Below are 121,896 nucleotides of genomic sequence, written 5' to 3'. Positions count from 1 at the left end.
AATCGCTCTTATAAAATCTCACTCCATAAGATGTGATTGCACTGGGTTGGCAGGCCTTAATGTCTTGGGTCTCTTTTCTTCACTCCACCCTTAATTTAGGCTTGGACAGAGGTTGAGGTTATTATTCTCTTTGGTAGGCATGGCATCAGGTATTGAGTGAGGACCAATCCTGATGTACATTCTTTCTGTCAGGGATTTGAAAAGCAAACAGATATAGAGCCAAGGGTGGAGAAACTGAGGCTGACAATTGCCAAGCTGCTGAGGCTTTTAATCCTCTTGGCTACTCCACCAATCTAGTTCAAGCTGAGTCCTCACTTACTTTTCTAGAGGTGAAGTCAAAGCAAGAGCATTGTTAAGTCAATTTCAGCAAGCCAGCTCTGAAACACGGAAACACCAGTAACCTTTACAGACCTGGGATTCCATGAGAAATACTGTAGCAACATTCCAGAGACCCACACATCAGACACAGACATATGCATTCTTGCCTGCTCAGAGGTTTTACTCCCTAAGTCATATTCTTGTGGGACTGGTGGCTAACCCTTCATAAGAGTACACCGCCAAAAGGGCTCATCACAATATGAAGATCACTAACAAAGGGCTTGGGCTTAGTCATGTAGCTGTCAGTCACTCAGGATTGGTAATTAATCCTGGAATAGTGGCTGGGGAAAAGGAAGTAGAAGTACTGGGGAAAAAAAAAAAACAGGAGGAGCTAGGAAAGAAGTAAGGTGGAAATGTATGACTTTTTCAACTTCCTGATGGAAAGATACCAAGAGACACAAAATTCTTTCTGACTCTGAGATCTTTTTGGGGCCATATTTGGATGTGCATCATGTCCCATTGCCACCTTCAAATATATATACAGTTTACCTTTGAACAATACAGGTTTGAACTGTGTGGATCTACTCCTACATGGATTTTTTTCCCCTACTGTAAATATGTTTTCTCTTATGATTTTTTTTAACATTTTCTTTTCTCCATCTTTACTGTAAGACTACAATATGTAACACACACAACATACAAAATACATGTTAGTTGACTGATCTCAGTAAGGCTTCCAGGCAACAGTAGGCTATTACTGCTTAAGTTTGGGGGGAGTTGGGATGCCTGGGTGACTCAGCGGTTGAATGTCTGCCTTCAGCCCAGGGTGTGATCCTGGGATGGGATCCCTGGATGGAGTCTCACATGGGGCTCCCTGCCATGGGGCCTGCTTCTCTCTCTGCCTATGTCTCTGCCTCTCTCTCTCTCTGTGTCTCTCATGAGTAAATAAATGGAATCTTTGAGGGGAAAAAAAAAGTTTGTGGGGAGTCAAAAGTTACACGCAGACTTTCAACTTACAGGGGTCTGTGTCCCAATCCCCGGCATTCATTGTTCAAGGGTCAGCTGTATTTATATACATATGCAGACATGCACATCATCTGTTATATATAGTATCCATATGTATATATATGTATAAATATTATAATATAAATATATATTTATATATACTTACAAATATTTATATATATAATTTTTTTAGTATAATATACATTTTAAAGCATATGGAATTAATCTGCTCTCCTTTCATGAAAAATACAGGATGGGTAGCAACATTCCATCTATTCCCTACTTTTTCAACAGTCATTCCAACAGCCATTTTAAGATACAAAGAATCAAAGCTGGGATCTCATGGCTTCAGCCTCCTATGGATTGCTTTCTAGCTTTTTGTATCCCTGGTTTTTTGAACCCCCTCACTATCTTCTGCAGGTAAGACTTATATTAGTGAAATTACAGTTATAATTTCCATGCTTGAAATTGACACTGAAGTCCATAATTTCTAAGTCAGGGATGCTATATATTAACAGTTATGCTTAGTTTTGATCTAATATGGTGGGTTTTATAATGGTCTCCCAAATTCTTCCGCGTCTTTCTCTTCCCTTTTCAATGTGCCACAGCCAGGATGCTTTTCCCTTCTCTCTGAATTTTTTGGTTTCCTGTCCCAATTCCTTTATATTCTCTTTGATTTAAAACATCTCTTTCAATGATTTACATTTGTTCTACATATCCTTTACTCCAACTCTTTATCTAACACTCCCGCTATGAAGCCCATTCTGACACTAAGAACATGATAGACTTCTTTTAGAAATTCCTAAACTACAGGAAACATAATTTTTTTTTTCTTTGAGAAAAGCATGCATCATGCACTTAACTGCTTTACCAATGGGGAAACTGAGGCAGGGAAATGATAAGACTTGTTCTAGGCCATAGAACATACATAAAGTGAGAAGTAGCAAAATTGGGACTCTCAGATTAGTTACTACCTAAAAACTAAAGAGAAAAGTGCCTAAGATTAGAATAGCATCATTTTTTAAAGATTTATTTATAGAAGTAATCTCTACACCCAACGTGGGGCTCCAGCTCACAACCCTAGGATCAAGAGTCTCATGCACTACTGACTGAGCCAGGGAGGTGCCCCTAGAATGACTTTCATTAATTTTTTCTTTCTTTCTATTGAAGTATGCAATTTGCGTAGGAATTTTAATTTAGATTTTCAAGGGCTTTGTTAAACAGAGAAACCTAGAAATCTGTTAGAAGTAAGGCTAATGACCTTCAGACAGTACTCAATCCCTGCACTGTTTCTTTTTTTTTTATTTTAAAAACATTTATTTGAGAGAGATAGAGCAGGAGGAAGGGCAGAGGGAGAGAATCTCAAGCAGAGTTGGAGCTGATTTGGGGCTCAATCTCATGGCCCTGAGATCATGAGTGGGTCCTTAATTAACTGAGCCACCCAGGTATGTACCCTTCCTCTAGCTCCTTTTGAAGCGTCTTGGAGGAACACGAGTTTCCAAGAGCCCTTCATTCTTCATTTCAGTTATTCCAGAGAACCCTGCCTGGAGCATATTAGATTGTTAGCCAGTCAGTCTTCTTTATGAGAACTGTATGTACAACCAACCTTCCATTACCCAATTTCAAAGTATAGGTAGTAGATCTGGGTTCCTTCCAGACCTGTTGCAATGGAACCTCCTGGGTCATGGGACTACAAATAGGGCCAAGTAAGTTTCTCCCTTTTTTTCCTCAACAGGGTGACAACTACTGCTGTTATGAAGTCTGTGGCCTTGGTGATTATTTTTGTTTTTGTTTTTTAGGTAGGTTGTATACCCAACACAGGGCTTGAACTCACAATCCTGAGACTGAGAGTCACATGCTGTGCCGACTATCCCTGGGTTTTCTTCTTTCTTTCTTTCTTTCTTTCTTTCTTTCTTTCTTTCTTTCTTTCTTTCTTTCTTTCTTTTTCTTTCTTTCCTTTTTTTTTTTAAGATTTTATTTATTTATTTATTTGAGAGATAGCAAAAGAGCTAGAGAAAGCACAGGTAGGATGGAGGAACAGGATTGGGGCTCAATCCCAGGAGCCTAGGATCATGACCTGAGCCAAAGGCAGACATTTAACTAACTGAGCCACCCAGGGGCCTGCCTCTAGGTTTTCTTTCTGTTTTAAAAATCATTTCTGTGATTTTATATATATTTTAAAAATGTTACCTCTAGTCTCAGGTTCACAATTTCTCTGTGGGACACACATCTTGTACATAAAGGCTACAGACTAAAATATTCTCTCTTGATCAATGGGTTAGTTGAGTCAGTAGCAATTGAGATATACTTTGTTCAGGGCTTAATTCTGACAGTTATAAAGGAATTACAATTACTTCTTGAAAAGATGTCCATATAAAAAAATTAAAGGTAAGGTTACAGAACAAGTACAAATAAATCATCAAAAGCCAGTACTTGGGAGCTGATAGGAAAGGGGTTAGAGTTGAGTGGAGTTAGTCAATGAGGGCTTTTTGAGTTTTGAAGGCAGGGGTATGGGTTTGGCAAAGAGGATAAGAGGGTCTTTCTAGCAATAATGCATGACAATGGTAGAGAAGAGAGAATGAACAAACTGTAATGGCCAAATGGTAAACAGGTTAGCTTACTAAAACTGGAGAATCCATGTTAAAAGCTAAGAAAAACAAGTCTAAGGACAGTTCACAGAAAGCCTTAAATGGTTATAAATCAAATTTGCCTTAACAGACAAAAGGGAGCCTTATGGGTGCTTGCATAATGAGAATAACTTTTTAAGAAGCTGAGATACAGATGGACTGGAATAAAACAAAACTGGAGAGTTAGAAAAATAGGGAAGCTGGTACCAAATTTTTCAGGAGAGAGAGAGAGAAAAAAAGGGGTGGGTCCTGATGCCAGTCCTGCCATTTATTCGCTGCATGATCTTGGGGAAGTCACTGAATCTATGTGTGCCTGTTTTCTCATCTGTAAAATGGGAATAATGGCACCCACCTAAATGAGCTGTTGAAAGGATTAAATGAATTAAAGTATGAAAAAAGTTTAGTAAACACTCAATATATTCAATTATTAATTCAATTATTAACATATTATTAAAATTATTATTATAATTTCTATGACCTATAAATAAATGGTCATAGGGACGCCTGCATGTAACAAAAGGCTCCATCTCACATCTTAGTTTGAAAGGACTGCAGTCGTTCAGTTTGTCCTAAAAGGTATGCAGGATTCAGAGGACTAGAAGGGAGGCCCAGTGTCCAAGACAACAGCCACTGGTCTCACAGGGCAACTGAGCACCAGAAATGTGGCTACTCAGAATTGAGATGTGCTATGAATGTAAATTACACCCTGGATTTCAGAGCTTCAGTGTGGGGGGAAAAATCTCAATATTTTTTATTTGATTACATGTTGCAATGATATTTTAGATATGTTGTCTTAAATAAGATGCATCAATTTCACTTGTTTCCTTCCTTTTTTTTGATGTGTTACTAGAAAATTTAAAGTTACTTAGTTGGCTTGATTATGTTTCTTTGTACAGTGCTCATCCAGTGTATCATTCAGCATTGAGTTTTGGAAATTCAAGGGTTCTACATGTGAAGGTCTTATAAAGGAATATGGGGATAATGGATAAATCTCTTTGCCCTTGACACTTTAAAAATATATAGGTATATACATGTGTATATACAATATATTTATATTAAAATATATCTAACCCCAACTTGTGAGGTATCTACAGAACTGACAGAACCAGAGTTAAAGTTTAACTTTATTTTTAATTTTTAAATTTTTTAAAAAGATTTTACTTATTTTTTCATGAGAGAGAGAGAGAGAGAGAGAGGCAGAGGCATAGGCAGAGGGAGAAGCAGGCTCCCTGCGGGGAGCTCTCCATCCCAGGACCCGGGGAACATGCCCTGACCAGAAGGCAGATGCTCAACCACTGAGCCACCCAGGCGTCCCTAATTTTAACTTTAAAGAGGCCACAATCGGTAAAGGGTCTTTTAGCTTAAAAAAGCAGAAACAAAGATGAAAACGGGAAAAGGGTGAAACATACCTTATTTTGAACATTAAATCATGGAAACAAAAATATGCCTAACTTTTGAAATCACTCCCTTAGATGTCCAGATCGCATTGGTTAAGTAACCTGGATTATTAAAGGTTTTCTGCCAAATTTTGTCATAATCACCTCCTGAAGTTGCTTCTTAAAATAACAGGAAAAATGACTGCCAAAGAGCCTCTAGTCAGGGGCTTTCTGCTGATCTGGAGGTAAAAATCCAGTTAGGGGTTTTGCTCCGAATTGATGGTTTAACGTTTTTACCCTGACCGTACCAGCCAATGTATAGGCTTCAACTTCCCCATAGAGCAAGGGGTGGAGGAGGGGTGTCCTCACACGCCGTCCCTCCGCTTCCCAAGCCCTTCTGGGCTCCTTCCGGCTGGCCACTAGTGGGCTCTCCCCAGGGGCGCCGACAGGTGCAGCGCCCGGAGCCGCCTCCCGCCCCCAGCTCGCGCCCGCGACCCCGCGCTCTGGCGTCCAGCCGGCCGCGCCCTCGCGGCTCCGCCCCCTCGCGGCCCCGCCCCCTGCCCCGGCGCGCGCGCACCCCGCGGGGGCGCGCCCGGCCGCCGGGGCCGCGCACGCAGCCGCCGCCGCCGCCGCCGCCTCCGCCTCCTTCCCTCCCTGCGGGCCCTCCTCCCCTGCCCTCCCCTCCGCCCCCTTCCCCGTAGGCAGCCCGCCCGCCCGCCCGCCCGCACTGCCTCCCTCCCGGCCCCGAGCGCTCCGGCTGGGTCTCTCCCCCGCCCCCCCCAGGCTCCCCGGTCGCTCTCCGCAGGCGGTCGCCCGCGCCCGGTGGATGTGGCTGGCCGCCGCCGCCCCCTCCCTCGCTCGCCGCCTGCTCTTCCTCGGCCCTCCGCCTCCTCCCCTCCTCCTTCTCCTCCTCAGCCGCTCCTCTCGCCGCCGCCGCCGCCTCCACAGCCTGGGCCTCGCCGCGATGCCGGAGAAGAGGCCCTTCGAGCGGCTGCCTGCCGACGTCTCCCCCATCAACTACAGCCTCTGCCTCAAGCCCGACTTGCTGGACTTCACCTTCGAGGGCAAGCTGGAGGCCGCCGCCCAGGTACGGCGACCCTCGGGGCCAGCAGTTAGGCCGCGGGCTGGGCTGGGGGCCCGGCGGGGAGGGCGGGCGGGCCGGCGGGCTGGCGCTGCGGGCCCGGGGCTGGGCGGCCGGCTCGGGGGCCGGCGCGCCCCTGGGGGGGTGGCCGCGGGGCGCCGGGGCCGCGCTGCGCTGCCCTGCTGCTCTGCCCGGCTGCGCTGGGGCCCGGGCCGCGCTGCGCGGAGCCGGGGAGCTGGCGGGCCTGCCCGAGAGCGCCTCCACCACCGCCCCCCGGGCGAGCACACCTGTGCGGCCCCCTCCCCGGGCCCCGGCCCCCGGCCCCCGGCCCCCGGCCCTCCCGGGCTTGCTGGTGTTCTGGGGGAGGCCAGAGGGGTCGTCGGCGTCCACGCTCTGTCTCCACCTCCTGACTCAGTGCTTTTCTCCGGGTCCCCCTACGCCCCACGGAGGACACACTGGAAGGGGGCGGTCATCTGGGACTCCGGCCCCGCGGCGCGTTAGCGAGGAGGGGAGATCCGACCAGGGGGGAGAGGGTGACAAGGAGAATGCTAATCCCAGGCAGCCTGGCCGAGTTCTCCCCGCCAGCTCCGGCCCGAGGGCTGGGTTTCCACGATGATCCGCCCCCTCCCCCTTCCCCTTCCCCTTCCCCTCAAGTGACAGTGCAGCAGTGACTTTGTTCTCTCCTAACCTCTAGAGAAGCTGAAGGAGGACCCCCCATCTCCGCTTTTCCCTCCCATCTTCCTGGCTTTTGCAGCCTGTGAAGCAGGTGGATTTATTGTTACAGCAGTGGTTGCTTAGCAGTACTCTCCTCTGAAAGAAGCTGCTAGTTTTAGCATACCACTGTTGAAAATATTCCATTACTCTTCATTGCAGTTTTTGGTGAATCATGCTTCCCACCCCCCCCACCCCCCGCACCCCCAAACATTATCTGAAGTACTGTTTGATTTTGGAGACTCTTTGTACCGATGCCCTACAAAGGTCCTGAACAATAGACATCGTGACATACCCTGTTATATGATGTATTATGTGAAGTCTGTGATGAAAAATGGTAATTATTTAGTAGTTATTTTCTAAAAGAATGGTGGTCAATCTGTTCTGTTTTCATTTCTTTCTCACTGCAGTCAGAGAGGAAAAACCAGTAGGCCTCAACCGTAAAGAACAGGGTATATATAGCAGCGAAATGAAAGAACTGTACAGTGTTGGAATGAATTGAAAGTTTGAAGTTGTCTTTGAAAGCTGAGTACTCAGATTGAAAATATGTCTGAAAGTGTAGAATTACAAAGTACGCTGTCATATATATATGGAGTGCTTGTGTGAAAGCATGAGGGCCCTAGGTTCTGGCTGCATCAAAAGGCAAAACTTCTCCCTTGGAAAGTCAAGTGATTTAAAAAAAATTCCATTAAGAATATGAATCAGAATGAGTGTATCTTTGGTCTAAATTAGGATTTGAGAGTGTTATTTGGGAGACTGTTTGTTTAAGCCAAGTGACTAGAATGTTTGATATATATTGGCAGGGGGCAGATGGGAGGGATTGTAAACAGTAGTGTGTCTTGTGACTTGGCAAACCTGCGGGAAGAAGGACCTCTGATGAATGAGTTCGCATTATATGAGAAGACTTAAATGTAAAAAAAAAATCTTTTTTTTTTTTTTTACCTCGTTAGTTGGGGTCATGGGTTCATACTTTTGAGAGCTGTATATATTTGGGAAAATTTTTCAGGAAAATACTATCCATGCAGGTTTTTAAGTGATTATTAGGAAGTGACGGTTTTACTTAAGTATTAGGACAGAACGAGATGCAGTGACATGCTGCTTCTCCTTACCCCTTTTCTACTTGTTTTTCCAAAGTGATGAGAAATATGTGAACGGCTGCTTTGGGTCATTGAGGGAGTACATAGTAATGTACTAGGTATTAACAGGGAATTGTTAATTTGATAACAAGGAAATCTTTTTTAGTAATAGGAGCTTTTTAAAGCAATTCTTTTCAGAAATTCTTTTCAGGCTATGGCAACACAAATGAAAGATGGTACGATAGTGAATTCTAACAGATTTTATTAATAATTGGACTTTTTAATTGTACACATTGCCGCCTTTGAAAGAGTAAAGGAGCAAATGTTGGTAAAAGTTAACATTAGTAGTAAAAAGCATATATTTGTGTTTTTGAGATCCATGGACTGGAGCAATAAGTTCAAATTGTGGCATTAGATGGTATCTTATTGTGGAAATCTAAAAATGTGGACAGGACTATATCTCTAGAAATCTAGATTTATAACTGTTACTGGATCAGTTTCCTAACAGTTGGGAGTCATATTACACAAAGTATGCAAGTCTCTTGGTTGCTTTAGTTGCAAAATTTTATGATAAGCCCAGAGTATTTGTACAGGTTACATATTAGAAACTTAGTGGATTTTTAACCTGGTCTGGGGTGTGCACTCCTGGGGAAGGTGAAGAAATTAGTCAGTGTGCACTGACTTTAAAAGTAGTTGCCTTTTACATAAGTGAGTGTGGTCTAGGTCAGCAGGTTTTGCAGAAGTGTTATCATAGGTCTAGAGAAAAGGGACATTCTCACCCCTCCCCCTGCAGCCCCTTTACATTAGGACATTTGAGAGCAATGGATTTTTGTAGCTGTTTTGAATTGTGACTCTCTTGCTTTGTGGATAATTAATTAAAAAATAGGTAAGATGTTTATGTGAGTGGCTACAGTGCCTTGTTATGAGTGCATTGTGGTTTATACGGTAATTGGGCTTTCTCTTATGGAAATATTTAATCTGTGCCAAAGAAATTAAATTCATCCTTCAAGGCCAGAAGTCAGGATATAGTAGACAATCCCGGGCCTTTGCCAACAAAATATTCATGTTGGTGATGACTAAATTGGCACTTAGAGGAGAGTTACAGATATAGTAGTTTGTTTGGCAGGCTAAAACTTGGCACCTAAATGGATGTTATTGTCAACCCGATGTTATGGAATTTTCTGCCCAAATTTTGCATATTTTCTTCTTTTTTTAATCTTTTTTTAATGGTTTATTTATTTAATGGAGAGAGAGGGAGAGTGTGAGTATGTGGGGTGGAGGAGGATCAGAGGGAGAAGGAGAGAGAAACTTGAGCAGACTCTACACTGAGCATGGAGCCCCATGTGGGGCTTGATCACATGATCATGACCTGAGCCAAAACCCAAGAGTCGATGCTTAACAGACTGAGCTACTGAGGTGCCCCTTGCATATTTTCTATGCAGTCATTTTGGTTGTTTTTTCATTATTGAAATAAGTGGTAAAATTAATAATTTGGGTAGCATTGTGCTAGATCACAAAATGGTCTTATGAAATTAAATTTGAAAGGTTGGTGATAAGAAATTGAACTTGTTCAGATCTTCTAATGTTTCTTGAAATGTATATATGAAGAAACACCTCAATATAAGAAACTTTTAGGGACACCTGGGTGGCTCAGTGGTTGAGCGTCTGGGCGTGATCCTGGGATTCCAGGATCAAGTTCTGCATCGGGCTCCCTAAAGGGAGCCTACTTCTCCCTCTGCCTAGGTCTCTGCCTCTTTCTGTCTTTCCGAATATATAACTGAAATCTTAAAAAAAAGAAATAAATGTTTATATGTTAAGCTTTATCTACTATCATCTGGCAATGAATTTTGCAGTGAATTTTCCAGATAAATGAAGCTTACTTACCCTTTGAGGCACTTAGACTTTAAAAAATATTTACTGATTTGGTTGGAAATATTCCAAAAATGTATTTTTTTAAACTTTAGCTCCTCATAATCTAGGTTTGTTTCTTTTCTTCTTTTTTAAAATACTGAACATCATTCTGAACATCTGTCATTGATACTTGACTTGTAACCACAGATTACCCAAAACTATGCACTATAATTTATTAGTTTCATATCTGTTCTTTATTGTTGTTGTTTTTTTTTTTTTTACTGTTCGCTTTTTACTTCTTGCAGCTTATTGTGCCTTGTTGCTGCCTATTGTGCCATTTATTCCTTCTTCTAGCTTATTGAACTTGACCTGAGGAGGTATAAGTAACCAGATAAAAAGCTTGTCTGACCTTAAAAAGAAATTTCTAAGTGAAGGTTTGATGGACTTTCTTCTGAATGAAGGGAATGAGCTTTATTGTATGGACTTTGTATCATCTATTCTGGCTTTTATATAGTCTTTTTTTTTTTTTTTTTAACTTCCGGGTTCTAGGTAATTGATATTGTCCAATACAACCTGGACAAATACGATCTTGAGTAGTAAATTATCTATGAAACTTCTCTGAACTTTGCTACATAAATGAGCCTATTCTTATTGTGAGGTAGATCTTATTGTAATCTGTATGTGAATCAGTGGCAAAAGATTGAGTCTTCCAGTGGCTGTTTTGTTGTTAACTGAAATTACTTCCCCAAATCTTGGCAATTCAGTTTTGAACATCATTTAAGTATGTAGTTCTCAGTTTATTTAGCCACTTGTAACTACTTTAAGATTTTAATTTAAATTAGGAAGTATTTTAGAAATGCAGAAAAGTAACCCACCACACAGGTTTAACAGATATTAATGTTTTCCTTCATTTGTTTCAGACTGTGCTTATTGTTTTTTGGGCAGTAAAATGTCATAGATACCACTAAAATCCATTTCAATCTCTTCTCACGCCCATCCCAAAGGTAGCTTCTCTTTTTAGGTATAGGTATTATTCCTATATATAGTTTTAAAGTGTTTTTTTTTTTTTTTAAGATTTTATTTACTTATTCATGAGAGAGTCACAGAGAGAGGCAGAGACATAGGCAGAGGGAGAAGCAGGCTTCCTGTGGGGAGCCTGATGTGGGATTCGATCCCAGCACCCCGGGATGCTGGGTGACCTGAGCCAAAGCCAGATGCTCAACTGCTGAGCCACCAAGGTGCCCCTATATTTTTAAAGTTTTATTGCATATGTAAGTAGCCACAAACAATAAATAGCAATGTTCTGTATGTTTAAAATTTTGATGTTAGTACTACATTTGACTTTCTGCAACTTGCTCTTTTCAATGTCTCTTTTGTTAGAAAACTTGGCTCAATTTGTGTCTGCTAATTATTTGCTCCTATTGTCTTTAGAAATTATAGCCCTGTTCCACAAAGGCAATGATTATTACCAAATTTTAACGATGAAATAGCTTGTAAGGCAAAGTGACTCAGGCTTCAGGCTGACTTGTATTTGGAGTTGTCACACTGGAGATTTTCTTTTACTAAAATCTGAGGGCCTTGGAAATCAGAGAAAAGCCTCTTGGGTCTGATAGTACTTGTAGATGTATTTCTGAGTGATTGTAATAAAGATTCATTCAGGAAAAAAAGTTCTCTCATATTCTTGCCTTCCTAGCTCAAAGGAAACTTCCATTGTAAAATTGTTACCAATAGTCAAATTGCCTCTTCAGTAGAGCCATTACTTAGTGTTTGGTTCAGTTGAAGTACAGTCTTTTTGGGGCTCCAAAAAGACTTAATCCTGGGTTTGAAACAAGGAAACACTGTTATTTTATTCCATTCCATATGTTGTATCAGTTGATACAAAATATATGTCAACTCTAACATTTTGCTTCTACTTTAAGTTTGCATACTGTGAAGATCTTAATGCTGAAATTCCTTTGAATTGTTACCTGTATATATTTTTTTAAAGATTTAATTTATTTATTTATGAGAGACACAGAGAGAGAGGCAGAGACATGAGGGAGAAACAGACTCTGCAGGAAGCCCGATGTGGGACTCAATCCTAGGACCCCAGGATCACCACCTGAGCCAAAGGCAGATGCTCAACTACTGAGCCACCCAGGGATCCCTGGGTGGCGCAGCGGTTTGGCGCCTGCCTTTGGCCCAGGGCGCGATCCTGGAGACCCGGGATCGAATCCCACGTCGGGCTCCCGGTGCATGGAGCCTGCTTCTCCCTCTGCCTGTGTCTCTGCCTCTCTCTATCTCTCTGTGACTATCATAAATAAATAAAAATTTAAAAAAATTAAAAAAAAAATACTGAGCCACCCAGGTGCCCCTATTACTTTTGATAGTGGAACACATCACTAACATGATGATGTTAATATGTGAGAAATCATGTACTGAATCATCAGGTCAGTGCTATTGTTGGGAAAACAAAAGAGCAATGTTATAGTGTGGTAGTCAGGCACTTAAGTCCATGTAGGTATCTTAAGTCTGTACATGTATAGCTGACATCCAAAGTACTATGTAATATGGCACATAGTTTTAAAATTTTATATCATTCTGATAAGCACTTTATAAATTGTTAGATAAATGCTGTTAGATGATATTCAGAGCAACATCTTTATGATTACAACATGTTTAATCTTAGTTTCTGTGTATGTCTTTTTTTTTTTTAAGTCTATGCCCAACGTGGGGATTGAACTCACAACCCTGAGATCGATAGTTGCATGTTCTATCAGCTGAGCCAGTTACATGCTCTTCTGTGTGTGTGTCTTAATAACAACATCTATTAACTGATTACTGTGAATCAGGCACTAAGGGCTAAAGCAAGCACGTTTATCCTGTTTAAAATACATGTCTAATATAAGGCAGAGTATACTGTCAGATTTTAAAAAATTGAGTAGCGTTGTACTATTAAGGTAAGTATTTTTATTCCTTTGGTTCTTCCCTCCCACCCTTCCAGAAATGGCAGTATCTTGAAAAAAAAAATTAGTAGCTATTCAACAAGCAGCTTAATTCAGTAGTATAAACAGGTGGGTTTTCCCTAAACACAGGAGGAATTAGAATGTACTTATAAGTGGATGTTGTAGACTGTGCCTTTCCAAAGTATACAAACACTTTCCCTCAGAATGCTACAGTAGTAGTGAGGTAAATGTCATTTGGCGTATGTAGTAGTGCTGTACAGGTATCTTGACATTGACTGATTAATAACTGCTTGGCTATCATTAACTTCACTGTAGATGTTGATGGATAAAAATATGGTTGCTTAGATAAAGATGAAAATGTGTAAGTAAACTGCTATTATCCTGTTGGCATAAACTTCAAACTCTGGAAGGTTTTTACTCATTTTACTTTTTGGAGACACCTCCCTCCACCCCACCCCAGGGTCATTAAGTGCTTCATTTCTCTGTTGTTGAATTTTCTAAAAGTGAATTTATAAATAGACAAAGGGATCTTTTTTGTTTGTTCAAATGTAATGCTATAAACATCCAATTGGGACAGAAAAGTTTTAGTGCTGTTTAGGAATATTCCTGGTGAAATAAACAGTGTGAAGGATTATTACCACTTAACAAATTTATTTATTTATTTTAAGATTTTATTTTATTTATTTATTTATTTATTTATTTATTTATTTATTTTTAAAAATTTTTTAAAATTTTATTTATTTATGATAGGCACACAGTGAGAGAGAGAGAGAAGCAGAGACATAGGCAGAGGGAGAAGCGGGCTCCATGCACCGGGAGCCCGACGTGGGATTCGATCCCGGGTCTCCAGGATCGCGCCCCGGGCCAAAGGCAGGCGCCAAACCGCTGCGCCACCCAGGGATCCCTTAAGATTTTATTTTAAAGTAATCTTTACACTTACCTTGGGGCTGGAATTCAGCAATCCCAAGATCAGGAGTTGCATACTCTACTAAGGCAGCCAGGTGTGCTTACCACTTAAAAAAAAATTTTTTTTTAAAGTTCATTAAATGACATTTTTGTTTAGAAATAGAAGGATTTATGAAAACTTTTTTTTTAATTTTTAAAAAAGATTTTATTTATTCATGAGAGACACAGAGGCAGAGACACAGGCAGAAGGAGAAGGAGGTTCCATGCAGGGAGCCTGATGCGGGACTCGATCCCAGGATTCCAGGATAACACCCTGGGCCAAAGGCAGGCACTAAACCACTGAGCCACCCAGGGATCCCCCAAAGGGTTTTATTTTTTATTTTTATTTTTTTAAAGATTTTATTTATTTATTCATGAGAGACAGAGAGAGGCAGAGACACAGGCAAAGGGAGCAGCAGGCTCCCCATAGGGAGCCCGATGTGAGACTCGATCCCGGGACCTTGGGATTAGGCCCTGGGCCGAAGGCAGGTGCTCAACTGCTGAGCCACCCAGGCATCCTGGGTTTTATTTTTTAAAGCTAAGCACTACACTCAGTGTGGGGCTTGTCCCCAAAATCAAGAGTCTCATGCTTTACCAACTGAAATAGCCAAGTTCCTGAAAAGGATTTTTTTAATGGAGCCAAATGTATGTGTTAGTGATTTTGACAGTTACAGGTTTACTAACATACTGTCTATAATTTAGGTCGGGTAATTTTAGTTTGAGATTAATCATGTTTATTGATTATTAATAAAATGATTACTCTTTAGTATAGCTTTTTCATATAGATATTAAATTAAATTAGTCCTATCTCCTTACCTAGTTCTCTGTTCTCTGAGTGATCTTGAGGTACTCTTGACCTACATGTGGGTTTTATTCGGACTGCAGTGATATTGCAAATTTTGTATTAGTTACCATCAATTACAGTTTGGAAAATTGCAAATGAAATAAGAAATTTGTGACTTTTTTAAAAAAAGCAATCTCTCTGTCCGATGTAGGGTTTGAACTCAGACCCTGAGATCCAGAGTTGCATGCTCTACCAACTGAGCCAGCCAGGAGCCCCTGTGACTTTTTTAAATTGGAAGACTGTCAATACTAAGTCAGCTTTTAAGTATAGCAATAATGGGTTGGCTCCACGCAGTGGTTACCGCCTCCTTCCATTATGCGTAGCCTTCACCTGGCCTACTCTACTCACCCGCTTGGCTATCTTCTGTAGATATTTGTTTGTGATTTAGGACATCTGTACTTATTTCATTTTTAGATTTTGTTTATTTATTTATTTTAGAGAGGGGGGAGAGAGAGCTCTCGAGTGAGCAGGGAGGGGCACAGGGAGAGGGAAGGGGGAGGGAGAGGAAGAAAGAGCTGAAGCAAACTGCATCTTGAACAGTGAGCCTGATGCAGCGCTCCATCTCACAACTGTGAGATCATGACCTGAGCCAAAACCAGGAGTTGGATGCTTAACTGACTGAGCCACCCAGGAGCTCCAGTATTTTTATTTTAAATTTAGGCCATTCAAATGAATGATCTGAAAATGAATTTGAGGTTCTGTTTAATGCAACAAGTATATAAAATCAAGTTTACAACCAAATTGAAAAATAGGCAAGGGTTATGAATGAACAATTTGCAGAGGAAAAGCAATGACCAAAAAAAAAAAAAAAAAAAAAGGAAAGAAAAATGAAGAAGAAGAGAAAGATGCTTAACTAGTGTTACTAGTAATCAGGGAAATTCTAATTAAAGCAACAGTGGGGGATGCCTGGGTGGCTCAGCAGTTGAGCGCCACCGGCTTTCAGCCCAGGTTGTGATCCTGGAATCCCGGGATCGAGTCCCACATTGCACGTCCTGCATGGAGCTTGCTTCTTCCTCTGCCTGTGTCTCTGCTTCTCTGTGTGTGTGTGTGTCTCTCATGAAGAAATAAATAAAATCTTCAAAAAAAAAAAATTTAAAAAAAGCAACAGTGAAATACTATTTAATGCTTATACTGTCAAAAATCTTCAAGTCTTTGGGCAGCCTGGGTGACTTAGTAGTTTAGCGCTGCCTTCAGCCCAGGGCATGATCCTGGAGACCCAGGATCAAGTCCCATGTTGGGCTCCCTGCATGGAGCCTGCTTCTCCCTCTGCCTCTCTCTCTCTCTCTCTCTCTCTCTCTCTCTCTCTTTCTCATGAATAAATAAATAAAATCTTAATTTTTTTCAAGTCTTTTTGAGGATGATGAAAGTGAGATTTCTTTATTCTTTGCTCATGGGAGTGTTAGTTGAAACTAGAGTATAATTGGGATATTCTTGGTAAAGAAAAATGTGCACAAAAAATCATGGACCAAGATATTTATTATAATGCTATTTTAAATAACAAAAGAGTGGAAATAATCTAACTTCCTTTAGGAAGGAAATGGATAAATGCAGTTCACTTATAGAATGGAATTCTATATAGGAGTTAAAATAATGAATTAGATCTATATCTGTCTGCATTTATCCATTTCAGAAATACGGTAAAAAAAAAAAAAAGCAGGTTGCAAAGGCTATATATACTTGATACTATTGTATAAAATTAAAAACATTGTTTGCTGATATATATATATATATATATACACACACATACATATATATATATAGCAGAAGTACTATACCTACATGAGAAAAAGCTACATTAGCCTTCCGAGAGTGGTTATCTTTATGAATGAGGAAGAGAGGATGGAGCTTTCATTACATCTGTTTTGTTTTTTGGGTGGGGGGGGGATCTGAAACAAGACAAAATCTTAAAAAGTTTATTTAATCTTGGTAGTGAGTCATTAGTGTCTGTTACATCCAAAATGTTACTTTGGTAAGAGAAAACATTTGAAGAATGTTTTATGAAGTTTTGACATGGTTTATAATATCACTTTTCTTCCTCTGTTCTTACAGAAGGTCTTATGATGGGTTTTGATGTATAGGTTGAAATACATAATTAGTTACAACATATGAAAAATGCTCCTAATTAATTTGTAATTTTTTAAATAAAAGTTTAAGTAGAAAAAATTGCTTTTATTTAGCTCATTGGCCAGATTTTTAAATTTTTAAAATGCTTAAGTGTTTATTGTTGCTTTTAATATAATTTGGAAAATGTGAATCACCTTGGAATACTTAAAACTACTTATTTATTTTTGCCATTGATCTATAAATACTCAGTCTAGGTTTTAGTGATGTCTGGGTCTAAAAAAATTCCCTGTGACATACATTAGGCCAAGATGAAGATGCACATGTTATTAACCTAGGCTATTTCTGACACTGCTGGTTTTTCTTTTCCCCTTAGGTGAGGCAGGCAACCAATCAGATTGTGATGAATTGTGCTGATATTGACATTATTACAGCTTCATATGCACCAGAGGGAGATGAAGGTAAGAGTTGTTTTCCATTTAATTTGCTGTCTGTGTGTGTATGATGTGTGTGTGGTGATATATACATTTTCAGATTAAGATATCAGTTTTTGTTGCTTTAGAAATAGGAAGCATTTTTAGATGTTCATGGGAAATATTTTAATAATCTGTTCTATGAGATAAAAGAAATGCCACAGTCTAATTCTGCTTCAAACATTAACATATTTTGTGATGCTAGGCAGATTACATTTTCATAAATGTAAAATGAATAGAATACCATGCATATAAAGCTGGAGGGTTATTTTTTTAAAAGACTTATTTATTTGAGAGAGAGAGAGCATGAGCAGGAGGGGCAGAGGGAATCCCAAGCAGACTCCACGTTGATTGTGGAGCCCAACACAGGGCTTGATCCCACGACCCTGAGATCACAACCCGAGCTGAAACCAAGGGTTGGTCACCCAGTCTACTGTGCCACCCAGGTGCCCTAAGCTGAAGAATTATTTTAAAAATAAGTGTTTTGAACATGAAAGGTTGGTTCATCAAATGGCTTAGTTCATATGAGGTTTTCTTTCTTCTTTCTTTCTTTCTTTCTTTCTTTCTTTCTTTCTTTCTTTCTCTTTCTTTTTTTTTAAAGATTTTATTTATTTTTTCATGAGAGACAGAGAGAGAAGCAGAGGCATAGGCAGAGAGAGAAGCAGGCTTTCCACAGAGAGCCCAATGCAGGGACCCCGTGATCATGACCTGAGCCAAAGGCAGACACGCAACCACTGAGCTACCCAGGCACCCCAAATGTGGTTTTCTTAAAGTGTTTTTTCCTTCTTGAATAATAGATTAAATTTGGGAGAATGAATCTTACTTATAATCGAGAAAAAATATTTGCCTTATGGAATGTGGAGGTTAGAAATTAGATGACCAAGTTAGTTACAGAGTAAGAATATGTTAAAAAGAAACATTACATAGAGTGTGTGGGAACTCAGCATCTTTAAAATGAGAACTATTTTAGACCTTGTAATTACAATAAGGATTAAATTGAGTAGTCAGTTTTGGCCTGATATCTTATTCCCACATAAGCTACATTTTAAAAAGTTGTCAAGTTTGGCATGAACTTACAAGTAAATTGGAACTGAAGTGCTTTATATTTTTGACAAAATGATTTTTTTGGTTAGTCTCCACTACTCTGAGACTTTCTCTTAGAAATCTTTTCATTTGATGTCAGGGTGCCTGGCTGGCTTAGCTAGTACAGCATGCAACACTTGATCTCAGGGTCGTGAGTTCAAGCTCCACATTTTACTTAAAAAAAAAAGAGAGAGAGAAAGAAAAAAAGAAAGAAAAGAAAGAAAAATTCTTTTTGATATCAAATAAGTTAGAAATTTGACCTTTTAGTTCACATTTTGTATTTGCTCTTTCCCCTCTCTTTTACACTGAAAGGAAGCATATAAGTAACTGGAAAATATTTATTTCATGAATTTTTCGTAAATTATCTTGTCTGTAGAAAGACCAAAAAACAGTAGCAGTTGAGCAGATTATTGCCAAGAAGTACTTATGTTTGATTGTTTGTGAGATCAAACTGCTGTGATTTTTAAGTTAGAGGAACAGATCCTTCAAATGGACTTTGAGTGAGTGCCAACATTAAAAAAGTTGTGTGGTAATAAAAGAGGGATTATTTAATTTCTTTACCTGTGAAGAAAAATATAAGCACCTTAGCCAGCATATCAAGACAAGCTTGCTTTGTTGTAGGTAGAGAATAAATTTGGTATAGAGTTTTAAAATGGTGCCCAGTATGGATAGGAAGATAGTAAATACATGTGCGTCCCTCCATTTGGCATGGTTTCAGCTCAGGTTTGTTTTTATCTTCCTCTGCTAAAATGCCAGGAAAGAATTCAGAGAACTCAAATGCTTTGAGTGTGCATAACTGAATGGTGCCAAGCCCATAATAGTCTGAATATCAAGGAAGCAGTGTTTGTGTTTTCACTAAGAGGGTCAGAAGAGAAATGAAAGCTTATAGAAGTGAAGGGGGACTTAGAGAGATTCAAATAAAACATTACTGTTTTTTAGGTACATAAAATATTTTCTTCAAAACTAGCTAAGGTGTATTTTTCAACTCATTTCTCCTGTAGCAACAGAAAAACCTAGATTCATGTGTAAGCTCATCTAATTTTAGAATATAAGAGAATGGGAAATTATATTAATGTGGAATTTTAAGGTTTCAGTCAGAAACAGATTTGGCCTTCAGACACATACACAGTGTAATTTTACCCTTGGGCAAAGTAGCATTTCTTGATTTTTACCTTATGGAAGAGTACAATGTGTTGTTTCTTTAGAAATTAGTAGTTGCAAATTTGACTGCCAGCTCCTTCCAGGGCTGTATGGTTTGGCAGAGGAATAATTGAGTCAATAGGAAAAGTACCATTTTTTAACCCAGCTAATCTCATCTAGTACAGTACCTATTCATACTTATGATTGCCTTCTGCAAGACTGAGTTACACATCTGTAGCCACTAAATCGTACTTTCAGGTAAAATCAGAAAATCATTCGAAAGCACCAAATTGCTGCTGCTTTGTGTAAGTTTTTAATTAATGGAAAAAGCGCCATCTTGTGATTTGTGCAGTGACCCAGAAAGACCTATTGGCATATGTCTCTTTAAACAAAGGCACTGCCTTTTCAACAGAAACAATTTATTTTAAAACCTAATTGAGATATTTGTAATTTTTAAAAAATGAGAACTCAGTAAGAAAAACGGCTGAAAACTGTTTTTTTACTGTTCTGCACTTCAAGGGTTGGTGAAATCACTAGCACTTAAGCCCCAGTGCAAGGAGTGCACCTCCCTACACAGTGCAGGGGTTAGTATTGTCACCAGCTTCTGCAAGAGTGCCTGAACTCAGGTCCTGACAGGTAAAGAGACTTTTAATTTATCATTAATAGATGGCTTGGGCATAACCATGTAGAGAATGATCACTTGAAAAGTTTTGTACCAATTTTTCCCTTAGTATTCTCTGTCAGGTGTGTTTGTAGCATTAGCTGTGAAGGAAAAAATTTTCCCTATTTCATACAAAGTTCTAATTCATAGCTTCAGATCCACCAGCATCTCCTTGGCTTATCCATATAAGGCATGTAAATTTTAATAAGGTTATTCTTGAAGTGGTTATATTTTTCAGCTTGTGCAGATGAGCACATGTATGTGTTTAATGAAAGGATAAAACCACTTAGTCAGAAATACTGCCAAATATTAATAATTTTGAGGAAAACTATTAATTTGAGAAAAATGAATGGTTCCTCGTACTTGATCATAAGTCTTTATCATAAGCTTCAGTAGGGCTTTATAAACCTATCAGTGATATATATTTTGTCATGCAGTTAAGTGTGGGTAGGAATAACATTAATAAACCACCATCTCTTTGCAATAGAGTTGTTTTTGTCATCATGCATGACTAATTAAGTGCTGGCCCTTAAATCTGGAAAATTGAAGAGGAGAGAAAATAATCTTTTTTTTTAAGATTTTATTTATTTATTCATGAGAGACACAGAGAGCGAGAGAGAGGCAGAGACACAGGCAGAGGGAGAAGCCGGCTCTCTGCAGGGAGCCCGATGTGGGACTTGATCCCGGGACTCCAGGATCATGCCCTGGGCCAAAGGCGGCACTAAACCACTGAGCCACCCAGGCTGCCCGAAAATAATCTTTTCTAATATAAATGTATTGAAATATGGTACAGAATTTCTTAAGGAGATTTTAAGTGAAAGGAATCAAAGTATAAGTTTAGCTATACAAATAACAATATAGAGTAGGGGGCCTCAAACCAAAGTTACTATTGGAATTAAGCAAATAACAAACATGAATGAATTGAACTGGATGTAGGAAAACAAGAAGGTTGGGACAGAGACCAGACGGAATAGTGTATGTCTCACATAAATGTATTCAAATTTTAAAGAACTTCTCTAGCCAACGGAACAATTTTTTGAGCTGTATTGATTTCAGTTGAATTTGCAACCTTTCAGGGAACTGTGGTGTATGATGCATATTCATTATCACTTGGAAATGAAGATAAGACTTGAGCCTGGATGTTTTGTTAAAAAGAGTAAAACCCTTATGAGATTTTTCTAGATTCTTAATTGAAATTGATGTATAATATGCCATATTACTATTAAATATATTCAGCAAATTATTTTAACTTGCTGTATATATTCCAGTGGTATATCCTTTTTAAAGATTCAGAATACCTCTTTTTAGGTAGCTTTTAGAGTTTTTCAAGCACTACAGTGACTCTGTGCTCTTATTTTTATTTTATCTCTGCTTTATTTACAATTCCTGAGTATATTGAGTTTTGGGGAATTTGAACATAAAGTTTATTATGTGCTATTATTCTTCTGAAAAATGGGTATATTAATACATAAGTTAACCATTATTCCAGGCTATATTGAGGAACCAAATATTTTCCCAGGTCTCTGGTAACTTTCAGGGCATTCTGTTTTTTGAATTAAATGGTGATTTTATTTTTTATACTAAAAACTTCATTTTTCAGAGCAGCTCAGAGTAAAAAGTACAGAGATTTCCTGTCCCCTCTCCCTTTCCCTCATTATCAATATTCTGAACCAGAGTACATTTGTTACAGTCAATGAACCTATATCAGCACCTCATTAGCACTCAAAGTCCATAATTCACGTTAGGGTTCACTCTTGGTCTTATACAATCTATGGGATTCAACAAATGTAAAATGAGATGTATTCACCATTACAGTATCATACACAGTTGTTTCACTGCTCTAAAGATCCTTTGTTTATCCAACCCTCCTTCCTAACCCCTGGCAACCACTAGTCTTTTTACTGTCTCCATGGTGTTGCCTTTTCTAGAATGTCCTATAGTTGATGTTATACTGTAATATGTTGCCTTTCATTTGGCTTCTTTCACTTACTAATAATGCATTTAAGTTTCTTCCATGTCTTTTCATCATTGCTTGAGAGCTTATTTCTTTTTAGCTCTGAATAATATTTCATTGTCTGTATATACCAGTTTATCCATTGACCTATTGAAGGACTTCTTGGTTATGTCAGGTTTTGGCAGTTATGAGTAAAGGTGTAAATATCCATGTGCAGGTTTTTGTGAGCATGTATTTTCAGTTCCTTTTGGTACATACCAAGGAGCATGGTTGCTGGATGCAATGATAGGAGTGTGTTTAGAGTTGCCTAGCTGACTCAGTCAATAGAGCATCTACCTCTTGATCTTGGGGTTGTAAGTTCAAGCCCCATGTTGGGTGTAGAGATTACTTTAAAAAAAAGTTCATTTAGTTTTGTAAGAAACTGCCAAACTGTCTTCTAAAATAATGGTATCGGGCAGCCCTGGTGGCTCAGCAGTTTAGCGCCGCCTTCAGCCCGGGGTGTGATCCTGGAGTCTCCGGATCAAGTCCTTCGTCGGGCTCCCTGCATGGAGCCTGCTTCTCCCTCTGCCTGTGTCTCTGTCTCTCATGAATAAATAAATAAAATCTTTAAAAAAAATAAAATAAAAAAATAAAATAACAGTATCATTTTGCATTCCCATCAGCAATGAGTGCAGTTCCTATTGCTCTGCATGCTCCCAAGACTTTTTTTTTTAAGTTCACATCATCTGTGAACAAAGACAGTTTTATTTCTACCATTCCAATATGTATAACTTTTATTTCCTTTGCTTGTCTTACTGTGTTAGCTAGGACTTTTCAGTGCAATATTGTAAACCAATGGTGAGACATCTTTGCTACATTCCTCATCTCAGCTAGAAAGCTTAGAATTTCTCACCATTAAGTATGTTAGCTGTAGGGTTTTTGTAGATGTTCTTTATCGAGTTGAAGAAATTCATCTTTATTCCTACTTTGCTGAGAGATTTTATAATGAATGGGTATTGGATTTTGTCAAATGCTTTTTCTGCATCTTCTGATAATTGTGTGATTTTTCTTTTTTAGACTGTTGATGTAATGGAGTACATTAATTGATTTTTGAATATTAAAACTGCCTTGCATACTAGGATACATCCCACTTGGTCATGGCATATAATTCTTTTGATATATTGCTGGATTTGATTTGCTAATATTTTGTTGAGGATTTTTGCATTTATATTCATAAGAGTTATTGGTCTGTAGTTTTCTTATATGTCTTTTGTTTTGATAATAGGGTAATGCAGGCTTCGTGAAATGAAGTAGGAAGTATTCTGTCTGCTTTATGCTGTGGAACAGAATGTAGAGAATGCATATAACTTTTTAAATGTTTGGGAGAATTCACAAGTGAACTATTTGGGCCTGTGCTTTCTATTTTGGAAGGTTATTATTGATTGAATTTCTTTTTTTTTTTTTTAAGATTTTATTTATTTATTCATGAGAGACACAGAAAGAGAGAGAGGCAAAGACACAGGCAGAGGGAGAAGCAGGCCCCACGCAGGAAGCCTGATGTGGGACTCGATTCCGGGACTCCAGGATCACACCCCGGGCTGAAGGCGGCGCTAAACCACTGAGCCACCGGGGCTGCCCTGTCTTTTCTCTTTTTCTCCTAACTTGGCTTGTTTGTTTATAATTTTTCAAAGAATCAGCTAGGTTTTGTTGATTTTTCTCTACTGATTTTCTATTTTAAATTTCATTGATTTCTGCTCTAATTTTAATTATTACTTTTCTTCTGCTTATTTTGGATTTAATTTGTTCTTCTTTTTCTACTTTCTTAAAGTGGAAGCTTAGATGATTTATTTTATTTATTTTTTTAAGTAAACTCTGTGCGGAATGTGGGGCTTCAACTCATGACCCTGAGATTAATAGTTGCATGCTGTGCTGACTGAGCCATCTGGGCACCCCTAGATTATTTATTTTAGATCTTCTTTTGTAATATATGATTTCAGTACTATAAATTTCCTTTTAAGTGCTGCTTTCACTGAATCTCACAAACTTCGTTAAATCGTATTTTCATTTTTATTTAGTTAAAAATATTTAAAGATTTCTTGAAGTTTCCTCTTTTACCGAGGTATTATCTAGAAGTATTAAATTTTTTTCATTTCCAAGTATTTGAGGATTTTTGCAGCTATTTTTTCCATTATTGATTTCTAGTCCTAATTCCTTTGTGGTGGGGATGCCTGAGTGGCTCAATGATGGGCGTCTGCCTTCGGCCCAGGGCATGATCCTGCAGTCCCAGGATCCAGTCCTGCATTGGACTCCCTGCATGGTCCCTGCTTCTCTCTCTGCCTATGTCTCTGCCTCTCTGTCTTTCTATGTCTCTCATGAATAAATAAAATCTTTTTAAAAATATTTTATTTATTTATTCATGAAAGACACACACACACACACACACACACACACACACACACACACACACACAGAGAGAGAGAGAGGCAGAGGTATAGGCAGAGGGAGAAGCAGGCTCCATGCAGGAAGCCCGACACGGGACTTGATCCCGGGTCTCCAGGATCATGCCCTCTGCCGAAGACGGTGCTAAACCGCTGAGCCACCCGGACTGCCCTAAATAAAATCTTTATTAAAAAAAATAATTCCTTTGTGGTCTCAGGGAGCAGACATTTTATGATTTCTGTTTTTAAAAATTAGTTGAAGTGTGTTTTATGACCAAGAATTTGGTCTGTCTTGGTGAATGGTCCAAATGAGCTCGAGTAAAACAATATTGTGTATTGTTAACACAATATTTGATGAAATAGTCTATAGATGTCAGTTACATCCAGTTGATTGATGGTGCTATTGAGTTCAACTATATCCTTACAGATTTTCTGCTGCTAAATCTGTTATAGATTTTCTGCTGCTAACTTCTGATAGAAGGGTGTTTAAAGTCTCCAACTCTAATAGTAGATTCATCTGTTTCTTTGTGCCATCCTATCAGTTTTTGTCTGGCGTATTTTAATGCTTTGGTGTTAGACACATACACATTAAGAATTATGTCTTGCTGAAATACTGCCCCCATTCTCATTATGTAATGTTGCTTTTTACTTTTCTCACTTTGAAGTCTGTTCTGTGAAATTAATACAGCTACTCCTACTTTCTTTTAATTAGCAGTAGTGTATCTTTTTCCATCCCTTTACTTTTAATCTGTAAAGTTTTTTTAGTGGTTGCCCTAGAGTTTGCAATATATGTTTACAACTAATCCAGTCACTTTTCAGTAATACCATAGTGATTCACAAGTAGTATGAGTACCTTATAATAACAAAATATTTCCAGTTCCTTCCTGCCATCCCTTGTATCATTGCTGTCATTAATTTCATTTATGCATAAACATACACACACATACACAGAAGCCAGCATAATCAAAAACATTGTTACTATTAATATTTTGAACAAACTGTTATCTTTTAGATTAAAAATAACAATACATATTTTTATTTTACCCTCAATTATTCATTCTCTGATGCTCTTTCTTTGTGTAGATCCAAGTTTCTGACCTATGTTATTTTCCTTTTCTCTAAAGATGTCTTTTAACATATCTCGCAAAGCCTGTCTACTTGCAACAAATTCTCTCAATTTTTGTTTGACAAAAGTTGTTTCTCCCCACTTTTTTTTTTAGATTTTATTTATTTATTTGAGAGAGAACATGTGAGCAGAGAGAGGAGCAAAGGGGGAGGGAGGGAAAGAATCTTAAGCAGATTCAACATTGAGCACAGAGTCCCATGTAGGGCTCCATCTCATGACCCTGAGATCATGGCCTAAGTGAAACCAAGAGTCTGATACTTAACCAACTGAGCAACCCAGTTACCCCTCTCTCCACCTTTTTTTAAGACTTAATTTTTTCACATCAGTTTAGGTTCACAGCAAGATTGAGAGGAATATTCTCTTTCACTTTTGAAGGATCATTTTGAAGGATACAGAATTCTAGTTAGTTTTTCTTTCTCAACACTTTAAATATTTCATTCCATTGTCTTCTTTCTAGCATGGTTTCTGAGAAGTTGAATGTGATCTTTTTATCTTGCTTTTCTATAAAGTGTTTTTTCCCTCTGGCTTCTTTAAAGATTTATGTTTGATTTTCTGAAGTTTGAATATGATATGCCTAGGTTTAGGGTTTTTTTTGGCATTTATCCTGATTGGTCTTCTCTGAGTCTCTTGGGTCTATGGTTTGGTGTCTGACATTAATTTGGGGAAATTTTCAGCCATCATTGCTCCAAATATTGCTTTTGTTCCTTTCTTTTTCTTGTGCTTCTGGTATTTCCATTATGTACAGATTAAACTTTTTGTAGTTTTCCCATGGCTCTTGGATATTTTATTCTGGGTTTTTTGTTTTTTTTTTTTTTCTTTCCGTCTTTTTTCTTTTTCTTTTTCCAGTTTTGGAGGTGTCTTTCTTTTGTCATTACTGCAAGCTCAGAGATTGTTTACTCATCCTTGACCAGTCTAACAATCACTCCATGAAAGGCATTCTTCATTTCTGTTACTATACTTTTAATTTCTGTCATTTTTTTTATTTCTGTCATTTTTAATTCTTTTCTAGAATATCTGTCTCTCTACTTACATTATACATCCATTCTTGATGTGTCTACTTTTTTCACTAAAACTCTTAGTATATTAATCATAGTTTTATTTATTTATTTAAAGATTTTATTTATTCATGAGAGACACAGAGAGAGAGGCAGAGACACAGGCAGAGGGAGAAGCAGGTTCCCTGCAGGGAGTCAGATGCAGGACTAGATCCCAGGACCCCGGGATCACTACTTGAGTCAAAGGCAGCTGCTCAACCAGTGAACCAACCAGGTGCCCCTTAAACATAGTTTAAAAAATCTAGTCTGAGAATTCTACCATTCCCACCATAACTGACTCTGATTTTGATGCTTGTTTAGTGTCTTCAGATTGCATTTTCTGCCTTTTAGTATGCTTTCCAGTATTTTTTGAGAGGCAGATATGATGTACTGGGTTAAAGGAACCACAATAAAGTAGGCCTTTAATAACACAATGGTAAGGTGAAGGGGTAGGGAAAATATTGTATAATTCTATGACTAGGTCTCAATCTTTCAGTGTCCCTGGTCTGAACTTCACTAGCACTTTCAGGTTTTCTCCTCCATTGGTGGGACAGATTACCTAGAGGGGCTGGTGTTTGTTCTTTCGCTTACCCCAACTAGTTTAGGTTCTGATAAAACCCAGCAGGTTAAACTCTGGTAAAATAGTTTCTCTTAGAGGGCTGGTTTTGTTAAGAACAGAATGCTCTAGCATATTTCAAGATAGCTCCTTTTCTTCTCCCCCTGCCAGAAGCATGAGGGGATATTTCTTTGATATTCACTGTTAGGACCTGGTAACTCCCAGAGGTAAAACTCACAAGACCCCTATGATTGAGTTCTCCTGAAATTTTTAGCTCTCAGTCTTGTCCACACTGAACCTCCTGCACTTTACCAGTTATAGCACAAGTTTTTCTACCCCAGCACTGGTTGCTAGAGATGGTGTCTGATTGTGGGGTTTTGCCCAAGTAAGTTTTGATTCTTTGTATCTGCCAGTCTCCAATCCTTTATCCTGTGACCTCACCTCTCTAATATATCTAAGGAGAGTTGTTGATTTCTCAGTTTCTTTAGCTTTTACTTGTTAGGATGGAATGGCAGCTTCTGGGCTTATTATATGGTAGGCCAGAAATTCTCCTAGTGATTTTATTTTTATTTCCAATATAAAAGGTTATGTTTTAAAGATATGGAAGCAATCTGTGCCTTTTTGTGGGCATATGCTTTCATTTCTCTTGGGTAGATACCTGAAAATACAATGGCTGCATCATATGGTGGTAAATGGAGAATTTTTGAAGAAACTGCCAGTTTTCCAAAATGTTTCTACCATTTTATATTCTAATTAACTATGTACAAGAGTTCCAGTTGCTCCATATCTTTGTTATCTTTAAGTGATAACACTTTTTAATTTTAGCTATTCAATTAGTTGTGTGGTGGTATCTTGTTATGGTTTTTTTTTTCTTGTTATGGTTTTAATTTACATTTCTTTAATAGCTAAGTGATGTCAAACATCTTTTCATGCGCTTATTTACCATCCTTATATTTTCCTTGGTGAACTATCTATTCAGACCTTTGCCATTTGTCCTGGGGGGTGGGGGTGGAGGGGGCTTTGTTTATCTTCTTATTGAATTTTGAGAGTTCTATATATATTCCAAGTACAAGCCTTTGTTGGACAATGTTTTGCAAATACTCTCTCCCAGTCTAGTGTTTTGCTTTTCATTTTTGTTACAGTGTTTTTTGATGATCATAATTTTTTAATTTCAATGAAGCCTAATTTATGTATGTATGTATGCAAACTCTACTCTGATTGTGGGGCTCAGACTCACGACCCTGAAATCAAAAGTCACATGTTCTATTTGACTGAGCCAGCCAGGCACCCTGATGAATTCTATTTGATTGAAATTTTCTTTTATAGTCATACTTTTTTGTGAAATGTTTAAGGTACTGTAAAATTTAACAACATTAACGTTATTTTCTGTGTTCTTCTAGAAGTTTTGTGATTTACATTTTTACAATTAGGCCTTTGATCCATTTTGAGTTAAATTTTGTATACAATATGAGATATAAAGGTAGAAGTTCTGTTTCTTAATAATTTATTTACTGGTATATAGCTGTTCACTTTTTCTAGCACCATGTATTAAAAAGATTACTCTTTCCTTATTGAATTTCTGCACTTCCTATTCTGTTTCATTTTAAGACTTCAAATCAGGTAATATAAGTCCTCTGTCTTTGTTCTTTTTAAAAATGATTTTGGCTATTCTGTAGGTCCCTTTAATTTTCATATGAATTTTAGAATCAGCTTGTCAAGTCCCAAAAAGCCTATGTATATTGTTAGGGAGTTGTATCAACTCCATTGGGGAGAGCAACATTGAATCATCTCATTCATCAAGAATATATATTTTTCTACTTAAATCTTTCTTCATTTCTCTCAGTCAGTAGGAGTTTCTACTTAACTCTAGCACATTCTAGAGAATAAATAATTTTCTGCTTTTTTGGGGGGAGTGGACAGACTAATTTTTTTTTTAAATTGTGGTAAGATGCACATAACATAAAATTTACCACCTTAACCATTTGTAATTGTACAGTTCATTGGTACACATTCACATTATTGAGCAAGCATCACTACTATCCGTATCTAGAACTCTTTTTATCATATAAAACCAAAACTTTGTGTCCATTAAAAATACCTAATTCTCCCCATCCCTCTGTGCCTGGTTTTCCACCATTCTGATTTTTGTTTCTATGAATTTGACTATTTTAGGTATCTCATTTAAGTGGAATCATACAATACTTGCCATTTTATAGTTGACTTGTTTCATTTAGCATTATGGTCTCAAGATTCATCCAGGTTGTAGCATGTTTCAGAATTTCTTTCTCTTTTAAGGCTAAATAATATTCCATTGTATGTATATACCACATTTCATTTATCCATTTGTATGTCAGGGAACACTTGGGTTGCTTCTACCTTTTTTCTTTTTTTAAGATTTATTTATTTATGTTAGAGAGAGCACAGTGGTGAGGGGCAAAAGGAGAGGGAAAGAAAAAAAAAAAAAAGGAGAGGGAAAGAGTCTCAAGCAGGCGCTGCTGAGCACAACCCTGAGATCATGACCCAACTGAAACTAAGCGTCAGACACTTAACTGGCTGCACCACCCAGGCACTGCTGGTTGCTTCCACTTTTAATTGTTGTGATTAATGCTGCTATCAACATTGGTGTACAAATATCTCCTTGAGATTATTTCAGTTCATTTGGCTATATACCCAAAGCAGAATGGCTGGATCATATGATAATTTTATTTTTAATTTTTTAAAGATACTGTTTTGTGGGGCAGCTGTACCATTTTTATGTTCCCACCAATTGTACAGAAGGGTTCCAGTTTCTCCACATCTTTACTATAATTTGTTATTTTCTTTTTTTGGTAGTAGCCATTCTAATGGGTATGAAGTGGTGTCTCATTGTAGTTTTGATTTGTATTTTTCTAATGACTAGTGATATTAAACATTTTTTCATGGGCTTATTGGCCATTTCTTTATCTTAGGAGAAATGTCTAAGCCCTTTGCCTACTTTAAAAAAAAAAAAGATTTATTTATTTATTTGAGAGAGAGAGAGCGTGCTCAGGAGCAGGGGGAGGGGCAGAGAGAAAGCAGCAGACTCCCTGCTGACTGTAGAGCCCAGTACAGGGCTGGATAACAGTTCCCTGAGATCATTAACCTGAGCCGAAATCAAGAGTTGGACACTTAACCGACTGAGCCACCCAGATGCCCCATTGCCCGTATTTTATTTATTTATTTATTTTTGCTTTTTTATTGTTGAATGTAGGCATTCTTAACATATTCTGGGTATTAACCCCTTATCAGATATATTATGCAGATATTTTCTTCCATTTTGTAGGTTACCTTTTCACTGTTGATTGTGTCTTGATGTGCATAATTTTGATGAAGTTCAGTTTGTCCATTTTTTTCTTTTGTTGCCTGTGCTTTTGCTATAATATCCAAGGGATAATTGCCAAGTCCAATTGTCATAAAACTTTTGCATTTTCTTTTAAGAGTTTTGTAGTGTTAGTTTCCATATTTAGGTCTTTGATCCATTTTGAGTTCATTTTTTTAATGTAAGAATTCTGTTTTTTAAAAGATTTTATTTATTTATTCATTCATGAGAGACAGAGAGAGAGGGAGAAGTAGTAGGTTCCTTGTAGAGCAGGAGCCTGACATGGGACTCAGTCCTAGGACTAGGAGGTTATGACCTGAGCTGAAGGCAGATGCTTAACTGACTGAGCCACCCAGATGGCCCTGCGTTCATTTTTTAAAATTTTAATTTCAGGATAGTTACCATACAGTGATAGGGATGCCTGGCTGGCTCAGTCCAAAGAACATGTGACTCTTGATCTCAGGGCTTTAAGTTTGAACCCCATGTCAGGTGTAGAGATTCCAAAGAAGAAAAAAAGCAGGGGAGGGGGATATAAGTTTCATGTGTACAAGATAGTAATTCAACAAATCCAACTTTATTCTCTTGCATGTGGATATCCAATTTTCCCAGCATTCTTTTTAAAGATTGCGTTTTCCTTATTGAATGATTTTAGCATTCATTTTGAAAATCATTTGACAGTATATGTAAGAGTTTATTTCTGGGCTCTCCATTTTATTCTGTTGGTCTGTATGTCTGTCTTTCTGCCAGTACTACACTTTTTAAAAAAAATTACTGTACTTTTTTTTTTTCTTAAAGATTTTATTTACTTATTCATGAGAGACACAGAGAGAGGCAGAGACACAGGCAGGAGAAGCAGGCTCCCTGGGGGAAGCCCGATGTGGGACTCAATTCCAGGACCCCAGGATCACGACCTGAGCCTAAGGCAGATGCTCATGCTCAGCCGCTGAGCCACCCAGGCATCCCTGAACATCTTTTTTTTTTTTTTTTAAGATTTTATTTATTCATAAGAGACACAGAGAGAGAGAAAGAGGCAGAGACAGAAGCAGGCTCCCCACGAGGAACCTGATGCGGGACTCAATCCAGGATCCCGGGATCAGGGCCCGAGCCGAAGGCAGATGCTCAGCCCGCTGAACCATCCAGGCGTCCCCCTGAACATCTTAATATTAACTTCTAATCCATAAACAAGGGATGTCTTTTTATTTGTTTGTATCGTCTTTAACTTGATCTTTCAGCAACATTTTTTTTTGTTTTCATTGTATGAGTCTTTCACTTCCTTGGTTAAATTTGTTCCTAAGTATGTTTTATTATTTTTTTGATGCTATTGCAAATGGAATAGTTTCATTAATTTCCTTTTGAAATTGTTCATCGTTAGTGTACAGAAATTCAACTGATTTCTCTATGCTGATTTTATATCCTACCATTTATTTTGCTCCAGGAATGTGGGGATCAAGTCCCACATTGGGCTTTGCTGAATTCATTTATTTTAACAGATTTTTTTTCTTTTTGTGGAACCTTGTGGTTTTACTACACATAAAATCATTTTGTCTATGAACAGAGATAATTCTTCCTTTCCAATTTAAATGGTTTTTTCTTCTCTTTCTTGCCTACTCTGGCTAGAACCTCCAGTCCTATATTGAATAGAAGTAGCAAAAGTGAGCATCCTGTTTTATTCCTGATCTTAAGAGGAAGGAAAGCTTTCAGCCTTTTACTAAGTGAGATCCTCTTGATCCAGTTAAATTTGTTTTTTCCAAGTTGTTCTTATTCCTGGAATGTAGCTTGGTCAAGGGTGTTTTCTAAGGTCTTCCCTTCCCTTCTGGGCCCTGAAATCCAGTATTTAGTTCCCTCCCATCATAAAATTGCTGAAATCCAGGAGTCAGCCAATGTCTTGAGGGAAAATTGAATGAAGAATGTTAGACTTTATCTGTTATTCCATTTTTCTGGAGTGTTAAACATTTTAACCCTGGCAGCTTTATTAGTCCTGAATTTCAGTTTTTGTGTCTTCAGCTGCAAGACTGCTGCAAGCTATATGACTCTTCTTTCTTCATTGGCCTCTGTGTTCCTCTTAGAAGTCAGAAAATGCAACAAGGGAATAAAGATACCATGAATATGGAGTTGATCTTTTTGTGCTTTCTATTCAAAAACTTACATTTTTAAAAAAATCTGGTTTTTATAACTATTTTGATACCACCTAAGCTGTCATAACCAAAAGCAGAAGTCTAGATGCATCATTTAAAAATGTGAAACATAATTGGGGCATGGCTGGCTCAGTCCATAGAGCATGTAACTCTTGATCTTGGGGTTGTGAATTCAAGCCCCATGTTGGGCTTAGAGCCTATTTAAAAAGAAAAAAAAGATGAAACATAATTCATTATGAGATCTGTAATAGAACATGTTATTTCATTCAGCTGTTGGTACATTTGGAGGCTACTGGCCTTAACCAGATACACATTATCATTAGTAAGTATTCAGATAATGGTTTAATGATCTGAAGATTGTTATTAAAGCTTAAGGTACTTTTGTAAACATTTCATAGGGATGATTTTTAAAATGTGAACAATTATAAAACAATTATAGATTATCTTTACTACTTGGTATTTAATATATTATTTTGCTTATTTTTTAAATTACAGAAGAAATATATATTGTCATAAAATCAAACAATATAGAATGTAAGATAAAAAGCCCTTTTTTCCCTTCCCTTCATTGTACTACCTACCCCTACAGTCCCAGAAGTAGCCCCTGTTTTTTTTGGTGTTTTTATTTTATTTTATTTATTTGTTTGTTTATTTATTTATGATAGACATAGAGAGAGAGAGAAGCAGAGACACAGGAGGAGGGAGAAGCAGGCTCCATGCTGGGAGCCTGATGTGGAACTTGATCCCAGGACTCCAGGATCACGCCCTGGTCCAAAGGCAGGCGCTAAACTGCTGAGCCACCCAGGGATCCCCTTGTGTTTTATTTTTAAAGATTTTATTTATTTATTAATGAGAGACACAGAGAGAAAAGCAGAGACATAAGCAGAGGGAGAAGCAGGCTCCCTGCTCTATCCCAGGGAGCCTGATGCGGGACTCCATCTTAGGACCTTGGGATCACGACTTGAGCCAGAGGTAGATGTTCAACCATTGAGCCACTCAGGTGCCCCATTTAAAAAAAAAAAAATTATTTATTTGCGAGAGAAAGGGAGAGAGAGCACAAGTAGGGGGAGCAGCAGAGGGAGAAGCTGGCTCCCCACTGAGCAGGGAGCCCAATGCTGGGCTCGATCCCAGGACCCTGGGATCATGACCCAGGGTGAACGCAGACACTCAACTGAGTCACTCAGGCATCCCAGAAATAGTCACTATTTATAATCTGATATGAATTCTTTCATACATGCAGATTTCCCCCTTTAATTGCAGAAGTGAAATTATGATATATAGTGTTTTGCAACTTGCTTTTTTAACCTAATGTGCTATTCATTTTTTTAGAGAGTACACATAGATTTGTCTCATAAAGACCTAGTAAAAATGTGTCATTTTACAAAGCCATTTGTATTTTTTTTAAGTAGGCTCTACTCCCAGGATGGGTCTCGAACTCATGACCCCAAGATCAAGAGTCGAATGCTGTCCTGATTGAGCCAGTCAGGCACTCCTAAAGCCCCACCATCCTTCCTCCTCCCCCCCCTTCCTTCCAAATTTATTTTATTTTATTTTTTAATAATCTCTAAACCCCACTTGGGGCTTGAACACATGACCTGAAATCAAGAGTTGCAGCAGGTTCTTCCTGCTGAGCCAGCCAGGCACTTACTTTCCTTAAAGCCAGTTCTTATATATATATATATTTTTTTTTTTTTTAAAGATTTTATTTATTCATGAAAGACACAGAGAGAGAGGCAGAGACACAAGTAGAGGGAGAGGCAGGCTCCATGCAGGAGCCCAATGTGGGACTTGATCCCCACATTCCTGGATCACCCCTTAAGCTGAAGGCAGACGCTCAACTGCTGAGCCATTCAGGCATCCCTAAAGCCAGTTCTTTTTTTTTTTTTTTTTTTTTTATTCATAGAGACAGAGAGGCAGAGAACACAGGCAGAGGGAGAAGCAGGCATCATACAGAGAGGCTGACGTGGGACTCGATCCAGGGTCTTCAGGACCATGCCCTGCGCTACCGGCGGTGCTAAACCGCTGCGCCACCGGGGCTGCCCTTCCCAACCTAAAGCCAGTTCCTAATGCACATTATCCCTCCCTTTTTTGACTGTTATGAACAGTAGTGCAAAGGACATCTTTTGTGCACCAATGAGAGTATAGTTATAAATTGCATCAAAAATGAGAGTACTATTTAAAATTTTTAACATATATCAAATTATCTGTTGTAGATATGATTATCAAATATCCTTCCTAAAAAGTTGTGTTATTTTACATGATCATCAAGAGTATGAGACTATTCATGGGCGCCTGAGTTGTTGAGTCTCTTAAACATCTGATTCTTGATTTTGGCTCAGGTCATGATCTCAGGGTCTCCAGATCAAGCCCCGTGTTGGGCTCTGCCCTGGGCTTAAAATCTACTTAAGATTCTGTTTCCTTCTGTCCTTTACCCCCCACATGCATGCACTCTCTCTCAAAACAAAACAAAACAAAACAAAACAAAACAAAACAAAAGAGTATATGTCTATTTATATCCTTATATTGCCAGTTATACTGGGTGTTATCAATCTATACTGCTATTACATTGTTATTATCAATCTTTCTAATCTAAGAAGTGAAAAATACATTGTTTTATTTGAAAATGTTATTGTATTACTACAATATATAAAATGTATGTTCCAAGCAATGTAACATTGGACAAAGATATTACAAACATACAATTGTTACAAAAAAAGTAAAAGGCCTGTACTATAATGAAAAGGTATTTGACACTATTAATAAAAGGTTCATAGAAAGCAGAACATAGTCTCATACTCTTGATTGGGCTTGTAAAGTGATGCAACTTTTTAGGAAGAATATTTGATGATCATATCTATAAGAGATAATTTGATGTGTGTTAAAAATTTAACAGTACTCTTTAAAAAAATTTTTTTAGATTTTATTTATTTGTTCATGAGAGACAGAGAGAGAGAGAGAAAGAGAGAGAGGCAGAAATACAGGCAAAGTGAGAAGCAGGCTCTGTGCAGGGAGCCCAATGTGGGACTTGATCCCGGGACCCTGGGATCACGCCCTGAGCTGAAGGTAGACACTCAACCACTGAGCCACCCAGGCATCCCTAACAGTACTCTTTTGATGCAATTTATAAGATTAAAATTTCAAATTTCTAATTCCTGATCTTACTGGGATTTCTAAGTTTATTTATGAAACTCTGCTGCTTTCCATGCAAAATGTATGCATTTTGTTTTCTTTTATTATTTATTTATTTTTTAAAAAAGTTTTTATTTATTCATGAGAGAGAGAGAGAAAGAGAGGCAGGCAGAGACACAGGCAAAGGGAGAAGCAGGCACCATGCAGGGAGCCTGACGTGGGACTCGAACCCGGGTCTCCAGGATCACGCCCTTGGCCGAAGGCGGTGCCAAACTGCCAAGCCAACCGGGCTGCTGGATGTATGCATTTTAAAATAAGAAATATATAAATATGATTAGCTCAAACTGGCATCAGATTGAATATATCCTTGCATTAGAAGGAACAAATGATACTGTTAGCCCTTTTATTCCTTTTTAGTACAAGTCAGAGATAAAAAAAATAACATGAAGTTTGCAGTTGTACATGCTTGCATTCTTTTACTTTCACTTTAATTGATTTTGAATGATAACAATAGATTCTGATAAGGAAGTTAAACTTCCATAAGATTATATAAAATATAAAGTATATGAGTGGATAATGGTTTTAAGAATTATCTTATTTGTATTTAGTAAGGTGTTTTTAAAAAGATTTATTTATTTTAGAGAGAGAAGAGCAGGGGGAGGGGCAGAGATACCTCAAGTGGACTCCCACTGAGTGTGGAACCTGACTTGGGGCTCAATCCCAGGACCCTGAGATCATGACCTGAGCCAAAATCAAGAGTCAGATGCTTAACTGACTGAGCCATCCAGACACCCCTGTACTTAGTAAGTTTTTAAACACTAAATAGCTTTAAGATGATATGGATTGCTTTATTGATTGTTTTTACGAATTTAGATGACTTATTATTTGATTATAGAAGATACATTGGTCTTCCAAAGTTAGGTTCCCTAACCTTCAGATGGGTTAGGGACTCAATCCTGTGTATCATTTTTCATAATAATGATAATGTTTCATAATAAAGATAAAAATAATGAAGAATTCATTGCTAGGATCTAAGTGCATTACATATTGCTTGTATAGACGACAACCTTAGGTACAGAGAGGTTATGTAACTTTACTATAAGTCATAGGAGTGGTAACTCATGCAAATCCAGGTAGTTTGACTTCTAAGGTCCACTTGCTAATCACCATAGCCTATTGCTTGTTATTGATTTTACCATACCATATTGTAATTATTTGTTTGTGTCTATACTTATTACAATCTAAGTTCCCTAAGGACCAAGAGCCATGATTCATTCTTTTTCACCTGTAGTCTTTGGTGGTATCTGATGTAGAGTAGGTGTTCAGTAAATATTTATTTAGTAAAATAAAGTAAAAATCTAAAGAGATGGGGTTAGTCTCTCCTATTTGTAAAGCCTGAATTTCTCATATGCTCATCCTGTTGACTTTTATGGATAACAAACAAAATTGTATTATGTTGGGATTATTTTGTCATTAACTTTAATTTGTATTTTATTCCCTGTGAAGGATATAATCAAGATATTTACTAATTGTAAAGATTCTGTGCAGTTTTAAGCATTAAGAAAATGAAGAGCATAAAAATTACAAATTATGTAATTTTTAGATTAAATGGAAAAGAAAAACAGATTCCATGATATAATATTGTATTGTGCCAGATTTGCCCCCTCAGTTTTAGTGAGGTATAATTAACGAATAAAAATTATGTACTTGAGATAAACAATTTGATGTTTTACCATACATATACATTGTGAAATAATCATCATAACAAGCTAATTAGCATATCTGTCACCTCACATAGTTAATTTTCTTTATTTATTTTTCTATTTTTTGTGGTGAGAACACTTAAGATTTATTTTCTTAGCAAATTTCAAATATACAATACAGTATTGTTAACTATAGTCACATTGCTATGTATTAGATCTCCAAAAGTAATCATCTTGCATAAGTGAAACTTTGTACCCTTTGACTAATGTCTCCTCATTTCCCCATCCCCCTAGCTCTTGGCATCCGCCATTCTGTGAGTGGTTATTGTACTTCGGTTATTTTAGATTCCATGTACAAGTGATAATCGTGCAGTACTTGTCTTTCTGTGTCTGGGTTATTTCACTTAGCATAATGTCTTCCAGGTTCATCCATGTTGTCACAAATGGCAGGATTTCCTTTTTTAAGGCTGCATAATATTCTGTTATGTATACACAGATTCATTCACACCCCTATATTTTCTTTATCCGTTCATCCAGTGGCAGATATTTATGGTTTCCATGTCTTAGCTATTTTAAATAATGCTGCAATGAACGTGGGAGATACTAATTTTATTTCCTTTGTGTAAATATCTGGAGATGGGATTGCTGGGTCCTAAAATAGTGCTATTTTTAATTTTTTGAAGAACCTTCATAACTGTTTTCCATAATGGCTGTACCAGTTACATTCCTACCAGCATTATACAATCCTTGCCACCCTGTTTATTATCTTCTTTTTGATAATATATATGCTCTTCTTTTTTTTTTTTATATGCTGTTCTTAAATGCAAAGTTGGTGGAGTTATTCTCCAAATCAGTACTTCTTAACTTTCTTCCCAAGACATTCATAGAAAATTATGTTTTCTTGGTACATTGGAAAGAAGAGCCTCACAGGGGAAGGTGACAGAAGTATCTCATTGTTCAAGTGCTATCTTGCTGACCCAAAGGCCAAGGAAACAGTATCTTGGCAGACCTGTAATTGATGTTTGGAGATGCCAGAGAACACTGGGAAAATTCTGCTGTAAATAGTTTTGACATATTAGTATTACAAAGGATTTTAGCTACCACATCTCTTATAACAAAATATCATTTTGCTTTTTGCTTATTTATTTTTACATATATATTTTTATATAAATAATAACTTTATAAGTTTATTACATTTATTTATATATGGCTGACCCTTGAACAATGTAGGGGTTGGAGCACAGACCTCCTGTGTAGTTAAAAGTCCATATATATAAAAAAAAGTCTGTATATAACTTGACTTCTCCAAAAGTTAACTATTAGTAGCTTACTGTTGAGTGGAAGCATTACTGATAACATAAAGAGTTAATTAACATATATTTTGTGCGTTATATGTATTACATACTATATTTCTGCAATACAGTAATCTAGAGAAAAGAAAATGTTATTAAGAAAACCATGAACTGGAATGCCTGGGTGGCTCAGTGAGTTAAGAACCTGCCTTCAGCTCTGGTCATGATCCCAGGGTCCTGGGAGCGAGCCCCACGTCAGGCTCCCTGCTCAGCGAGAAGCCTGCTTCTCCCTCCCTCTGCTTTGCTCTCTCTGTCAAATAAATAAAATAAAATCTTAAAAAAAAAAAAAAAAAAGAAGGAAAACCGTAAGGTAAGAATGCAGTCTGGCACAGCCACTATGGAAAATTGTATGGAGGTTCTGGGAACCCTGGGTGGCGCAGCAGTTTAGCGCTTGCCTTTGGCCCAGGGTGCGATCCTGGAGACCCGGGATCAAATCCCACGTCGGGCTCCCGGTGCATGGAGCCTGCTTCTCCCTCTGCCTGTGTCTCTGCCTCTCTCTCTCTCTCTCTCTCTCTCTGTGACTATCCTAAATAAATAAAAATTAAAAAAAAATAGTATGGAGGTTCCTCAAAAAATTAAAAATAGGGACACCTGTCTGGCTCAGTCAGTTAAGTGTCTGCCTTTGGCTCAGGTCATGATCCCAGGGTCCTGGGATGGAGCCCCATATCAGGCTCCTTACTCAACAGGGAACCTACTTCTCCTTCTCCCTCTGCTTGCTACTCCCCCTGCTTATGCTCCCTCCCTCTCTTTATTTATTTTATCTTTATTTTATAAATAAAATCTTAAAAAAATAAAAAATTTAAAAATAGAAATAAATCTTTCTTAAAAATTAAAAATGGAGGGATACCTGTGTGGCTCAGTCAGTTAAGCATCTAACTCTTGATTTTGGCTCAGGTCATGATCTCAGGGGGATGAAGCCCTGTGTTAGGCTCCATGGTCAGCAGAGATCCTGCTTGAGATTCTCTTCCTCTTCTCCCTCTGCTTTTCCCCCTGCTTGCATGCTCTCTCTAAAATAAATCTTTTCAGAAATTGAAAGTAGAATTACCATACGATCCAGTAATTCCACCACTAGGTATTTACCTAAACTAATTCAAAAGGATATATACATCCTTATGTTTATTGCAGCATTATTTACAATTGCCAAATTGTGGAAGCAGTGCAAGTGTCCATCAATAGATGAGTGGATAAAGAAGATGTAGTGTGTATCTATAGTGGAAAATTACTCAGGCATAAAAAAAAGAATGAAATCTTGCCTTTTGCAACATGGATGGAGCTAGAGAGTATAATGCTAAGCAAAATAAGTCAGTGAGATAAAGACAAATACCATATGATTTTATTCCTATGTAGAACTAAAGAAACAAAATGAATGAAAAAAAAGGGGGGGGGGGACAAACCAAGAAACAGAGTCTTAACTATAGAGAACAAACATGATTCCCAGAGGGGAGGTGGATGCGGGAATGGGTGAAATAGGTAGAGGGGATTAAGAATACACTTAACTTGATGAGCACTGAGAAATGTATAGAATTGCTGAATCACTATATTATACACCTGAAACTAATGAACACTCTGTGTTAACTGTAGTGGAATTAAAATAAAATTTAAAAAGTTAAAAATAAATTTAAAAAAGAAAACCATAAGAAAGAGAAAATACATTCAGAGTACTGTATTGTATTTATAAAAAAAAAAATCCATGTAGAAATCAACCTGCTCAGATCAAACCTATGTTGTTCAGGGTCAACTGCATATTTTATTTATTTGTATCTTCTCTTTTTTACTCAATTGATCCCCAGATCATTGTCAATTTTATTAGTCTTTTCAAAGAACCAACTTTTGATGTTAAATCCTCAGTTGAATGTTTATTTTCTATTTCTTTTAAAGATTTTATTTATTCATGAAAGGTACAGAGAGGGAAGCAAAGACATAGACAGAGGGAGAACCAGGCTCCTCACAAGGAGCCCAGTGTGGGACTTGATCCCTGGATTCTGGAATCATGACTTGAGCTGAAGACAGATGCTCAACCACTGAGCCACCCAGGCATCCCTATAGTTTATTTATTTAAAACTATAAAATTTTGGGACGCCTAGGTGGCTCAATGGTTAAGTGTCTGCCTTCGGCTCAGGGCATGATCCTGGAATCTCCGGATTGAGTCCCACATCGGGCTCCCTGCATGGAGCCTGCTTTTCCCTCTGCCTGTGTCTCTGCCTCTCTCTCTGTCTGTCTCATGAATAAACAAATAAAATCTTTAAAAAAAAATAAATAAGTGAAACTATAAATCTTTCTGCAGAAAACAAATCACTTTTAGCTACAGCTCACACTTTTTCTGGCTTGTTTAGGGGAAAATTATATAGGCAGCAGCTGTGACTGCTGCTACTACAGCCCCTTGCCACCTCATCTTTTTTCTTTCCTTTCATTAATACAGTTTTATGGGATTTATATAATATTTGACATGTAATAAACTGCATATATATTAAAATGTATAATTTGGTACTTTTTGACCTATGAATACAACTAAGGTAATGAACATATCCATCACCCCCACAGTGTTTCCTCATGCCCCTTTGGGATCTATTCTTCCCATTCTTCCCCTTCTCCCCCATCTCCAGGCAACTACTGATCTGTTTCCACATTTTTTGATATAAAATATCTTTATTAATCAGTCTAAAATATTTTCTGATTTCTGATCCAGGGGATATTCAGATGTATCTGGAGCTCTTCTAGTTTAAAGATTTTATTTATTTTATTTGAGAGAGAGAGAGAGAGAGAGTGCAAACAGGGGGAGGGGCAAAGGGAAAAGGGTAGAGAGGAATCTCAAGTAGACTCCATGCTGAGTGCAGAGCTTGACGTGGGTCTTGATCTCACAACCCTGAAATCATGACATGACTGGAAGTCAAGAGTTGGACACTTAACTGACTGAGCCACCCAGGCACCCCAGCTGTTGCATTTTATTAAAATAATAGAACCATGAAGTTTGCTGCATCAGTTGACTTCTTTTCATGAATACTTTTCTTTGTAGCTTGTGGTACTGTTTGATAGCATTTTACCCACAGTAGAATTTCTTTCAAAATTGGAGTCCTCTCAAATCCTGTTGCTTTATCAGTGGAGTTTTATGTAATATTCTCAATCTTTGTTGTCATTTCAACAGTCTTCAAAGTCTTCACCAGGAGTAGATTCCAACTTAAGAAACAACTTTCTTTGCTTATCCCTAAGAAGCAACTCTTCAACTGTTCACGAACAATTGCTTCATGAGACTGTAGTAGTTTATTCATATCTTAAGGCTCCACTTTTAGTTCTTTTGCTATTTCTATTACATCTGCATTCAGAACATATACAGCATGTATTAAGTTGGTAGTCTTACTTAGTCACAGTTCATGGTACCCCAAAACAATTACCCTAGTAACATCAGAGATCAGTGTAACAAATATAATGATAATGAAAAAGTTTGAAATATTTTGGGAATTATCAAAATGTGACATAGAAAACACTAAGTGAGCACATGCTTTTGGGGGAAAATGGTGCCAGTAGACTTGTTTGACACATGGTTGCCACAAACCTTCAATTTGTAAAGAAAACACATTATCTATGAAGCACAATAAAATGAGGTATGCTTGTATATGATTTCAGTCCTTTGGAATTAATTAATTAATTTTAAAATATTTTATTTATTTATTCATGAGAGACCCAGAGAGAGGCAGAGACAAAGGCAGAAGGAAGCAGACTCCCCTGGGGGGAAGCCTGATGTGGGACTCGATCCCAGGACCCAGGGATCAGGACCTGAGCCAAAGGCAGATGCTCAACTACTGAGCTGCCCAGGCATCCCATGTCCTTTGGAATTTAAGGCTTGCTTTTGCTTTATGGCCCAAGATTTGGTCATTTTAAAAATGCTTGTATGTGCTTTTATAATTTGTTGGATGTGATGTTTTATATACATCTTACTAAATCAAGTTTGTTAATTTTGTTTACATCTTCATTTTTACTAACTTTTCCCTGCTTATTTTATGAATTATTGGCTAGTGTTTACATGTCACATTTTTCTCATTCTTTACCTTTTAACCTTTTTGAATTATTATGTTTTAGGTATATCTCATATAAATAGCTCATTGTACTTTTTTTAAAGTTATAGTTCCAATCTGAAAATCGTCTTCTAAATAAAGCATCTAATCCATTTAAATTTAATGTAATTGCTGTTGCCTTTAAATCTGCCATATTTTATGTGCTTTCTCATATTCTTTTAATTAGAAAGAATTTTTGTTTTATTATTTCTTTCAGAGAGGAGGAGGGGCGGGTGGGGGGAGACAGAGAGAGAGAGAGAATCTTAAGCAGACTCAGCACCCAGTGCAGAGCCTGATGCAAGGCTTAATGTCACAACTCTAAGATCATGACCTGAACCAAAATCCAGAGTTCAGTGTGTAACCAGCTGAGCTACCCAGGCACTCCTAACTAGAAGTGTTTTAATCAATTTTTTGTTTTCTTTTTTTTAGTATGTTAGTACCTCAGGAATTATAACAGCCATCTCTGACTTAAAAAAATCCAGTGCTAATTGATCATTTTACCCTTCTTCTGGATATTATAAAGATCTTAGGAGCACTTAATTGCCATCCGACTTACATGCTCTTGTCGTGGTATAGTTTAATTTTCTTCTATATATTTTTCATTTTTATTTTTTATTTCCTTTTATTTTTACTTTTTTGATATTTTATTTATTTGAGAGAGAGATAGGGCATGAATGGGGGGAAGGGCAGAGGGTGAGCAAGAAGGAGAAGCAGACTTCCCACTGAACAAGGAGCCCAACTTGGGTCTCAATTCCAGGACCCTGGGATCATGACCTGAGCTGAAGGCAGATGCTTAACTGACTGAGCCACCCAGGCACCCCTATTTTTTTTTTTTTTTTACTTTTACATCATAAGACATTATTATTGTGTTGTATAATTTTTATTTAGCTTTACCCAGATATTTGCTATTTTTGTTCATTATTCTAGCAATCCTAGAATCATTCTCTTTTTGAAGAATACTCTGTATCCTGTTTAGTAGGTGTCTTTTGACAGCAGAGTCTCTGTTTTTGTTTCTTTGAGCTTATCTTTATTTTTTAGCCTTCATTTTAAATTTCAACTTTATTGAAGTATCATTCACATACAATGGTATGTATTAATTTTTAGTATCCATCTTGCATTTCAGTGAGTTTTGACATATGTGCATACCAGTGTTATAACATCTGTTTTTTTCATCTATTTTTTTTTTTAATTTTAAGTACAGTCTATTCCCCAATATGGGACTCAAACTCATAACCCAAAATCAAGAGTCTCACGCTGTACAAACTTAGCCAGCCAAGTGCTCCATAACATTCATTTTTGAAGATTATTTTTCCTTGCTATAAAATTCTAGACTGGTAATTATTTTCTTTCAGTAAGTTGGCAATTTTATTCCACCATCATCTTCCTTCCATTGTTACCCTTACAGAGTCAGCCCTAGGTTATTATTTCTTTAGCAACAGTCCTTCCCTCACTCTCTGAGCTCCTGGTTTCATGTTCTCCCTGTAATTCCTCCAGAATGGTGTGTTTTCTTTACCACTGCAAAACTTCTTTTTTTTTTTTTTTTTTTTGCAAAACTATTTTGATTCCAGGTAGCAGGTGACTATTGCAAACCTTTGTTGAAATTTAAGTTCTTTTTTATTGTACCATGAGCTCCTATCTAAAACTATGATAGGTAGGTTGCCATCTGAATAAATGAAACAAAACAAAATTTCATCACTTATTTCGTGTAGTATTGAACAACACAGGCATTTGTAGGTTGTCTGGAGTTATATGGGCTAGATTGCCTGTTATATACAGCAGTGGCTTAGAAGAAATGACATTCTGAGTTCCAAATAGGCCTTTTTTCTTTAAGAATTTTATTTAAATTCCGGTTAGTTAACATACAGTTTAATATTAGTTTCAAGTGTAAAATTTAGTGATTCAACGCTTACATACAACACCTGGTGCTCTTCAGAATTTCCAGCACCTATTTAACCCATATCCCCATCCAGCTGCCCTCTGGTAACCATCAGTTTGTTCTCTATAGTTATTAAGAGTCTGTTTTCCTCTCTTCCCCCCCCCCCATATTTGTTTTGTTTCTTAAATTCCACATATGAGTATTTGTCTTTCTCTGATTGACTTATATCACTTAGCATAGTACTCTCTAGCTTCATCTAGGAAATAGCAAGACTTCATTCTTTTTTATGGCTAATATTCCAATGTGAATTTATGTATGTGTGTATATATGCGTGTACATATACATATGTATACACACGCACATGTGTATATGTGTACATATACGTACATATGTGCATACATACACGTGTACACGTGTGTGTACATATACATACACTACATCTTCTTTATCCATTCATCAGTTGATGGACTTTGGGGCTCTTTCCATAATTTGACTATTGTTGATAATGCTGCTTATAAACATCAAGGTACATGTATCCCTTCAAATTAGTATTTTTATTACCTTTGGGTAAATAATGCTTAGCAGTGCAATTGCTGAGAGGTAGGGTAGTTCTATTTTTAACTTTTTGAAGAACCTCTGTACTGTTATCTAGTGGGGCTGTACCAGTTTGCATTGCCACCTACATTCTGAGTGGGTTCCCCGTTCTCCACATCCTGGTTAACACCTGTTGTTTCTTGTGCTGTTAATTTTATCTATTCTGATTGGTGTAAGGTGATGTCTCATTGTAGTTTTGATTTGTATTTCTTTGATGATGAGTGATGTTGAGCATCTTTTCATTTGTCTGTTGGCCATCTGTGTGTCTTCTTTGGAAGAATGTCTCCAAATGGACCATTTGCAAAAGAACTTTTGAAGTACAATTGAATTAGAACTTGTGTTACTAGAATTTTTAGAAGTTGTGTATTTGTATCTCAGTATAATACCAGAGCAGAATCTACTAGAAGCTTGTGTAAATGATGTAGGCTATAACAACTTAGGCTGACTTTATATATTTTTTTCCTATTTCAGTCTTTTTAAAAATGTAGACTTCTGAGTATACTTATTTTTAAAAAGTTGCCTTTCTCTGTACTTCCGTTCCTGTGACTAAATTTCATATGCTTAAACATAAAAGGCAAAAAAATTTCATGTCTCAATTAATGGTTTACCTTTCAGTGCATGATTATGATACTCAAATATTAATATAGGAAGTTTTTTTTGATGGAGAAAGAACACATAATTGCCTGGATGGCTCAGTCAGTTGTGTTGGATTCTTGATTTCTGCTCATGTCATGATCTCAGGGTCATGAGATTGAGTCTTATGTTGGGCTGTGCACTGAGTATTGAGCCTGCTTAAGAGTCTCTCTTCTTCTCTCTCTGCTCCTCCCCCCATGTTCTGTCTCTTTCTCTCCCTCAAAAAAAAGTTAAATGGAGAGAGGAAGAATGTAACATTTGATGAAAAAACTATACTTTGCTTATTTTGGAATTTGTTACAAATCAGCACATAAAGAGCTTCCTCATTTTTTATGATTAGTCAGTATTGCATGGAATTAATTTATCATAATGCATTAAACCAATCCACTACTGGTAGATATTTAAGTGGAATGCTACAGTAAATAGTACTGTATATGTCTCACATCATTTTTCATATATGAGAAGGTATATGGGATGAATTCCTGGGAGTTGAATTGTTGGGTCACAAGGTGTGTATATTTGTAATTTTGATTGATACTATCAAATTGCACTTTATAGAGCCTGTACCAATCCCCACAATATTGTTAAACACCCTATTCAGTACCATATCATCTCAAAAAAATTTTTTTAAGGATTTTATTTATTTGAAAGAACAAGAAAGAGAGCTAGTGTGAGAGAGCACAAGCAGGGGGAGCGGGAGAGTGAGAGGGAGAAGGAGGCTCCCTGTTCAGCAGGGAGCCCAGTGCAGGGCTAGATCCAAGAACAGCAGGATCATGAGCCTAAGGCAGATGGTGTACTGACTGAGCCACTCAGGTACCCCTCATCTCAAATTTTTATGTTTGCTAATTTGATAGGTTAAAAAAGGTCACAAAATTAAGAATCTGTGTGTATTTTAAAAACCATTTGGGGGTGGTGGAAGGGGAGGAGGGCAGGGGGTGGGGGTGAATGGGTGACGGGCACTGAGGGGGGCACTTGATGGGATGAGCACTGGGTGTTATTCTGTATGTTGGTAAATTGAACACCAATAAAAAATAAATTTATTTTAAAAAAATTTGTATTTGAGTTTTCTGTAATGTGCCTGGTCGTGTCATTGCCCATTTTTAATTGGATGCTGCCCTTTTTTACTGATTTTTTTTTTTTAAATCAGATCTAGTTGCAGCTGAGTGGCTCCATCAGTTAAGCATCTGACTCTTAATTTTGACTTAGGTCATGATCTCAGGGTTATGAGATTGAGCCCGGTGTCTGGCTCCTCAGTGGGCATAGAGCCTACTTAAGATTCTATCTCAAAAAAAAAAAAAAAAAAAAAAAAGATTCTATCTCTCCCTCTTTCTCTGCCCCTGCCCTACACCCAACCTCCCACCCATGCTCACGCATTCTATCTCAAAAAAAAAAAAAAAAAAAACCCAAACCCAAAAAACCCAGATAGACAAGTCTATATGTCAGGGAAAGTAGTCCTTTTTCTGTCAAATGCATTTCACCATTTCCCCCCCAATTTGTAATACATCTTTGATTTTATTTATGGCCATTTTTATATTGCTAAGGTTTTTCTGCATTAAATTTATTTCTTTTATGACTTCTAGATTTTAAGGTATGTTTAGAAAGGTTTTCCCAAGCAGAGATTACCTTTAAAAATCAGTATTTTGGGATGCCTGGGTGGCTCAGTGGTTGAGCATTTGCCTTCAGCTCAGGGCATGATCCCAGGTCTGGGGATCAAGTCCCGCTTTGGGCTCTGTGCAAGGAGTCTGCTTCTCCCTCTGCCTATGTCTCTGCCTCTCTCTGTGTGTCTCTCATTAATAAATAAATAGAATCTTTAAAAATTTTTTAAAAATAAAAATCAGTATTTATAGTTCTGGTATTAAATATGAATCTTTGTTCCACCTGCAATTTATTTTCATATTAGATAAGTGTCCAAATTAAATTTTTGCCACAACACCATTTATGGAATAATCTCTTTCCCCCCACATTCAAAATGCCAACTTTATCATATACTAAATCATATACATTTAATTCTGCTTACTTTTTGAATGTTTTATATTCCTGAGTGTAGTTCCATACTCACATTGTAACTTTGTAATATGTCTTAATATCTGTAAAGCAAGCCCTCTCATTATACTTTTTTCAGAATTCATTGAGTTTGTTACTTATTTTTACATATGAATATTAGCATCAGACTATCCAATTAAAAAAAGAAAAACTCCTGTTGGTATTTTTATTGGGATCATATGATGTGTAACTTAACAACAATTAACATTAAGATTTACCCTTAAGAGTATTATTTACCTTTAGATATTTATCTTTTGTGTTGTTGAGTACTTTTTAAAATTATCTTCATTCTTTAAAATAAAGGAGGGGCGCCTGGGTCGCTCAATCAGTTTAGCATCTGCCTTCCACTAGGGTCATGATCTCAGGGTTCTGGGATTGAGCCCCACATCAGGCTCCCTGCTCAACGGGGAGTCTGCTTCTCCTTCACCCTCTGTCCCTCTCCCTGCCTGTGCTCTCTCTCTCACTCGCTCTCTCAAATAAATAAATAAAATCTTTAAAAGAAAATAAAATTGGGATCCCTGGGTGGCGCAGCGGTTTGGCGCCTGCCTTTGGCCCAGGGCGCGATCCTGGAGACCCGGGATCGAATCCCACATCGGGCTCCCAAGCATGGAGCCTGCTTCTCCCTCTGCCTGTGTCTCTGCCTCTCTCTCTCTGTGACTATCATAAATAAATAAAAATTTAAAAAAAATAAAAAATAAAAAATAAAAGAAAATAAAATTATCTTCATAAAGATTTTACATATATCTTACAAGATGTATTTCTAGGTGTTTTATACTTGTTGCTGTTACAGGTGAGGTCTTCCATTATATCTTCTAGTTATGAGATGTGCAAGGCTCTTGGTTTCTCCATATTAATTTTTTTTTTAATGTAAACTCTGTGTCTAGTATGGGCCTTGAACTCACAACTCTGAGATCAAGAGTCACATGCTCTACTAAGTGAGTCAGCCAGGCACCCTTTTCTATGTTAATTTTGTATCTTGTTAACCTTAATGAATTTTATTATCATTTCTAGTAGTTTTTCAGTTGATTCTCTTGGATTTTCCTGAAATGCAGTCTCATTACTTGTAAGCCTTGAGCTTTTATGGATGCTAAGTTTTTATTAAGAGTGGCTGATGAACTTATACCATGTTTTCAGCATTTATGAACTATTCTCTTCTCTTAACCTGTTTTTACTGAATTGGTTTAGTTGTTTTTAAAACCACTGTAAGAGGGCAGCCCGGGTGGCTCAGCGGTTTAGCGCCGCCTTCAGCCCAGGGCCTGATCCTGGAGTCCCGTGTTGGGCTGCCTGCATGGAGCCTGCTTCTCCCTCTGCCTGTGTCTGTGTCTCTCATGAATGAATGAGTGGAGTCTTTAAAAAAATAAATAAATAAAAATAAAAAATAAATAAAATAAAACCACTGTAAGAAATGTTTTGAAGATAGATGGTACTCACTTGTTTTTATTTATTTATTTATTTACTTATTTATTTATTTATTTTAAATTTTAATTTATTTATGATAGTCACAGAGAGAGAGAGAAAGAGGCAGAGACACAGGCAGAGGGAGAAGCAGGCTCTATGCACTGGGAGCCCGACGTGGGATTCGATCCCGGGTCTCCAGGATCATGCCCTGGGCCAAAGGCAGGCGCCAAACCGCTGCGCCACCCAGGGATCCCCTATTTACTTATTTATTTATTTATTTTAGACTCACTTGTTTTTAGTATGACTTTCTTTTCTTTAATATTTTTTAACCTTTTATTGTGAAAAATACCGTGTACCTCAAAAAGTGCTGATAGCAATTGTACAGTTTAGTGTTATAATCCTAAAGACCTTATACCATGCCCTTTCTCATTTCATCCCATCTTTCCCTTTTAGGTAATGATTTATTTATTTATTTGTTTGTTTGTTTGTTTATTTATTTATTTATTTTAAAGATTTTATTTATTTATTCATAGAAATGCAGAGAGAGAGAGAGAGGCAGAGACACAGGCAGAGGGAGAAGCAGGCCCCATGCAGAGCGCCCGACATGGGACTCGATCCAGGGTCTCCAGGATCACGGCGCTAAACCGCTGCGCCAGCCACCGGGGCTGCCTTGATTTTTTTATTTTATGTTATAGTGTAACAATGTAAGTGCCCATTCGTGAGTAATATAGCTTAATTTGTGTTTTGTAGGTTATATAAATGGAATTGCACAATAAAATGCTGTTTGGCTTCTTTTCCTCGGTACTGTTTTTAGATTCACCCATGTTATTTTGTGTAGCTGGAGTTTATTCTTTTTTTGTTACTACCCTGTATTCCATTATAGAAATATGCCAAAATGTATTTATCCATTCTCCCAATGGTGGACATTGATGGACATCTGAATTGTTTCAGTTTGGTGTTATTTGTTTCTGTTTTGGGCTGTTGGGAACAGTGCTGCTACATACTTTTTTAATGTTCAGCTGGGTACATATAAGCATACTTTTCCATGAAGTATATGCCTAGGTGTATTGTGTTTTAGGGTACATAAGTATTTCAGGGTATAGCAGTTACACTACTGCCAAGCAATTCCAGCTGCTCAACATTCTAATTAAGACTTGGTGTTTTTAGACTTCTTGCTGTTAGCTAATCTGGTAGGTATGTACTGGTATCTGATTGAGGCTTTAATTTTCACTATCTGATTTTAATGAGGTTGGTTACCTTTTTATATGTATATTGCACGTGCACATTTCCTCTATTGTATCAGAATTTTTTGCTTATTTTTATTTTGGGTCCTATGTCATTTTCCTATGATTTAAAGGAATTCCTTTTATGTTCTCGTTTACAAGTTCTTTGCCACTTGTGTGTTACGGATGTCTTCTGCATCTTCTCTTCCTTAATGCTACCTCTTAATGTGCAAAAGTTCTTATTTCTCATGGAATCTAATTTATCATTTTTTTCTTCATGTTTATTGCTTTTTTTGTCTTAAAACTTTCTATTCCAACATCATGAAGATATCATCTATATTATCTTTGAAAAGCTTTGTTTGGCTTTTATAATGTACTTCTGAGGTATGGTGTAAATCCAGGTCCAGCTTGGTTTTTATCCCCTAAAGGAAATTCTGCTGTCCCAGTACCACTTATTAGAACATTATCCCTTCCCCACTGAACTGTCATTCTTTATTTGGTAGTTCATGTAATAGTAATGATACTTCTAGTATCTGTTGATTAAGATTTTAGTGAACTTTCTATGAGGTTAGTATTACATTAAAATATATTTGATTTTTTAATTAAGTCTTTAAATTTAATTCCAGCATACTTAACATACAGTGTTCTATTAGTTTCAGGTGTACAATATAGCGATTCAGCAATTCTATATATTACTCAGTGTTTATCATGAGAAGTGTACTCTTTAATCCCCATCACCCCTCACTTCCCTTCTGGTAACCATCACTTTGTTCTCTTGTTCTTGGTGTAGTTAAGAGTCAGTTTCTTGGTTTCTCTCTCTTTTTTTCCCCTTGCTCACTTGTTTTGTTTCCTAAATTCCACATATGAGTGAAATTTGGTATTTGTCTTTCTGTTATTTCTCTAGCATCATCCGTGTCATTGCAAATGGCAAGATTTCATTATTTTCTTATGGCTGAATAATACCTTCTTTAGCCATTCATCATCAATGGACACTTGGGCTGCTTCCATAATTTGGCTATTTAATAATGCTCCAACAAACATAGAGGTGTATGTATCCCTTTAAGTTCGTGTTTTTGTTTTTGTTGGGGTAAATACCCAGTAATGTGATTACTAGATCATTTGGTAATTCTATTTTTAACTTTTTGAGGAACCTCCATACTGTCTTCAGTAGTAGATGTACTACTTTGCATTCCCACCAGCAGTACACAAGGGTTCCCTTTTCTCCACACCCTCACCAACACTTGTTTCTTTTGTTTTTGATTTTAGCTATTCTGACCAGTATGGGGTGACATCTCATTGCACTTTTGATTTGCATTTCCTCATTTTGATGAGGGATGTTAAACATCTTTTCACGTATCTGTTGGCCATCTGTATGTCTTCTTTGGAGAAATGTCTATTCATGTCTTCTACCCATTATTGAATTAGATTATTTGTTTTTTTGGGTGTTGAGTTAAAATAGACTTGATTTTTTTTTACTACTAATATTTAAAATGAAGAAAAATATGAGATACTTCAGTATGTAAATAATGTTTTATGCTCACATTGTGAATGCAAAAGATCAGAGAATCAGTGAGACCTACAGGAGGCCTGTGGTTCACAGGAAGGGAAATACTGTTTTATTTATTCTTTATTTTTTATATTGCTATATGTAGCATAGTATTGATTGAATAAAAGTTTAAATTGAGATATAGGATTGTTAGCATATACAAGTATTTATCAAATTTTTATTTAGGAAAAACTGAGCTAGATTTTATTAAGGAAAGCAGGAGTTACCTTATAATTACCGATTGTGTTATTTTTTGTTTGTTTTACCGATTGTGTTATTTGCTGATAATACAGATTGGCTTTAATAATAACTGAAGTTCTCTCTTGGAGGTATGTACTTATTAAAGAACCGGTATTAGCTACATAAGATGGCAGCCACCATGGGCTCAGACAATTTATGAAAACTGAATATACAGCCTTAAAATAAAATGTAGATATAAATACCCAGAAGCACCCCCATTTGTAAAATTTGTAACAAAAATTAATATGAATGGAGTTGAGTTCTAATGGAGTGGTGGACCTAAGAGCCGTATTAGTGCTAGCAAAATATCAGCATTCACATAGCACCAGAGTTGTCTGTAAGAGCTTCGGCGCCTGATGATGTCTAAAGAAAACATGAAACTCCCTTGGCCACTGGAAGAACAGTGTTACAGCAATAGATCAGAAAGAAAAACTGCGGCCTTAAAATTCAGTTTAAGCAGTCTTCATTTTCACAATAGCAAATTTTCTAGATACATCTTGTAGACGTCAGAGTATTGAAAAGAATGCTCCTATTCAAAGGCAATTTATGTTAAGATACTGTAAATGATACTATTTTTTTCCATTAGAAATATGTAAGTTGTGCTATAACAATAACAAAAAAAAAAAGTGTTCTTCTTGAGGCCTGTCATGGCAGAAGGGAAGAACCACAATTAACATACTAAGTGACAAACTGCAAAAGGTCAGCAGAGAGGGGTATAATTACAGTAAGTAAGGCAGATGCTTGAAGGGGCAATGGAAGCTGAAACATTTGGTGCCTGTGGACCCTGGCATTCTTTGTGGAAGGGAGTGGGAATAATTTAAAAGAAATATACTGGATCGGGAACCCTGGGTGGTGCAGTGGTTTAGCGCCTGCCTTTGGCCCAGGGCGCGATCCTGGAGACCCGGGATCGAATCCCACGTCGGGCTCCCGGTGCATGGAGCCTGCTTCTCCCTCTGCCTATGTCTCTGCCTCTCTCTCTCTCTCTCTCTCTCTCTCTGTGACTATCATAAAAAAATAAAATTAAAAAAAAAAGAAATATACTGGATCAAATAGTATGGTTACATAAATGTTGAATAGAAAACAAACTATAGTCTGGAAGAATGCCTGTGAGAGAGGTTCTGAAATTTTGTGGGGCCTAAATGATTGAATGATTATGAGTGCTCGCCTTTTTGTTATAGTTAGAACATTTTGCACATCAAGGACTGTTATCCTTCTGGAAAGAGTGGCTAATTTTACAAATAAGATGAGCCACCTCACCTTCTGTGTTCTCTAAGGAAGAGTATTTTTTTAAATTATGGCTAGTCCAAATCCTAGAGACCTACACAAGTGTGCCTCTTTGTCAATAAACCGCACATGGAAAACTCAGAATTGGAATACATACTCATTTGATTTATTTGATAAATAGGTTTGCTATAAGAATTTGACCAGGATTTCAAAAGAAGTATCTTTATTTATTTTTTTAAAGATTTTATTTATTCATGAGAGACACACAGAGAGACAGAAACAGAGACAGAGGGGGAGGGAGAAGCAGGCTCCCTACAAGGAGCTGGGTGTGGGACTCGATCCTAGACCTTGGGATCATACCTGAACCAAAGGCAGATGCTAAACCGCTGAACCACTCAGGCTCCCTCAAAGTAAGTTATCCTTAGGGACGCCTCAGTGGCTCAGTGATTAAGCATGTCTGCCTTTGGCTCGGGGTGTGATCCTGGGGTACCAGGATCGAGTCTCGCATCAGGTTCCCTGCATGGAGCCTGCTTCTCCCTCTGCCTGTGTCTCTCTTTCTGTGTCTCTCATGAATACATAAATATAATCTTTTAAAAAAAAGTAATCTTTAAAAAGATTTTTTTAACATTTAAAATATTTTCCTAGGGACATCTGGGTGGCTCAGTGGTTGAGCACCTGCCCCTGGCTCAGGGCGTGATCTGCTGTCTCAGGATCAAGTCCCACATCGGGCTCCCTGCCTGGAACCTGCTTCTCCCTCTGCCTACATCTCTGCCTTTCTCTCTCTGTGTCTTTCATGAATAAATAAATAAAATCTTAAAAAATAAAATAAAATATTTTTCCTAGTGAATATGTACAGAATGTCAAATTCAAAGGGTATACAGTAAGTGTATACAGTACAAATTAAGCATCCTTTCTTTCCTCCATAAAGGAGATAAAGTTACCAGTTCTATAAGTCTCCTTCCTCAGATGTTCTCTGTGTTCACAGGCATATATATATATTTACACATGTACATGTGTATGGGTGTATGTGTGTGTGCTCACAAATGATAGCAAACTGTATACATAAGACATAGTTTTGGTTTTTTTTTTTACTTAGAGTCGAAATTTTACTTTTTTAAAATAAGGCATTTAAAAACTCAATTTATAGATCTATCTAGTTATGAAATCTGTAGGTATGTATTGTCATGAATAAATTTTTATTGTCAAAGTGAATGTTTCTAGTAGTTTTGAGTATAAAATTTTTCTTGTCACAAATTTATACATTGGTTACATTCAAGTTTTGCTTCTATTTGGTATACTGCTAACATAAACATACACACAAGCATGTGCACATGCTTATACCCAAATGTGTGTATTTATATCCATAAATTTGAAAATAGTAATTATACTTAAAAGAATTTTTTTCTGAAATGTAGCACTCCCTAAGTGATTTCAGCATGAGCCTTATGTATACATATATAATGGATTAATTGCAGTTAGATTAATAAAGGATTGTATTAGATATATTATCTAGAAAGGAGTATTTATTTTTGTAATAATTATGACCAGACACTGTGCTAAGCATTTTACATAGACAATGTTGTATAATCTTCAAATGACTAAGAAATAGGTAATAATTTTATATGTGTGAAGAGAGAGGCTCAGATTGTTGAATAGCCATATATTCTCTCCTATTTCCCACTTAAAAAATGCTTTTAAAACATAAATAAAAATTAAAATATTTTTAAAAGATTTATTTATTTATTTTACAGAGAGAGAGAGTGTGTGTGAATGGGGGGAGGGGCAGGAGAGAGAAAAAGAGAATCCTCAAGCAGACTCCCTGATGAACACAGAGCCTGATTTGGGGCTCAATCCCAGGACCATGAGATCATGACCACTCATATGTCATATGACACTCCCAAAATAAAAATAAAAATAAAAATATTTTTCAGGTTTTTGATCAGAGTGCCTGGTTGGCTCAGTTGGGAGAGCATGTGACTTTTGATCTTGGGCTTGTGGGTTTGAGCCCTACATCAGATGTAGACATTATTTAAAAAAAAAAAAAAAGTGTTTCGATCAAGGTTAAGTTTGATCAAGTTTAATTGTAACATTTATAAATGGTATAATAAAATGTCTACTTATAATGCTTAATATACATAGATGCATTCTAAATGAGGTTATGTGAAACATTTAAGAGCCAGAAACCATTGTAGCGTTGGAGGTAGAGGACAAAACCAAGAATCAACATTCCTGATTCATATATTTGATTTGGAAAGATAACAATAATAAATATGTAAAGTTGTGATAAGTGCTCAGAAATCACAATAAGAGGATGTGGAGTGAAGATTGTTCTTTAAGGTAATGAAACAGATCTCTAAAGTAGTGATTGACCTAAAATATGTAAATACGTGGGAAAAGTACCTTCTAAGCCATTGTATAGAACCCCTGAGGTTGGAGAATACTTGCAGACTTTGAGGAACAACAAAGGCACTGTCAGCAAAATATGAGTTGTAGTTATTCTGTATCCTCGATAACATTTTTGTTTTCAGTCTTTTTAGATTATCCATTCTTGTGGGTGCGTGGTAGTATGTCATTGTGCTTTTAATTTGCATTTCCCTGATGACAAATGATGTTGGGCATTTTTTGTTTGATTTTTGGCCACTGATCTATTTTCCTTTGTGAAACTGTTTGAGTCTTCTGCCCATGTTTTAATAGAATTGTCTTTTTATCATAGTGTTGCAGAAGTTTTTAGGTATATTCTCTGTAAGATATTTTCTCTTGGTCTGTGAATTGCCTATTAATTTTCTTAATGTCTTTTGTTAATCACAAGTTTTAGATATTAATGAATTCTGATCAATTTTTTTTCTTTTATATTTAGTATTTTTTTGGTCCTAAGAAATATTTACCAACCTCAAGCAGACCTAGCTTTTCATTCTGAATATTTTGGGACTCTCTTAGAGGTTTGATCTCAAAGATTACCCTGGCTGCCATGTGAAGATAGACTATAAAGCAGCAAGAGCAGAAACAGACCAGTTAAGAGGCTACTATAATGGTATGGGAGAGAAATAATGGTGCATTGGACTGGGGTTGTAGTGATGGAGGGATTGAAAAATCTGGGATTAAAGATAGAGGCTACTGAATTTGTTCATTTGGAATGTATTATGAGAGATAGTCATGAAGGGAAGCAAGATGATTTCCATATTTCTGGTTTGAGCCACTGGATAAATAGTGGTGCCATTTACAGAATATCCAAAGCTGCAGTTGACCAAGGTTATTTCAAAGCCTAATACATCTATCAAGTAGCATGTTATTCAATATAAAGTAATTAGAAAAAAAAATTTTTTTTTAAGAAATTCAAATACATGATTATGGGGTGCCTGGGTGAGCTCAGTTAAGTGTCTATAACTCTTGGTTTCAGGTCAGGTCATGATCTCCTGGTCATGGAATCAAGCCCCCAAGTTGGGTGCTGTGCTCCCTGCAGAATCTTGCTTGATCCTCTTTTTCCCTCTCTGCCCCCCTCCCTGGTCAGGTGTGCATGCGCAGACTCTCAAATAAAATATATAAAAATATATAAAAATCATATAGATGACAGCCCTCTTTTCTAAAAAAAAATCATATAGATGACAGCCCTCTTTTCTGGAGAGAATTTTATTTATTTATTTATTTAAAATATTTTATGGGGCAGCCCAGGTGGCTCAGCAGTTTAGCACCACCTTCAGTCCAGGGCCTGATCCTGGAGACCCCATCGAGTCCCGTGTCAGGCTCCCTGCATGGAGCCTGCTTCTCCCTCTGCCTATGTCTCTGCCTCTCTCTCTCTCTTTCCCTCCCTCTCTCTGTCTTGTCTCTCTCTCCCTCATGCATAAATAAAATCTTTAAAAAAAGTAAAATAAAATATTTTATGTATTTATTCATGAGAGACACAGGGGCAGAGACATAGGCAGAGGGAGAAGGCCCCTGATGTGGGACTCCATCCCAGGACCCCAGGATCACAACCCGATCTGAAGGCAGATACTCAACCACTGAGCCATCTGGGTGCCCCTCTAGAAGAGAATTTTAAAGTCAATTTTGTTCTTTTTTGTACATGTAGTTTTATTGATATGCATATTTGAAAGCATGTGCTAGAATGGAATCTAGCAATATAATACTTGACTTTTTTTCATGATAAATTTCATTTACTGTAATTTTTAAAAAAGATTTTATTTATTTATTCATGAGAAACACACACAGAGAGAGGCAGAGATGTAGGCAGAAGGAGAAGCAGGCTCCCTGCGGGGAACCTGATGCAGGACTCGAACCTGGGACTCTTAGGATCACACCCTGGGCCGAAGACAGGCACTCAACTGCTGAGCCACCCACGCGTCCCTTCATTGCCAATTTGAAGCCTTTTTTGTGCATTTATAAAAACAAGTTAGTTTTAATAATCCTTTTTGGAGATGGTTGTGGATCATAGACCATAAGGCTGTTTTATATCTTTGTCAGAAAGGTACATTCTTGAGCATTAAGGTGATTCTTGACTGCCCTATAGTTTAAGTATGATTCTATATGTGGGAATCAGAGAAAATCTCAAGTTTTTACAGGCAAAAGTCATTGTTTTAGTAGTGATTTCATCATTATTGTATATATGCCAAGTTCTGAGTTTCTTTTCAAATTTATAGGAGCTAATTTATGATAGTAGAAAAGATTTTGGCAATGGGAACTGAATTCTAGTCCAGCTATATGAATGTAGGCAAATCATTAACTTTATATATCTCATTTTCTTCATCTGTAAATGAGGAATAATTGATTAAAGTTCTTTTAAAATCAGATCGGGCATCTGGGTGGCTCAATTGGTTAAGTGTCTGCCTTAGGCTCAGGGCATGATCTCAGGGTCCTGGGATCAAACCTTACATCAGGCTCCCTTCTTAGCTGAGAAATCTGCTTGTCCCTCGCCTTCTGCCTTGCTCGTGCTCTCTTTCTCTCTCTCAGTCTCTCTCTTTCTCTCAAGTAAATAAAATCTTTTAAAAATTCTTTTAAAATCTGAAATTATAGTTTTTTATTGGTTTTGTAAAGATTTAGCCCTATAAAGACATGTTTGAACCATAATGGTATTAGAAACCTTGAAAATTTAATTTTAGGATGATTCATAAAAAGAAATTGTGGGCATCTTGCCTAGCTCATAGGATGTTATTAAATCTGAATCACTGTTATGCATATCAAATTTAAGTCCATGAGTAATAAAGCTACCTTTTTCTCTTTTAATAAGAGTTTCATTGAGATACAATTCACATACCATACAATTCATTCATTTAAAGTGTACAATTCAGGGGCACCTGGGTGGCCCAATCAGTTAAGCATCTGCCTTCGGCTCAGGTCATGATCTCAGGATCCTGGGATCAAGCCTCAAGTTGGGTTCCCTACTCAGTGGGGAGTCTCCTTCCCCTCTGCCCCTCCCTCCCACTCATGCTCTCTGTTTCTCAAATAAATAAATAAAATCATTTTTTTAAAGAGTGTAGAACTCAGGGCACATGAGTGGCTCCGTTGGTCAGCATCTGACTCTTGGTTTCAGCTCAGGTCATGATCTCAGGGTTATGAGATCAAGCCCTGAGATGGGGTCCATGCTTAGCTTTTTGGCTACTATGAATAATGCTTCTATGAACATTTGTGTGTAAGTTTCTGTGTGGACATACATTTTTATTTCTCTTGGATTTATCTATATCTCCTAGATATCTATATCTATATCTATATATCTATATCTATATCTATATCTATATCTATATCTATCTATCTATCTATCTATCTATCTATCTATCTATCTATCTATCTATCTATATAGGAGAGGGATTTCTGGGTCTTATGTTAAGTCTAATAATCATATGAGGAACTTCCGGGCTGTTTTCCTAAGTGGCTGCACCATTTTACATTCCTATTAGCCTCTGCATTCCTACCAGCCAACCATGTATGGGGGTTCCAATTTCTTTACATCCTTCCTTATACTTAGTATTATCTGGCTTTTTGATTATAGTCATTCTAGTGGGTGTTTCATTGTGGTTTGATTTGCGTTTCCCTGATGGTTAAGGATGTTGAACATCTGTTTGTGTGCTTATTACGGCTGCCTCTTTGACTGACTTCTGGGATGTGAATATGATGTGGTTGGAAGTCGATCTGCTTTAGCTCTTTCCCTAAAGTGTCAGTTGAGCATTCTGAAGTATCAAATAAGCAATGTCTTCTCACTCCTGCTAGAGAGCAAATCAAAGCCATAATTTATTTAATCCATACATCTGTTTTCACCTTCATTTCTGTAAAATGTAATAATGAAGATTTTTTTAAATTTTATATATATTTATGATAGTCACACACAGAGAGAGAAAGAGAGGCAGAGACATACGCAGAGGGAGAAGCAGGCTCCATGCCCTGGGAGCCCGACGTGGGATTCGATCCCGGGTCTCCAGGATCGCGCCCTGGGCCAAAGGCAGGCTCTAAACTGCTGCGCCACCCAGGGATCCCAATAATGAAGAATTTTATTGGAATTAAATATGACCCATATTTTAGTTGGAATTGTTACCTGTCTTTTGCTGGGGGGCAGAACTTTCATTGATATGTCTTTAACACTGAAGCCTTGGCAGTTTTCTCTTTCAAATGTTCATGAGTAAAACTGCTACAAAGAAAGTAACATCTTAGTTGCACAAAGGTGGGAATGAAGCATGTTGGGAATCTGACAGAAAACCTTTTCATATTTATAGTAGCCCTGTTTCCCTTGTATCATAAAAATTTTCTGGGGAAGAAAAGTTTTATGAATTAATACAGGTTGTATAATTGTGTTTCAGGAGCATATTTAACCTAGGATGTGGAATAAAATAGGTTAGTTTGAAATGACGCTTTTGTTAATAGGAACTTAATTTTTTTAATTAAGAATATTTAATTTTAGGGGCAGCAAGCTGGCTCGGTTGGTAGAGTGTATGACTCTTGATCTCAGGGTCATGAGCTCAAGCCCCACTTTGGGCTTGGAGCCTAATTTATTTTTTTAAAATATTTTATTTATTTATATGGCAGTGAGCTAGAGAGTACAAGTGGAGACAGTGGGAGAGGAAGAAGCAGATTCCCCACTGAACAGAGAGACCCCCGACACAGGACTCAATCCCAGGACCCTGGGATCACAACCTGAGCCGAAGGAGGATAACTGACCAAGCCACCCAGAGGCCCTTGGAGCCTACTTTAAAAAAAAAAAAATTTATTTTTAGTAGAGATTTGGGTCTTAAAAATGTTAATTGCTGCAGTCTGGATTTTGTTTTTAGTCCAGTCAGATTTGTGAAGTAATGTTTTTTAATTTCCATTCCAGAAATACATGCTACAGGATTTAACTACCAGAATGAAGATGAAAAAGTCACTTTGTCTTTTCCTAGTACTCTCCAAACAGGTAAGTCATGGCTTTTGTAAAATTCCATGATGAATATTGACATCTTATTTCTTCCAGAGAGATTTGTCGTATGCCAGTTGCTTTTTCTCGTTTTAAGCAGATTAAGTATTAAGACAAAGCTTTTGAAAGAGGTTCATTGCAGCTTTTGGGGCACCAGGAAAAAAGAAGACCAAAACTAATAATCATTCTACCCTGGAACATAATACATTGTTTTTTACTTTTTCAGTCTCAGCTTTTTAAAAATACAGTTACCCAGTAACTCCATCTTCCAGTAATTGAGTCCACATCTCTGAGATGAATGTCCCACAGATGATTTTAATGTATAAAAATTTATGCTAGTGAGGACATGGAAGGAAAGATTTGTTGATATGATACTATTATTAGGTAGGAGCACCTGGGTGGCTCAGTTGGTTAAGTGTCCAACTGTTGATCTCACCTCAGATCTTGATCTCAGGTTAGTAAGTTTTCAAAGCCAGTGTTGACTCCACGCTGGGTGTGGAGCCTACTTAATAAAATAATAATAATAATATAATAATACAGATACTATTATTAGATATAAAAGCACAAAGAAAAAAGACTTCCTGAGCTTAATGTAGTGTAAGAAATTATATACAAATCAATTAGTAAAGCACTAAGACTTTGATTAGTGATCAATTGAAAAGCAACAGGTGGAGTGCATTTGTCATGAAGAGCACCAGGTAATGTATGAAAGTGTTGAATCTCTATATTGTACACCTGAAACTAATAATAACACTTTGCATTAACTAACTGGAATTAAGAATTTTATTTATTTATTTATTTATTTTTGGAATTAAGAATTTTAAAAAAACAGCAACAGATAATTTGTATGAAAGAAAACGCAAATGACGGAAACATGTGAAAAGATACTTGGCTTCCTAGTAATGAGAAATATGAAAACAGCACTTATGGGCAGCCCCTGTGGCGCAGTGGTTTAGCACCGCCTGCAGCCCAGGGCGTGATCCTGGAGACCCTGGATCGAGTCCCATGTCAGGCCCTCTGCATAGTGCCTGCTTCTCTCTCTGCCTTTGTCTCTGCCTCTCTCTCTCTCTGTGTCTCAATAAATAAATAAAGGCTTTAAAAAAAAAATTGAAAACACCAATTACTAATATACCAGTTTTTGCCTGTTCTGTAAGCTAAAGTTAAAAAATGATTCTCAATGATGTGACTACCTTGATATTATTGTTGGGAATGTAAATCTATGCAATGTATTTGGAAGGCAATCTGGCAATATGTATCAAAAGCCTAAACATGTTCATATCTTTTGACCCAGTAATTCTGGAGATAGGAATATGTCCTAAGGAAAAATCATAAATGTAGGAAATACTTTATGCCTGGAAATGTCTATTGAGACATTACTTAAGGTAGTAAAAAATTAGAATGAATGTATTTGTCCAACACTAAGGGAGTAATTAAGCTAATTATGATATCAGTATGGTGGAAATATACATATATTAATTAAAAGTGAGCTTTATGAGTTCTTAACACTGTGAAGTATTTATTATAATGTAAACTTGAAAAGCAGAATACAAAATTATATATACAGGGTGATGAATCATACCTCTAAAATGATATGAATAATATATGTCTGGTTGTTGACATAATTGATTATTTTTGTTATTTATATCTTTTTTTAGTTTCCATAATTTTTATACTGATAATATATTGCCTTAATATAGTAGTATTTTTAGAAAAAAATTTGATTGGAGTTTTATCTTTTATTTCAGTGCTCTTTTGCCTTTTTCTGACTAGGATTTCTTATATGAAATTATTATAAAAATAAATGTTTTGCTATGAGTATGTATTAAAAGATACCAAAGAATAGATCATAAAAATTAAGATTTCTCTACCCCTGCCACTTCCATTGTCTTGTGAATCCTTCCAGAAATATTCTATGTATATAATAAATATATGTGTGCATTTTAATCCACAAATGGGATCACATATCTCAGTGGCTTACAACAAATATTTCTTGCTTACACCTGGCACTGAGGACTGCTGCAGGCATACCTTTGCCTAAGAACTCTTCTCAGCTCACAACTCTTCTCAGTCCAGGACCTGTAGTGAGCAGCTACTATCTACAGCATACTGTTCTCTCACATAGCAGAGGACAGAAGCTCAGGGATGGGTTCAGAGACAACCACAAAGATACTTTTAAGGCTTCTGCATGGATGGTGGTATACTTGATATCCATTCACATTTCACTGGCTAAAGCAAATTGTATGGCCAAACCAAAGTCACTAGGGTAACAATTACCAGATATTACCAGATATTTGATTAAACTTCTACTGTGAAAGATAGAGTAAAAAGCCAAACAGTAATAGAGATATAGGAACTTATTAGAAGTAAAGACAAATGGAAAGAAAGTGTCAAAAAATAAAAACCCACAAAACAAATTAATATCCTTAAAGATATTGTCAATATCACATTCATTAAACAAGAACAGGACAGCGGTGCCTGGGTGATTCAGTCGGTTAAGCATCTGACTCTTGACTTCAGCTTGAGTCATAATTTCAGGGTCGAGAGATAGAGCCCGGTATTGGGCTCTGTGCTCAGCACAAGTCTGCTTGGGATTCTTTCTCTCCCTCTGCACACCCTCCCCACCCCCCACCCCCAGCCCACCCCCAGCCCAGCTTGTGTGAGCACTCTCTCTCTCTCTCTCTCCTTCTAAGACAGACAAACAGGCTCTCAAAGAGTTTCTTCCCAAGGTCAGGAAGTTGGGAGGAAGGAGGGAAGACTAGCAGATTACCTTCAAAGTTGTGGGATCAGAATAGACTGTGGGGTTAGAGGTAGGCAAAATGGGTGAAAAGAAGTGGGAGAAACAGGCTTCCGGTTATGGAATGAGTAAATCGGGGATAGAGGTACAGCATAAGGAACATAGTCCATGGTATTATTATAGCTATGGTAACAGGTGGTAGCTGCACTTATGGTGAGCATAACAAAGGGTATAGACTTGCCAAATCACTATGTTGTACACCTGAAACTAATGTAACACTGTGGGGCAGCCTGGGTGCCTCAGTGGTTTAGTGCCCAGGGCATGATCCTAGAGACTTAGGATCGAGTCCCACGTCAGGCTCCCTGCGTGGAGCCTGCTTCTCCCTCTGCCTGTGTCTCTGCCTCTCTTTCTCTCTGTGTCTCTCATGAATAAATAAATTTTAAAACAATTTTTAAAAAATAATGTAACACTGTGTATCAACAATACTTGAATGAATAAAAAAAGGAACAGCAGTAGACTAACCATCAGGAACAATGGAAATTAGACTCTAATGAAATCCATTCCTTTAAAATTATGAGTGTATATGATTTTTAACCTAGAATTAATTCTATGCTTAGCCAAATTATAAATTTAAAGAGGGTAAAAGAAAGATATCTTCATATTTGCAAGGTTACAGAAAATTTAATTCTTTGTAAAAGATGTAGGAGTGGGAGATATAGTTTGACTAAAACTTCACTTTCTGTAGTAAGAAGAAAATGTGTAAAGTTGAAAAGTGAAGAAATAAGTATATGAGCAAAGTATTTAGAAATCACAGAGTTGCTGCTGGGGCAGTGTGAGGAGTAGGATAGCATTGGTCAGGGGCCTACAGCTTATATATAAACCTTTATACTACTTTATGAGTTTTAAAATACGAACTATTACTTTAATAGAAATAAGATAAAATTTTTAAAAATTTAAAATCTGTATCATTACAGACTATATTATGTGATAATGCTATGAGAAGATTAAAATCTGCAAATGAGAAACAAAAAAAAAATTCCTCCTCATATATTTGGGAAAATTATACCTCTGAAAATTAGTGTCAAGGAAGATCTTTTATGGAAATTAGAAAATATTTAGAACTGGATAATGAAATTACTATATAACATGTAATATACAAGTAAAACATAACTCAGAAGGCATATTTAGTTAAGTAGAAAGACTGAAAATTAATGAACTAAGCATTAAGATCAAAGTTAGACAAGAAAAATGGGTAACTTGAAAAAAGCAGAAGACAGAAACAAAAATTTAAGAGCAGAACTTAAATAAAAAATGGAGAGGAACAAAAAATATTTCAAAACAGGTTTTTAAAATCATCCCAAAAGATACATAAACCGTGTGTGTGTGTGTGTGTGTGTGTGTGTGTAAAGGTAGTAGATCCAATTGTTCAGCATTAGAAAATATGACAGTATTATCAAGTAAAAAATTTCAAGATACTGGATTTATCAAAAGAAGCTAGAATGTACTTGTTAGAATTCAGCATGTAAGAATTGACAGAAACTCCTAGAGGGTGCATGTGTATTATATACATACATATACATGCATATGTAAATATGCATATGTATGTATATGTGTATGCAGCATGTATCTATTGTATCACAAATACTAATTTATTTAATCCTTTTTGAAATAGTTTCTGTTATCTGCACTTTATAAATAAGCTAAGGCACAAACATGGTTTAATTAAATAACTTGTCCAAGGTCAATAGCTAGTAAGTGACAGAGCCTCGATTTCAAACCCAAGCAGTTTAATTCACAAGTCTATACTTCTAACCACCACATTATGCTTTTTATATTTTAAATTGTATTGTAAACATATAATACATGGTTTAAAATTCAAATGATATATAGTGAAAATTTGTCATCCTAATCCTTCTCTCTGCTCTTCTCAGAAACAACCAGTTTCCTGTGTAACCTTTCAAAACTGTTCCATGGGGTTTTTTTTTGTTTGTTTTTTTTTTTTTTTTTTTTTTTTATTCATGTGAGAGAGAGAGGCACAGGCAGAGGGAGAAGCAGGCTCCATGCAGGGAGCCTGACGTGGAACTCGATCCCAGGTCTCCAGGATCACACCCTGGGCTGAAGGCTGCGCTAAACCACTGAGCCACCTGGGCTGCCCTGTTCCATGGTTTTATAAGCATTTCTACATATACTTTTTAAGAACACAGAAATTAGCATGCCATGCATTATATTCTGCACCCTTCTTTTCCCCTTACATGTGTGTATAAATAAAAGAGGTCAGGGTACCTGGATGGCTCCATTGGTTCAGCATTTGACTCATGGTTTCAGCACAGGTCATGATCTCAGGGTTGTGGGATCCAGCCCCGAGTCAGGCTCCATGCTCAGCAGGGAGTCTGCTTCTCTCTTTCCCTCCCCTCCTGCTCTCTCAAATCTTTTTAAAAAATAAGTCAGTTATCAGTATATAAGAACTGCATCATCCTTGATGAGGACTGTTTACAGCAGATGTGGTAAATTGTGAAGTCATTTCTAATAAAAGCAGGAGCAAATCAGAGAAGGTTATGACCTTTTGTGTACTATAACTTGACAAAGTTTGGGGGTTTTTAAATGATTACAACAGTATAAATAAGTAACTGATATAAATATTGGAATTAAGAAATTATCTTATTTGAGTGGCACGTGAGTGGCTTAGGCATCTAACTCTTGATTATAACTCGTGTCACGATCTTGGAGTTGTGAGATGGAGCCCCACTTGGACTCTATGTTCAGCGCAGAGTCTGCTTGTCCCTCTCCCTCTGCTCATGCTCGTGCACTCTCTCTCTCTCAAATAAATAAGTAAATAAAATATTTTTAGGAACAGAAATTCTTATTTATGAGGCTACATTGATTATTAAACATCTGTAAATATGTTTGAAAATCATTGGCTTTCACATTTTCCCAAGATTCTCTGGAGCACAGTTACCCAGTCATTCTTTGCTTTAAAAATGATGTCCTTGGGGCACCTGAGTGACTCAGTGGTTGAGCGTCTGTCTGGCTCAGGGCATGATCCCGAGGTCCTGGGATCAAGTCCCGCTTTGGGCTCCCCTGGGGAGCCTGCTTCTCCCTCTGCCTATGTCTCTGCCTTTCTCTCTGTGTCTCTCATGAATAAATGAATTATTTTTAATGACATCCTTATTTTTTTCAAGTTTTAATAGGTTGTCATTCTGTCTTCTGGTAATGGAATAAATATGGAGCATATATTTAAAGAACATTGGTAACCTTTGTGTTTAGCTTCCCCAGACTTTACAGTCATGCCAACTATTTGATAGCTAAGCAAAACATTTTCTTTTCTGAAGTTGGCACCATTCTAGAATAGTGGTTAAATTACCATGATCATTGTAAGCTGACAGAAACTTCAGAGTCATTTGTTAAGGATCCTACAGAGTGGTGTTTATTTGGAGGAACACTAGGTGATACTGACATTTCAAAGACTGAAAAAACAGGATCACAGGACCTGGTGACACAAAGGCAGAGACCTTTATTCCCTTTATATACAGATTAATCTGTCTTTAATTTTTTTAGCATTTAGTATGCTCATTAAATTTTTATTGAAGTATTTCAAGATCTACTTCAGGTTTTACAACAATTATACTCTCCTAAGCTTTAAACAAATAAGGTTTTAGGCAGAAGTTGCAATTTTCTGGTTGTTTAATTTATAAAGAGCTTATTGTATGTTTTAAAAGGTTTACCATCCCAAGCCGATAAATATTGGATATTGAAATAAAGTGTCTAATGGGAGGAGGCAATGTAAATTATGTAGGCAAACGTATAAAATTAGACAATCTGGCAATCAATTCTTCAGTATGGTATAAATTTGATAAATTGACATTTATTTAACAAGTCTTTTTTCTGCTGTTTTTACCCTAAAATTCTATATTAATAGTAAATATTTCATAATTCATATCATATAACACTAGTTAAATTTATTAATGATTTTTTAAAACTTTAACATGTGTTTTGTTTGAATTTCAAGTAATAACCTTTCCCAATACTTTGTATTTTGTTTAGTATGTCACTTTTTGGAAGTGGTCACTATCAATATCTTATTATGTTTTGATGGCCTTGGAGATTTAAAACCGAGTAAAAGTGTAAGCAGCCTTTCTTATTTAGTTACAAGTTTTAAATCATTTTATTCCAAATAGGAAAAGGCAAAAGTAGATTCCTCATGGAATATGAATTATATAAAAGATATCTTAACAGTTGACTTACTGAAAACAGACTGGTCCTTTCCATTTGTGGAATTTTCAATATAAAATTCAATCAAACACTTTAAAGGTGGTGGGTTTCTATAATTAGATATTCCTTGTAAACTTTATTTTTTTTTTAATTTTATTTTATTATTTATTTATGATAGGCACACAGTGAGAGAGAGAGAGAGAGAGAGAGAGAGAGAGAGAGAGAGGCAGAGACACAGGCAGAAGGAGAAGCAGGCTCCATGCACCGGGAGCCCGACGTGGGATTCGATCCCGGGTCTCCAGGATCGCGCCCTGGGCCAAAGGCAGGCGCTAAACCGCTGCGCCACCCAGGGATCCCCCTTGTAAACTTTATTAATGTGAATATATATTTTCTTTTTTTTAAGGATTAGTGAATTCCTAAAGAAAATAGGGAGAAATTTTATATTATAGTTAAATTCTTTAGTATCAATTCAGAAATCTTTCACATTCTTTTACCATATTATTTACTGTTCCAGTGATCTATCATTCTCTTTAAGAAAGTATTCATTGTCCCCCTCAGACAGACTGTCTAATTTTTTAAAAGTAAGAGTCACAAACATTTATTCAAGTGAGCTTCAATTTTTTTCTCCCAGCATGATTACATTAAGAATCTGGCACTTTCAGGTGCCTGGCTGGCTCAGTCCATTAGAGCATGTGACTCTTGATCTTGGCGTTGAGTTCAGGTCCTACACTGGGCGCAGAGCTTACTTTAAAGAAAAAGAAATGGCACTTTCTTTAGTGATGATGACTTTGCTGCAAAGGTCTGAAATTTTCACTTGAAATTACTTTTCAGAATTAGTTTGAGGCACATATGAAAATCAGTTTAATTACTTAATTAACATACTTAGTAGACCACAATGTTTTATCTAGAAACAGTTTGCAGTTTGTCATTCACTTACTCTGTAGGCTTGGACTGTTCAAGACTTTTGGACCTTTTCGAAAAAGTCAATTCAGTTTTGAAAGGTGAAGATTTTACTTTGAGAACATCCAAAAGGATATATCAGAGAGAGTCAAGAACATTTTGAACAGTGTCAGTGTCATTGCTTTATGGCATTCCAAAATGACAGTTTAAAATATTGGGATATAAAAGTTTTGGAATGATTGCCTACTTACTTTATAGTCATACTATGTCTTTGATTAGTTAAATTCTCATGCTCTAGATCCTGGTTATAAATAGGCACTTTAAAAGGATCAGTTAAAAGCCAACATTTTTCTGGTTGTTTTTGGAGGGGAGGATTTAATTTGTAAAATTAGAATGGTATTATTATTTTGTCATGCATCTGAATTTAGTAGATGACAAATAGATATTATAATCTTTTTTCTGTGACGAAAGTAGGTATATATACTCATAAAACTCCTATTTTGTCTAATTTGGTTTTGCCCTTATACAACAATAGAATATATATTCAGGTTGCATTTTTATTTGCATTTAGTAATTATTGAATAAATGTATTTCTTTAATATTATCATTTCAAATGATTGAGGTGACTAAGTTTTTTATTCCCCTTTGCCAGCAAAATCATTGATCTTCCCTGTATGGTTCCTTACAAAAGTATGGAATCAGTGTTCCATTTGTATTGAACAGATAAGGTTTTATCCTAATGATAGAGTAATTGGCATGAAGTCCTCTAAATGAACCAATTTGTATGGCATCATGGCAGAGAGCATGAATTCTGGATTAAACAGGCCTGAATTTTTATGTCATTCTTGCTACTTACTAATTGTGTGACCTTAAGCAAGTTATTTAACTTTTCAGCCTCAGTTTCCTTATCTGAAAAAATGGAGACTATACCTACTTACAAGTTTCTAAATATTTTTAAAGCACCATGTACTATAGCATGCTATACATTTAATAATAAATGTTAATTTCCTTTCCTGTTTTTATTTTTATGTATTGGTGATTAGAGATTAAGTTCATAAAGTTAAAGAACTTTCTAAGCAGTCACCCTAAATATGATGTTAAGGTTTACTTTAGGCTTAGTTTGCCATTTACTTTAGTAAATACTGTATTCTCTTCATTGCTTGGAGAAGTGTTTGAGAAAGGAAAGAATGATTTGCATGTTCTAAGTAGTCAACTAAGTGTTTTAAGGACATATTTTTTGATAACTTCTACTTAAAATCTATATTAAAGTGGTTTTCATTCATCTTCAATCACAGGTACAGGAACCTTAAAGATAGATTTTGTTGGAGAGCTGAATGACAAAATGAAAGGTTTCTATAGAAGTAAATATACTACCCCTTCTGGAGAGGTGCGCTATGCTGCTGTCACACAGTTTGAGGTATAGTATTTTTCTCTAAAATGTTATGATCTTAAAAAAATAAAAAGGAAAAAAATAATAAAATGTTATGATCTTAAAGTAGATATTCTGACAGTGTGTTCCATTATTTGCATGACTATTTCAGGCTAGGTGCCTTTGGCCATAATTATATTCATGATTTTGGAATTTTTATTTTATATTCAGCCAGTTATCTCCTTAATAGAGGGAGAGAATTAGGGAAGTGGACTGGAGGATGAATACGTACATCACAAACACACAAAATAGCATTACTATTAATTTGGTAGGAGGGACACCTGAGTGGCTCAGTGGTTGAGCCTCTGCCTTTGGCTCAGGTCGTGATCCCAGGGTCCTGGGATTGAGTCCCACATGGGGCTCCCCATGGAGAGCCTGCTTCTCCCTCTGCCTGTATATCTCCCTCCCTGTCTCTCTCTCTCTCTTTCTCTCTGACTCTCGTGAATAAATAAACAAATAATCTTAAAAAAAAAATTGGTAGGAAAAGCCACAGATGTCAAATACTAAGAGTATAATTTTATTTTATTTTTTAAGATTTTATTTATTTATTCATGAAAGACACAGAGAGAAAGAGAAAGGCAGAGACACAGAGGGAGAAGCAGGCTCCATGCAGGGAGCCCGATGTGGGACTCGATCCCGGGACTCCAGGATCATGCCCTGGGCGAAAGGCAGGCACTAAACCGCTGAGCCACCCAGGGATCCCCTAAGGGTATAATTTTAAGTAAGAAAGATACATAATATAAAAGCAATTCAGGTATTGAAATTCTGTGACATGTATGTATGACAGATACATGTACACACACACACACACACACACACACGCATATATAATTTTGTTACATACATGCTTTGTTACATAACATACATATTTATACATACAAATATAGGAGACAAGCAGACTCCCACTGAGCAGAGAGCTCTATGCAGTGCTCAATCCCAGGACTCTGGGATCATGACCGGGGCCAAAGGCAGATGCTTAATCGACTGAGCCATCCAGGTGTCCCTGGCTTCCGACTCTTGATTTCAGCTCAGGTCATGATCTCAGGGTCATGGGATCGAGCCGTGCATTGCACTCCACACTTAATATTGAGTCTGCTTGTCCCTCTCCCTCTGCTCCTCCCCTTGTGTGCTCCCTCTCAAATAAATAAATACATAAAGTCTTTAAAAAAAATAAAACAAGTATTGCCACAGCTGTTTAGGCTTAAATCTGTGTTTCAGTTATTTCATTGCTTATCTTTAGCCCTTTGAGCACTTCTGCATCCTGGAATGGTTGGCTGGAGTATGTCTCCAAATAATTTTCTTTAAAGGGAGGATATGTGGGTGATATATACTACCAGAGCCTTTGCACATCTGAAATCTTTCATTTGCTTTAATACATGGCCAGTTTTACTGAATGTATAATAGATTTGGTGGGGGGAGAAGGAACAGCAGCCCCTGACATCCAAAAGTTGTCCTAGCACTCCCAGCTAGTCTCTTGTTTGACATAAATAGCATCATAGAACACCAGCCTTAGACAAGTTTACTGAGACGATGATAAAGTGAAACAAAACAAGGGTACTTCATAATTTCATCTAAGGTCACATAAAATCAAGGTCACTGTGCTACCCATGAAATAATGAACACACCCTCCTCTCTTAGTTAAAATGAATGACTACTAACTACTTTACCAATTACAGTTTAGTCTTGCTAAACAGCCCTCCTCTCTATAGGTAAGATTTGCTGAGATGCCATCCCACAGAATTGCCTCCATTTTATGACAGCACCCAATTTAGAGTGAATCCCCTCAATTCATCCTGCCAACTCCCAAATTATACATAATAGGTTCTTTCTCACACATCCCATGGTTCTCCTTAGTGTGGGTTTTCTTTTGCTACAATGAGTAATAAACCCAACTTTTCAGCCATAAGAGTAGTACATACAGTTGGCTAACAGTTTTTCTCTTTTAAAGGTATATGAATGTTGTTCCACAGTCATTCCTACCTCATTTTGTCAAGGGAAAGAATCAGACTGGAATATCTTTTTGCCCCTTTTAGGGTCACATATTGTTTTGTTTTGCTGTGTTTTCTTCCTGATTGCTTGTTATATTATTTCTTTGTACTTAAAAATTAAAAATTTTTACAAGGGGTTCACTTTTCATTAACTTTTCATTAGCTTCTGCATAGTAATTGGTGAACCCTGTTGATGTTGAGATTCAGATCTTCAGTATAGCCAAGTTTTTTCTCCTCCTACATTTTCACTGTGGTTCGTGCTCTGCTCTCTCATAATAGGTGTATATCTAATGTCTGTTGCTCAGATGAAGTTTTGATGGCTTTCATCACTCTGTTCTTCTTATATCTTAGAAACTTTTTTTTAGATACTTTTAAATCTTGTTATCCATGTTACTCATTTAATTTCCTTTAGTATAAATTCATTTCTTTACTGCTGCTGCTCCTAATTTCAATTTTTCTGTGCTATCATTTCTTTCCTTACACTCTACTTTTCAGATGTTTTATGTATTCTCTGAATGAATTCATTATTCATTCAACTTCTTTGAGATTGCAGGCAGCCATCTAACATTTTCCTAGGAGAAACTTTTTTCCAGAAGTATGTGCTTCCTCTACCTCTATATAATTTACTCCTGCTTTTCATGGTACAGAATCTTGAATTGGTTCTTTTTTTTTTCCTTTGTTCTATTTTGTTTAAGTTTCTTTCTGGGGCACCTGGGTGGCTCAGTCAGTTAAGCATCTGTCTTTGGCTCAAGTCATCATCCCAGGATCCTGGGATTGAGCCCTGCAGGGGCTCCCTGCTCAGTCTCTCTCTTTCCCCTTTGCCCATCCCCCATTGCATGCACACATGCTCTCCCTCTAACGAATGAAATCTTTAAAAAAATAAAATTTCTTTCTTTTATAACTGGTATTCTACTGAACCACTAAACTTTATTTTGCTTTAATGAGTTTGCTCTTTCTTTACTTTTAAAGAAAAAAAAAAAAGAGGTCTCTTTAAGTAGGTCAAGTGGTGATAGTTTTATGTGTAGTATATATGGAAATGCCATTAAACAAATGACGTGTTTAGAATTGAAAGAGCATCTGTCTTTATTCCTCTGCTATCATTTCAGATGAAGAACAAAGTACATCAGAGATTCTGGAAATATTTTTGATTTTGAAATAAAAGCCAGAGAGGCAACCTATTTTCTCAGCTATCCTTCTCACTAAGGATAGGAGGCAACCTATCCTTACAGTGTACTCGTTGACCTTCCTATGCTCTGTATTTTGTAACATTACTGCTGAAGCCATTTACATTGAATTTTTGAAATGTTGGAATGTTTTGTTAAAAGTAAAAATGTAATTCTGAGTTCTTCTAATACTATATATTGTTAAGATCTACAGCAGACCTAGTTCTTGGATTATTGTTTGTTTTTGTTTGTTTTTGCATTGTTGATGTGGCAAGGATTGTAAGCCTCAGGTTTTCCCTGTAGTCACTGCCTAGTGTGTTGCCTGGCATGGAGTAAGAAGTAAACAAGTGAAGGAATGGATGATAGAAATAAGACGATGACAGTTACTTCATGAAATAGTCGGTTAATTCGGTAGGATTTATTTTTATATTTTTATATTCTTCTCTTAAGGCTACTGATGCCCGGAGGGCTTTTCCTTGCTGGGATGAGCCTGCTATCAAAGCAACTTTTGATATCTCATTGGTCGTTCCTAAAGACAGAGTAGCTTTATCAAACATGGTATGTATGTGTTTGTAAGTATATTTAAATTTTGAATAAGTGTTTAGAATATTTAGTTTGCTGGGGATCCCTGGGTGGCGCAGCGGTTTAGCGCCTGCCTTTGGCCCAGGGCGCGATCCTGGAGACCCGGGATCGAATCCCACGTCGGGCTCCCGGTGCATGGAGCCTGCTTCTCCCTCTGCCTGTGTCTCTGCTTCTCTCTCTCTCACTGTGTGCCTATCATAAATAAATAAAATTAAAAAAAAAATATTTAGTTTGCTGGTTAGATGTAATAGGATGAAACCACTTAGCACAATTCTTATTTTCAGTAAGCCCTCTTTTTTTAAATTGCCTTATCTGGAGTTTCCTTCCTCGTGGAAGAAATTTCATACAAACTTTAATTTGGAAAACTAAGTGACAAGTTTAATAAATATTGTCTGAAAAAAATCTGACTTTCTCATTAAATGCCAAAAGATATAGAGATATAGCCATATAATGAATTATATCTAGGTTTTTGGTTGGTTGTATTCTTATGTATAATGTCTGCCTGAAAGATAGACATATAACATTTCCTCAAATTTTGATGTCATTATCCCTTTCATAAATAGAGGAAGCATTTACTGCTTGAACTATATTGTTTAAAACAGAGAGTACTCTATATAACCTCTAATATGAATCTGGAGAACTTGGAAAAGCCTAATGTAACCTGAAAATAACTGCCTTTTGCCTCCTTTATTGGTGGAGAAAATTTCTTTTTTTTTTAATAAATTAATTTTTATTGGTGTTCAATTTACCAACATACAGAAAAACACCCAGTGCTCATCCCGTCAAGTGTCCCCCTCAGTGCCCGTCACCCATTCCCTCCCACCCCCCGCCCTCCTCCCCTTCCACCATCCCTAGTTCGTTTCCCAGAGTTAGGAGTCTTCATGTTCTGTCTCCCTTCCTGATATTTCCCACACATTTCTTCTCCCTTCCCTTATATTCCCTTTCACCATTATTCATATTCGGTGGAGAAAATTTCATAGTTAGAATGCCATTCTCTTCTCAAATATTCTTGAAAAGGAGGCTAATAAATAAACTGAAATATTATTTTACAATTTAGTATGAATGAATCTATCAGGTTTGTTTTTGAATAAGTCTTCCTCGGAAGAAAGAATACAGAGATTTTGAGGAAGTAGAGAGCCTGAGTAGGAAATGAAGGGGTAACAACAAAGAGTAATTAGGGACTCTGTAGGTAAAGTGGAGATTCCTTCACAAATTTGCCTAGAGCCAGCCTTGGTTTAGAGAGTGCTCTAAATTTAGAAATCTGTACCCTTTGACATGTAGATTTCACAATGACCCTTTATTAATAATTAGTGCCTTCTATCTTTATTTCACTTGAAAAGTATTGAGGTCTTACTTTAGACATCCCAGTGCTTGGCATGTAATAGGAATTCAAGAAAAGTTGTGTCTTTTCTCTCACAGGTGCTTGGTAGTTTTAACACTTGAGCCCTCAACTTCATGTCTCCTTCTTAAGAGGAAGGATTTTAACAGCATAAGAGCGTGAATGAATGAATTGGGGTAGATAAGTAAGCAGTGCTGGAGAGGGGGAAGGGAGAGGCAGCACAGTTTTTGGCTAGAATCTACTTTAAGGTATTTAACGTAAGTCTGTTTATATGTTCTCTTTCTCTCTCTTTTTTTAAAGAATGTAATTGATCGGAAACCATACCCTGATGATGAAAATGTAGTAGAAGTGAAGTTTGCCCGCACGCCTGTCATGTCTACATATCTGGTGGCATTTGTTGTGGGTGAATATGACTTTGTAGAAACAAGATCAAAAGATGGTGTGTGTGTCCGTGTTTACACCCCTGTTGGCAAAGCAGAGCAAGGAAAATTTGCGTTAGAGGTAAATGTACTTGAAGAGGATTGTTCCAACAGTCCATAACTCCAGGTTGGGGAATTTACATTTCTGATCAATTATTAGTACAATTATTTATAGTTTAGACTGAAATTTGTTGTGTACTTTGGTTTTATTTTTAATAGAATTTTGAAACTACCAACCTTGGTGTTATATTAATATTTTACAAGATAATGATTAAGGAATATTAGCGTGGAATTTATTTGTCCACAGAGTGGGTGGGAAAAGATGTAATATATTTTTCATACTGAGTTATAAGTGGATTAAAATTTGGTCAATATCAGGAAAAGCCAAAGACTTTTGGAGGTAGGGTTCCCCAGGGTCGATTTCTAGTAATTTGAGATGCTTTGGCTTGCAACAGGAATCCTTGTGGATTTCTATATGAATTACAATAATATATTTATCAGATGGTTCTTTTGTTTATACTTTTGTAGGTTGCTGCTAAAACCCTGCCTTTTTATAAGGACTACTTCAATGTTCCTTATCCTCTACCTAAAATTGATCTCATTGCTATTGCAGACTTTGCAGCTGGTAAAGTAAATTTCATTTTATTGCTGAATTGTAATAACTTTTGAATTTTGTGATTTTGAGGAAGGAGTATGTACATATATCAATAAATGTTTATATTTATTTTATGAAGGTGCCATGGAGAACTGGGGCCTTGTTACATATAGGTATGTTAATGATACATTACCCTGCCTTATCTTTTCAATCACTGATTTCATAAGAGCTTCACTCCTAATCACAGTTGAGTAACTTCTGCTTTGTGATCTGCTGTAAATTTTCCTACCTCCCCCACTTCTGTGCACATTTCAGGAATGCAGATGAACACCCTCTGGTGCTACTATCTGAGATTGTGAGATTTTAAAGTGAGCATCTGGCATTAGTACATTTTTAAATCTATTTTTGGCCAAGTTTCTCATTTCGGTGCCTTCTCTTCCTCCCAGGAGTTTCATAGTTATTTTTCCAGCTTGAAGAACTGACTCTGCTTTAATATTTTCTAGCCAAGTTTTTACATATCTGTCACCACAATACAAACATGTGGGTTGTATAATTTTTAAAGCAGGGTCTGTAAACAAGTTTTTGCCCCGCCTTTGATGAGTTACATTTTGGACAGCCTGCTCAGTGTTCTTTTTGGGACTATGGAATGTATCTGCCCCCCACCACTTGCCACTCCCCTTCTTTTAATGGAAGGACTGTCTGCTCTCTCTGTCTAGCACAATAATACCTAATCCCTTAGACAAAGTTTTTAAAAACTTTCAGGCAGCTGTCCTATTTACAAACTGATGATTAAACTTCTATCACACCTTTGATCTTCTCTTGTATGAATTCTGTTGGAACAGTCTTTAATCTTTCTGGAAATTTTTCTATTCTGTGTACTCTGAGGAAATGTTTTCTTGACATTTCTAAAGCCTAACTTGACCATCTTATTTACTGTTTGAATCTCCCTTCCCCATTTGTGCATGCCTGCTTTTATTGAAATACTTAACATTGCTTAACAAGTTTTTTTTTTTTTTTTTTTTAAACACAGGGAGACTGCATTGCTTATTGATCCAAAAAACTCCTGTTCTTCATCACGCCAGTGGGTTGCTCTGGTTGTGGGACATGAACTCGCCCATCAATGGTTTGGAAATCTTGTTACTATGGTATTTAATATTTTTAAGTGCTCAAATATATTTATCTTCATCCTGCTGCACATTATTTTGGCTACATAGTGTTTCAGGTTTGACTGGAACATAGTGCTAAAAAATGAATGATAGAAAATCCTTGTTTTAGAAAGTCCACTTTGAACAGTATTTATCAGAATCTGTGTCAGTCAAGAGCATGTGGACAGTCCATTCAACACAAAATACTTCCTAAATTGTAGAATTTGCCCGCAAATGGGGAAGTCTTGATACTAATTTGGGTGAGAGAGATTAGGTATAGAGATTTCAGGCTAACTATAGTTTCTTGAGCATATTTATTATGTAGTTCAGTCGCTAAAAAGAAACCTGATAAATAACAATGTGGTCTTTGATTAGCTTGAAATGTTTTTAGGAATCGGTTTCTCATTGCCTGAAATGTTAAGTTGAAATTTGTTAGAAATGAAAGCAAAGAAACCAGGAAATAACTGTAAACTATATTAAAATTTCCAGCTCTCCCATTGAAATTGTTGTTTATTATAATGGTTGAATGATCTCTGCTTAAGCCTGGACCTTTTTTTTCTTCTTACTCCAAATGAGTACTGTTTATGTCGGCTAGCTGTGTTAGAGCTTGGGAGCACAGAGTTTAATGAGTGAACTAGAAATACCTCTGCAAAGAAAGAACTGGGGCTTCTGAAGCCAGCCAAATTCCCTGATAGCATTTTAGGCTGCCAAAGAGCAAAACCTGACTTGGATGTTAGTTGAGTCCATATGTCACAGGAATAAGCAAGAAAGTAAGACATTTAGCAACTATTACATGTCTGAGACAGTTTTTAAAGAAAACCAGCCCTTGAAATTAAACCATTTCCTTTTGCTTTGGATGTTTAAAATTTTACTTAGGTGTGAAAAAAATGTTTGAAATATAATTTCATGTAGAATTAAGTATGCTAAGACCTGTATTCAAATATGTACAGAAATATTCTCTTCTCCTAATGTAGCAAGTTTGTTGCTACCAAACAATTTTTGTTAGCTCTGAGCAGTCTTCATTTTTTATGATTTTATTTTTAAACTACCAGCCATACATTTTAATAGGGGAAATGTGCATATTCTCATATAGCTTCTAAAGAACTTTTTACAAAAAAATAAAGATCTTTTTACTGGATTTGAGTAACTGTTCTATTTATTAGATGTCAATTGTTTCTTTAAAACAAACTCTGAAATTTAAGGACCATAATAGGTTGGTGAATAAACTAGCTGTGTACCAGCCTATCTTCGTGGAAGCTACTAGTTAAGTAGGTGCCCAAAGCATTTGGCATTTCATCACTTAGTATTAAAGATATTTGATCTTTTCAGAATTTTAAGTGCCTTTTTGCTTTTTACCGTTGCATTAGTCTTTTAGCATCTATCTTGGATTCTTATATTGCTTTCTTTTTGTAAGAGATTTAGTCAACTTTAATAAAACTTAGATTAAAATCTCTTCTAAAAATTTGTGGGTTTTTTTAAAGTTGGTTTTAATCTGTGGCTCATTTATATTCTTTGTCCGTTCTGCTATTCTTATTAGCAGGTGAGAATTTTGTATAGATACTTAAACACCATTCATCACTGAATCTACTTACTGCCATGATAATTCTGTTAATTTTACCTAGTCTTTATATAAGCAGTACTGCTTTTCTGTTTATTTAGAAAGTTTAACTTGTCAGTCAACAGTGATTTTTCCCAGTCATTATTGGACATCCTTTGCAGTTTTCCTTGTCTCGTCTTGGTATCTTTCTGGTTTATTAAACTAAATTTTACCTGACACTATAGGTTCTCACCTACATTTATCTGCTCTCTTCCCCTTTTCCGTATAAGGACTTTCTCCCCCACTCTCTTTTTCCTTCCATCTTTTCTAGCTTTGGTAATAAAAAGTTACTGAGCTATGTTTTGAAATGTCTCTCAGGCCTGATGCCAAAGTCACCAGTTGGCCTTTCTTAGCATCTCTTTTAAGCATCCTTTTTGTTCGGACATGTGAGTGAATTACTAAATATTTTTCACTGAATTTTGGCTTATTAAGTTGTAAGTTGAATAGTGGAAGGGACATGTGAGTTTTTCAGATTAGTGGAATGATACGTATTTTGTTTTCTTTAACATTTCTTTCTTTTGTTTTTAGGAATGGTGGACTCATCTTTGGTTAAATGAAGGCTTTGCATCATGGATTGAATATTTGTGTGTAGACCACTGCTTCCCAGAATATGATATCTGGACTCAGTTTGTATCTGCTGATTACACCCGTGCCCAGGAACTTGATGCTTTAGATAACAGCCATCCTATTGAAGTGAGCCATACTTTTCAATCATTGGCCTTTACTCTCATTTTTAATGACATAAGTAATTTGTTACACAGATACTTAGGATCCTGAAAGGAAAGAAAATTGCACAGGCAATTCACCTGTTTGTATAGCTCATATTTTCAGTCTTGAAAATGTCACAAGGCTAAATACTAATTATGTTTCTTTTTAAGGTAGGCAGTATAAAAATTTTATCTTTGTAGAGGCAAGTGCTATATACCCTAAGCATTCACTGAATACATTTTTATTGAATACTATAGGAAAACCATGCCTGTTGGGGCAGTATGCACAGGGGAACGTTATTATTCTGTTGTTTGTTTCAAAGAAAATTCTGAACATATTCTTTTATTGTTGTCATTGTCTGCTTTTATATATATTTTATTTCTCTCGAATTAACCTATCCTTATTTTGGCTAGTTTATATGAACAAATTTTGCCTTCAAAGGACTAGACTTCTAGTCTACTTGACATACTTAACTGGGGTCCTATGTAATTATAAATAGGCCATTACAGTTAATTGCAAGAAATCAAATGTTTTTCATCTCTCCATTCCTCCCTCTCCAATTCCCAAATAAAAAGATCTGTAGGGATTTGCCTCCCAGCAACGCTAAGCCAAGACCCTTAGAAATGGTGGGGATCATGTTGTATATTCTACTTTATTAGTGTTAGTCACTACAGTGTTTTTAAGAATCATCATAGTACATTTATGAGTGAGCTAAAGGCAGAAAAGTATCTTATGAGTTAGGAGGGTTTTCCTAGAAAGCTTTTTATGTAATTCAGTATTACAGGCTGTCTGCTTCCTGTCATAACCCTGAATCACACTGTCTGCCAGGTCAGTGTGGGCCATCCTTCTGAAGTTGATGAGATATTTGATGCTATATCATATAGCAAAGGTGCATCTGTCATCCGAATGCTCCATGACTACATTGGGGACAAGGTAAAAAAAGCAATTTTAAAAAATCTTTCATTCTTTTATGGTAAAATCGTAGTGTTTTGCATGAAAAAATGTGTCTGCTTTTATTTAGATTGAGTTCTTAAGTAATTTTTCTAGACTTTGGAAGGATATTAACTCCAATCTGGGTTATCTTCTTTTCTTTTTATATTGACTCTTGTCTCTTAGATGAATGATGTGAAAATGTTTGGGGGATGTGTGGGCGGCTGGCATAAAACTTGAAAGCAAAAGTAGAAGGCAAAGAGTATGCATTCTTAAATAAAAGACAGTAGATGTTAGAAGGATAGATGTTTTTCAGTAAGTCTGACACTCAACTAATTTGAGTAAATTAGCTTTCGAGTACTAATATGCAAATACACTATAAATTCCAAGGTCTTAATCTCCCGGATTTTAAAAATTGTGTTTTCTCAGGACTTTAAGAAAGGAATGAACATGTATTTAACCAAGTTCCAACAAAAGAATGCTGCCACAGGTAATCTTTAATAGCTTGAGATAGTAGAAGAGAAGATGTTGGCACTCTATCCAGAGCGGAACATTTACACTTTTTTCTAAATGCTTAATCTTCCGTGTGATAGATAGGAAGTAAAGTTGACCTATTTGGTGCCATGTGTTAAGCCATGGATCATGAATCAGAACCCATTATCTTTCTGGTCCCCCTCCAGTAGTCTGCTTTCCAAAGCTCAGTGTCCTGTCACCAGAGAGTCTGAAGAGCTCTGTTTACCTTACCAGAATTTATTCTTTTTGGTGACCCATTGGTTTTATTGCCCTAAATTGACCATTGGCCATTAAAATTCCTGCAAATTAGCCATTTTTGTAGTGAACTTGTGGAACTAGTTCAATGAGTTTCAGTGAAGGTTTAAGATTTTCAGTGTAAAGTGGTCTATAATTTATCGTATATGGGAGTCAAAAGAAAGAATAAAGGTATGAGTTGATTGAATATGAAAAAGACCCAGAGTTGGAGTTTTGAGTTTTTCAGTGAACAAAAATAATTTAAAAACAAGATTTGTGTAATATCATTAGTGTCTAATAGAATGACAGAAGTTCAGAGAGGCCTGGCTATGGGCTGTTCCTGAGATTTTGTGACCTGTGAATTAAAAATACTGTATATCTCCCTCTCTGTAGGGACATGTGTCAGGACATGATGTAACCCTGACACTCTCCCCTCAATCTCCTCACTGTAAATTTCCATCTCAGTTTATAAAAGAGAGAGGCATTCTATTCTGTTCCTTAAAGGAGAGCTACAGAAAAATGTGCTCTTGTAAGTTTTCTGAGTCTTTAGCATGCATACATATAATACATGAGGAAATAACAATATGGTTCATAAACTATAATGTACATGCAGTGACCTAGGGTCTGTGAAAATATTTCTAATTTGGTAGGTCTGGGGTGAGACCTGAAGATCTATCTAACACAGTCCCATTTGAAGCTAGTGCTACTAGTTTATAGGCTACACTTTAAATAGCAAGGCCTACCATGTACCTCTTCTTGGTTTGTATATGTGATGAAAGACAAGTGGCAGTACATCTGTGGTTTTGATACTCTGTCTCACCTCACTTCCTTTTCCTTAATTCATACCTTCACGATCTCTCTCCTGAATTCCACACTTGCCTGCCAGCTTAGTACTTCTTCCTGCCCCATTCTCTTCGGTTTTCTCTTTCACCTTGACACTAGCCAGGGTTACCTTTCTAAAGCGAATCTTTGATTACATCACCTACTAATTAAAAACACTCGAGATTCTTCACTCCCCTCCACAGTCAGGTCATACAGAGTCTTAGCAGTGTAGCCCTGGGCCTGCGGTCTCAGGCTCATTGCCTGGTGCTCCCACACCTGGGCCTCTGTCGTCAGTTTGTTGAACATTTGCCATTACTGATATTTTCTGTCTTTTCTTTCTTTCGTCTTTGTACATAGACCATTTATTCTGTCTACCTGGAATACCCTTTTCCTTTGGTCAGCCTAATGAACAACTCCTCTTCAAGGTGCAGACCAAAAGCCAACTCATATGAAGCCTTTCTTTTTCTTGGATTTTTCTTTAAGGGCTTTTCCTCTGTCCTTGTCCCCATTATAGTATAGATCACATCATATTGCTCTTTTGTTTACTTGGCCACCAGTGCCATTTGACCACATGAGTTTTACTTCAACCTCAGAATACTGAGTATTTTTTAACCTGTGTTAATTGAATAAGTATAATGGTTTTAAGTTTGTGGATGATTGTTTAGGGGTGATCTTAAATATGTTTCTATTTGTTTCTATTTCTTCTCATTTGAACTCACCTGCTTATCTTTTGTTTATTATAGTTTGTGATTTTTCTTTTAAGTAAATCTAGGCCCAGTGTGATACTTGAACTCCTGACCCCTTGATCAAGAGTCACGTGCTCCACTGACTGAGCCAGCCAGGCACCCCTATAATTTGTGATTTTTTTTTTAGTAAATTGGAACCATGAAGGAAATCTTAGCCTATAAGACCAAGTCCAGTTTTTGTAATAAAGTTTATTTAATGGGGAGGCAAGGGGACATTAGTTTGACCCCCTGTTTGTCTCCTGAACCTAAAGAACCAAAGAACTGGTTAGCAATGTAGTGTCAGGAGTTCTATAAAATTTCTGGTTTGTTTAGGAAAATAAAAATGTAAACATTTTAGATTTTCATTGTTTGTGTTTCTCTTCTAGAGGATCTCTGGGAAAGTTTAGAAAATGCTAGTGGTAAACCTATAGCAGCAGTGATGAATACCTGGACCAAACAAATGGGATTCCCTCTCATTTATGTGGAAGCAGAACAGGTAACCTTATAAAAGTCTTCCAGTTCATCTCCTACTATATAAAATGAAATTCAGCGTTACCAAATTTGTTTTTTTGTAGGTAACATTTAAACAATCCCTTGCATTTTCTCAGTGATTTATTATCTCATACTAAATGGTTTGACCCCTACATCCTTAAAATCATACATACTTACAGCAGAAAGCAAAATGTTGTCTACTCTTACTGTCCCCAAGGAAAACTCTGTAAACTTATTGATATAATGCTCATTTTTTAAAGTTTATTTATTTATTTAAGTAATCTCTATACCCAACGTGGGGCTTGAACTCATGACCCTGAGATCAAGAGTTGTGTGTTCTTCTGACTGAGCCAGCCAGGTACCTCTTGGTATAATTCTAAAATGAGCAAGTGGGGTTTATTCCAGGAATACAAAGTTGGGAGGTATGTATGTATGTATGTATGTATGAATGAATAAATATCACTATATTGATTCATAATCACTACATTAACAGAATATAAGCTGAAGAACCACATAATCACTTCTATTGATGCAGAAATAGCATTTGTTAAAATTCTACACCTATTTATAATATTCTTTAAAATTAGTTGTTATTTAAAATTTTATTTTTAAGTAATCTCTACATTCAACATGGGGCTTAAACCCACGACCCTGAGACCAAGAGTCATATGCTCTAGTGACTAAGCCAACCAGGCATCCCTAAAGTTAGTTTTAATGTTGGTTGAGTGATTTTGATTAGAATTGCACTATTATTAGTTGAATTGTTACCTGAATTCAGAGAAGTATACTTTGAAATGAGTTGTCCTTTCAATACGACTGAGAGTTTATACGTCAACCTTCAATGTGTACCAGAAAGTTTATCTTAACTTACTTTAATTATATGAAATTGTGAAATTCCTCGCTTATATTTCTTTGCCATGGTTTTTTAACCTGCATACAGAATTAATTACTGTTTATTTTTAGAGAGGAAGATTCATAGCTCTTTTTGGTATGTGTTTGCTATAGTGGTTCTGCATTGTTCATAAAACTAAGTATGTTTTACAAAGATTTTCTCAATATGGCATTCTAAGTTAAGTTAGTAAATTTGGTTTTTTGTACTGTCGGAATTCTAGGTGACATTTAAACTAGTCCTTGTATAAGGTTCCCTGTGTGGAGCCTGCTTCTCTCTTTGCCTGTGTCTTTTTTTTTTTTTTTTAAGATTTTTATTTATTTATTCATGAGAGACACAGAAAGAGAGAGAGGCAGAGACACAGGCAGAGGGAGAAGCAGGCTCCATGCAGGAAGCCCTATGTGGGACTCGATCCCAGGTCTCCAGGATCACAACCTGGGCTGAAGGCGGCGCTAAACCGCTGAGCCACCCGGGCTGCCCTTTGCCTGTGTCTTTGTGCCTGTGTGTGTGTGTGTGTGTGTGTGTGTGTGTGTGTGTGTCTCTCATGAAAAAAATAAAATCTTTTTTTTTTTTTTTGAAAAAAATAAAATCTTAAAAAAAAAAAAAAACTAACATCTGACTTCCTCCTAGTGTTACTGAGGCTAATTTAACTTCTCCATCAAACTGCTTTTGAGGTCTTACTTTTGGTTTTTTGTCCACAGACATACCCACACTTATCTTCCATTTCATACTAGAATTAAAAGCCTATCTAGGATTCTCAATCCCTTTAAAACTAGAAGAGCACTACAACATATAATATCTTGATTATGATTGATTTCTCATTTTATATTCCCTAAATGCAAACATTTTTTATTTATTTCTGAATCAACTTAAAAGTCACTTTTCAACTTTTTCAAGGAAATCTTTTTTTTTTTTTTTAAGATTTTATTTATTCATGAGAGAGACAGAGAGTTGGGGGGCAGGCAGAGACATGGGCAGAGGAAGAAGCAACTCGATCCCGGGTCTCCAGGATCATACCCTGGGCAGAAGGCAGGCGCTAAACCGCTGAGCCACCCAGGCTGCCCCTCGAGGAAATCTTTATGATACATAACTAATCAGTGATGAGGTGTTTAAGTTCATTAGCAAGTTCTTTGTGGCATCAAAATGGTTACTGCTTCTTTACTCAGATTATTGTTTTAGCTTTTCAGTTCTTTCTTGTGTAGTCAGTTTATCCATAAAGGTCATGGCCTAATTTTACATTTGATTTAGGTAATGCTAAATCTGTTATGTCTTATGTTATTTAAGATATCCTAGGACATATTAACAAAATATAAAACAAATGACTATATTGTTGAAGTATTCCTTTAAGTATGTGCTTGTCTTTGTTGCTTCTGGCTTTTTAGTGTTTTGCAGCTTTTCCCCCCTACCACTTTTTTTGTGTTTCATTGCAAAACTCAGCCTTTGAAACAAGGTGTATGCCTTTTTTATGTTTATCAGTCTTTCTCATGTTTATCAGTCACTCTGAAAATTTGAATTCCTAATATCAAGTGCACATGCTAATCTAAGGTTGCTCCTTTTTAGAAGTGAAAGAGTCTGAAGACATAACCTCTCTTTATAAAGATTAAAACAACTTGCTATAGCATTATTTATTAATTATTAATTTAATGTATCCTTGTGAAAATGCTATCACTTTAAAGTTCTTACCCACATATATATCCTTTCATTTCATAGAACATGGCCTGTTATTTAAAGTATTGTTATTTTGAGGCCTAAATGAAAAGCAGTGCCTTTTCTCCCATTCAGTAGTATCATCATCTTCATCACTGTTGCACTTGTGTTCTCATGAGACATTTGGCTGTATTGATTTCACCTTCTACTTTGTCGCAGAAGTGTTGCCCCCTCAAAAAAAAAGGTCAATACTACTATTTTAGCTTTTGTTTTCCTTCTTTAGGTAGAAGATGACAGATTATTGAGGTTGTCCCAAAGGAAGTTCTGTGCCAGCGGACCATATGTTGGTAAGCAAATGGCTATAAGTAGGAGCTGATGAATGAATTTGGATACCATAGGAGTAGTGTTTTAATAATTGTCCATTTTTTAATATATTTTTTTAAAGATTTTATTTATTTATTTGAGAGAGAGTGAGCAAAAGAGAGAGAGCACACGAGCAATAGTAGAGAGAGAGAGAGGAAGAAGGAAAAACAGACTTTGGTGCTGTGCAGGGAGCCTGACATGGGGCTCCATCCCAGGACCCCGGGATCATGACCTGAGCCAAAGGCAGACACTTAATTGATTGAGCCACCCAGGCACCCCCATTTTTAAATATTTTTAATAGAATTAAATAAAAACAAGGAAATGGTAATAAACTATAAATGAAATCTAGGAAATCAAAAAAGGAGATTCATGAGGTATTTGCAGTGTTTTGACATTCTTTGATTTTTGAAATTCCTTGTCTCTGTGTGATATTAGAAGCTATAAGGAATGAATTAGGATAGGAACACCCAAGAAGTAATGTCTTTGGCCTTAATCCCGAAAAGAAGCCTTGGTGCACATTTGTGTTGGGCTAATTTTTCTTATTATTTTTTTAATTCTTGGGTGTGCTAAGTAAGTAAACAAGTAAATAAATAAAGCCCAGTGATTGTTTAGCATTATTATGTACTAACTAGTGTACTAAGCAGTATAACTAATCCTTATTACAGTCTGAGCAACCCCATTAGGTAGATAGTATTATTTCCTTTTTACAAATGAGGAAGTTGAGGCATAGCTAGGGTCACCCATCTAATGAGCTGAAGGGTGGGAATTCACACAAAATGGTTGGATTCCATGAGTTTATACCTTTAGCTGCCACTCAACTCTGGTTTTTCAAATATTTCTACAGGCCATTGCTCAGGAAATTAAAACTATTTCTCTACACTTTCTCACCTCCTTTAAAACAATAATTCTTAATAAAGGGAATTGTGTATCAGAATCACCAGTATCTTTTCATGCTCTGCCGTCCAAAATATGATACTCTGTCCTAGGGTTAAGAGGTACAGCCTTCTATCCTTAACCTTCCTTAGCATTTAGAATTACTCTTTACATATGTCTGACAATCAGATGACAGGCTTATTATCCAAAAATAAATCCCCCCAGGTATCACAGTTTCTGTTTGCTGCCTCATACCAGTCTGCATGGTAGGACTGACAAGTTTGTAGTTTTTTCAAATACTTTGTGACCAGTATAGGCAGTATTAAAACCTGAAATATCCCACCGCTAGGAGGAAATTTTAATTTGTGGTTTAGCCTAATAGCATAAAGTTATATAACTTATTAAAATTGTTACATAAATGCATTGGGCAATGACTCTCTTCTGTTTGACATCTTAATTAAAAGTCTGTTTTGCTGTCTTATACCTTAAAGACAGTATGCTTCCTGCCTTACAAAAGCTTTAACTTTTAGCTATAACTTTTTAGTGATGGAATCCATCAGCTCCAGGGAATATCATGTCTATCACAGAAATAAAATCAACCCTTTAGTGTTTCAGCAGTATGTATATCTGTTAAGGGCTGCACCTTAGAATGTTTTTGAATGCTATGTGAGAGCTTTCGCCTACTTAAAAATTCTTTTAACAGTAAAATCATTACGGCCTCTATTGCTCTGTAAAGGGAAAACAGCAGTTACATTAAAATCACTATATTTGTGATACTACAACTGAATAAACTGTTCTGTTTTTTCAAGCTATTGTGGTTTTGTTAATAAATTCTCTATTCCTTTGCACTAATATTATTCAGATGACAGAAGAATTTATGTACCATTGAAAATTAGCTCTATACTTAATAGTTAGACTCAAGCTCAAGCTCATAGGTGGGACACCAGTCCTCTCTCTCCACCTTACCTTTTGTTTCTTCTAGTAACAAATTATTTTTCAAGTTTTTTCTTCGTTTCTTCTCTTGCTTAAGGAGAAGACTGTCCCCAGTGGATGGTTCCTATCACAATCTCTACTAGCGAAGATCCTAACCATGCCAAACTGAAAATTCTGATGGACAAGCCAGAGATGAATGTGGTTTTGAAAAATGTCAAACCAGACCAGTGGGTAAAGGTAAGTCCAGAAGTGGCCTAACCGTTTTTATCTGATCTAAATTAATTGATTTCTCTCACTCCCTTTATGTGCTTTATGGTTGGCTCTAAATTCTGCTTTTGTTTAGGCCACGACTTGCAAAGACAAAAACATTACTGAACTTTCCCGTGTGAAATTTAGGGCCAGTTTTCAAATAATATGGTTTAGATATCTTCCCTTGTGTCAGGTAAGGGAGTGGTAGATAAGCAGGTATTAAAGGGTAGGATCAAAGGGGAAAAAATAGTAGATTATGTGTAAAGTCACATTAATCAAAAGATGTGTAGTCTTGCAACTTCAAATTGCACTATCATTGTTTGTAATGAGGTGTTAACTTTGATGATGTTTTGTCATTATATATGCACAGCTATAATCAAGTGAGAGCAGACATATAATAATAAGTTTGTGTCACTGAAATGTGAAATTCCTATAACTGGTATTGGAAAAACATTTCACAAAAAATAACAGATGGTAAAAAGGATTTTTCATTATTCTGTACTCTGTACCATTCATAATGAAAGTATCTCCTACACTTTTCTCCCAGTTATAGGTTCCTGAGAGGAATTATATATTGTCTCAGACATACGTGCTCTTCTGAAAGAAGAACCATTTCTCTCATTGTTTTAATACATATTTTTAAAATATACTTGATGGAATACTATATTACTATTTGAAGTTACATCTGGAAAATTATGTAGCTGGGTACTTGGGCGGCTCAGTGGTTGAGGTTGGCCTTAGCTCAGGTAGTAATCCTGGGATCCCGGGATTAAGTCCTGTATCAGGCTTCCTGCACGGAGCCTGCTTCTCCCTCTGCCTGTGTTTCTGCCTCTCTCTCTCTTTCTCTCTCTCTGACTCTCATGAATAAATAAATAAAATCTTATTTAAAAAAAAAAAAGAGGGCAGCCCGGGTGGCTCAGCGGTTTAGCGCTGCCTTGGCCCAGAGTCTGATCCTGGAGACCCGGGGTCAAGTCCCACATCAGGCTCCCTACATGGAGCCTGCTTCTCTCTCTGCCTGTGTCTCTACCTCTCTGTCGCTCATGAATAAATAAATAAAATCTTTTTAATAAATAAATAATATTTATATATAAACAGTAAAATAATTATATCTTATACTGTTATTTTACATTTATTTTATTTTTTTAAAAGATTTATTTATTGATTGATTCAGAGAGAGCGAGAGAGAGGCAGAGACACAGGCAGAGGGAGAAGCAGGCCCCATGCCGGAAGCCCGATGCGGGACTCGATCCTGGGTCTCCAGGATCACACCCCAGGCTGCAGGCGGCACTAAACTGCTGTGCCACCGGGGCTGCCCTTACCTTTATTTTTTTTTACTAAGACATTTTTTTTTTAAAGAGATTTTATTTATTTATTCATGAGAGACAGAGAGACAGAGACAGAGACAGAGATGCAGAGGGAGAAGCAGGCTCCATGCAGGGAGCCCGATGTGGGACTCGATCCTGGGGCCCCAAGATCACGCCCTGGGCTGAAGGCAGGAGCTAAACCGCTGAGGCACCCAGGGATGCCCTTATTTTATCTTTAAAGCATTTTGTATATAAATATCAAAAATAGGGACACCTGGGTGGCTCAGCAGTTGAGTGTCTGCCTTTGGCTCAGGGCGTGGTCCCAGAGGGGAGCCTGCTTCTCCCTCTGCCTATGTCTCTGCCTCTCTCTCTGTGTCTCTCATAAATAAATAAAATGTTTAATATATATATTATATATATGCATATATATATGGACATATATTGTTGGTAAATAAATAGCCTATAGAGAATAATCACAGTCCATGATTACTTCATTCCGCAAATCACATGAAATTACCTTTTAAATCCATATAATTCCTTAAAATCTAGGACCTGAGGAGCACCTGGGTGGCTCAGTCGTTAAGTGTCTGCCTTTGGCTCAGACCCTGGGATCCTGGGATTGAGCACCATGTCGGGGCTCCCTGCTTAGCAGGGAGTCTGCTTCTCCCTCTGCCCCTCCCCCTGCTTGTGCTCTTGCTCTTGTCCTCTCTCTCAAATAAATAAAATCTTTAAAAAATAATAAAGAATAGGGGGATCCCTGGGGGGCTCAGTGTTTTGGCTTCGGCCCAGGACATGATCCTGGAGTCCCGGGATCGACTCCCGTGTCAGGCTCCAGGCAGGAGCTTCTCCCTCTGCCTGTGTCTCTGCCTCTCGCTCTCTCTGTGTCTCTCATGAATAAATAAACAAAATCTTAAAATAATAATAATAATAATAAAGAATAAAAATTAAAAATCTAGGACCTGAGCATTGTTATTCTGTTGAGACTCTGACCTGAATAGGTGAATGTTTGTAAAGGCTTAGTCCTCCTTATAGATTCTACTGTGTCCACGTGCTCTTACATACAGTAAATATTTTCTGTAAACTTAAAACTGTCCACTTTGAGTAGAAATAGAAACTGGCCCATGTGACTCTTCCTCCCTATGTTCCTCCTCCTGTCTGTCTCTCTGGCTCCCACTATGACAAATTTCTGCTTTCCTCTGTCTGTTTTCATCTTTACAATGATTTCTTTTTTCTTTCTTTTCCTTCCTTCCTTCTTCCTTCCTTCCTTCCTTCCTTAGAGAGAGAGCACACAGGGCTTAGAGGGTGGGGGGAGAGGGAAAGAGAATCTTAGGAACACTCCAAGCTCAGTTTGGAGCCTTATATGGGGCTTGATCTCACAACTCTGAGATCATGACCTGAGCCGAAATCAAGAGCTAGATACTTAACCAACTGAGCCACCCAGGCACCCCATAACCAATTTCTATCTTTACGCATTATTTCCTATTCATCCCTGCCTGCATATGTGAGCTTTGTTTTCTTCCAGATATCGAAAACTAGAACACCTTTCATACCCGCTAAAGATTGCTTTAAAAATACAAAGGCAACGATTTTATTAATAATGCCCTTGGGTATCTTTTCAGTTAAACCTGGGAACAGTTGGGTTTTATCGGACCCAGTACAGCTCAGCCATGCTGGAAAGTTTATTACCAGGCATTCGTGACCTTTCTCTGCCCCCTGTGGATCGACTTGGATTACAGAATGACCTCTTCTCCTTGGTGAGCCTCTCTCAAGTAGTATGATGGATTTTGTTAATTAAAGGATTTTGTTTTTCCTGGAGTGTCTGACTGAAACATAATTAGAAGAATATGGTTCTTCCTGAAAGTTGAATGCCTTTTGGGACTAGAGCAAATGACTAATTATTAATTAACACGACAAGATTGAACCTTAATATAATTTACCAGAAACAAATCCCATCTCACTACTCCTAAGCCAGGTTTTGCAACTAAAACCATCCTTTGTAAGGCAAAAATTCTTTTCAGTAGAAATAGGTATGAGCCTTGAAGAAATTTGCTACTGATGTGGTTTTTTAAATAATTCAAAGTGATTTATATTTTTCTAAAATAGTGATTGTACTTTGCTGGAAATGTTTAGAATTTTTTAGTATTCCATTGCTACTCAAATAATAATAACCCATTAGCTTTAAAATTATATTTATATTTGGCTTTGTTCCAGAGAGGATTTAAATCAGCAATAAATAGTAGTATCTTTATGACTCCAACTTAGGTTAGATCATTTCCAGATGTCTTTGTGATAAAATTGTCAGATTCCTCTTAGTGTTCCTTTAAATTGGACTTGAAACTTTCCCTCCCCTCTGCAGTAACTGGTTTTGGATTCCTCCTTTGTATAAACACAGATTAGCATTGATGCACAAAACCTCACATCTGCTGATCTCATTGCTGAGAGAGACCTGTCCCAGGAGAGTGGTGTGTTTGTGCAGTTGGCTGCTGTAACAGAAGTTCTTTTTCCTAGCTCTATTAGTTAATTCTGAAAGGACTCTGAATTTGTAGTGCCTTCCAGTTTGCCTTCTTTTAGAAATGAGTAAAGGACAGGCTGAAGTTGACACAGTTTGCAGGTCCAGTTTTGAAAGAGCCTCTGTCAAAAACCAAAGCCCTAACTATGTTTGCATCTTTTCTGAAAGTATAAGGATTTTAAAAATAAAAGGCCCCAGAAGGCCCCAGAAACTGGATAGAAATAGGAAGCTATTTTTTTTCTTTTCTTTCTCTTTCTCTTTCTTCTTTCTTTTTTCTTTTTCTTTCTTTCTTTCTTTCTTTCTCTTCTTTCTTTTTTCTTTCTTTCTCATTGAAGTATAGTTGACACACAATGTTACATTAGTTTCCAGGTGTACAGCATAGTGATTCCACAAGTCTGTACATCATGCTGTGCTCACAAGTATAGCTACCATCTGTCACCAAACTGTACTTTTTTACGTGCCTCTTTTATAAATAGGGAAAAAGTAAATAAAGAATGTTGTCGTGATAGGATTTTTATTCTAATAATTTTCCTGAATTTATATAGTTTCATTTCCTTTAAATGAAAGAGATGAGTAACTAGCAGTAGATAATGCTGAAAATGCATGCTTGTGGTTTTGTTTTGTTTTGTTTTGTTTTTGTTTGAAGACTAGATTAATTTATGTTTTTTCCTATCCCAGGCTCGAGCTGGAATCATTAGCACTGTAGAGGTTCTAAAAGTCATGGAGGCTTTTGTGAATGAGCCCAATTATACTGTATGGAGCGACCTGAGCTGTAACCTGGGGATTCTCTCAACTCTCTTGTCCCACACAGACTTCTATGAGGAAATCCAGGAGTTTGTGAAAGATGTCTTTTCACCTATAGGGGAGAGACTGGGCTGGGACCCCAAACCTGGAGAAGGTAATGGATGTACTGAATGGGGAAAGAATTGATGAGAAATTGGTCCTTTTTAACTCAGTTGTGGTTAAGAGTATCAGTAACATCTTTGTATCTGCTGGATGTTACTAAATATTCAGCTCGCTAGAAATTAAATCTTAGGCCTTTTAAGTTTACTGGTAAAGTTACACGGGTCACAGCATTGAAACAGTTGTGGTTATGTGTATTCACTGCTAAATATGATTTATAAACAACAAAAAATGGTGGAAAAAATCTTGTACACACTTCCAAAGGCCCATCTATAATTAAGAAAAGCTAAAGGGAATTTTGGCTTATTTTATTTATTATTACCATAAATACCAGGCACCTTATATGTACAACTTGTAAAGATACTGAGAGACAGTACCTGAACTAAGGAAGTTATTTCCTTTCTACATGTGTTCTTTCCTCTGATTACTTCTGTAATCATATATTTACTCTTTTGCTCTCATATAAATGTTAGGAATGGTGATTTTAAGGCTTTATATATAATTATTTTCTATCATCTGCAAATAACTAAAGATGGTATTTCCTCCTGAGCATTCTTGATCTAGGAGGAAGTCTTTGCAATAAGAAAAACAGAAACTAGGCAGCCCCCGTGGCGCAGCGGTTTAGCACCGCCTACAGCTCGGGGTGTGATCCTGGAGACCCGGGATCGAGTCCCACATCAGGCTTCCTGCATGGAGCCTGCTTCTCCCTCTGCCTGTGTCTCTGTCTCTCTCTTCGCTCTCTCTCTGAATGAATAAATAAATAAATCTTAAAAAAAAAAAAGAAGCCAAAATGATATTAAAAAAAAGAAACAATTACCTAGAGCTCTATGTTTTCCCTTCATTGATTCAACAAATATTTATGCATCTAATAAATACCAGGTACTATTCTGGGACCTAGTGGTACAGCAGTGAAGAAAGCATTGCCCTGTGTGGCTTACATTCTAGTGGGAGACACAGCAAACTATTAAATATATGATATTTTAGGTGGCAACAGGCATCATGAAGAAAAATGTAGTTAGGTAAGGTAGGCAAAGAGGAGTAGGCCTATAGCTCATCAAGAGTGGTCAGGGCAGCAGTCACTCGTGATGAGGTGATATATGAGCATAAACAGAGACTTGTGAGAGAGAGCTGTAAGGCTACCTAAAGGGAAATGGTCCAGACAGACAGCAGCCAGTACAAAAGAATGCTTGGGTTGTTCAAGGAATAACAACTAGCTAGTTAGGTCAGGACAGAGTAAGTGAGGGAGACAGGGAGTGGGAAGCAGTTCAGCTCCTGTAGGACCTATGGGACCTAGTACAACATTTTGGATTTTCATAGTTACTGGTGTGAGAAACAAATTTGAGAGTTAAGCAGAAGAACATGACTGGATGTACTCAGCTGTGTGAAAACCAAACTGGAGTGGGGAGACAAGAAGAGCAGAGAGACAAGTTACAAAGCTGTTTCAGTAATCCAATTGAGGCACTAATTGCGGCTTGCAACTAGGTGATAAATTTAGCATGTGTTTTGAAGGTAGAATTGAACTATTGAGTGGTGGGACTGAGTGTGGTGGAGTAAGAGGAGCCACCACATTCTGGCCTGAAGACTGGAGGAGTGAATTTGTCATATACAGGAATGGGGAAGACTGCCATAGAAGCAGGCTGGGGGGCAGAGGGAGTCAGGAGTTGGGTTATAGACATGTGAAATTTGAGGTCCTTTTAGACATCCAGGTGGAAAGTATCATGCCTAGAGGTCTAGGCTGAATAAATCCTGCTAATGTGTAGATGGTATTTGCAGCCATGAGACTGAATGAGATCACATAGGATCTGAATGCAGGTGGAGAGAAGAAAGGTCTGAGGACTAGGTCCTAGACTAGACTAGGATTTGGAGATTGGATGGAAGAGGAAGGATCAGCAGGGAACACTGACTGACCAGTGAGGTGGAGAGTCAGGAGGGAGAAGATGTCCCCAATGTCTTAAGAAGCAATGCAGCAGGAGTTATTCACCATGACAGATGCTGCTCTGAGTCAGGCAAGATGAAGGAGAATTGATGATTACATTGGCTAATTTTGTGGAGTGGTGGAGAACAGTTGTGAGTCTCCAGACTATAGGGGAACAAGTTTTTAAAGGAGTTTTGCTGAAAAGGGGACAGTCTGGAGAGAGAGGGGTCAGTGGAGGCTTTTTTTTTTTAATAAAGTGAAAAGGGCTTTTTTTTTTTTTTTAGATTGATTTTATTTATTTGAGAGAGAGAGAGAGAGTACAAAGGGAGAGTGAGAGGGAGGAGCAGACCCTGCTAAGCGGAGAACTTGATGTGGACCCTAAGATCATGACCCGAGCCAAAGGCAGACAGATGTTTAACTGACTGAGCCACCCAGGCACCTAAAGTGGGAGATTTTATAACATGTTTTTGTGCTGATGACAGTGATGGAGTAGTAATAGAAAAATTCGTGATGTGAAAGAGGGGAGAGTAATTGTTAGAGCAATGGCCAAGTGACCAAGAGGAGTCAGGAGTTGGCTGTAGACAGGAGCACAGATCCCTAGAAACAGGACAGGAGGGGATATGTGGAGACAGATACAGGCAAACACTGGATGTTGTACTTCTTTTCATGGTTGATAATATGTAAAAATTTTTGGGCTCAAAAAACCCTTTATTAAATAGGGAGAATATCTTTAGTTTTCTAGTTTTATAGATGGAAAAGTCAAACAGCAAAATAACAAAACATTGCCTTGCATCACATAGCAAGTCAGTACCCGAGCCAGAATTATAATTTGGTTCTTCACTAATGTCCTATTGTGTTATCTATTGATTTCCTGTGGTTTTCTTAAACTTTTACTGAGTTATGATTTAAGTGTAGCAAAATGAACAATTTAAATGTTACAGTTTAGCAACTTTTGAAAAATGCATACACCGAAGGAGGTTGCCTCAGGGCCCCTTCCCAATCAGTCCCTGCCACTCAGGTACCCCCGACCCATCCCCTGCAGGCAAACACTGTTCTGCCTTCTTTCACCCTAGATTAATATTACCCTTTCTAGAGCTTTATATAAATGGAATCCTGATAGATATATTTTTTCTTACATCTAGCTTCCCTTGATCAATTTAATGTACTTGAGATACATCCAGGTGTTCATTCATTTTTACAGCATAGTGGTATTCATTGTATGAATATACCGCGACTCATCTGTCCATTTTGGTATTGCAATCCATCATTTCTTGTTTACTTTTTTTTTAGATATAATCAATAGATCATAAAATGGACCTTTTAAAAGTATATAACTCAGTCTTTTTTGTTTTGTTCACAAGGTTGCACAACCATCACCACCGTCTAATTCCAGCACAATTTCTTTAGCCTCAAAAGAAACTCCATATCCATTGGTAGTCACTCCCCATTCCCTGGCAGCCTCCATCCCTGGCAACCACTAATCTGCTTTCTACTCTGGGCATTTCATATCAGTGGACTCCTACCCCATGTAGCTTTTTGTGTCTCAGTTTTTCACTTAGCAGAATGTTTCCAAGGTTCATCCATGTTGCAATGTATATCAGTACTGCATTTCTTTTTACCTGAATAATATTCTCTGGTATGGATATGCCACATTTTGTGTATTCATCACTTGATGGATGTTTGGATGGTTTCTACGTTTTGATAATTGTGAATGCTGCTATGAACATAATGTATACAAGTTTTTGTGTGGACATAGTGCTTTCATTTCTTTTGGGTATATACCTAAGAGCGGAATTGCTGGATCATACGATAACTCTATTATTAACCTCTTTAGGAATTGCCAGGTTGTTTTTCAAAGGGGCCCCAACATTTTACATTTTCCACCAGCAACGTATGAGGGTTCTAATTTCTCCACATCTTTGACAATGCTTGTTGTTGTCTGCCTTTTTCAGTCATCTAGTGGTTATGAAGTGGCATCTCATTGTGGATTTGATTTGCATTTCCCTAATGACCAATCTTGAACATGTCTTTGTGTGCTTATTGTGTATTTATGCATCTTTGGAGTAAATAGATCCATCAGAGGTTGATTTTTAAAATCTGAGATCTCAATTTATTATACATAGCATACTAGTTCTGTATGTATTCTCTGAATCTTGGGTCAAAACTGCATGATCTAAACCTGTTTCTTTCACATATAATCCTTAGCAGTGTAATTACCTGGATGTAGTGAACATTTGACAAATTCAGGTAGTTGGCAATTATAGACAAAGCCAGCAAATTTATTTGCTTATCTAGTCTGTTTAGTACTTCACTCTTATGACTTGAATAATGTAAATCAGGTGTTCTCTCAAGTACTAAGGTAATTGATTGTGTTTGTTCAAGATGGTAGACATGGGGCATCCTGGGTGGCTCAGCGGTTTGGCGCCGCCTTCGGCCTGGGGTGTGATCCTGGAGGCCCAAGGTCAAGTCCCACGTCAGGTTCCTTGCATGGACCCTGCTTCTTCCTCTGCCTGTGCCTCTCTGTGTCTCTCATGATTAAATAAATCTTTTTCAAAAAAATGTAGACATGGTATAACACAGTTATAAAATAGCCAGGTGGTATATTTGTGAAAACAGGATTTTTAAGCAGTTTCGTGTCTCTTTTACTTCTTGATCAGGTCATCTAGATGCACTCCTGAGGGGCTTGGTTCTGGGCAAACTAGGAAAAGCAGGACATAAGGCAACGTTAGAAGAAGCCCGTCGTCGGTTTAAGGACCATGTAGAAGGGAAACAGATTCTCTCCGCTGACCTGAGGAGTCCTGTAGGTTTTCATGATAAATAACCTTGATTTCTAAGTGACTGCATCATTCTATGTATAGTGTGAAATGTATTTAATGGTAACCAAAAATGACCTAAGTACTGACCCACAAATCTTGTCTGACTCTGATTTAATATCTGCTGTTTAAGTTTGTAGCCAGCTTCTCATTTGTTTAAAGTTTTTCAGACCACACTCTGGTGCTGAAAGGTGATCATCAGTGCACATTTCCCTGAGAGAGGTGATGTGTGCTGCTGTTACTTACTACATGCCATCTACCTTTCTGGTTTTCAATGTGGGCTCTAAGCTCTTTGCCACAATTTCTATGTAATATCCACACATAGCTTTCTGTCTGTCTTAACATTAGACTATTTGAAACAAGATACATTTCATCAGATGCCTTCTTTTTTGTTCGTGTATTCTCTTGTAGGTCTATCTGACCGTTTTGAAGCATGGTGATGGCACTACCTTAGACATTATGCTAAAGGTGAGTAAATTAGGAAAGGGCTCCCATTTTCTCCTATTGAACTTGGATTGACACAGAGATTATGAGCTTTAGGTGGTTAAAATGCTGAGCAAAAGAAATACATGCAGATACGCGTATTGCAGACAGGCAAATACTAAGAAACTATGGGAGGGGCACCTGGGTGGCTCAGTCGGTTAAACATCTGACTCTTGATTTTTGGTTCTGGTCATGATTCCAGGGTTGTTAGATGGAGCCCTGTGTTGGGCTCTATGCTCAGCAAGAGTCTGCTTAGGATTCTCTCTCTCTCTCTCAAAAAGAAAAGAAACTATGGGAGAAATATAAAATGTCTGTTCATACATACTATATCAATACGATGCCAAAAGTTATCTGATATTTTCACTTTCATAAGTTTATGCATCTTAAATCTAAAAACTGAAGTGTTCATTTTGATTAACACATTCTTAAAATGTTTCCCTTCAGTGTAAACTTACTAGGGTTCTTCCCATTTTAAAGAAAAGGTTTGTGTCTGTACTTAGAAAGGGGATAAATGATCAGGCGTCTCAAGGGTTTGAGCTTTGCCAGTGCCTTTTATGAATGGACAAGAAATTAATTGACCTGCTTGCATTGGCTCTGTAGTTTTCCCAGTGTGGTTGGCATATAATTAAACTGTAGGGCAGCCCTGGTGGCTCAGTGGTTTAGTGCCGCCTTCAGCCCAGGGCAAGATCCTGGAGACCTGGGATCGAGTCCCACGTCAGGCTCCCTGCATGGAGCCTGCTTCTTCCTCTGCCTGTGTCTCTGCCTCTCTCTACCTCATGAATAAATAGATAAAATCTTTAAAAATCTAAAAAAATCTTTTAAAAAATAAATAAAAGAAAAAAACTAAAAAAAAAAAAATGTAGTACTGGGTCACCTGGGTGGCTCAGTCAGTTAAGCAGCTGCCTTCAGCTCAGGTCTGATCCCAGGGTACTGGAATCAAGTCCCACGTTGGGCTCCCTGCTCATTAAGGAGTCTGCTTTTCCCTCTGCCCCTCCTCCTGACCCATGCATGCTCCCTCACTCTCTCTCTCTCTCAAATAAATAAAATCTTAAATAAGTAAATAAATTAATTAGTTAATTAATTAATAATCATTTCTGATACTAATGCTATGGAACAAGTGCTGTCACCAGTCCCCCTGCCCATGTAGTTACCAATCTAAGAAATCACTTGACTATTCTAGTTGCATCAGAGATGAAGGGAGCTGAATCTATTACCATCAACTAAAATTTGCAAAATGTACCTAGATACCTAAATTATCTGTCAAACCTATAAAGCCCATTCATTTAAAGACCTGTGTTTAAGGGGGTAACAAACAGAACAAAAATGGGATGGGATGTTCTTTACTTTCATCTTTAATGGATTAAGAACACTTTTCTGGGGTGCCTGGGTTGTTCAGTTGGTTAAGCATCTGCCTTTGGCTCAGGTCATGGTCCCAGGGTCCCAGGATCAAGTCCTGTGCCCCTTCCCCCTGCTCCTGATCTCTCCACTGGATCTCTCATTATCTCTCTCTCTCTCAAATAAATAAAATCTTTAAAAGAAAAAAAAAAGAATACTTTTCTAATCTCAAGTGGATCAGAATTGCAAATATAATTTCTAATTTATTAGTTTTAAACATATTTAAATGATTAGAATATTTTGAAAAATATAAACTTTAAGAAACTCAAAATGTACCTCTTTAACTACTGATCTTGTACAAGATTTTCCTTTCTAATAATATAAAAATTATACTTTGGTTTTACCTTTCAATTAAATGACATTGAAGTCCCTTCTCATTCTTAATATTCTATGAACCTGTGCAATGTAAATCATTCATATGAAATCAGTATTTGTGGGTTTTGCCTTTTCCATCAAACTATGGAACAGAGTAGAGGTTCTGGAATTCTTCTGACAAATAACCTTGACATTTTCATGTCCTGGCATACATTAAAGAACTTACACTAGTATGTATATTTAATAAGTGTTTGCATCTATTTAACACAAGTGAGTTGGCTTTACTAATTCTGCTTTACTAAAGGAAGAGCTCTAATGAAGGCCAAATTAGATTTCTTCAAGGAACCAGTTGATGGAGATGAGGAGGATTGTTTTCTATCGGTAATTTAGGAATAATGAGGCAGGATAAAAAAAAAATAATAACCTGTATTTCAAAGTATATTTGGAACATAGTGTTATGGTGCCATCTAGTGGACTAGTGTAACAGGTTCTCCTCAGGGAGAACCATGCTTCCTGAAAGCCAGAGTTCAGACCTTGAATATTGGAGCTGAAAAGGACCTTAGAAGTTATCTGTCTACCCCACTCATTTTACAGATGGGGAAACGGAGATCTGGAGAGGTTAAGGACTTATTCAAGATCACACAGCTAGTTAGAGGCAAAACTGGGACTAGAAAACCCAAGTCTCCTGATTTCCTATTCATTTTACTTCACTGCTTCTCAAAAGAGTCCAAAGGAAATAAGAGGAAACTGGGACCTGTGATGGGGTCTACAGACACTGGTCAGTGTAAAATCTTCAGTGGGACAAAAGGTCAAGAGAGTCTATAGATTAAGTTGTCTTAGAAAGGTATCTCATATTCCCTTCTAATTCTAATTTTTAAATGTATAATGTTTTGCTTCTGATGATTAAAAAAAAAGACTTGATATATTCATTACGGAAGATTTAGAGACTAGAAAAGTAGAAAGAAAATAAAACTTACCTGTAATTTAAAAATTTTTTAAAGGTCACAAAACAGCAGATATAAGATGATCTTATTTCCAATTTGGCAATGTACCTCTCATAATAATTTAGTTTTTTCTTTATGCTTCTCTGTTTTCCTCATTTTCTGCATTTGGCATGTGCTGATTTAAAAATGTGATGAGGGGATCCCTGGGTGGCGCAGCGGTTTAGCGCCTGCCTTTGGCCCAGGGCGCGATCCTGGAGACCCAGGATCGAATCCCACGTCGGGCTCCCGGTGCATGGAGCCTGCTTCTCCCTCTGCCTGTGTTTCTGCCTTTCTCTCTCTCTCTCTCTCTGTGCGACTCTCATAAATAAATAAAAATTTAAAAAAAAAAATAAAAAAATAAAAAATAAATAAATAAAAATAAATAAAAAAATAAAAATGTGATGATACAGAATCCCACTGATCAGATGGGATTAATGAATCCCACTGAATGAATTAATATTAACATTTATTTTTTACTATTAGAAATTAAGTTGATGACCTTCAGTGATATTAGTGATGATTAGTTTGTTCATCTAACATAGAACATTAGGCAGACATCATACCCGTCAGATCTTGATGTTAAACTGCTCAGAACTGATGACAAGCCATTCACATCACTTACATTTAGTGACGTACTATAATGGCATATGACAACTATAATGCCTGCCTGAACATCTTGAATAGTTATTATATTTTGTTAATTTCATACTCTGCAATCACAGCCAGTGAGAACATAGAGCAAAAGTATCACCTTATTGAGGGAAAAGCTCACATAAGCATTTGCATAACTTCTAGGGGAGAGTTAACTGTGTCTCTATCCTTATTTTTTCACTGTAGCTCCACAAACAAGCAGATATGCAAGAAGAGAAAAACCGAATTGAAAGAGTCCTTGGGGCTACTCTTTCACCTGAATTGATTCAGAAAGTCCTCACGTTTGCACTTTCAGTAAGTCACAATGAAAACTGCTTATGGAGGGTGCTTATGGAGGTGCCACTGATCTGTGGCAACTGTCTTTGATTCAGTGTCTTCTTGATCTGCTTTAACCTTAAACTAAGGCTTCCTCTTCATCTGGGGAAAATGAAATGGGCTTCTGTTAACTGACCTATCTCCCTCTAATGTTAAGAATCAGAATTCTTGGAAGCAGAAATAAACTGGAAAGGCTATTTATCCCTGTAACTACTTTGTCTCTTCCTTTCTTTACCCAGTAGGAACCCAAGCAAGTATCTATTGAGCAGCCTGTTTATACTTCTCTCAGTGCTTCATTCTCAGTTTGGCTGGTCTTTAGGTGAAACATTTGCCTCTTTGCTGGAAGCTTCTGGTGCTAGTCATTCCTAAAACAGAGAATGAGGGTCTTCAGTGTAATTGCTTGGGTACCTCAAAAGCATCTGCTCTTTCTTGTATCAGAAGATGTTTTGAATACAAGTAGACTTTTAGTTCTCTTTCTATTTTTAGGAAGAGGTACGTCCACAGGACACTGTATCGGTAATTGGTGGAGTAGCTGGAGGCAGCAAGCATGGAAGGAAGGCTGCTTGGAAATTTATAAAAGACAACTGGGAAGAACTTTATAATCGATACCAGGGAGGATTCTTAATATCCAGACTAATAAAGGTATGTGAAGATTTTTATTTTGAATAGCTGGTTTATCATGGATGTTATTTAGAGACATCCATGACTCACTAGGCTTATAGATTACATTCTTTGCTGTTTAAGAGTTTCTTTTTTTTAAAAAAAAGAAAAGGTTTCTTTAAATAGTTATTAGCTTTATTAAAGGGCTTATCCATCACCCATCCTGCATCCTCTAGAATATTCTAAAGTTGGGAGAGAATAGAATGATTCATTTTTAGAGTAAATGGAATTTAATTCCTAGCCTCTTTTGCATTTACTATACACCGTTGTTTTTTCAGCTATCAGTTGAGGGATTTGCAGTTGATAAAATGGCTGGAGAAGTTAAGGTAAGCAAAGTGCTGTTTACTTTTTATTTTTCAAGCTAGTAAGTAAAAACACTAATGAACCAAATTGTAATCATACAGTGTTGGGCTAATGTTGTATTAATCCTTGTTTTTGCTTGGAAAAAGACAGGGTTGTGTCTTTAATGCTTGAAGAATATGGGTTTGGAGTCATCTTTGAGGGCATCGAAATATGGTTGAAAGAACGTGGACCTTGGAATCAGTTGATATGAATAGGATTCTGTGCCCTACCCTATGTTAACTATGTGACTTCAAGCAAGTTTTTAACCTCTGTGAGCTCCCTGTGTCTCCTCATCCATAAAATGGGATGATAATAAAATTGTTATTTAAAGTAACTAACATAGTGGGACTGGAACAGAATAGTAGGTCCTTGATAATGATTCTTGTTTCCTTTCTAATAACCTTCATAGGTCTGTCATATGCACAGGGAGATCAGGTGCTATGTAGGGACTCTTAGCCTTTACAAAGGATAATAATTATGTGATAAAGTTCAGCATTTGAGGAACAAATCTACACTGATTAGGAACATCTTAACTTTAAGCCTTCCGTTGCATTTAATTGGGAAGTACTTTTGAAGTGTCACTTTCGCCTTCACCTTGGAGGCAATGGGGTTATGAGGTGTGAATTTGGAAGTTCTGAGAGTTATAGTGTTACTTCATTCACTCTGCAAACCATTGCTAGGAATAAGATTTTAAGATTTCAGATCTTGGGATGCCTGGGTGGCTCAGCGGTTGAGTGTCTGCCTTCGGCCCAGGGCATGATCCTGGAGTCCCAGGATCCAGTCCCACGTTGGGCTCCCTGCATGGAGCCTGCTTCTTCCTCTGCCTGTGTCTCTGCCTCTCTTTCATTCTCTCAATAAATAAATAAATAAATAAATAAATCTTAAAAAAAAAGATTTCAGATCTTGAGAAAACAGTGAAAGACTTGATCTCTGCCTTCATTTAGTTTACATCGTATATTATGCAAACAGTTTCTTTATCGTAAAGGATATACATACTCTGAAGGAGAAGTATATATATTGGGTTTGGACGGAAAGGGCAGTGAGTGGCCAAGCTGAGGCTGGTTAGATAGGTAGAGGCCAGACTATGGAGGGCCTAGTAATCCATATTAAAACTTTCCTAACATGGGACACCTGGGTGGCTCAGTGGTTGAGCATCTACCTTTGGCTTGGGACATGATCCTGGGGTCCTGGGATTGAGTCCTGCATCAGGTTGTCTGAGAGGAGCCTGCTTCTCCCTCTGCCTGTGTATCTGCCTCTCTGTCTCTGATGAATAAATAAATAAAATCTTAAAAAACAAAACAAAACAAAACAAAACTTTCCTAATAGTGGAAAACCCTTGAATTACTTATAAACAGTGAGGAGTTAATGTGATTTGTATGATAAAAATTTCAGTCTGGCTGCAGTGTGGAATGGGGAAGGGAAGATAGATGTTGATGCTAACTCTTCAAGCAAGAATGATAAAGTAGCTTGAGGGAAATGGAGTAATGAAATCCAGGGGCTTGATTTTGTTAATCTTTAATTCAACAAATATTTACTCTGTGTTGTGAACATACCTGGCAGAGGAAGAAGAAAGAGTGGAGGATAATTCCCTAATTCCCAGGTTTCTTATCATGTAAATAGTAGTGCTATTTGTTGAGATGGAATGAGGGGAAGTCCTGTATCTTACTCAGGCTCTAAGGAGCCTTGGAGCAGGAGCCATTGTCATCTTTGTGAATAAAATAAGGTTATTGATTTCTAAAAGTTACGGACTTAATTAATCTGATGAATTAGTCATTCTCACTTTTACACCTGTGATGACTAGTTCAAAGTAAAGACCCCCCATCCTTTTGCTGGTTGGTGTTTAAAAGCTGCTTTGTTTTCATTTTTTTAGATTTTATTTATTTCAGAGAGAGAGTGAGACAGTGTATAGGAGGAGGGGCAAAGTGAGAAAATAGAATCTCAAGCTCACTCCCCACTGAGCATGGAACCCAACTCAGGACTTGATCCCAGAATCCCAAGATTGTGACTTGAGCCTAAATCAAGAGTCAGGCACTTAACCAACTGAGCCACCCAGGTGCCCCAAGAGTTGCTTTGTTTTCTGTGAAATGTGGTATACTTCATTAGAAAATAGTTTTATTGTATGAAAAATGTGAGTCTCTGGAGCAGCAATCAGACCTTTCTAGTTTTATCATCCTTCACAAATTAATCTCTATTAGAAGCAGCCTGAATGTGTTTTGAGTCTTTAAGGACTCTGCCTACCAACTATTATGTTAACAGTTTGTGTAGGTTTCTCTTAAATCTTCTGGAGTAAATATTTTCTCATAAATGAGAAAACGGAGCAGTTAATTTACTCAAAGTCATAGGCTAATACATGATTGAGCCTAGATTTGATCCCAAGCCTAATTCCAAAACCTACACTAACTACTAATGATGAATCAATCTAAAAGAAAGGCGATAGATTCTATCTCTTTATTAACTTTTGTTTCCATTTTAAGCATATATTTGGAGAAGAATCCCTGTATTCAGGTCCAAGGAGCTGCTTGTTTTCTTTTAGCCTTAGAATGGCAGTGGTATATTTTCATGATTGAAGCAATTTTTTTTTTTATGATAGTCACAGAGAGAGAGAGAGAGGCAGAGACATAGGCAGAGGGAGAAGCAGGCTCCATGCACTGGGAGCCCGACGTGGGATTCGATCCTGGGTCTCCAGGATCAGGCCTTGGGCCAAAGGCAGGCGCCAAACTGCTGCGCCACCCAGAGATCCCTGATTGAAGCTTTTGAATCCCTTACAGAAGAGTGTTTTTTCATGACCTGTGATATTATTACATCCTTACTATTGCTAGTAATGATCCTGCATTCTGGGCTGTTTTATAACAGGCTTTCTTCGAGAGTCATCCGGCTCCTTCAGCTGAACGCACCATCCAGCAGTGTTGTGAAAATATCCTGCTGAATGCTGCTTGGCTAAAGCGAGATGCTGAGAGCATTCACCAGTACCTCCTTCAGCGAAAGGCCTCACCACCTACAGCGTGAGCCCTTAGGCGCCACCACTGCGGTTCTGCTGCTTGGCTGTGGGGGGGATAAGGTGGGGCTACCGAACAGCTGATTCACATGCCGAGAATTTGGAGTCTTCTTTCAAACCAGTGGGGGTTGGACAATGAATGTAGTTAACTGGTTCCTGCTCACACTCCAGAATTAAATTCTATTGAAAAAAGGAAAATCAGCAATTCAGCAAAAAAAATAAAAATAAAATAAAAAATAAAAAATGTAAATATGATAGTAATAAAATAGAGCATAACGAAACTGTGAAACTTCCCAAAGCCTTGTCAGTGGTTAAAAGTATTTAACACTCTCCTGTTCATGACAGATGTTCTGTTTTTATAACCTACCAAAAGGAAACTAGAGGCTTCTGGGTGAAGAAGATTTTTTTGTGAAGTGGGTTCTGCAAGCAGCCTACAAGCCAAGGGTAGTGTCCATTGCTGGGAATGGTTAAACGTGAAAGGCTGATAGCTGGTATAACATAGAGTCTGTGCATAAATCCAAGTGTTTTTTGGTTTTGGGGTTGTTTTTTCTTCCTCCCCCCCCCCCCGGGGATTTTTGTTTTGTTTTATTTTTTTTTTGTCCTTTTTTTTTTTTTTTTTTTTTTTTTTTTTTGGCATGGGGACTGATCAGGAAGATGTATTTTCCTGCGTAACTCAATCTGAACCAAGGATCGTAATTCTCCATGCCTTCCCTTCTGTGTGATACCCACCCCTGGCCAAAAAGAAAAAAATGTTAAAAAAACAAACCAAACCTATCCTGGTCTGGGTTTTTTCCTCCTCTTAGTTCCACCCCCAACCTCCACCCCCGGTGTCCTTCTTAGAGATAAAGAAATAATAAGGAAACATCTTTTATAGCCACATTAAATAAGAGAAACTGATATACATTATTTTTTCTTTCTTTTTTAAGATAACTTTTAAGAACCCTGAGATGCAGATAGGTGAGACATAGAAACGAAAGGGTTTTCAGCCAGGCTGTCCTGAAGGAATTATTCTGCTTTTTAAAAAAAATAAAAAATAAAAAAAAGGTTTTAGTCATCCGACAGGCCAATGGTTAAACCTCTTCGTGACAGTATCAACACTGGTTTCTCCTGCTTCATCGTGGACATGTGAGAAGCCAGTGGCAACCACTGCAGGGCCATGTAGTAGTGGTGACAGGATAGAGCAGCAAAGACCACAGCCTGTGTGTGCCACTCTTTGCTTTAACAGAGTATCCTACTAACAAGCCTGGCCTACCTGATCCAGTGAGTTTTAACTCTACACCTCATTGCTTTCCTCTGCCCGACCTTTTTTTTCCTTTTCTTTCTTTTTCCTCTTCTTTTTATTTTTCTTTTTAAAAATATTTGTTTTGTGTTATTAACAGGTATTTCATATTTGGTGTGGCTTAACTGTATTTCAGAAGGTCATCAGATTGTGAGACTGCTTCCTTGAAACATTTTTGTGCTATTGTTTTAAAAAAATAATAATTAAAAAACAGTTGGCGTTAATAAAAATGTCAATGTGAAATTGATGTCCTGATTTCTTTTATTCTCTTTAATAAGAAACTATAAATTTTTCTTCCATTTACTAGAATTATAAGAAATTTTACCACCGTGGGATTTTTTTGAGTCTTAAGAAAATCCAGTTTCTGAATTCCTTAATGATTAATACCTAAACAGAAAAATATTCCTTCTAAATTCATTCTGGATGCTCAGAAATCTCTTAGAGATCCTTAGAGTCAGGATTCAGGAGTTAACTTGAGACTTACCAGTACTCATTTTTTAGGCTTTCCTATCCAGGGACCACTCTCAGCACTGGTGGACGCCATCTAGGCATGAGCTTAAAGCACCAGCAAAGGAGGGACACCAGAAAGATGGAGGGGGAAAAATCTGCTTTATTAAAGAACTCAAAAGGTACCTGACTGGATTGTGTGACTTTTGATCTCTGGGTCCTGAGTTCAAGCCCCATGTTGGGTGTGGATCTTTCTTAAAATAAAAAACATTTAAAAAAAAACTCACAAGTTTATAATTAGAAGTTCTAGAAGGTATTTCAGTTTCAGCATCCATGCAAGTTTTGTGTTTAGTAGTTTGAATTATGCTGGGGCAGAGGTTGTACAGGAGATCTTCAGTGTCCCCTTCAGAGCTGCTCTCCATCCTGTTCTGTGCCCCAGGAGCAGTTGGCCCATATGGACTGCATTAACTGCTCCTTTGTCCTCTGACTTCATGGGTTGTGTTGATTCAATCAGTAATATCTTCAAGCTCAAAAGGCACATTCCCCAGGTTTTGTCATCGCCCGGTGACATCGCCAGAAAACACTGGTTTTCTGTGTCCTTCTACCAAAGACCACATCGACCACATCTCCCATTAAGCAGCCCCCTTGAGCTTCTAGCTCCTTCACTTTGCCTCTTCAAATCTAGGGATGGAAAGGACTATTCCCTTACTAGCTCTGGATTACTCCATTATTCCTTGTTGCCTCTCCCCCACCCCAAACTCTGTCCATGTTTTTGTACATAGTCCCTTTATCAAACCTTCCTCAAGTTACCCAATTCGAATGTGTTCTGTCTTTTCTACAGATGTCTTGACTGATTCTGGCACTGTAGTCCGATGAGTTGGGTCTCTGAAGGTCTTAATTCAACCTTTTTGGTGTCAGATGTTTTAATTTATTGTCTGTTTTCCAAATAGCTCCCTACCAGGTAATACTCTCATTTTACAGATGAGACAGCAGGCTCAAAAATTTAGGTGAAGTTCTACAACAAATAACTTAAAACCAGTGGTCAACCCAAGCTCACTGGCCCTGAAACTTGTGTTCTTCTTGCCAATTAGCATGTCTCCACAATTAGAAGATCATACAGTCAGACTGAATCCAGGCAACAGTTTTAAAGATATTGAATGATTTTCCTTTAACCCTAAAGCTTGGTTAAAATTTTTAGTAGAAATCCGAAAGTTGGAAAGAAAGACAAATGTGGGGTACCTGGCTGGTTCAGTCAGTAAAGCATGCGATTCTTAATCTCAGGGTCATGAGTTCAAGCTCTGCATAGAACCTACCTAAAATTTATTTTCAAGAAAAAAAAAAAAGATGGATGTGTTGATATTTCCTATCGAAAATTTTATATTATTTTTTATTAATGGGAAGCAGTAAAGCTTTTCAGAATACTATGCAGTGGATGAATTCTTAGACTTACAGTTTCTAAGAATGGGTTTCAGGAAGCAAGGAGCCCCTGGAAATTAATTGTAAAGAATGTATCTCTGTAGTGTGCCATTTAAGGGGTATGAGAGTTCTGTAGCTTTAAATAATTTTTTCAATTCTTTTACCCAAACAGGCCCTAGAATATAATCAGAAAGATTTGGGGCCACATTTGTAGGGTTAGTGATTATTTTTCCTAGCAGGGCAGAAATTAAAAAACAAGCTTTTGGTAATCTATTTTTAGCACTAAACCTACACTTAGAGATAGCCTCATTTTTGACTGGATAATAAATCTCTCACTACATACTGGCTTAGGCCTCAGAGTTGTTGTTTAATTTTTTAAAAGAGTGTCTTCTCTTTTGTGATAATACAAAAACTTACCCAAGATGGACTGTGCCTTCTTATACCACCCTTGATGGACACGGACTGGTCAAGGTGTTTGGTTTCAAGCACAAGTATGAGATAGGAGACCCTGATGTTAATAAAACATTAGGCCAAGCAACTGCTTTCCCTCAGAAACCAAATCAGAGGACTGGTTTTTCCACCAGTACATATGATGGCAAATGTGATAGATGGCAGGGTCAGAGGAAGGAAAGTTTATTGGGTTGTTAGTGCCACTTGCAAAAACAAAAACAAGTCTGGTGGCCCCTGCAGTTCCACTGCTGGTATCTGGCAGCTGTAGCTTTCTTTCACCATTGAACTTCAGGTTCCAACATTGGGCTAGAATTAGCAACAGAAGAGAAACATACTATTAATCTATGCTTTCTTAGGGAAGTTGCCAGCGGCTGACAGCAGACATGCTATACACCAATTAAAATGACTACCAGAAAGAAAAAATAAATAAATCTTGCCATAGTTTGACCATACCAGTGTGGTTCTCTGAGACACCTGCCATTCCCTCCACCCTCAACCAATCTTAACCTTTATCTTTTTGTTTTTGTTTTTGTTTTAGATTTTATTTATTCATGAGAGACACACACAGAGAGGCAGAGACACAGGCAGAGGAAGAAGCAGGCTCCATGCAGGAAGCCTGATGTGGGACTCCATCCCAGGTCTTCAGGATCATGCCCTGGGCTGAAGGCGACGCTAAACCGCTGAGCCACCAAGGCTGCCTAACCTTTATCATTAATTTGATAAATTGTGCAGGGATGTTACATTACACTGCAATTTCATCCCACTCTATTAAGGGTTGATTATCTACTTTGTATTATGTATGCTAATCTTATGGATATTGTCTTTTTTAAAAAAAAGATTTTATTTATTCATAGAAACAGAGAGAGAGAGGGAGGGAGAGGGGGAGAGAGGCAGAGACACAGGCAGAGGGAGGAGCAGGCTCCTTGCAGGGAGCCCGACATTGGACTTGATCCCAGGTCTCCAGGATCACACCCTGGGCTGCAGGTGGCGCTGCGCCACCGGGGCTGCCCTGGATATTCTCTTTTTAATGTCCTATTATTTATACTTCTACAAATGAAGTTAAGAAGAAAACTATACTGAATGGCTAATAGGTTTAATGGTCTAATGGTTTAATAGGAGAACATAGAACTTTTTTTTATAAGAAAAAATACAGGGAATCCCTGGGTGGCTCAGCGGTTTGGTGCCTGCCTTCCGCCCGGGGTGTGATCCTGGAGACCTGGGATCGAGTCCCATGTCAGGCTCCCTGCATGGAACCTGCTTCTCCCTCTGCCTGTGTCTCTGCCTCCCTCTCTCTCTCTGTCTCCCTCATGAATAAATAAATAAAATCTTTTAATAAAAACAAAAACTACAAGACATTTAAAGAAGTTGACATGAATGAGATGATTCTTACTTTTTTAAAAAGATTCATTTGTTTTAGAGAGCATGAGCAGGAGGGGCAGAGGGAGAGAGCTTTTCAAGCAGACTCCCTACTGAGTGTGGAGCCTGACACGGGTTCAATCTCATGACCCTGAGATCAGGGCCTGAGTTGATAGCAAGAGTTGGATACTTAACTGGCTGAGCCACCCAGACACCCCAATTGTTGCTTTCTTAGTAGGTCAGTTCCCTCTTCTATGAATAGAGCACTGAAAGGTCAAGGGAATATAGAGGGTTGTGGTAGGATGAAGTTAATGCCAATGCGTTAAATACCTTCTCTCACTTTGTTCCTTTTCTTTTTTTCTACTCCCTTCACCACCACCCTTTGGGGCTTCTGGCAACCACCAATCTGTTCTCTGTATCAGTGAGCTTGTTTGTTTTGTTTTGTTTTGTTTTTTTAAGATTTCACTTTTTTAAAATTTTTATTTATTTACGATAGTCACAGAGAGAGAGAGGGGCAGAAACAGAGGCAGAGGGAGAAGCAGGCTCCATGCACCGGAAGCCTGACATGGGATTCGATCCCGGGTCTCCAGGATCGCGCCCTGAGCCAAAGGCAGGCGCTAAACCGCTGCGCCACCCAGGGATCCCAAAATTTCACATTTAAGAGGAATCGCTCAGTATTTGTCTTTCTCAATCTGACTTAATTTTACTTAGCTACCTTTGAGGTCCATCCATGTTGTCACAAATGGCAAGATTTCATTCTTTTTTATAGCTGAGTAATATTCTGTGTGTGTGTGTGTGTGTGTGTGTGTGTGTGTGTACACACTACTATTTATTCACCCATCCATTGATGGACACAGGTTGTTTCTATATCTTGGCAGTTGTAAATAATGCTGCAGTGAACACGGGGGTGCACATATCTTTTGGAGTTAATATTTTCATTTTCTTCAGATAAATAACCAAAAGAGGAATTGTTAGATCATATGGTTGTTCTATTTGTAATTTTTTGAAGAACTTCCATACTGTTTTCCATAGTGGGTGTACCAATTTATATTCCCAACAGTGCACAAGGGTTCAATTTTCTCCACACCCTCACCAACACTTGTTATTTCTTGTCTTTTTGATACTAGGCATCCTGACAGGTGTAAAGTGAAAGCTCAATGTGGTTTTGATTGTATTTTACTGATGATTAATGATGTTGAGCATCATTTCATGGGCCTGTTGGCCATCTGCATGTCTTTGGAAAAATATCTATTCAGATCTTGTTCCCATTTTTAATTAGATTATTTGTGAGGTGCTTTTTGCTATTGATTTGTATGAATTCTTTATATATTTTGGATATTAGCCCCTTATCAATACATGATTTGCAGATATTTTCTTCCATTTCATAAAGTTTGCCTTTTTGTTTTTTTGGTTTCCTTTGCTGTACAGAAGCTTTTTAATATGACATAGTCCCACTTATTTATTTTTGCTTTTCTTGCTTTTGCTTTTGGTGTTGGGTTAAAAAAAAAAAACATTGCCAGGACCTATGCCAACTATGTTTTCTTCTGATTTTATGGTTTCAGGTATTATACCTTTAAGAAGTCTTTAATCCACTTTGAGCTAATTTTGGTGTATGGTGAAAGTCATCAAATTTCATTCTTTTGCATGTGGCTTACCATTTTCCCAAAACTGTTTATTGAACAGACTGTCCTTGCCCTATTGTATATTCTTCACTCCTTTGTTATAAATTGACCATATATAAATGGGTTTATTTCTGGGCTCTTTATTTTGTGTTATTTATTTATTTATTTATTTATTTATTTATTTATTTATTTATGATAGAGAGAGAGGCAGAGACACAGGAGGAGGGAGAAGCAGGCTCCATGCCGGGAGCCCGATGTGGGACTCGATCCTGGGACTCCAGGATCGCGCCCTGGGCCAAAGGCAGGCGCCAAACCGCTGAGCCACCAAGGATCCCTGGGCTCTTTATTTTGTTTCATTGATCTGTGTGTCTGTTTTTATGCCAATACCGTATTGTTTTAATTTTCATAGCTTTGTAATATAATTTGAAATCAGGATGCCTTCAGCTTTGTTCTTTCTTGAGATAGCTTTGGCCATTTAGAGTTTCTTCACTCTTCTAACAGTAATAGAGTATACACATGAGCTTTGTGAAGACATGACTTAATCAAGCTCTCTTGACTACCAAATCTGGTCTGTTATTCCTGCCCCTGCTGACACTATTCATCCCAGCAAATGGAAGGTTCTAGAACTATGTGTCCAAGTACAGTAACCTCTAACCATATGTAACTACTATGTTTAAATTCAAATAAGCTAAAAATTAAGTTTTACATTTCAAGTGTTCATTAGCCACATATGGCTAGTGGCCAACTGTATTGGGCAGCACAGGTATACATCATATTCAATCATTGGAGAAAGTTCTGTTGAACCACCCTGTTCTACATGAAGTGTATGCAAGTGTATTTTTTGTTTATGGTAGAAAATAGTTACATAATAGATGTTCCTCTTTACCAGCCTCACTGTAACATTGCTCTTCATCTAAGAACATTGTATCACTAACTCCTATCCACTTAAAATTTTGTTTACAAATGTAATACATACTCATTTTCTAAATTTTGAAGGAAAGGGGATCCCTGGGTGGCTCAGCGGTTTAGCGCCTGCCTTTGGCCCAGAACGTGATCTTGGAGTTCCGGGATCAAGTCCCACATCGGGCTCCTTGCATGGAGTCTGCTTCTCCCTCTGCCTGTCTCTGCCTCTCTCTCTCTGTGTCTCTCATGAATAAATAAATAAAATCTTTTTAGAAAGAAAAGAAAAAATAAATTTTGAAGGAAAAAAAAATGACTACCTCTTCTTATAAACCTGCCTCCCAAAGGCAGTCCTGATTACAGATGAGTTTGGGAAATATTCTTCTAGCTATTTTTTACACTCTACTTTATGCATTTAATTATTCTTATTTAAAAAAAAATTTAGGGGACCTCTGGGTGGCTCAGCAGTTTAGCACCTCCTTTTGGCCCAGGACATGATTCTGGAGTCCTGGGATCGAGTCCCACATTGGGCTCCCGGCTTCTCCCTCTGTCTAAGTCTCTGCCTCTCTCTCTCTCTGTCTGTCTCTCATGAACAAATAAGACCTTTAAAAAAATTTTTAAACATATTTATTTGAGAGAGAGAGCAAGAACATGAGCATGAGCAAGGGGGGTGCAGAGGGACTCCCTACAGAGCAGGGAGCCAGACGTGGGACTCCATCCTGAGACTCTGGGATCATGACCTGAGCTGAAGGCAGACACTCAACCACTGAGCCACCCAGCTGCCTGCATTTAATTCTTTTAATAATGAAGACAGCCTGTGCTCCTTTTGCATGTTCTCCTTTGTAACCTGGGGGATGCATTTTCAGCCTTTTCCTTAGGAAGCTAAGTGTGCTGGGCTCAGACCTGTGACCCGTGATGTTATGCTCTAAGTCATGAGGCTAATCACCAGAGATGACTTGAGAACAAATGAACAGTTGGCAAATGCGTACCTTGAGAAGCATTTCTTCCTTGTTTAGATTCACTGATTCCTGAGTATTTTCCAGCCTGACTGCCTAATGCTAAATGCCAGTTTTGTGGAATGCACCCATTTGAGGAATGTGGCTTTAAGCTCCTAGCTCAATTAGTTTAAGTGGTTCATGAATTCACTCGGTGTTCTTTCCTCACTGGAGATATGAACTGCACTATATTTGGAACTAACATTTGCAACCCTATCCACTGCCGCCTGGGTGTTTAGTTACAAATTTTGGTTATCACCATTAACTGGATTTAGGAAGTTATATAGTGATGGGTTTCACAGCTTTGTTGAGGACAGATGTAACTGGCTTGGGGGGCAGGGGAGGAAAAGAAGAAACAAGTGCCCTTCTCACAGATTGCAACCAACAGGGACTTTAGCTCGCTGCAGTTGTTGAAATGAGGCCATGAGTTCCTCCCACTGGGCCCTGCTTACCTGCTGAATGACTGCCTCGTGAGCCTGAGCAACTGTGTTACTTCCACTCTTGCGCTTGCACCATTAATTTGACTGTGCCTCACTGCTTCCAACAAATAAATGTGCCATCCATCTATAAACGACTCAAGTGTGCACCAAACCAAGGTGACACCTGAGAGAGGAACAATCTGGGTACCTTTAAATCTCCCTATCATCTGGTGATCCACAGTTGCCCACCCCAAATACGATGGTGGGCAGGGGCTTCTCAGAGGTACGTGAGCATCATGGAAACAACACAAGAGGTGAGAACAGCACCAGCCTTTTCTAGTAATTATCAAATAATACAGTGGTACTGTGTTCTAACCTAACAACCTGCTATGTGATGTGGGAGATATGCTTTTTTTTTAAGTAGGCTCCACACCCAGCATGGAGCCCAATGCAGGGCTTGAAGCCATGATACTGAGACCATGACCTGAGCTGAGATCAAGAGTCAGATGCTCAACCAACTTAGCCACCCAAGTGCCTCAAGGGAGGTGTGCATTTTGATCCCTACTCAAAGGAATAATGAAATACCCTGAAATATTAGTGAAATTGGTTATTGAAATAGCAGAAAAAGCCTGTCAGAAAAGCCCAATGGAACTGGACTGCAGGGCAATAATCAAGGCAAGATTCCGATCCATTATTTCCATGGCTATGGAATCCAGACATCAGGCAGCGGTTACAAAAGCTTTCAGTTCAAAACGATATTGTACTAGGCACTGAGGCTACAGAATCTAATAAGGCAAATTTGGTCTCTGCCTCATAGAGCTTACAATCTAGCAAGAACAAGAAACAGTGAAAGTACTAAGTGTGATGAGTCTTTGGAACAGGAAGTACAGGGTGACATAAGGGGACATTACTAGGAATGTCCTCAGGAAAGTCTCCCATGAAAAAATGATATGATGTTAGGGGCGCCAGGGTGGCTCAGTTGGTTAAGTGTCTGCCTTTGGCTCAGGTCATGATCCTGGGGACCTGGGATAGAGCCCTGCATTGGGCTCCCTGTTTAGTGAGGATCCTGCTTCTCTCTCTCCTCTGCCCTTTCCCCCTGCTTACGCTCTTTCTGTCAAATAAATACAATCTTTAAAAAAAATTATTAAAAAAGAAAAAAATGATGTTAAACGGGGGCCTAGAAGATGAGGAGTTGCTAGCCAGGCAAAAAGGAGAGGGAACAGTGTTCTAGGCAGAAAAAATAGCATATGTAATGGGCCTGTGGCTAAAAAGAACCTGACCTATTTAAGGAACCAAAAGAAATCCAGAATAGCTGAAACAAAAAGAACTCTTGGAAAGGTGGTGGAAGAGAAATCTGGAGAGGTAGGCCTGGGCCAAACTAGGAAGGGAGTCCGACCACATTAAAGATTCCACACTGGGGTGCCTGGCTAGCTCCATCAGTAGAGTGTGCGGCTCTTGATCTCAGAGTCATGAGTTCGAGCTCCATGTTGGGCATAGAGATTACTTTAAGAAAAGAGATAGAAAAAAAGAAAGAAAGAAAAAGAAGAAAAGAAAGGAAGAAAGAAAAAGAAGAAAGAAAAGAAAAAGGGAAAAAGATTCCATACTTTAGGTAAAGGACAACAGGAAACCATGAGTTTCTGCATGTGTACAATGAGAATAATAATACTCCCTCACAGAGTCACCAAGGAACAAAATGAGAATACAAGTGAAAAATCTTTAGCACTATAGGAGAACTACTGACATAATATCTGTAGTAGTAATAATATGCTGGGCCGCCTTCTTCAGTAATAGAATAGTCAACCCCCCCCCCCCAAGTGGGAAGATGAAATAGTCCATAAAACCCTGACTTCCTCAGGGAACTGATGGAAAGGTCAGAAGTTTATTTCGGTCGAAATTTCCAGCGTGGGGTTCATGAAGCCCAGGGATGAGCTCAGTTGTTTGGAGCAGGATCACACCATTTATGGCCATGTGTATTTCCCAACTCCATACCAACTCCCAACACCACTTCCAGAAAAGATCAGCATTCTGCTTCCTCAAACCCACCAGAGCAGAACCACTCAGACACCCTGGCCTCTTCTAATCAGAGCTTGGGTCCAGCATCTCCTAGGTAAGCTTCTGTAGGAACTGCTATCATTAAAACACATCATACTCCTCTGAGCATGGCAATAATCATCCCACTTAGCGCTTGTGTTACATTTTAGGAAAATTTCAACACCTTTCCAAATCTGTGACATTATATTCCTATGACACTTCTGCAAAGTAGGTACAGCAAAACCTCAGGACGGATGCAAAGCCTGGGGTCACTTCTCCAATGTGCCCAGCACTGATACACCACCACAGGGGACTTAATGGTTCATTTTGGGCCATTTCTTCCCTTCCTGAAACATAGTAACTATTACCCAGGTGCAGAAGGGCAGAGCTTCTACAGGCGCTGAGGCCCCATTACCACAAACCTCTTCCCAGCTCTGGCTGGACAAACCAGATACAACTCTTCCCTGGAGGTAACTGACTACCATAAGTGCTCCACAGCACAACACACCAAAGGTTGCAGACTTGTCTTTTCTCTTTGACCTACATAATGCTTTTTAAAATCTTTCTGAAAATTTAAATGCCAAGTTTTTAAATATATTTCATTTGTTTATTCATGAGAGACACAGAAAGAGGGAGAGGCAGGGCCCCTCCCCCGACAAGGAGCTCGATGCAGGACTCGATCCTGGACCCTAGGATCACACCCTGAGCCAAAGGCAGACACTCAACCGCTGAGCCACCCAGGCGTCCCTTAAATGCCAGTTTTTAAAAACTCACACTTGGGGGACACCTGGGTGGCTCGGCAGTTGAGTGTCTGCCTTCAGTTCAGGTCGTGATCCCAGGGTCCTGGGATCAAGTCCCGCATCGGGCTCCTCATGGAGAGCCTGCTTCTCCCTCTGCCTATGTCTCTGCCTCTCTCTATGTGTCTCTCATAAATAAATAAATAAAATCTTTTTAAAAAGTCACATTTGAGGGATCCCTGGGTGGCGCAGCAGTTTAGCGCCTGCCTTTGGCCCAGGGCGCGATCCTGGAGACCTGGGATCGAATCCCACGTCGGGCTCCCGGCGCATGGAGCCTGCTTCTCCCTCTGCCTATGTCTCTGCCTCTCTCTCTCTCTCTGTGTGTGTGACTATCATATAAAAAAAAAAAAAAAATTTTTTTTAAAAAAGTCACATTTGAGGGTTGCCTGGGTGGCTCAGCAGTTGGGTGTCTGCCTTTGGCTCGCGGAGTGATCTTAGGGTCCAGGATTGAGTCCCACAAGGTTCCTGAGTAGTGCTTGGGTGACTGGCATCCTCCAACCCCACCCCCCACCCTCACCCCCAGAAGGTGAGGTATCTTGGCTACTTTGCTGAGAGAGCGTTGGAAGAAGGTGCAGGAGAGCTGGGAGCCAGAGGTGACGCGCCTGCAGGAGGAAATCCCACCTGGTGGTCTCAACACTGCAGCTGTGCCCCCACCGGGAAGGAAGGTGACTTGCCCCACCTATGGTGGCAACACTGTGACCAGGCCTCCAGAAGCAGCCCATGTAGACGGAGAGAAGACACTGCACCAGGCAGTCAAGCTTGCAAGGGAAATAAGTTACATATACACACTTGCCCTAATAAAAATAACTCAACATGGGATGGATAGATTAATTAATTAATTAGCTAACTAATTGCATTACTGGAATCATAATTTTGGTTGTACACCCAAAAGAATGGAAAGAGATATGTACACACCCGTGCTCATTCATGGCAGCATTATTCACAATAGCCAAAAGGTGAAAGCAACCCCAGAGTCTTTTTTTTTTTTTTTCTTTACATACTGGAGTTTTATTTTGAAGTAAAATAATGAATTTGGATAATATTGGCATTATAATTTTGTTGTATTTTAACAATTAACATTATATCTATTTGCATATATTCTGTAATAACTTTCAGTAAAATTTTAAAGGATTTAGGATGGTTTGGGTTTTTTTTTTTTTAAGATTTATTTTTTATCGGGATGCCTGGGTAGCTCAGTAGTTGAGCGACTGTCTGGCTCAGGGCATGATCCTGAGTCCAGGGATCGAGTCCCACGTAAGGGCTCCGTGTGAGGAGCCTGCTTCTTCCTCTGCCTATGTCTCTACTTCTCTCTGTGTGTCTCTCATGAATAAATAAATACAATCTTTTTTAAATTATTTATTTATTTATTTGAGTGAGCCTGAGAGTGCACAAGCTGGCAAAAAGGATGGAGAGTGATGGAGAAGCAGACTCCTTACTGAGCAGGGGGCCACCAGCAGGGCTTGATCCCCATCTGTTGAGGGATGAAAGGATAAACAAAATGTGGTATATACATTAACAGTGGAATATTATTTAGCTTTAAAAATGAAGGAAATTCTGACACAGGCTACCAACATAGATGAACCTTGAGGACATTATACTAAGTGAAATAGGCCATTCACAAAAAAACATACACTGTATGATTCCATTTACATCAGGTATCTAAAGTCAGAAAGTGGAATGGTGGTGGTTGCCAATGGCTGGGGCGAAGGCAATATGGGGAGTTGTTGTTTAGTAGATACAGTTTCAGTTTTGCAAGATTAAAAGGTCCTGAAGAAAAAAAGAGAAAAAAAGTTCCAAAGATCTGTTGCACAACAGTATGAATATATTTAACACTACTGAGCTATATTCTTAAAAATGGCTAAGATGATAATTATTTTAACCATGATTAATTTTTTTAAATGCATCACTGGAAGGCACCCCGCCTGGGTGGCTCAGTCAAATAAGCCTCTGACTCTTGATTTCAGCTCAGGTTGTGATCTCAGGGTTGTGAGGTCAAGGCCCACATGGGACTCCATGCTGGGGGTAGATCCTGCTTGGGATTCTCTTGAGATTCTCTCTCTCTGCTCCTCCCCCAGCCCTCTCTCCCAAATAAATAAGTAAATAAATGCTGGGGGCGGGGGGGGGGGGGGGGGGGGGGCGGAGTATCAATAGGGGATGGGCAAAATGGGTGAAGGAGAGTGGGAGATACAGGTTTCCAACTATGGAATAAATCCCCGAAGGGGGGATCCCTGGGTGGCGCAGCGGTTTGGCGCCTGCCTTTGGCCCAGGGCGCGATCCTGGAGACCCAGGATCGAATCCCACATCGGGCTCCCGGTGCTTGGAGCCCGCTTCTCCCTCTGCCTGTGTCTCTGCCTCTCTCTCTCTCTCTCTCTCTGTGACAATAAAATAGTTACTACTTGCATTAAAAAAAAAAAAAATCCCCGAAGGGACTGAAGTTCCAGCGCGGGGAGCATAGTCAGTGTAGTATTGCAGTAGCGCTGTGTGGTGACAGGTGGTAGCTGTCCTCCACTTGTAGTGAGCACAGATTAGTGAATCACTATACTTATACTTTACACCTGCAACCAATGCAACATTGTGTCAATTGCACGTTTTTTAAAAAATTTACATGAAATAATAAAAAATCAATGAATAATTAATTAATTAATTAATTAATTAATTAATATTGGAAGTGCATCACTGGGTGTCAGGAGACCTTGGTTCCACTAGAGGTGTCAACACTGACTTCAATGACCTTGAGCAAGGCACTCTCTGGAACTCAGATCCTTTTTGGCAAACTGGAAGGGTGGAAGAGATGATAATAAAAACACCAACCTCGGGCACCTAGGTAGCTCAGTGGTTGAGTCTGCCTTTGGCTCAGGTTGTAATCCCAGGGTCCTGCTTCTCCCTCTCCCTCTGCCTATGTCTCTGCCTCTCTCTCTGTGTCTCTCATGAATAAATAAATAAAATCTTTTTTAAAAACCCACACAACTTCAGTGCTGGGCAGACCGATGTGGACAGGGCTGTGTGAATAATGAAACATTCTGGACATAAATGGTCACCATCTCAAGCTGTGTTTTCTGTGGCGACTCAATAAATCTTAGGTTTAAAAAAGGAAGAAAACAAGCAAGCCAGTCAGCCAGCCAGCCAAGATCTGTGTTAGGCGACAGAACCTTACACAGAAAGAACAAGAGGCTGCCCTCAAATCACTCATAGTCTAGTAGAAAAATAAAAACAGAACTAGAAAAAAAAATTGCAATATAACGTGTTAAGGGTCAGTCTAACATGCTGAATGCAAATATATATGACTTATCTTCCCTATAATGGGACGAACATTGGGTATAAACAGTGATATGTTGTTTGGATAAATCAAAAGGTCCTAAATTAGAGGTGGCTGGCTGAGTTGGTAGAGCAGGAGACGCTCGATCTTGAGGTGATGAGTTCAAGCCCCACACTGGGCATGGAGCTTACTTTAAAAAAAAAGTTCTCAAAAAAAAAAAAAAAGTTCTCAAATGAGTTAGCAGAACATAAATTTAAAGCTTCAATCTTTTACAAGTGTTTAGTTTTTATTTTATTTTATTTTTTTAAATTTTTATTTATTTATGATAGTCGCAGAGAGAGAGAGAGACAGAGACAGAGACACAGGCAGAGGGAGAAGCAGGCTCCATGCACCGGGAGCCTGACGTGGGATTCGATCCTGGGTCTCCAGGATCGCGCCCTGGGCCAAAGGCAGGCGCCAAACCACTGCGCCACCCAGGGATCCCAGTGTTTAGTTTTTAAAAAGAAAAAAAAGGTGTGTATGTATGTATACTTTTGTCCACAGCCTTTTGCTTAGAACCAATTTTCTGATGGCCATTTTGATTCAACGATTCAATTTGTGAATGTATTAATTCACTAATTGGAATTAACTAACTCAATTCCTGTTTAACCAAAAGAAGCCCCAGGATACCTGGAACAAAGAGAGTTCCTGCCGGCTGGCATACAGTCTGCAAGGAGGAAAGCCCATGTG

At 37.7% G+C, this 121,896-nt stretch overlaps 1 protein-coding gene and 1 pseudogene across 1 annotated transcript; both read left to right on the top strand.

Moving 5' to 3' along the window:
- The first annotated feature begins 6,056 nt into the window (after window positions 1-6,056).
- Window positions 6,057-107,721, top strand: NPEPPS (aminopeptidase puromycin sensitive). Its single transcript, XM_041725446.1, has 23 exons — window positions 6,057-6,413; window positions 17,217-17,301; window positions 61,061-61,138; window positions 70,277-70,398; window positions 74,012-74,119; window positions 75,783-75,983; window positions 76,430-76,526; window positions 76,636-76,669; window positions 77,527-77,641; window positions 79,767-79,931; window positions 80,775-80,879; window positions 81,306-81,366; window positions 83,557-83,666; window positions 86,482-86,545; window positions 88,465-88,604; window positions 91,540-91,674; window positions 93,108-93,327; window positions 97,905-98,047; window positions 98,472-98,528; window positions 102,074-102,181; window positions 102,689-102,844; window positions 103,141-103,188; window positions 106,058-107,721. The coding sequence occupies exons 1-23, from the start codon at window positions 6,153-6,155 to the stop codon at window positions 106,208-106,210; spliced, it is 2,766 nt and encodes a 921-aa protein (XP_041581380.1). The 5' UTR covers window positions 6,057-6,152; the 3' UTR covers window positions 106,211-107,721.
- Window positions 27,641-53,367, top strand: LOC121473148 (annotated as a pseudogene).
- Window positions 107,722-121,896: the final 14,175 nt, after the last annotated feature.

The sequence above is a fragment of the Vulpes lagopus genome, chromosome 12 (assembly GCF_018345385.1).
Source record: "Vulpes lagopus strain Blue_001 chromosome 12, ASM1834538v1, whole genome shotgun sequence".
Classification (NCBI taxonomy): domain Eukaryota; kingdom Metazoa; phylum Chordata; class Mammalia; order Carnivora; family Canidae; genus Vulpes; species Vulpes lagopus.
The sequence above is the reverse complement of the archived record's forward strand: the minus strand, read 5'-3'. Positions and strand labels throughout refer to the sequence as shown.

What these genes read in the sequence shown, in the direction of transcription:
- NPEPPS (XM_041725446.1), top strand. Translation starts at nt 6,153, where the DNA reads ATGTGGCTGGCCGCCGCCGCCCCCTCCCTCGCTCGCCGCCTGCTCTTC. An exon ending in AACCAGACCAGTGGGTAAAG is followed by an intron (nt 88,605 to 91,539) that starts GTAAGTCCAGAA and finishes GTATCTTTTCAG; the next exon opens with TTAAACCTGGGAACAGTTGG. An exon ending in CCTTAGACATTATGCTAAAG is followed by an intron (nt 98,529 to 102,073) that starts GTGAGTAAATTA and finishes TTTTCACTGTAG; the next exon opens with CTCCACAAACAAGCAGATAT.